This window comes from Arvicanthis niloticus, chromosome 25 (genome assembly GCF_011762505.2).
Source record: "Arvicanthis niloticus isolate mArvNil1 chromosome 25, mArvNil1.pat.X, whole genome shotgun sequence".
Classification (NCBI taxonomy): domain Eukaryota; kingdom Metazoa; phylum Chordata; class Mammalia; order Rodentia; family Muridae; genus Arvicanthis; species Arvicanthis niloticus.
Genome location: NC_133433.1, coordinates 518,564 through 662,742, shown reverse-complemented (window position 1 = coordinate 662,742; position 144,179 = coordinate 518,564). Strand labels below are relative to the sequence as shown.

The 144,179-nt window shown below is 39.6% G+C and overlaps 3 pseudogenes; all 3 read right to left on the bottom strand.

The window, feature by feature from the left end:
* Positions 1-17,075: 17,075 nt before the first annotated feature.
* On the bottom strand, positions 17,076-17,380 carry LOC143438367 (U6 snRNA-associated Sm-like protein LSm3 pseudogene; annotated as a pseudogene).
* A 15,973-nt stretch (positions 17,381-33,353) lies between these two features.
* On the bottom strand, positions 33,354-89,334 carry LOC143438322 (protein SET-like; annotated as a pseudogene).
* A 7,530-nt stretch (positions 89,335-96,864) lies between these two features.
* LOC143438366 (ubiquitin-ribosomal protein eS31 fusion protein pseudogene) lies at positions 96,865-97,551 on the bottom strand (annotated as a pseudogene).
* Positions 97,552-144,179: the final 46,628 nt, after the last annotated feature.

Here is a 144,179-nt window from a genome sequence, read left to right as displayed (position 1 = left end):
GCTGGGCAGTGGTGACACAAGCCTTTAATCTCAGCACTTGGGAGGCAGAGGCAGATGAAGTTCTGAGTTCAAGACCAGCCTGGTCTACAGAGTGAGTTCTAGGACAGCCAGGACTACAGAGATAAACCCTGTCTCAAAACAACAACAACAACAACAACAACAACAAAAAACCAAAAAACCACCCCTTCCCAAAAAAGAAGAAGAAGGTCTGAGGCTCAAGATAGAAGAGAGACCTTTGCAAATAAACTCCTTTAAACAACATTCCAGTTTTATAATGAGCAATAATTTTAAAAAGTAAGTATTTCTAATCCTAAAAGTTATAAAGATGTAAATTAAATGCTTTTACTGTTTTTCAGTGTTGGAAAAACTGAATACTGTTTTCTTAGCCAAACGCCCTACCACCGAGCTACATACTCAGATACACTTTTCTTTGTAAAAGAATGTTTATCAAATAAATAGACTTGAAGATGTTAAAGTATCAGTTTAATTCTATGAAATGAAACATATCAAGGAGGACGATCAATAAGGACCCTTAATGAGGATGTTCCCTCCAACACAGCTGCTGTCTGGTTGGTGTCTTAGAATTGGTACTGTCTTGATCCATTTCACTGCTATGACAAAACACAAGCAGTACAATACTTTGTGGTTTTTGTTTTTTTGAAAAAGGTCTATTCAGCTCATATACATAGAGATTCGAAACAGTGGTGCTGGCATCATCTCAGCTTCAGATATTAGAGAGAAGGGTCAAAGGTGAGACAAGAAACAAACGAGATTTGGAAAGGTGCCAGGCCTACATTTAACAATCTGGAACAATCAGGAACTAATCTCCTTTGTAATACCAGCATTAATCCCATCACAGGCTGAGACGCCATAGCCAGATTACTTTCTACTAGGTGACATCTCTTTAAGGTTCTACCACCCTGACATACTGTGGTATGTCAATAGGACCACACTTCTGGCATGCGAAACCCTATGGTACAAGCTCAAACAATATCCAGTTATGGTACTCAGTATGCTCCTGTTTGTTTCTGTGAGTATTAGCAATTCCTGTTGACTAACCTAAGATTCTGTCAAGCAGAGAAAATAGCTTAACTTCCTTCATATTCCTCAAAGCCCCTCACTCAGTAAAATTATGATGAATTGTTTTCTGTAACATACTAATCTTCCCCCTTTGCAAGAAAATCCTGAAACTTAATCAGATAAAATGTTTGTTTGCTGTTTGTTTTTAACTCCAAGGTAAGCCATGATTTCTGAGCTCTAAAAGCCTTGAGAAAGAGTATTGGAGGAACAAGAAGGAGAGCTCAGGACCAGAGATATCTTCTCCATTTTCACATCATTTCAGAGCTAAAGAAGTCTACATAAGAGAACTCCAGGACCAAATAGACTGTATCTATAGTTGGAGGAGACAAACAGACATTTTCTGCCAAAGCAACCATTCTAAGAATACCATGAGCTTATGTGGATTCATTAGAAAGTGTTCCACTCCACCACTCAAGCCACAGAAGACCCAAGGACAGGATACATGGTGCCAAGTATAAAGTAAGAACTAACAAATTTCTATGAAAGGTAAGTCAGTAACTGAACTGCAATTTTTCTTAATCAAATAGACACAATACATTCTAAAGTTACACCCTTTTGATCCAGACATGCTAAAGGAATAAAGATGTAAAATAAATCTTTGTTTTCTATTATTAACTATTATGTTTCTACAAAGGAGAAAACAGTAAAACACTGGAAGGTATAGTAATCTTAAATCTGAGCCAGGGTATTCTGCATGCTGTTGGCATTGCTTTTATTAAAACATGCTTAGTACAAAGGGCACAGTGTGTGCCCATAGCCAATGCTGAAGTCTCATGAAGCAACGTAAGTGAGCGCTACCAGAACACCTCCAATTTATTGAGTTTGATTCGGAGTTAATTTTGGTTATTGAAGGTTCAGAAAGCTTTTCTTATTGGCAAAATTTGCATAATCCCCACATGTGGCTACAGATCTCAGTATGAGGCTGCATCAAGATCATATCTAGATAAGGTCTGAAGTGGCTCCATCCAAGATGTGATTGGCAACAAGCCATCCTCTTTTGACAAGGTGTTTGCAAGGGACAGAGAGTCTCTTATTTTTCTTTTAAATAGGGTCTTAGTCAGTGTTCTATTACTGTAAAGAGACACCTTGACCACAGCAACTCTTATTTTTATGAAAGCATTTAATTGAGAAGTTTAGTTATTATCCTTAGAATAGGAAAGCATGATTATATTAGAATAGTCAGACATGATGCTGAAGAGCTAGCTGAGAGGTCTCCATCTGGATTTGCAGGCAGCAGGAGGAAGGAGCAAAGAAAGGAGCAAAAGCCTTTCTTGGGCTTTTGAAACCTCAAAACCTACCCCCATATGTGAAGTATTAAACTTCCTTCAATAGTTCATACCTACCCCCAAGAAAGTGTCACACCTGCTAATACTTCAAAAGTAGTGCCTAATGAGTTTCTGATGACTAAGCATTCTAATATATGAGCCTATGGAAACCATTTTTTCTTTAAACCACCACAGACAGAGTCTCACTGTGTAGCTCAGGCTAGACCTAAACTCTTAATTCTCTTGCCTTAGCCTCACAACTGTTGGGATTGTAGGAACATTCTTCCACATCTGGTTCTAATAAAAGACTCATGTGACAAGCTTTGCCTACTTTAAGTGGGAAAATATTTATTCTTGGATTTTTTTTTCTACCCAAGGCACACTTAAAAGCAATATCTAGTCAGGTGTGGTGACCCATGCTTTTAATCCCAGCATTCAGGAGTCAGAAGCAAAATGATTGCTGCTTTGTGTTTGAGGCCACCCTGATCTTCAGAGTCCCAGATCAGTCATATCTATATAGTGAGACCCTGACAAAAAGGAACGGCAATATTGGGGGAGGGGAGGATGGAGAGGTGGCTAAGAACACTGGCTGCTCTTGCAGAGGACCCAGGTTTGGTTCCCAACACCCACATGGCAACTCACAACCATCTGCAATTCCAGTGCCTAGGGATTCAACACCCTCTTCCAGCCTCCCTGGGCACTACACACATGCAGTGGATATACACATGCAGGCAAACACTCATGCACAAAAAATAAATAAAATGTAAGTCTTAAAAACAAAGCAAAACAATATCTTCCCTCTATTTTATTTCGGTGTTACATGGCCCATGCCTGCAACATCATGTGGCTGCAAACCAATTGAAAAGTTTGTAAGTCTTTTGTGAAATAGATCCCACAAAATGTCTAGGCTAGGAAATCCATGTGACCTAGATTACAGCCTACAAAGTCCCCCAAAGAATATTGACTGACTAAGGGTTTTTTTTTGAGGGGGGGCACCCAAGGATTCTAACAAAGGCTTGTCATTCATTAATACACGTATCTTTCAAGATGTTCACCCTTCAAATTCAGACTCTGGCTCTGTGTAATATAAAAGCCTACATTTGTGTTCTTCAGTAATTAAAAAAAGAAAGAAAATCAAACAGGGCTCTGGTTCCAGGAATTGACATACTGCAGCCATATCCTGCACATTACAGAGTAGACAGATGGAGAACATGCTACAAGGGCAAAAGATAAGGAAGGACTCATTCCATTGCAATGCATATGAGGGACAGAATGAATCTCCCATTTATGAAAAGAGGAACATACAGAAGGGCAGGCTAACTTCATGCACTAGCTCATGCAAGGCCCTGAGACAGAATAGGACAGGACAAAGACCTTTTCTACATCAGGACCCTTGCCTGCAAAGACATTTAGTGCCACGATCTCAAGGCAAGTCCTCTCTTAGTAAGTTTCTTGCTTTTTCCTTTCCAAAAAGACAAAAATGAAAGTTCTTAGCAATAAGCCTGCCAGTAAGTCTGGCATATGTGTAATTGAACGGAGGAATATATTTTGAAGCAGCAAAGAACCAGTCCAATCTATAATTGGCCGAAGAGATAAACATAAAGGCTAGAAAATTCAGCTATCTGTTTTAGTAAATGAGCTATGAAAAGGGTTGGGATCATATTTCAGAGGTGCCAGACACCAGTAGGCTCTCGATAAATGCTTGTTGAATAAATGGCCCTACACTGGGCAGATACTTGGCCGTGAAAACCTGTGCCAAGAATATTGTTAAAAATTCATTGGTTCTGTCACCCTAATTCAGTGACTCATCCTCTGTCCTTCCCACCCACATAAAGAGACTAGAAATTTCCCAAGGCTAAGCTATAAAACGTGTATTTTGCAATTTTTAACGTTTAAAGGGCATTCCAAGCCAGGTTTCATGAATACCAAGTCAGTCCCTGGGCTCAGACTCCAGCGCTGCCTTGCTCACTCAGTCACCTGAAGGGAGCAAGAAGGACATCATCCTAGGTATCTATACTTTCAATAAATGACAATATTAAAGTGCACAACATGATAAAAAATCATTTATGCTGTGTATTTTAAAGTCCTATATACATAAATTAATTTATCACCGCATGGCAAAAAATCTGACTGTTCTTTAATTTATACAAATACATGCAATTAAAATACAATTACAATGCAATTAAAATGACACTATAATAAAAATGCAGGATGAAGATTTATAAATTTATAAATGAATCTCTTTGATTTGCTTTTGGTTCCATTGTGTCATTTCTGATGTATTCATTGAAAAAAATTATTTTAGGGTCATAAGGGCCATGCCATAAATCCACACACCTTAGCAAATGAGGCATCATTTAGACTCAGAGGGTATGTCTCATTCTCAATGTAGAATCAGAACTGGCCAAAGAGCTCTAGACAAAGAAATTACCCAACGAAGATGGGGATCAAGGGCCTTCTGTACAAAGAAGTGAAGAACGCTTTAAAAATTCTGCTTTTTCCAGTATTTCTTCAGGATATATTTATATGCTTCTCTTCCTGGAGCCATGGTGCTTATTTAAATTATCTCTCTGAAGAACATTCTGTTAATAGAGACTGATTAGGGACATTGATCATCTTCAATAACTTAAAAACAAGAAGAAAAGAAAAAAGCACAGAGGTGACATCTTTGTTGAAAGGCTCTCCTAAAAAAGAGCAAAGCATCTTTTACAGGGAAGAAGGTGGCACAATGCAAGGAGCAGCCAGCCAGCAGCATTCGGGAGATTCCAGTCTAATGAACTAGATTGGGTTCATTACGTCTCATACTGCAAACAATGACTGAGCACATCTAGGCTTAGTATATAAGTTAGTATGTGGTGTTAGTCCTCTGGGAAACCATAGCTAAAGAGAGACAACAGGTGTGTAAAAGGCTATTCAATGGAATAAGTATCACAGGCTCACACAAGTTTCAAAAAGTGATTAGTGATGAAGACTCTTCAGGAGGGAGAAAATGTGGACCTGTCTCCATTGGCAAGTGACTCTCACTTCCTAGGGGCCTTCACTGATGCCTCAGTGACTGCACACAAATTAATTTTGTAGCTAAAGCTCAGAGTTGCTCAGCATCCTTACCTAGAAGCATGACTTATGCAAAGACTTGTCAGGCCTTTCAAATATCAGATGTGTTGCACATGTATAAAGTAAAAGCTATGTCTAGAGCTGGCTTTTTGTAAGCTGAGCTCCTGGCAGGGAGGCTAAGGCAGGAGAATTATGAGTTTGAGGCCACCCTACCCTGAGGTATAGAGTGAGACTGATTCAAAAGAGAAATATAGCCCTTCCTCCCCTTGCTTGGTCCTTTTGGCTGGGGCAGACACCTAGCTGGCTGGCTCCTGTGAAGACACCATATCCTGAGCTATCCTAGAGGAACCACTGCACTCAGAGCAGCAGGATTTCAAGATCCCAGAGGTCTCCTGAGTCCCAGGAGTTCTTCCACCCCAGAGCTCAGGATCACAGGATCACAAAGACATCTGGACCCTGAGAAGTTCTGACACAACAAAATAACTGGAAAGATGGGCTCCAGTCAGAGACAGTGAGTGCAGGTAGCACTAGAGTTAACCAGATGGTGAAAGGCAAGCACAAGAACATAAGTAGCAGAAACCAAAGTTACTTGGCATCTATAGAACCCAGTTCTCTCACCATAGCAAGCCCTGGACACCCCATCACACCGGAAAAGCAGGATTCAGAATTGAAACCACTTCTCATAATGATGATAGAGGACTTTAAGAAGGACATAAATAACTCCCTTAAAGAAATACAGGAGAACACAGGTAAACAGGTAGAAGCCCTTAAAGAGGAAAGACAAAAATCCCTTAAAGAATTGCAAGAAAACATAACCAAACAAGTGAAGGAATTAAACAAAACCATCCAGGATCTAAAAAATGGAAGTAAAATCAATAAAGAAAACTCAAAGGGAGACTACCCTGGAGATAAAAAAAAAAAAAAAAAAAAAAAAAAAACCTAGGAAAGAGATCAGGAGTCACAGATGCAAGCATCACCCACAGAATACAAGAGATAGAAGAGAGAATCTCAGGTGCAGAAGATACCATGGAAAACATTGACACAACTGTCAAAAAATATGCAAAAAGCTCCTAACCCAAAACACCCAGGAAATCCAGGACACAATGAGAAGACCAAACCTAAGGATAATAGGTATAGATGGGAGTGAAGATTCCCAACTTAAAGGGCCAGTAAATATCTTCAACAAAATTATAAAGGAAAACTTCCCTAACCTAAAGAAAGAGATGCCCATGAACATACAAGAAGCCTACAGAACTCCAAATAGACTAGACCAGAAAAGAAATTCCTCCTGTCACATAATAATCAAAATATCAAATGCACAAAACAAAGAAAAGATACTAAAAGCAGTAAGGAAAAAAAGGTCAAGTAACATATAAAGGCAGACCTATCAGAATTATACCAGACTTCTCACCAGAGACTATAAAAGCCAGAAGATCCTGGACAGATATCATACAGACCCTAAGAAAACACAAATGCCAGCCCAGACTACTATACCCAGCAAAACTCTCAATCAATATTGATGGAGAAACCAAGATATTCCACAAAAAAATCCAAATTTACACAATATCTTACCACAAATCCAGCACTTTAAATGATAATTGATGAAAAACTCCAACACAAGGAGGGAAACTACAACCTAGAAAAAACAAGGAAGTACTCATCCAACAACCCCCAAAAAGATAGCTACACAAACATAATTCCAACTCTAATAACAAAAATAACAGGAAGCAACGATCATTTTTCCTTAATATCTCTTAACATCAATGGACTCAGTTCCCCAATAAAAAGATGTAGACTATCAAACTGTATACATAAACAGGGCCCAGAATTTTGCAGTATACAGGAAACACACCTCAGTGACAAAGACAGACACTGCCTCAGAGTAAAAGGATGGAAAACAATTTTCCAAGCAAATGGTCCCAAGAAACAAGCTGGAGTAGCGATTCTAATATCAAGTAAAATTGATTTTCAACCAAAAGTAATCAAAAAAGATAAGCAAGGACACTTCATACTTATCAAAGGAAAAATCTACCAAGATGAACTCTCAATTCTGAACATCTATGCTCCAAATGCAATGGCACCCACATAAATAAAAGAAACTTTACTAAAGCTCAAAGCACACATTGCACCTCACACAATAATAGTGGGGGATTTCAACACCCCACTATCAGCAATGGACAGATCATGGAAACAGAAACTAAACAGAGACACAATGAAATTAACAGAAGTTATGAACCAACTGGATTTAACAGATATCTATAGAACATTTCATCCTAAAACAAAAAAATATAACTTTTTCTCAGCACCTCATGGTACCTTCTCCAAATAGACCATACAATTTGTCACAAAACAGGCCTCAACAGATACAAAAAGATTGAAATAATTCCTTGCATCCTATCAGATCACCACAGACTAAGGCTGATCTTCAATAACAAAAACAACGGAAAGCCCACATACACATGGAAACTGAACAACGCTCTACTCAATGATGACTTGGTCAAGGAAGAAATAAAGAAAGAAATTAAAAACTTTTTAGAATGTAATGAAAATGAGGACACATCATACCAAAACTTGTGGGACTCCATGAAAGCAGTGCTAAGAAGAAAACTCACAGCTCTAAGTGTCTACAAAAAGAAACTGGAGAAAGCATGCACTAGCAACTTGACAGCACAGCTGAAAGCTCTGGAACAAAAAGAAGCAAATCTACCCAAGAGGAGTAGACGGCAAGAAATAATCAAACTCAGGGCTGAAATCAACCAAGTAGAAACAAAACAAACTATACAAAGAATCAAGAAAACCAGGAGCTGGTTCTTTGAGAAAATCAACAAGATAGATAAACCCTTAGCCAGACTAACCAGAGGGCACAGAGACAGTATAAAAATTAATAAAATCAGAACTGAAAAGGGAGACATAACAACAAAAACTGAGGAAATTTTAAAAATCATCAGATCCTACTACAAAGGCCTATACTCAACAAACCTGGAAAATCTAGATGAAATGGACAATTTCCTAGACAGATACCAGGTACCAAAGTTAAATGAGGAACAGATAAAACATCTAAACAGTCCCATAACCCCTAAAGAAATAGCAGCAGTCATTAAAATTCTCCCCACCAAAAAAAGCCCAGGACCAGATTGTTTTAGTGCAGAATCATATCAGACCTTCAAGTAAGACCTAATACCAATTCTCTTCAAACTATTCCACAAACTAGAAACAGAAGGAACACTACCCAATTCATTCTATGAAGTCACAATAACGCTCATACCTAAACCTCACAAAGACCCAACAAAGAAAAAGAACTTCAGACCAATCTCCCTTGTGAATATCAATGCAAAATATTCAATATAATTCTCACAAACCAAATCCCAAAACACATCAAAGCAATCATCCATCATGATCAAGTAGGCTTTATCCCAGAACTGCAGGGATAATTCAATATTCGGAAATCCATCAATGTAATCTAGTATATATACAAACTCAAAGGAAAAAAAACCCACATGATCATCTCACTAGATGCTGAGAATGCATTTGACAAAATTCAACATACCTTCGTGGTAAAAGTCTTGGAAAGATCAGGAATTGAAGGCCCATACCTAAACATAGTAAAAGCAATACAGAGCAAACCAGTACCCAGAACCAAACTATATGAAGAGAAACTTGAAGCAATTCCACTAAGATCAGGGACTAGACAAGGCTGCCCACTTTCTCCCTACCTATTCAACATAGTACTGGAAGTCCTAGCTAAGCAATTAGACAACAAAAAGAAGTCAAAGGTATACAAACAGGAAAGGAAGAAGTCAAAATATCACTATTTGCAGATGATATGATAGTATACATAAGTGACCCCAAAACTTCCACCAGAGAATTTGCCTAAACCTGATAAAAAGAAATGCAAACTTCAGTAAAGTGGCTGGTTATAAAATCAACTCAAATAAATTAGTAACCTTCCTCTACTTGAAAGATAAACAGGCTGAGAAAGAAATTACGGAAATGACACCCTTCACAATAGTCACAGATAATTCAAAATACCTTGGTGTGAATCTAACCAAGCAGGTAAAAGATCTATATGACAAGAACTTCAAGTCTCTGAAGAAAGAAATCAAAGAAGATCTCAGAAGATGGAAAGATCTCCCATGCTCCTGGATTGGCAGGATTAATATAGTAAAAATGGCCATATTGCCAAAAAGCAATCTATAGATTCAATGCAATCACATTTAAAATCCCAACTCCATTCTTCACAGAGTTAGAAAGAGAAATTCTCAAATTCATTTGAAATAACAAAAATCCCAGGATAGCAAAAACTATTCTCAACAATAAAAGAACTGGAGGAATCACCATCCCTGACCTCAAGCTGTACTACAGAGCAATAGTGATTGAAACTGCATAGTATTGGTAAAGAGACAGGCAGGAAGATCAATGGAATAGAATTGAAGACCCAGAAATGAACCCACACATCTATGGTCACTTGATCTTTGACAAAAAGGCTAAAACTGTCCAGTGGAAAAAGGACAGCATTTTCAACAAATGGTGGTAGTTCAACTGGAGAAGAACATGTAGAAGGATGCAAATCGACCCATTCTTATCCCCTTGTACAAAGTTCAAGTCCAAGTGAATAAAGGATCTTCACATAGAACCAGATACACTGAAACTAATAGAAGAGAAGGTGGGGGAAAACCTCGAATACTTGGGCACAGGAGAAAAGTTCCTGAACAGAACACCAATGGCTTATGCTCTAAGATCAAGAATTGACAAATGAAACCTCATAAAATTGCAAAGGCCTGTAAAGCAAAGGACACTGTCAGTAGGACAAAACGGCAACCAACAGATTGGGAAAAGAGCTTTACCAATCCCACATCCGATAGAGGGCTAGTATCTAATATATACAAAGAACTCAAGAAATTAGACTCCAAACAACCAAATAACCCTATTAAAAAATGGGGCACAGAGCTAAACAAAGAATTCTCAACAGAGAAATATCTAATGGCAGAGAAGCACCTAAAGAAATGTTCAGCATCCTTAGTCATCAGGGAAATGTAAATCAAAACAACCCTAAGATTCCACCTCACACCAGTCAGAATTGCTGAGATCAAGAACTCAGGTGATAGTAGATGCTGGCAAGGATGTGGAGAAAAAAGGAACACTCCTCCATTGTTGGTGGGATTACAAGATGATGCAACCACTCTGGAAATCAGTCTGGCAGTTACTCAGAAAATTGAACATAGCATTACCTGAGGACCCAGCTATACCACTCCTGGGCATATACCCAGAAGATGCTCCAACATATAACAAGTACATATGCTCCACTGTGTTCATAGCAGCCTTATTTATAATATCCAGAAGCTGGAAAGAACCCAGATATCCTTCAACAGAGGAATGGATACAAAAAATGTGGTACATTTACACAATGGAGTATTACTCAGCTAACAGTGAATTCGAGAAATTCCTAGGTAAATGGATTAAACTAGAAAATATTATCCTGAGTGAAACCCAATCACAAAAGAACACACATGGTATTCACTCACTAATAATTGGATATTAGCCCAGAAGCTTGAAATACCCAAGATTCAACTCACAGACCACATGAAGCACATGAAGAAGGAAGACCAAGTGTGGGTGCTTCAGTCCTTCTTAGAAGGAGTAACAAAATACTCAAGGGAGCAAATATGGAGACAGTGTGGGACAGAAACTGAAGGAGGGGCCATCTGGAGACTGTTCCACCTGGGTATTCATCCCATGTGTAGTCACCAAAGGTAGACGCTGATGTGGATGTCAGAAAGTGCATGCTGACAGGAGCCTATATAGCTGCCTCCTTAGAGATCTGCCAGAGTCTGACAAATACAGAGGCAGATGCTCACAGCTAACCATTGAACTGATCATGGAGTCCCCAATAAAGGAGTGACAGAGAAGACTGAAGGAGCTGAAAGTGGTTTTGGCCAAATGAGGAAAGCAACAATACCAACCAACCAGAGCTCCCCAGGAGCCACCAGCCTCGGAGCATGAAGTCTGGACGCCCAGTGGGGGCACATCCTCATAGAAGCAGGAGGAAGGAGGATGGGATAGGGAGTTCCTGGGTGATGGTGGGGAATGGGGTAAGGGGATAACATCTGAAATGTAAATAAAATATCCAATAAAAAATTAAAAACAAAGAGAAATAAAAACAGATCTATTGATAGTGATCACAACTAAGAAGCCAACACAGCCTCTACATAAACAGGAGGAACAAGTCTTGTTTTCTTTGGGCTTATCCAAAGCATTGGTTATTTTTCCAGGAATGAAGCTAACTTGGAAAACATTTTTACCAAAAAAAAAAAAAAAGAAAATCCTTACATTTTATAGACTCTGGGCAGGAAAGTTTCTGCTGTTGTTGCTGCTGCTGCTTCTCTTCTTCCTTTTCCTCCTCCTCCTCTGCTTCTGCTTCTGCTCCTCCTCCTCCTCCTCCTCCCCTTCCCCTTCCCCCTCCCCTCCCCCTCCCCTCCCCCTCCCCTCCCCCTCCCCTCCCCCTCCCCCTCCCCTTCTTCTTTTCTTCCTCTTCCTCCTCCTCCTTTTCCTCCTCTTCCTTCTCCACCTCTTCCTCCTCCTTCTTCTCCTTTTTCTTCTTCTACGACTACTACTACTACTACCTTACATTTTCCTTTTCTTTTCATTGAAAATAAGTTTCTTATACAATATATTTTGATTATAGTTTCCCCTTCCCTAACTCCCCCTGATCCTCCCCACCTATCCAACACCACATTTTTCTTTCTCTCTCACTTTGGAAAACAAACAGGCAAATTAGAACAAAACAAAACCTAGATTTAAAAAAAGAAAAAACACAATAAACACACATTCACACACAAAGCAAACCCCACAAAAACATAAAATTGGAAGCTATAATATACAAGCAAAAGATCAGTAAGTTAAAAAAAAAAAACAAAAAACAAAAAACAAAAAAAAAAAACAAAAAAAAAAAGAAAAACCTATGAAATTACCAAGCTCATTTATTCCTGGGTATGAGGCTCACCCTCAAATGTGGTTTATATACCCAGTGAGACTCCATTGGAGAGAACTAACTTTTCCTTTGCAAGCAGATGTCAGCTGGAGATGGCTTCTAGGTTAGAGAAGGGAGCTTCTGTCAACTTCCCCATCTCAGTGCTGGGACCCTGTCTGGGCTGGGATCTAGTCTGGCTTGAGCCTGGTCAAGCCCTGAGCATGCTGGCACAGTCTGTGAGTTCCTATGTGTGAGAGTCTTACTATGTCTGGAAGACACTATTTCCTTGCTTCTATCCAACCCTTCTGCATGGGTTCCTGAGTCTTGGGGGATGGGGAGTTGATGAAAGCATCCCATTTAGTACTGAATGTTCCAAAGTCTCACACCCTCCGCACATTGCCTAGTCATGGCTCTCTCTGTGGTAGCTCCCATCTACTGCAAAAGGAATCTTCTCTGATGATGGTTGACTGAAACACTGATCTGTGGGTATAGCAAAATGTCATTAGGAGTCAGTTTGCTGCTATATTTCTTTAACAGAACAATAATATTTGGTTTTCCCCTAGGCCCTTGGGCCATCTGGTTCTACCTTCTTGACCACCAAAGCAGTGTCAAGCACTGGTTCCATCTCGCGGAGTGTGCCTTAAATCCAAATAGAGAGTAGCTGGTTACTCCTACAGCTTTGTGCTACTAGTGACCCAGCATATCATGAAGGCAGGTAACTGTTGTAGGCCTCAGAGTTGTAACTGGGTTGATGTTTGCCTTTCCCTTCTGAAAGAATGCAGGGTACCTTCCAGTACCACAAACCCAAGTCAGTGAAGGCTCTAGTTAGAAACCAGCTCAACTTCTCCTGTTCAATGAGATTTCTAATTGTTGTTTTCACAATAGAGCCTGGCCATAGCTTGTGGGGAGTAATCACTAGCTTTACCAATAGCCCGAGGTGTTTGAAGGTTTCCAGGAGGCTCCTTTAGACACCAGCATCATTAGAGTAACTCACTCCTAGCACTGGAAATTTACTTAGTAGGGAAAGATGTCTAGTTAGGGCATTGTTCCTCCCATTATTTGGTGACTCTGTTTAGATGTGTGTGTGTGTGTGTGTGTGTGTGTGTGTGTGTTTATAGAACCAGAAGTTCTCACAACACATAGTGGCCAAAATATACAGAACTAAATACACATAACCAAGACAGATTAGTAATAAAAGCTTCAAAGGAATAGATATATGAGAGAGAGAGAGAGAGAGAGAGAGAGAGAGAGAGAGAGAGAGAGAGAGAGATACAGGTCCAGTATTAATGTGTTAACAGTACTACAGTTCTACAGTAGTATGCTTGTATGACCCCTCAAATGGTTCCTAGTGTTAACTGTCCCTCTCATATTCCCTCTTTTATCTTCCTCTTGCCTCCCCCTCCTCATTTAATCCTCCCACTCCAGTCTTTTTCTGCTTTCCATAGCTATATATTTGATTTCCCCTTCATTGGAATATCCTTCCCGCCCTGCTATTGCCTTATGGTATGTCTATCCTCTGTAGTTTGATTGTAGTGTGCCTGATAAAGGCTTAAAAGCTAACATTCACATATAATACACACAATGTTTGTTTTTTGAGGGGGTGGGGTCTGGATTATATCACTGTGGTACTTTGAATAAGAATGGCCTCCATGGGCTCATATATTGGAATGCTTAGTCTCCAGAGCCCGGAGCTCTTTGAAAAAATTAGAAGGTATGGCCTTGGATAATGTACCATTGGGGTGGGCTTTGAAGTTTCATAAACCATCACAAGCCTCATCTCTCCTTCTTTCCCTGCTGCCTGCTGGTAAGGATATAGAATTCTTAGCTACTTCTCCAGTGTTGTGATCTGCCTGTGTGCTGCCATCTTCTCCACCATGATCATAATGGACTACGCCTCAGAGTTGCCTTGGTCATAGTATTTCTTCACAGCAGTAGAACAGTGACAAAGGTAATCACTAAATACAATTTCTTTCCATCCCCATCTATTTAACTTTAAGTTTCATAATTTCATTTTTAACAGCTGAGTAATACTACATTATGTAAATGTAATACCTTCTTGTTATCCACTTACCTAGTGATGGGCATCTAGGATGTTTCAAATTTCCAGCTATTATGAGTAGAACAAAAATGAGAGTAAACAAATAATAAAAATAAATAAATAAATGATAGAATAAGTGCCCCTGTAGTGCAATATAGAGTCTTTGGGTATATATCTAAGAGTGGTATAGCTGGATCTTTAAATAGATCTATTCCCAGATTCCTGGAGAACTACTATACTGATCTCCATGGTGACTGTACAAGTTTGCATGCCCACCAGCAATGAATAAAATTTCTCCTTTCTCCACATCCTCACCATCATGAGCTGTCATTTGTTTTATTGATTCTAAATATTCTGACTAGCTTAAGATGGAATATCAAAGGAGTTTTTCCTTGCATTTTCCTGATGACTACAGATGTTGAATATTTCTTTAAGTGATTCTCAGACATCTGTTTATTTTGATAACTCTGTTTAGTTCTGTACCCCATTTCTAATTGTGTTATTTAATGAGGTGTCATTGAGGCACAAGAAATATACAGGACAGCAAACAAACAGGACCAGAAAAGAAGTTCCACACAATACATACTAATCAAAACTATGAATGTACAAACCAAAGAAAGATTATTAAAAGCTGCAAGGGGAAAAGACCAATAACACATACAGCAGGTCCATTATAATAACACCTGACTTCTCAATGGAGATTCTAACGCTACAAGATCCTGGACAGATGTTTTACAAACTATAAAAGACTAGAGATACCAGCCAAGACTACTATGCCCAGCAAAACTATAGTTATAATATAAAGAGAAAGAAAGCTAATAATAACACTAAATTTAGCACTATTTATCTACAAACACAGCTCTACAGAGGCACAAGAAGGAAAACTTCAGTCTGAAGAGATTAACCACATCCAAGAAAACACAAGGAATCCCAGACCAGTAAATCAAAAAATAGGACGAATCTACACTATAACAACAAAATAATAGGAATCAATAATCACTGTTCATTGATAACAATCAATATTAATGGTCCTAATTCCCCAATAAAAAGACACAGACTAATAGATTGAATTAGAAAATAAATCCATCTTTCTGCTGTATTAAAGAAACACACATTACCGTTAAGGGTACACATTACTTCAGGTTAAAAGAAGAGAAGAAATATTCCAAGCCAGTGGAACATAGAAGCACACAGGTATAGCCATTTTCAGATATGCTAAAACGCACTTCAAACCAAGCCAGTTCTGAAGAGATAGGGAAGAACACGACATACTCAGCAAAGGAAAATCCGCCAAGGGGATGCTGCAATTATAAACATTTATGTGTCAAACAGAGGATATCCATGTTTATTTAAGAAAACAATTCTTTGGTGTATGTTCCCTTGCATAAATACAAGAACATATCTACAAAATTTAATTTTCAATTTCAGTGTCCTGACATGGTAGTGAGACCAGAAGCCAACTTCTAATTCACAATAAGGCCCATACCTAATTTAAAAGAATTTAAAATATTAATTTAAATTATTTATATTTTAATTTTTACATTAAAATAATTATAAATATTTTCCAATTATTTACAATTTTCCTATTGGCAATGATTACACTCCATATATACCTGACTCTAATTAGGAATACTAATCATCTAATTTGTCAAACAGTACATCTGTGTTAGTTTTTCCATTACTAGAGCTTTATGATCAACCTTAATTATAGCTAAAAGCACTTTCCCTCATTATTATTCTTCAAAATTGGCCTAAGTGGCTTGCCCCTTTACCCTTGGGAGTTTCTGATTCAGATTGTCACATTCTCTGGAAAATCAAGATCATAGTTTTGCTTCGGTGTGTTGAATATAGACGTTAAGTGGGTGAGAATTTATAACACCGAAGTGTATTTAATCTGGAAATACAATACAGTCTTTCATTTATTTGATTTCTCCTTCAACTTTAATAAGTTATTTTCACCTAGGTATGGTAGTGTGCAGCTTTGATTCCAGTACTTGGGAGGCAGAGAAGGGAAAGGCAGGCAGATCTCTGTAAGTTCAAGACCAGCCTAATGTACATAATTAGTTCCAGGCTGGCAAGGGCTACACAGTGAGATCCTGTCTCAAAACAAAACAAAAACCAAATAAATGAAAAAGAACAAAAATCAATTACTTTCTTTACAAAAATTTCACACAACTTTCGCTGGATTTATGGTTTCAAATTGAATTTCTCACTCTTGGTTACTGGGAAAGAAACAATTTTAATGTTATGATATTAGTGAATCAAGCAGCATAACTTAATTGATAAGTTCTGGCTTGTCAAATCTTATAAATTGTAATATATAATTTGCAAACAATGACATACACCAATCAATCATTTTCTTTTTTTTTTTTTTAAGGAAACATCAAATTTAATTTGAAGACAAACAACCTAAAAGTAACTGCAAGAACAAAGGGCAAACCAACTCCTGAAACGAGCAAGGCGGTCATACTGACTGGAGGACTGGAGAACGGACAGGTCATTTAGCTGGAGAGCTTCTGAGTTAGTAGCAAATGAACTTCTTTGAAGGTAGAGGAATCCTCGTGTCATTTCTGACTGTAAGAGTATCAGTGTGAGCGTCTCTCTCTGGAATTGTCCTGTACATCTCAAGAGGCAAAGTCTCCACTTTCCTACACAGGACCCATCTTCTGTCTCAGCCAACTCTCAACGGAGGGGCGACTAGAACAATACCATTTTCGCGGACAAAGAGCATGGAGATATTTCATTTTCTAGATTAATATATCTCTTCATGTGTTTCTTCATCAATCTCTATCGTCGTCACAGTTTCTATGTCTCCCAGGATCATACTTAAATGTTGATCGTAAGCATGTAATCTGCCTCAAAGCTGTCGGTCATTTCTCATTTTTACATAATTCACTCATCCAAGCTGAGCCTGGTAAGATCCAGGGATTCCTCTACGGTATTGGTGGTCTGTTGCTGATCTACGTCATCCGCCATGTTTTTCCAATCATTTTCTTTTATTGTTGTGCTTAGACCTCCAGCACAGTGCTAACTATTAACAAGAGTAGATGTCTTTGTCTTGTTCTTACCCATAATCCTTCTCTTTTAGGTATGATGTTTATTTCACATTTCTATTGTTTACTCTGCATGTGTTGAAGAAATATTTAACATTCATCTCTATTTGAAAATCTCCACATATCCTATTCACATACTTGTTCCAATTTTGCTACCCACACTATATTAGCCTTAGAAATGCTCTAAAGCTCCCACTTTACATGTTGGATACCTCCAAATTCTTAACTGACCTGGTTTCATGAAAAATGTTTTTTTTTTAACCATGATACAATAATGATTTTAGTTCTTAACTTTTGTTTATGTTGTACATCCTAGAATACATTTCTTATCTTTTAATTTTAGCTGCATCTTATCAATTGTAGGTGACTCTATTTTAGTTATTTCATAACTACATATTTTTAAAAAATTCTCATCCAATATTGCAACTAACTGGGATTATCTGTGCCTGTTATAATACAATATGTTTTTATATTGCCAACCCATAACTTTGGAATTTCTGTTAAACAGTTTTTAGTAAAGTTCCTTTTTTATTCTTTTCTACTCAATTGTATTTCATTCTTCAAATTGTTTTAAGCTGTGGTTATTTTTAACAATTGAATTTAACGTTTAAAATATATTAAACTTAGTTTTATGTATGTTTGACTTAACAAATTACAAAATTCAATATTTCTTGACTCTTTCCACAATTGCAAATATTTTAAGTCATATTTTCCTTCACTCTTACATGGCATTTTTGCCCATTATTTAAACTCCACCTTAATTTTTAAGCCATGCCCTCAATTTATCTTTATTAGTCCTATTGTTTTATGTAGTTTATGTCTATTAATATTTTACAAAATACTTGGGTCACCATTACCTCTCGTTCAGGTTTTATCTTCTTGATGAGACACACACTGTAAGTTCTTGTGGGAAGCTCTGTGAATGGAAGACTCCATCTTGAGCTTTTTCATTTAAGTGTATGAGCACTTCGCCTGCATGTATGTCTATACACCTCTTCCCACAGAGAACAGAATAAGGCATCGGATCCCCTGGAATTGGTGTTACAGACAATTGTGAACTGCCATATGCGTACTGGGACTAAGACCCGGGTCCTCTTAATGAGCGTTCAGTGCTCTTAACCACTGATCCATCCCTCAGCCCTCTATCTTAATTTTGTACTGTCTCTATCGTGCCCTCGTTCTTGAGTGATGGTTAAGCCTAGTGATTCTGTTACATACATTTTCTTTCAGCACTTTATGTTATCAGACTTGCTTCTGGTTCCAGCTGTTCACATTGAACACTCAGCTCTTTATTTAGTGGTTTCTTCATTTGTTTTTTGTTTGGTTTTTTTTTTTCTTGGAAAATCTTATTTTCTCTGTTTTTAAGGTTTTGTTATAATATGTCTGCTTGCAGTTATTTGTGCTCTATTTATTCTATCTTTTAGGAATGTGCCTTCAAATCAAGCCCTTGCAATGATATAAAAAATTCTCATTAGCTCTAAGTATTGCTTCATTACTTTCTCTTTTCCCAGAACTCTTGTTGGATTTGTGTTGGATTTTTTTTCTCCTAGCCTCTTATTTCTAAAGTTCTCTCTGATATTTTCTATTTGAAATTTCTTATCTCTGTCATATAGCTAACTCTATGTGATGAGTATTGAGCTTCTCGGGCAGTGTCCTTTGTCAATTGTATTTGGTGTTTCATTTAGTGCTGCCAAAAATCTTAGGGTCATCGAGGTACAAGTCATGATATAATCTATATAAATACAAATCTGTATGTATACTAAACTCCATGAGTTCTGAGAAGGCAATTCTCCTTCAACCACTAGCCTATGTTTTATAATGTATTAGCCAACACAGCTATACCAGCAACCAACTCAAACTAAATTGCAGTAAGTATTCTTCTAAGTCATACAGGGGACCTCCCACTCTAGAACCATAGTAGAAATTTCAAAGACTATATTTGATTCATTTATATGTAGGAAAATTTTGCCTTATACATGTATGTATGTATGTATGTATGTATGTGTACCACATATATATCTTGTGCCCACAGAAGCTAGAAGAAGGCACTCGGTTCTGGAAGCAGAACTCATGGAACTGGAGCTATAGATGGTTCTGAGTTGCCAAGTAGGTAATGGGAACTGAGTCCATGTCCTGCACAAGAGCAATAAGTTCTCTTAACACCTAGACATCTCTCCAGCCTCAGAATGTTCACTTTTAAAGGATTTATTTTGTTGCTCATTAACATATGTGCACGTATATTTACCTATGCAGGAGACTGAGGCGGAAGCTGAGTCACCTGCAGCTGGAGGTACAGGCAGTTATGAGCATCTATGTGGGTGACTGGAACTTAGCCCAGGTCCTCTAAAGCATCACTAAATGCTCTTAGCGACTGAGCCATCTTCCCAGCTCTCAGTTTTCGTTTTTAAATGTTCTTATTTTGTCATTACATTTGAGACTTTCACTTTCAGGGGTTTAATCTGTTTATCGTACCAAGTGACTCTCATGAAATATTATTTCCTCTTCTGCTTTGCAGTCTGGTATTGTGGAGTTATCTTCAGAAAGATTTGGTCTATGGAAATATTCTGCTACAGACGTAAAGGCATACTCTTCCAGAGTAGTTTTAAGATTGTTTCAGTTTAATACATAAAGGATATCATCAGGATATCATCCCAGGAATGTTTATTGATTGTGTTGGCTAAAGGCAGCCAAATCCATGTAGATATTATAAAATCAAACTTTGGGTTTCAGGTTCTTTCAGATTTTTCTTTTCTTTTTTCTTCATGGGCAGAAAATCTTCCTTATCACTGCCATCTGTTGGTGTATAGAATATCTTTAAATTTGTTTTTTATCAAATGTATAAGCTTTTAAAACCCAAGCTTTATAGGAGAGTTTTCTTTCAAACTCTCTGCCAATGGGAGACCAGCCTGCATGTCCTCTTCTTCATAAGCATTAGAGCCTCATGCCCCAACCTCCAGGGAAGGCTGAACAGAAGCTAAGCTTCGCAGTTCTTTGATTTAAAGTTTCTTGTTTTTACCTCTGGGACCTAAATGGTTCCATTTCTATAAATATAGCTAAGCACTTCTGAGACATTTTGTTGCATGCTGTCTAGCATACTGAGAAAGTTTCAGAAGAATTTTCAGATTGTTTTCTTTGCCAGGATTGCTGATACCAGAACTTCTCAATTTTATTGTTTACATACAATTCTCTTTAAAACTAAAAATATAACTTTAGACTACTACACAATTATAGTAAGTTTAATTGAAGTAAGCAGACTGACACACACACACACACAAGTGACTCTTGTAGAAACACAACTCCATCGGTAGCAGCAGGTGCTGTGTCACACTAACGAGTAACTACTAGCCAAGTGTGTTTTGCAGACTATACATATCAGATCTCACAGAAATAATAGAGAACATTGTAAATCCAACAAGGAGGTTAAACATAAGTCAATAAAAGTATCTATAGTAGTTTGTAGAGACTAGAGTACAAAATATTGAGAAATGAATCTGGAGAAACGTCTTAAGCTCATGCTCTAAAAGTACATAAGTCACTCTGAGAAATTTGTTCTCAATCTCCAGAAATTGATGGGAATGAGTATATCAAAGCAGGAAGGTTAGTGAAGACGCATGTGCAGTTCCATGTGTGGTTTTTGGGAATGCAGACATTCATGGTACTACTGTGGCATCTCTGAAGGCTCCAGACTCAAACTGGAAGTTTCTGCAGAAGGATGAGTGCCCTAATATTTATGGCTGTAAGACCTTACACTGCCTCAAGGATGTGGAAGATATTCTTGAGAAGGATATTTATCCCATTCTTTTGGTTGTGACTCTTCCGTGAACATCTCTGACTCGGCCATTGTAATGTTGGGTAAGGGAAAATCTTCCTGCAAATTTGCTTATTTTCTATGTGTGTGCTATACTTCTGGCAGTAAGGCCTCCTAGTTTTGCCATTCATGCTTTCTTTAGGGTCCTTTTTAATCCTTTGTTATGGTTTAAGTGTGGAGTATCCCCGTACCAGGTCATGTGTTCAGACACATGGTCCTCATCTGGTGCTGCTGCTTTGGTGAAGTAATAGAATCTTTAAGAGGTAATGTCTGTTGAACGCTCTGCCAAGATGTGAACAAGCAACTTCACACTCCTGCTGCCACAGTCTCAAATCACTCCTGATGCTGTGCCTTCTCCTCCTTGTGGGAGACTTTACCCTAAGTCTGTGAGCCAAAAAATTCTTTCCTTAATTTACTTTTTATGAATTATTTGATCGTAGCAATGAGAAAAATGTTTAACACACCCTTGGAGTTATTCTGTTCATAGTTAATAATTTGTTTTATGTATGCGTGTGTGAGCAGCTGTGGGGGGTGCACATGTGGAGAATAAAGGATCACCTTAGGGGTCATTCCACCTTGACCTATAAAGACAGGGTCCTTCATTGGGAACTGCAACTACTTGTTAATTGAGCTAGGCTGGCTAGTCAAGAAGTCCCAAAGATCTGTTTGTCTCTTCCTCTTCAGCTCTTGGATTATAAGCATAAAGCACCATATCAATCCCTTTTTACATAAATTCTTATAATCAAAGTCAGGTTTTTATGCTTTCAAGATAAGCACTTTGGTTACTAAATTACCTCCATATTATCGAATAGCTAATAACTCTTTATGGTAAGCATTCTCTATCTATTAACTGTGCTAATTTCTAGTTTCTTCACTAACTCAGTCTCTGACTCACAAGGTGAGACTTAAGAATAACTACCCCAGACCACAAAATTATTCCAGAGTTCCCAGTTGCATAAATGACTCTGATTCTATATAAATATGTGTCCTGGGAATGCTACACTAACGTGACTGTTCTCTTAGAGACATTCTGACATGCAGTTACAGATTGTGTGTTTTCATGGCTATAGACATAACCGCTCAGCATGTGCTGACATTTCCCTGATCATAAAACCTACAAAACACTGATTTAACTGGATAAAGAGCAAAATCACTTTAATTCAAAGCAAGATTAATCTCCTGTGGAATTAAAAGATGATATTCAGAATTACAGGTCATAGTTGTTTGAAATCGGTTATAATTATTCTCTTATGGAAATCTGTTTTAGTTATGGAGTGAATATAGAGGTCAGGAAGAGGAAAACATGGAAGCTTTGTCAAAGGAATATATTTTTTGAAATAGGCACAAGATTTCACATAATATATATTATGCCCATATTATACTGAGATAAACATTGCTCACAAAAATTCATTCTCTGTTTGTTCACTGAATTAAAAGAACAACATTACTCAAAGTGACATACCAGTCGTTCACTCAATCCACTTTATCTAAAGGATTGGTCTGCCGAGAAGAAAGGCCAGAAAGGGCAGCAGTGGCTTGACGCTGGTGCTCATTGTTTTCAGAATGACACCTTTTCCTTTAGAATTGGCTGTCATTTTATGGACCAATGTCTTCACACAGACTGCTGTGTATTCTTTATCCCTAAACTAGAGTCAGCATGGTCCAGCATGGTGGCACACACCTGTGATTACAGCACTCTGGAGGCAGAGGCAGGTGGATCTCTGTGAGTTTGAAGCCAGTGTGGTCTACAAAGTAAGTCCAGAACAGCCAGGACTATTACACAAACAAACCCTGTCTCGAAAAGCAAACACATGAAACAAAACAACAAAACAAAAACACAGTCAACATTTAAAACTACTCTTGATATAGAGTCTAGAACTAATTGATGTATTTTAAAGAACATTCCTATCAACACTCATCAACTACAAAAATAACGAAGGTATTCCCATCTTTAAGATATTTTTTGACAATACTGACATTTATGTGAATTTTTTTTTTAGGCTTGACATTATTCTGTGTGAGAAAAATGACTAAAAAAATGAGGCCAAGCCTGAGACAGAACCACAGCTAATTACTCAGAAGACTGGGCACTCCTGCACGTCTGTGTCAGGCCAAAACGCTGGCTTCTTCCAGTCTTCTTGGCACGTAAATGTGGGCTGAAATCTAAAATTATTCTGGAGTCTAGCTTTTAAATCTTAGTTGCTTCGGTGCTTTGACATGTCTGTGATGTTTCATTGTGTATCTTACCCATTGGTTTTTCCCAGGGCACATACACATTTTGTTTGTCTGTCTCCAGAATTTCTGACATCTTTCTCCTACAGTATAAACCTTCTTTTGAACTAACCACACTCAGAAAAGAAAAAAAAAACACACATGTATGCCTTCCTTCAGATATGAATCTCAGACTATATACATACATTCATACATACATACATGTGTGCATATATATGCAAACAGCTGTAAATGTGGCTACAATGTAGCATTTAGAAAGAAGACCAAGAGAGGGTAGTAGTGGGTCACGGGGAAGGATGGGATGCATTCAAACAGGATTCATGAGTCATGAAAAAGGGAGATAAAGCTAACTTTGTTTTTCTAGTTTCGACTCCGCCATAGGTATTTTTTTTGTGTGATGGATAAATGGATAAAAATGAAATAGGTAGTGCAGTGGCTAGTTCTATGTCAACTTCACACAAGCTAGACAGGAGGAAACTCCAATTGAAAAAGTGTCTCCATAAGATCAGGTTGTAGGCAAGCCTATAGGCCATTTTCTTAATTAGTTATTGATATGAGAGGGCCCAGATCACTGTGTATGTGGTGCCCAGACCTTTATGCATGAGATTACCTCTGGATTGGTGGTCCTAAGTTCTATAATAAAGTAGGTAGAGTAAGCCATGAGGAACAAGCCAGTAAGCCACACCTTTCTATGGCCTTTGCATCAGCTCCTGCCTTGAGTTCCTGCCTGGTTTGAATTCCTGTCTTGGTTTCCCCCAATGAACAGACTCAGGTGATATAAGCCAAAAAGTCTGAGATTCATATCTGAAGGAAGGCAAAAACTTCCCTTCTCAAATTTATTTTGGTTATGGTGTTTCATCACAGTAATAGTAACCCTGACTAAGATAGGTAGTAAAAGTGTAAAACCATAGGTGAAGCTTCATTATTTCAAAATTTCTGCCCTGTATATGAGTTCACTGAAATGTATAGAATTTGTGACTGGGCAATTATTTAAGTGGCTTCTTTTTTTTGTATGTTTGTTTGTTTGGTTTTTTTTTTTTTTTTTTTGAGACAGGGTTTTTCTGTGTAACCCTGGCTTTCCTGGAACTCACTCTGTAGACCAGGCTGTCCTTGAACTCAGAAATCTGCCCACCTCTGCCTCAAAAGTGCTAGGATTAAAGGAGTGTGCCACCAGTTAAGTGGCTTCTTTAGAGTAGCTGTGTGGTGGTTTTGTTTGTGTGTTAAATTTTGGTTGAATTTTATAATTTTATAAATGTATATTTAAATGAGGAATTACAGTTATATATGTATCTTATGCCTCCGTAAGATCAGGTTGTATTTATATATACAGGTATAAATATATGACTCATATCCTAAGTTCTAGTTGTTTCCTTGTGAAGAATGTTACAGGAATTTTTGGCCAGATCTTATCTGAAAGACAAAAATATGGGATAATATGTTTCAATAGGTTTAAAAAAATCTAGTAATGAAACAACTTAATGATCTTTGTTGGTCATTCCTGCCTGTCAGAATGTTCTAATGAATCTAATTTTTCTTGGATCCTCTGAACCTGTGAACATCAAATAATAACACATACTAATCCCCTGAGACCTTAAAAGACAAATTTTGATTCAGTAGAATATCCAAAAATTCTTTATTTTTAACATAGTCCTGTGTGAACATTATCTACAAAACCTTGGGAAAACATATAAGCAAAAATGATAGCCAATGTCCAGGTCATTTGCATAAGGTTTAGGTAGCTTGAAAATTACTTGGTCCATTGTAGAAAGGCATTCTTCTGTTAAAGGACAGAATTAAGGGACTGTCATCCTGGGCTAAAAAAAAACCTTGCCAATATTATTAGGTAAGATTGGTCTACTAAAGCTACCATAACATCATAACATGCCAGACAGCCTAGAAGAGATTTCCTGACTCATGTCACTGGATACTATAAGTACAGAATCAGGGTATTGGTGGGATGGATTTACTCTGAAGCTGGAAAGGAGACTATCCCAGGCTCTCTCCCGGAGTATTGAAAATTCTTGGCACTCATTGCCTTATGCTACCTGTCCCTTACCTTTGCCTACATCTTCACGAAGAATTCTTTAGGTGGTATATAGACACAAATCTCCTATTTATAAAGGTCTTATTCATATCAGATTAAAGACACCCAGGTCTAATGTGACTTTATCTTAGCTTGATTAATAAGAATTATAATGACCCTGTTTACAAATAAGCTCCCAGTTTGATGAACTGGAAGTTAGGACTTGAGCACATGCTGTTGGTTTGGTTTGGTTTTTGGTTTGGTTTGGTTTGGTTTGGTTTGGTTTTAACATCTGAAGCTTTAAAGGAGCAAAATTTAACAGATACTGGGTTGGTAGGATGATGTCAGTTCCTAGAAGTTGTTCTCCAGACCTCTGGGGACTACTTACGAGATACTCACCAAAAAAAAAAAAAAAAAAAAAGGACTTTGGATAAAAAGAACTTGGAGATGTCTAGAAATCAATTGTTTAATTACTGTGACACTGGTAAAAAGCTTTTGAAACATAGATAGTAAAAAGGACAAGCCATAGGAAGAGAAGACAAAGGGTCTTCCAAACCAGATTCACAGATAGCATTTCTGCAAAGTCATGAAAATTAACAGGAAGCTCTTGGAGACAAAACTGTCACCAGAATGAGATGGCCTAGGAGAGAAAAAATATGTTAACAAAGTCCTAAGGTATCTGGAAGGATTGGTGGATCAATGGGATTCAAGCGCTGTCTTTGTAAACAAATTCACTTAATGCATTAAAAAAAAACAGAATAAGAAAGAGACACTTGAGAAAGTAGCCTCTCCACCTTAATTTAGGGAAAAGGGGAATAAAACCTCAAAAGAAGTGTATATGCCCTTATTTAGAAGAGTACCAAAGCAAGAGACAAAGCTAAGGAAGGGCCTGGTCTGACACTATCTGAAAATCTCAAGCAAACAATTTCATCTCTCAGAGCTGCACTTCTCTTACTTAAAATATCCTTTGCAGGGTAACAATGGATTAAAAGATAGTGGTTGGGAAAGCACCAATCAGCTCTAAGAGAAGGCTCTATGAATTCCTGAGAACAATGATCAAATCTTCTCTTTTTAAATCTGTAGAATCTAGCACAGAGGAAATATTCTGCAATTAAGTATTGGCCCTTCAAGTGTATTCAAAAAGCATCCTGAAAACTGACATCTCTGTGCCCATCAAGGTCTACCTAGCTCAGATTCACTATAGAATATCAGGAGACAACCTTGAACTCCTGAGTTTTGTTAATTACACGTGTGTGCCCCTGCTTTGTGCAATATTAAAGATTGAATCAAAAGATTCGAGAATTCTTTCCAACTGAGCTACATCCCAGAATGCTGACTTTCTGAGGCCTTGAGAACAAGACTTCCAGGAAGGGAGATGGCTCTGTGGATAGAATGTTTGCTGCTAAGGCACAAGAACCTCAGATAAGATCCCCAATTTCCCTCTAAACATATATGTATGGTGGTTTGCACCAGAAACCTAGTGCTGGGGCTGGAGACCACCAGATGCTGAAGCTTGCCTGGCAGCAATTCTTTATGAACCTGTGGGCTCTAGTTCAGTGGGAGGTCTCGTCCCAACAATTAAGGTAAAGATGTGCACACACACACACACACACACACACACACACACACCTATACACACATGCACAAACAAGCAAAACAAGACTTCCATTTATCCTAACTTGTAACAACCTGACAACCCCAGAATCATAAATTCTAAACGCAGAATCCGAACCAATCAAAAGCAACCATCCTCATGGGAATGCTGCTTGTATTCTACACAGCTGAGAAGACCACACACACACACCCTGGAGAAATTCACCAGAGTTCTCTGACATCAGCACCTCAGGATCTGGGAAAGTCTCTTTTAGTACTGACTACACATCTGCTGCACTCCTCAGGAATGAGCAAATTAACTCAGGAAACAAATCCAAATCAGCCATCAAGAACCTTCAGCAAATGATCATTCTGCAGTCTGTGGCCATATGGGAGAACTCTGTATCTGTCATTAAGGCTGAGTGTTATGACTGCACTGCCTCTGGCCTGAGGCTTCTTTTTCCACCTGGTGACTTACTCTTTTTCTTAGTACCAACTGTATTATCCCTTGTAGACTGATCAATATGTCAACATAAAAACTTTTTAATACCCAGCCAATGGTTAGGGGCCAATTTTAGTACAAACAGAAGAAACTGCCCTAGTTAAAAGATATATGTGTAGTAAATTTCACAGGGGCACTCCAAACAAGAGAAGCTGTCGTTTAAAGAACAGATGATGTTCAACACAAAGAATCTGTGGCATCATGTCTTTAAGGAAATTTAACAACAGCACATTTTCCCAACAAGTCACATTTAGGAAGAAGATCATTAGAGCCTGAAGGGATGTACTTTACAGCATTTAAACAAACCTGAGTTATTAGACCCTAAACAGCATAAGTGATCATCATTTTTTATTCACTCAAAAGAGTTTGCAATTATTCCTGCTGGGAGATTTATCTATCTGCATCTTCAGTCAGTTTTAGAATTTTATGCCTTTAATCTTGACATAATATCATGATTAACTGACTAGTTCAAGGGTTCAAACGTCAATAAGCTCAGAATTTGTTATTATTTATTATTTAACTGGTCCGGGTGAACTGCCAGGCATTCGGAGACTAAAGAAATCCAGTCCATCCTCACAGCATCTTAAAGAACTGATTGTGTAGGGAAAACAAAAGCACCCATGATTTTAATGCCACTAGAGTGCTAAGAGCACAGAAACAATCACCAATGCACCTGGGCTTGTAGTACCCATTGTTTAAACAAGTTGCAGAGGTGCAAATTGTTTCTTATTGATCAGATTTTGGTGTCTGTGTTTTTATGTGAATCCATGTTACACGTGTATTTTCATCTAAAACAAAAGCTCCAGCCTTGGTTATCCCTCATGTTGTAAAATTACTCTGCTTGGACATTGCTCAGGAAATACACAGGCTCACAGAGAAATGGAAGATAAAACTGATCTCAGTTCAAAAGATTAAGAAATATACAAGTTGGGGGCATTGGCTATGTCCTGGAAACCCATGTGTTTTACTTTAATGAGATCTAAGTCCTTTTGTCTAAACAAACAAAACACTTCTTCACCAAATGGATTTAACAACAGTGGAGAATGGTTACTATTCCCAAGAGAACGTACTTTCATGATGTCCAGCCTCTGGACAAGGTGAATACTAGCAAATTTACCAAACTTGGGGGCTTGGGGTGAATACATGAGTTACCAAATATATGGTATAATTCTCCAATCATGAATCTAAATATAAATTATAGGGGAAGTGTGTACCTTGAGTAGAGTGACTTGCTTTGTGAGTCATGTCCTGGTGCCATTCATTGGCAACACAATGGCAGCATGATTATATGTCAGCTATTTCCCAGTTTGCAAGGGACTAAATAAAGATAGGGACAGCTCAGTAGGTTTCTCCCAAGGCCATTAAAATAAAGTCAGCATTAGCACCAAGATACAAAAATCCTCATTCAGGAAACTGCCTCTTTCTAGACCACATTTCTAACTGTAAACTGTCAAATTATACCAAAATGCTGTTATACAAATACACTACTCTCACTGGAAGCTCCAGGAGAGATATTTGCATAATCCAAAAATGGAATCCAATAAAAGCAAAAAGATGTACGGATACTCCAAGGCTAAGATTGATAGTATGTAGTAAACTCACCAGCGGAGGAAAGTCTGAAACTGTCTGGCCTGCTGCTGTTTCTATGGAACCTGATGAGCTTCTGCAGGGCCATGTGTCCATGACAAGCAAGGCAGCGATGGTTGCAAAGATGTTCTTCTCCTTCTCATTGGCATGGTTAAGACATATGTCAGTGAGAAAGAATGAAGTCACCCCCTAAGCAGTGATACAAATGGCCTGAAATCCATTTTAAATCATGCACTCTACACCTGTCAAGAAGCAATGGTGTTTAAACTTTTGAAGACAGACATGTTAAAGATAACCTAACTTTGTGTCATATGGTGTTTTTATGTGTTACTACACATTCCCCATCTCTGAAGTAAATTACAGCTCTTTGAATAGTCTGAAAGATTACATAGTTTGATTTGGAGAAGAGGTCTGATTTCCTTATACATGTTAGACTTGGGAGTATTTCAGCACTTGCAATAGCAATATTTGGATGTCAGTAAAATCTAGATTTCAGCACCAAGGGATGATTTGGTACATGAAACATCTGGTGTGTTTGTGAGAGAGGCTCAAATATAAATCATCAGTATCCTCAGACTCTCTGGTTAAATCTGGTTTCTGGTTTACATACCTGCCTTTTTTGATGGCTAAAGAAAAACATATTTTAAGGGTTTCTTTGAGTAAATATAATTTTATCAAAAAAGAAGATTAATTTGTTTGTCATTTTGAAAACATGAGTCGCCAAATCCAGCTCCAGTGATTCTCAAACTCAACCCAGGAGTACAGAGTTTTGGCAAGTGACTTACTCAAGCCAAGTAAAACCAAAACCCCTGAAGTGTGGCATGCTGGGAAATCCCAAGAAGTATGTAAAATTAAGACTCAGTTGTCTTAGATTAGGGAGCAGAACAGATCTATTTATCTTCTCTTGTACACAGTTGACTTCCAGAAAAGAAAACAGTGCTACATGTGTGGTTTCAAGACTTCTGTTGTGACAACCCTAAAACCTTAGTGATGACAGCATCCCTAGAATGCCTTGAAGATATCACATTAAAGGTGATTATCTTGCTGTGAGATATATTGTAATTGGTTTCCTAAAAACCTCCTTTGGCTTTATAAAAGCTCATAACACAGAAGTATTCTGCAACCAGCAGATGAGTAAAGAAGGAAAGAAAGGCTTGAAGCTTTATCCTCATATAAAATGTTCCAAATGGGTAAAGCTTCTGAGTTGAAAACATACCTCTAAAATAATAAGCTTAAGATTAGATTCTGCAACGAGAGAACAAAAAAAAAAATGATATCCAGCAAAATCCAGGAAAACATTCAATGTTTCTGAAACAGAACCATACAGGGGAAGAAATTAACTATACCAGACATGTCACAACTGAGAACCATAGGCCATCTTTGCTGATGTTCATGTCCCCAGTTGAATACGAAATCTCTGCTATCTTGAGTTAGCCCTTATGAGCACTGATAATACAGGTAAGAATTCTGGGACCAAAACAGTCCTAAAAAGAAAGCTTGGGAAAGCAGTTATAACTTATGGGTGCGATTGCTTATATGCAGATATTGCTATCTACAGAGCAAGGGCAGTTTCAAGACTTGTATAATTAGAAGGCTCCAGCGAACTCTTACCAATCACATATCAGTACCCTGCTTTTCATTTTCAGGGTTTTCTCTTCAATAACATGCTACAGAATGGCTTAGCAGTTGAGCATATGTAAGCCTCATCCAGAGGATTCAAGTCCAGTTGTTAGCACCTGACATCCACTTCAGGCAGCTCACAACACCTATACATCCAGCTCCAGGGCAAGTCAATGTCTCTGGTCTCTAGGGGAACCTGCCCAGACATGCACATACCCACATGTGGATGCATGTTATTAAAAGTTAAAACGTTCTTTTTAGAAAAAAGAAAAAATACATTTAGTATAGGTGTCCTTCCTGTCTGTGCCTCAGTGTTCTCCTAACAGACCATGTGCTCAGCAACACTACTTTGCACTTCTGGTCTCTCATGCATGGTTTTTATTCAGTTGAAAAAGTTTTCCACTAGTTCTCATTTCTTCATGTGGTTGGTTGGTTGGTTGGTTGGTTGGTTGGTTGGTTTATTATGGTTCTGTTTTTCTCATAAGTTGTACTGGATTTTGTCAAATGATTTTCTGGGATAAATTGATGTGTTCATGTAATTACTCTTCTTTAACTTGTTTTGTATAGTTTATTATTTGGGTTTTTCAAGCAGCCCTCTTTTGTTTTTAAGAAAACATAAATAATGGAACAAATTTCTATTCAATTAGTCAAATAAGTAATAAGAGCCAACTTAATATTTTCTGATGCAAGACAAGATTGAAAACATTTCCTAATATTGTTAGTTTATTGAGGACATAAAAACATTTGAGTAACAAAGACAGAAAAGAATATTGCTAGATCTCATTATAAAGAATATTTCAGAGGTTGATGAGATTGCTCAGTGGGTAAGAATGCTGGGCTTCAAGCCTGATGACCTAAGTTTGATACTCAAAATCCACATGGGAAACCCTCAGATCTACACATACACACACACACACACACACACACACACACTAAGTAAATATATACTTTTACATATTTTAAAGAATATTTCAATTCTTTCCTAAAATATTAAAGTCCCAGGATTTCTTTGTATGACTATCTTTTCATGTAAAATTACCAATTGTCCTGTGCTAGAATATCAAAAGTCTAAAATTGTATTTTTATTTTATAAATGCAAAAAAGGCAGGACACTCTTTTCTGCAGGAAATGACCCATGTTGACAGAGTTATATCACTAATAACTGAGCACCATTACCACCAAGCTTTTAAAATCTTACTGTATTTATCAACTGGAAAGCAGAAACAAGATTATATATAAGTATTGTTCCACAAAATAGATGAAGTAGAGCCCCAATCTGACCTTGTCCAGAGGAATCAACTGTCTTTCACTGAGCTAATTCATAATGAAATATCAATAGGAGAGTTCAAGGGAGTTAATACTCCAGGCAAAATTTACATTTTTTTCAGTGAATACTCTGCAGTGGGAGTTGATTTCCAAGGCAGATTTCCAGACACTGGGCAGACAACGTGTAGCTCAGATAGACAGGGCTGGTAGCATTTGGGGACCCTCCTCAAATATACCACTCATTGTCTATTTCAATGAGATGTGAGGTTTTTCAAATGACTGACTGTGTAATTGTTGTTGTTGTTTGTCCTGGGGCTCAGTCGCATTTGGTAGGAGAGATGGGGCATGACAAGCTAATCTTTCTAGAGTGTAAACTGAATCTCTCAATGACTCCATCTACAGATGAGCAAAGCAAGGCACGGACAGATGGGCAATGATTATCGCAGCTCCCTGCATCTGTCGGAAACGTTATTGTCTTACAAGGCACTTCCTCACACTCTGCATGTTGCCCTCACAGTGTTCTGTCCTGAAGGCTCAGCTCTGCAACGCCACGGATTCTAGCATGGTGGAACTCATGCCTCAAAATTATGACTGTGTTTAGCATTTCGTTTTTACTTCTCTCTACTGTCTTCCTGGATTTATATAAGTAATATAGCCTAACAGACAATGTAGGAGGCTGTGGATTTATATGTTAGAACACAAATTTGCAATTAAATAGAAATGTTAAGAGTTGCTTCAGACTAAGGGCAAAGAACACTACAGACGGCCTTCTCTTTGCTGTGGCAGGGGTGAAAGCAAAGGCCAAGGGCTGTGCAGACAGAAAAGGAATATGGATCCAAACATGTGGAAAGTTGTTGCCACCAGCCTCACCTTATGCCAAACACTCAGCACAAGAAAGCTGGGCTGGGAGAGAGGGTAACTCTTTTTCCATTTGTAAAAGAGGCTTTCGTCCATTTCTTGGTTTTGTTCATCATGCGTTTTAATTTTTAGCCCGTTTTTGTTTTCTGCACAGCATTCTCACGTGTCCACTCTCCCTTCAGGCATACGATCAAGAGACTGACAAGCAAGCAGATGTTTTGTGGTTTCCAGGTTCTTAATGTGTGCTTTTGTTTTTTATTTTACAAGTGAGAAGCTGAAACCAAGAATATCTGAGTGCTTTGCTCGAGACCCAAGGCTAGTTTGGATGTAAACAGAAAGTTGAACATTTTAACAGAACCAGGCCAGTGAGAACTTTGGAGCACAGCAGGCCTATACCCTAAACCTCGTCAAGTGACAGTTGAAGGAATGGCTCTTAGATCACGAGAACAAATGACCAGTTGAAAGAAATACCGGCAGAGGAGCGATGGGTATGGTTCTGACTCAGCCAGGATGAGGGAGTAGCCAAGCTGCTGAAAGACTAATAACGAAAAGAAATAAGGCTTCTTAGAACACATATCCCCCATAAATCCATATCACGGGGCACAAGTTGTCAGAGGAGCAGGAGGGCAAGTCTTGACAGACCCAGACCCAGCCTGATTAGACTCCACAGCGACTTTTCCACCACACAAGTCAGCCTGTCCCTAAAACCACTCCCACACTTCACACAGTGGCCAGAGAACCCTTTAGTCTCAGTGTCATTACACTTGAAGTTGAGACAGGACAAGAAGTAGAAATAAGGAGATTAAATGAGAATTCACAGCATAAAGAGTCAGACTCTCATTTCTTTTCCTAAGTCTGGTTTAAAAGAACAACAACAACAACAAAAACAACAACAACAACAACAAAAAACAAAAAAACAAAACAAAAAAAACCAGACAAATGCAACTGAGCAACCAAACTACAATCCCAGAATCCCAGTCCTCAGGCAGGAAATGCAGGGCTCATTCTCTACAGTCAAAATAAAAACAAACACCAACAGACTTGTGAGCGCTCATACACACACATACACATTCACACATTCATACACCCCAAAACATATACACACACTTACATACATACACACTCACATACACACATACACACACTCACATACGCACTCATATACATATACCCCAAAACATACACACACACCCCAACACACACACATATACACACATGTGCACACACATACACACACACCCAAAACACACACATATACACACACACAAACACTCACACTCACACACATATACATACACACATACACACAATATACACACACATATACACAATACACACACATACACACACTTGTGCACACATGCCACTAGCATTAACAGAAGCAAATAAAATAGAAATGCCTTCAGTACTGGCAAGTGGAGCAGTGGGCACAACCCTACCCTTCCCCCACCACACATAGAGATTTCAATCTCCTTTTGATGTCTCCTTGTGAATCTAAGCAGACAGCCGAGGGTGACAGACACTTGAGGGATGCTTCCAATATGAGAGCCATGAAAGCAGACACAGACACAGAAACCGATTCATAACTCAGAGATCTAAGCAAAATTCTCTGATTTTTTTTCTGCTGCTGCTGCTGCTGCAGTAATGTACGCATTGGGAAATAAAGAGAAGACACCAGAAGAGCCAAATATATGAAGAGATGGACAAGACACACAGCAAGACAGGAAAGCCAGAGGATCCAGGCCCTGGGTATGACTAACAGGAGCTCTGCAAAGCGAAAGCAGGGAGCCAATTATAAAAGATCTAATTTTCTCATAACAAAATTCCCTAGAACTGAGCCAAGATAGCTCAGTGGGTAGAAAGAGCTTGCCACACAAGCTTGTTAACTGGAGTGCAGTGTCTGAAACACACGGTAGAGAGAACTGAGTTACCAGTCTGATCTCCACACGCAATAGTTCACATGTGCGCGCGCACACACACACACACCAAACTAAAAACTTTAAAATTCTTTTATTCTCTGAAACTAAAGAGTGTATGTCTCTAGACTGATGTGGTCAATCACAATGATTGACAAAAGGCCAGTAGTACCTAAGTCCTGAGCCTCAGCTTATGTTACCTCAGAGTATGGGCAGGTTCTGAAGTCTGCTGTCTCTAACCTGCCCTGAACTCTTATCGGTTCCTAAAGTGAGTCAAAGAAACTAAAGTCCTTCTTCCTGAGGCTGGTCAGAGAAGCTGTTCTCTGCCTCCCTCAAAATAAACTATAAAGCCCAGAAATCTCACTCTCATCATTATCTCTTGGTTTTTGAAAACTATCATTCAGAAAGGGTCCAAATCCTTTCCCAGAGGAAAGGAAGCTACACAGACACCAAGATACACCTAGACTGACAGGCCTTGCTGGGTACTTCCCCCATCGACTCTGTTCTATCCAGTTGCATTTCTATCTAGCTGGCCATTCTTCACCAAGCCTAATCTACTGTGCTTTGCTCTTGTTAACTTGTCTTTAAATGGGAGTGATAGCCATAGTCTCTACAAGGACCAAGGTAAAGTTTCATACCTTACAACCTTCACAGTGCTTCCTGAGAGTGTGAGAAATGAGGAGAACCAAAAATTATGCTTCTAAAAGAAGAAAAAAATAGATCAAAGATGTGTCAATCAGAATGACATTATTATTCTCCTTGGCATGTCTATGCAGTAGAAGAAAATGCAACCGTTCTTACAGAACTGTGAGCGAAAATATGTTCCAAGTGAAATCCTGTACTCAAACTATCAAGGAAATGTAAATGTAAAAGAGAGACCTTTTCAAATATCTGAATCTTAAAAATTGCATTATCTTCCCACCACTTAATAGGAGCCTGCTAGAAAGCTCCAACAATAAAAACCAACAAACGTGATAATGAGATCAGTACCAAACTATGAGTGGCTCTCCAAGCAAAGTGGTCCATCCAGACTCTAGTGGAAAAACAGGATAGAGTTTCACAATGGGAAAAATGAAGACAGGTTTGATTTGTTTGTGAATGTGGAAAGTTCTGGAACATATGGGTGACAGAGACCTTGAAGCATTAGAAGAAAAACATGACACATACAAAAGTAGCAAATATCAACTCCACAATGGTTGTACAACATGAGACATATTGTAGTGTACAACTATGTACTAAACACTATCTCCACAGTCACACTACCATAGCATTAGTAACTGGGGTGAAAAAAATGAATATTACTATTTAGATATTGTGATTATGAAGTAGGTGTGTTAATGAAATAATAAGCCCTTTGTTTACTGTGATAGAAGTTAACAGATGATGTCTATTCCAAGAAATCAAGCCTGTGTGGTAGATACATTAATTAGAATTCTGACTATAAATGCCAGAAGCAGAAGCTCGATTCAACAACAGGAATCTCATAAGCTAGATAAGCATAGTTTTCCTGTTAAGCTTTCATGTACATATGACATCTTTGTTTGAATGTTAATTTTTAAATGATTTTCAAAAGTGAAAATATTACTTTGACTGTAGGTCATAGAGAATCCAAGCTGAAGTACCCTCCCTAGCTTTCATAATGCTGAAGGGTACTATGCAGGTTACTGGGGAGGAAAAGTCACCAATAGTCGCACCCTGAGTGCTAAGATAGCAACCTGCAAAGCAAGGTTTAACCATCAGTGCAATAGTGGCATGGTAGTGACAGAGGTAACCAACTGCTATCTGATTGAACTCTACAGGAGGAGTTGGTGCCTAATAATATAAACCTGGTTAAAAGCTCATGACCAGGGAGGTAACAGGCACTGGAGGGGATGGACTCATAAGTGATTAAAATGAGTGACTTTTGAATGTTCAGTTCTAAATGGGACATCTATGTCATCGCCAGGGGTTCAAAGAACATTGCAGAAACACTGTAAGCATCAGAGGATGAGAAAGAATGCTGAAAAATGTCTTCTAGATTTGACATAATGTTTTACCCATAAAATCACAGTAGTGGTTGCTACCTACCTACACAAGACTGGGCCCATCAACATTAAATCATGGATGGTACAGGAGCTCACAGGCCCTCACCTGCACGAGCAGCTGCTATAGGTTATTGGGAAAGTCATATTTGTAGTAGTGTACTTTGCAGAGCAAAGGAAACCCTGAGTGATGGGTTCCTGAGTTGATTGTGCTGTTCACATGGGCTCAACCACATCAATAAGCCATGCCTCAGCCCCATGAGAATGGAAAAGCCTCCTTCAGATGAGGTTCAATGATGGCAAAACCTTCCTCTCTGATCCAATTGAAAATGCTGACAGTGCAGACAGAAATGTCCACTGTAGCTTTCTCCCCACGTAACAATGACTCCTTGTTTATCTGCATGTAATAGTCCTGTCTCACTGTTCAACTGTAACTAATCAACAACCTGAGCTTCTAGATGCTGAAGCTTTTCTACCAGACAGCATAGTCTATCCAATCCCAGCCTTTCCGTATCTGTGTGCCTGTCTTTTCTTGATTCCATCACCACCATAGTTAGGTAAAGTCCTGAAGCCATGCAGAACACAATGGGGTGAACACTGATATGTTACCTTTGTGCAAGCAAATAAGACCTGCCATACCCACGCACATAGTGCCTATGCACATACAATGTAATCATTAGCCACTAGTTAATGATTATAGAGAGGACATAGCTGTGTGTGTGTGTGTGTATAAGTGTATGTGTGCAAGTGTATGTATGTAAACAGAATAAATATATTAAAAATATGCTGGTGTTCTCTTCCTCCTCTTCAAAAAGATGAATTACCCAGCTCACCAGCAAACTGGGTGCATGAGGATCTTAGAGTCCCCTGAGCAAGCACCAAGCCAAATGGAAGCCAAACTCATTCAACTTGATTCATTGACAGAACCTTGGACCTACAACGCTGCAACATACAAGCTGTCTCAGAACACCCCTCCTGTGTCTGGTGCCACGAGGAGCCTCTGGAACTCTGTATGTCCCTGGCTGCAACCCACACACTCAGAAGAACCACTTGTTCCAAAGTCTAATGCTGGATCCTTTTAAGGATGGTCCCCTGTTGTTTTTCTTTTGGTTGGTCTTTTTCCTTTGCCTAGACATTACAAAATGGCAAGGACCAAAACTTCAACATTTGTCTATTCCATGCCCCCCCCAAACACCAACACTGGCCCAAGTACCCAGTTAGCCTTCAGTAAATATGATTTCACCAGCTATTCCAACCCAGATGGTTAATTATATAAAGAAGCAGAAATGGACGTGTTAGAGGGGAAAATAAAGCAAAGAAAAATCTCCAGGTCTTCCCAAGTGCTTCTGGTATTCTTTCCTTCTCAACCCCTTCACTACCCCCATGCTTACTAAAAATACAGAAATCTGATTTCTCTTCGAAATCAAACTTTAGAAAAACATATTTTTCAAGAGCATTTTTTCCTTCCAACAAAGCTTGGCTGCCTGTGTAGGCTGTAAATTTACAGCTGACAGTTCTCTGCCAGAAGTTCTTTTGGGTGTTTACAGCTGTGAAATTTAATCTTTAGGTTACCATGCATTTCCCTCATGTTTGAGCTCCCAGTCCAGAGGATGGTGCTCCTAACAACATAACTCAGAACAGTAATGAAATAACAAGAATATTTATTTACATTTACAGACCACCTTTCACCTAAGGGCCCCTTAGTAATTTCAAACACAGCAGAGATGCTTCCAAACTGGGTAGCTCTCCAATGTTGATTTAGAAGCTAAAAATGGATTCAGTCTGTTGTGTGTAATTCCTTGGAAAAAATCATATACTTCTTCATAAATGGAAATGGTGAATCCTAATGCTTCAAAAATCTTCCCTTGCCTCCTTAAGCCTTTATTCTCACTGGGAAATAAGGAGTGAGCATTTCCTAGGCCCCACCCTAAATATGATTATTTTTGTCCTTTGAATATTCTTTACAAGTTAATCATTCTACTTTACAGGGCTCACTGAAACATCTCTTAAACATAATGTGTTGGGAATTCTGTGTCATCCTGTGGTTTTAGATAAGGAGAAGCCTGGGTCCCCAACCCCTTTTGTTTTTAATCACTTGTCCTTTTATTTTTTTCCCTTAATAACTGTTAGACTGTGCACATTTAAATATAAAACAATGCTTATATGTATTCTCTTTGTTTGCTATTCTTTCTCAGAGTAAAATGTCTTTGTCAGAGGGTACATGTATCCATGAGAAATTGATTTGCTTCTGAATTGCACCCATGAGTTAAAATATCTCCAAGATATGTTAGGAATCCCATGTCTATATTTGGTCAGGGTACAAATGCCCAGATCCTGGTTTTCATTTTGCCACTCTTATCACCAAACCCAAGAAAACAGAGTCGTCAGGACGCAGAGCACACCCCTTTTCTGCCCAGCATGGCAGGAAGAAGAAAGTTTCCTGAGATTTTACATAATTTCAGCCCTATTTCTGGTCAACGTGACAATTCTTTTAGAAAGCCTGACTTTCAGTCATTTGTTAAATTTAAATTAGAATCTGCTATGTGTCAGATATTGTGCTGGGAGCTGAAGACTTATGAATATAAATTGTGTTGCTCTGCCCAGGGAATTTGTACTCCAGGAAGGTTGGCAATCGGAAGAACAGACCAGGAGTCCTGTGCAGCAAAACTGTTTGTAGCACATGACCCTGTACAAAGCAGAGATGGCTCTACAGGAGCCTGCCAGGGGTCCTCTTCCTTACTGCAGACAACCACAGGCATGACTGAGGGCAGGTAGCTCTGGACCCATTTGTCCTTCTCTTGAATGTGAGTCTGCCAGCTTGCTGCCCCGCTGCTGTCATAGAAGCTTCTAGATGTCACAGGTGCCTCCTGTGGGGCACTCTGGCTTCCTGGGAGCCATCTTTCCTTTTGTTCCTGCCTCTGTACTCTGAAGCCCACAGGCCTGCTTATTTTCTCATCTTACTTTAGTGCTAGTTAGAATATATATGTATATTCATCTCTTGGTTCAAGCCTTGATAGTAGTGGCCTTGATACTCCAAGTCCTCAGAAAGGTGTGTACCAGGATCCCAAACCAGAAATAACCAGTAAGGCCACATGACTCACTCCCCTTCCCCACTGAAAAACCATGGTTAAGCCCTTATGAGAATTGGAGAAATGATACTATAAAAAAAAAAAAAAAATACAGCATGGACTATCCTTCTTGCCATCCCAATTCTTTCCAGACCAGAGAGACCCTGAGCTAAAAGTGATAAGGCAAGAGACATGTGAAATGGCTTCATGTTTCCTTGTGGTCTTTAAGAGTTGACAAGACAAAAAAAAAAAAAAAAAAAAAAAAAAAAAAAAAAAACCAAGGGGAAGAGGAGCTGGGTGGAACTTGTACTAGGTAGACAAAGACGCAGGCACCATCTTTTGGCAAGGCTGGGAAGGAAAACAGCTGGAGGGTCCAGCCTCTGCATACACACACACACACACACACACACACAAACATGCATCACCAAGGGCTGGATCATGCCCTCAGGTCCTTTCACTGCCCACAGGAAGTAAATTCTAACAGATGAAATTACATTACTCTCAGACTATAAAAAGAGAACCCTGACTATGAAATTAGGCTAATTTATACAAAATAAGACCCTGTGATTTCTCACCACCTGGGTGGTGTACACTGACTCTGTCTAGCCCCACAGTCTCCCTGGGTACTCTTGCCTATGCCCAAGTCTCTATACACAACTAGATCTCAGGTTTTGTTCAGTTTCTCTATAATTCAGACTGATATTTCAAGCTACTTTCTTTATATCTACCTTCAAACTTAGCATGTTCTAAAATGACTCCTCCCTCCATGCTGCTCTGCCACGCCAGTTCTACCCCTCATTCACTTCTTCCATCAATGCATCAGAGTACACCTGAACTAGAAACCTCTAGAGAAGCAGACTAGAGATAAGAACAGAAAAACACTTTAAATGGAGCAATGCCATCATAAGCAGGGGGTGAAGATGGCCCGATCTGCACCTAATCGAAGACATGCTTTTCCATCTTGACCAACCAGGCCTCAGGAGTCTGAACCAAGGTATCTTCTCAACAACCTCAAATGTAACAGCCTACTGTCTCTCCTCTATCATCTGTCTGCTGGTTAATGTGACTGTCCCCTCACCAGCATTTGTGGTATCACAGTCTTCTTTTCCCTGTCGAGGACTGAAATATGACCTCTGACTTCTTCACCGGAAAGCAGCAACCACACCCTTACAGCACACATACATAAGTCTTATAACCTTACTATGAGTCAAGAATGACTATTGCTAAGTAACAGATCAGGAGTTAGGAAGCCCTTGACTGAATTCTGACTGAGGTAGCTGAGCATAAATAATCAAGAACGAATTAAGATAAGGGTAGAAAAAGCCTCATGGTTTCCTTCTAGAATTTTCTTATGGTACCAAGAAAGCTGTCACTTATGATCAAGAACAAGGCGCCTCAGTGAGTAAACTGCATGAGAACATAATTGGGGTGCTCAATACCTACATAAAGATCTGGGGCTGTTTTGGCACATACCTATAATCCCCACACTGAGGAGAGAATCGGGAGAATCTTGGGGCTTGCTGAACAGCTTGTTTAGCCAATCAGTGAGCTCCACGCCACTGAGAAGCTTGTCTAGCCAATCAGTGAGCTCCACGCCACTGAAAAGCTTGTCTAGCCAATCAGTGAGCTCCACGCCACTGAAAAGCTTGTCTAGCCAATCAATGAGCTCCACACCACTGAGAAGCTTGTCTAGCCAATCAGTGAGCTCCACACCACTGAGAAGCTTGTCTAGCCAATCAGTGAGCTCCACACCACTGAGAAGCTCGTCTAGCCAATCAATCAGTGAGATCCATACCAGGGAGAGATCCAATCTCAAAAAGTAAAGAGATTGAAAGAGGAGGAAAATGATACTTGATATCAACCTCTAGGCTCCACACATGTATACACACACATACACACACATACACACACATGCACTCACACACACACATGCACTCATGCACATGCATGAGCAAGAGAGAGAGAGAGAGACAAAGACAGAGACAGAGACAGAGATAGAAAGAGAGAGAGATTAGTAAATGACAATGAAGCTCCAGGCTTTGCAAGACTGCACTGAACAGTCTTCCTCAGGTTCTCAGCTCTCTCCACCTCTAATATTGACATTCTTGGGATTTTTGTGAGTACAAAAAAAGAAGAAGGAGAAGGAAGAGGAGGAGGAGGAGGAGGAGGAGGAGGAGGAGGAGGAGGAGGAGGAGGAGGAGGAGGAGAGGAAGAGGAAGAAGAAGATAGGGAAGCTTCCTATAAAACTGCCGAGTGCTGTATAAAATGTAAATATTTGCTGTTTTTCTTCCAAATAAATATTCATTCCCTGCTATAATTCACAGTTCCTTAGACAGCAGCTCACAGAAGGTCATTCTTGCACAGAAGTGAATGCCACATACCCACAGCAATTCTAACATTTTTAATAAGATGAGGCTGGGAACTGAGAACATGGGGACCCATGTGAATTCAGAGGCACTGGACCACAGTTCTCATCAGCAGAGCAGTAGTAGTATTTCTTGGCTGAAATTTTAATATTCTATCTTTTTAATATTGCATAATTCCCCTTGGAAAAGGCACTCCAAAAAAATGAAAATGAAAAAAATTCCAGACATTTAATAAACATTTTAAACTAGGAACTAGAAACTTCTTGCCCATTAAGTCATTATAGGTTAATGTGAATAAAATGTTTTATGGGACCTGGTATATCTCCTGTAAGCCCTCATTAAATATACTACTGCTGTTATGACCCTTCAGAATAGAAAAAAAAAAAAAAAAAAAAAAAGATGGAAATCCACCATTATCCCCAGAAGCTGCTCTGATTCCCTTGGTTGCCTTGTCCTGGCACTTACAGGAAGCTATTGGAGTTGGTTTTCCAAAGCTTACCAGTGTTCACAAAGGGACTGGCTGGTCTGCTTCTTATATGCCATAAGAAAGAAAGTCTTATTTCCATATTCCTCAACTTTGCTATATGGAACATTAGCTGTGTACAAAGATACAAGTATTCTTTGTATTCTGAAAAAAAAATAGAAGCCCAGGAATATCCATGACAGGCAGTTCTACCATGAGAAAATAGGCTCTAGGAAACAGTTAAAAGCAAAAGTTAGCAGCTTTCTTACTTGCAGAGTATTTAGAGCCTTTAATAATGTAAAATGCTTTGTAATTCTCTAAGAGGGTGTCAGCACATAATTTGTTTTGTGCAGAACACAGTACAAACACGCTCGTGTTCTGCAGAAATGCAGTTCAGAAGAAGCTGTTTTATTTAATGTAGCCAAGTAACCAATGACAACAGGTTCAGTAGTTTCCAGAAGAGCATATTTCTCATTGAAAGTTCCAAGCAAGGGAACCTCTTCCCAATAAACAATATCATTACAAGAAGCATGAAACAGAATCATCTGCAAATGATTATGATTTTACAGCAGTCTGGGAACCCATAATTCAATATTTGAAATCATGTTCTTCTTCTTGATAATGGGTATCAAAATTGTCAAAGGACACTGTCATGTTTTATATGCTTTGCAGCAAGATGACAAATTCTAGTAAAAGGCAAGTGTCTATATTGCCCATATTTCCCCTTCTAATTGTAAAAGAAATCATGAGAGGAGGATTATAAAATCATATTTACATAAAATATTAGAACAAGGGTGACCACAATGACCAAGAATTAGAGTCATCTGTGAAGAGAGTGCAGTGCGGCTGTGTCATCAAAGTGTAATGGATGCCGATGGGCCCCGGGTTGCATTCCCCTTGCTTGTCTAGTTCACCTCTCGATCAACTCTCAGGAGTTGTGGGCTACCAGCGGCTCTAGAGAAAGTCTACTATAAGAAAAGTCTCCTGAGAGGCTCTTCCAGAGCCTGACCAATACAGATGCAGATGCTTGCAGCCAAGCATCAGACTGAGCACAGGGTCCTCAATGAAGGAGTTAGGGCAAGGACTGTAGGAACTGAAGGGGTTTTCAACCCCATAGGAAGAACAACAATATCAACCAACCAGACCCTCCAGAGTTCCCAGGGACTAAACTACCAACCAAAGAGTACACATGGAGGGACCCATGGCTCCAGCTGCACGTGTAGCAGAGGGCTGCCTTATCTGGCATCTATGGGAGGGGAGGCCCTTGGTCCTGTGAAAACTCAGTGCCCCAGTGTAGGGGAATGCTAGGGCAGTGAGGCAGGAGTGGGTGGTTGGGTGAAGGAGCACCCTCATAGAAGCAGGGGGGGAAGGGGAGGGGGGGTGGGGGAGGGGGTGGGGGTTTGAGGAGGGTAAACAGGGAAAGGGGATAACATTTGAAATGTAAATAAATAAAACATCCAATAAACAAACAAACAAATGTCTCATGTGGCAGCAGGGTTACTTCATTAATAGGATGACACACATCCACACCAGTTAAGCTCAAAATCAGTGGCACACGGATGTGAGCTACAGAAGACTGATCTCTTTATTCAGGCTAAGACCAACTGTTCCATATAACACACGTCCCAGTGCTCCAGGTGGGATGGACCCCAAAGCTGGCCTTAACTGAGACACTTACATAGCTCCTTCCCTTCCCTTAACCCGACATCCTTACTGTCTTCCCCATGAGATGCTACCCAAAACTCAGGTTACACTCAAGCACTCACCAGAGGCTTTGTTTCTAGACAACTCAGCCTAAAGCGTATAGTTTAGAACTCTAGACTTCAAGGGACTCTTTTCTCTTATTTAAGACATTAGGTAATTCACAATGGCCAGACTCCTCCTGAATTCAGAAATTATGCAATGTGATAGAAACACACTGGTCCTCCTTGAGTATTTCACATGGGGTTCTAAAGCACACATGCCAGCTGCTGAAAGAAAATGTAAATTGTAAAAATGTAAACAAAAATGTAGATTTTTTTCAAAGCCAACCCCAAATCTAGCGAGTCATACTCTCTGAATGTAGAACCTATAAATTGTATTTTATGGTAGAATTCACAAGAGTTTCTGATACACACTAAAATTGAAGAATGACCATCAAGGGGGCACAAGCTAACTAGCCATTCCCTTTCCTGTAGTCATTTGGAAATAATCCTAATGCAAGCTCACTTTTTTTGTAACTTCTTCCTCTAAGGAAAAAAAATGATGCATGAACTTCTGATTAGAAATTTCCTATTTGATCTTAGGAAGGGGAATGAAAGATGACATCCTAATAGATTACTGTCTTAGTTAATGACAGATTATTTCAAAATGTAAATTTGTTTCATTTATTCAAACTTGAAAAATATGATTTTAGATGACACTCACTAAATAAGTAAGTTGGAGAAGTTATGTTTGATCATCTCAAATCAATCATTTCCAAGGATTTGGGACCTATGGGATAGGAGAAAAAAAATCTAAAAATGCATCCAAAGCAGCACACAAAAAAGATTTACAGTTGTCATAAACATCTAAATCACCACATTTAGTCATCTCCCAAAACTTTGACTGTTGTTTCAGAGTCATCCATCTAAAAATCTCAGATCTCTGAATACACAGTTGAAACCGCCACTAAACGCTGTGTTTCTTCCTACTGCTGACAAGCACGAGACAAGCACAGCTGAGTGGAAGTACCTCAACCAGCAGGACAATCAAAATTAACCACAGGTGTTAGTTGGTAGCTTTAGATCAAACAGAGATCCAAGGACAAACCCACTGTGGACAAGAGAGCCATGGTGAGGCAGGAGAGCCCGAGGGCGGGGACAGCTTCCAGGGACTGACATTTACTAAGCAGCAGATGGTTCATACCTAAACAGCTTGACAGGCCAAGTTTTCTCCTTACTGTTGTTTGTGTGGATTCTTTGTTTGTTTGTTATGTTGTTGTATTTGTCCTTCAAAATTTTTTTTTAAAATCTTGATTCAGAGATAGTTCCCACTTCCTCCCTAGCTGACTTTTTAATTTTTTTTTAAGTTTTAAAGAAATTTTAATTTTTTTATTCTTCTCACATACATTATACCACAACCACAGTTTCCTCTCCCTCCACTCCTCCTACACAGCCCTTGCCACCCTTCACCCCCTCAGAGCCACTTCTCATCCATCCATTTTCCTTCATAAAAAAAATAAATAAATAAAAAAAAAAAAAAAAAAAAAAAAAAAAGGCCTCCCAGGGATAGCAACTGAATGCAACATAACAAGCTACAGTAATACCAGGCACAAACCCTCATAGCAAGGCTGGATGAGGCAACTAAGGAGGAGGTCTAGAGAGCAGGCGAGAGAATCAGAGATAGCCCCAGCTCCCATGAGGAGTCCCACAAAAACACCAAGCTAAACAACCATAACATATATGCAGAGGACCTAGTGTAGACCCATGCAGGCTCCATGATTATCTCTTCAGTCTATGTGAGCCCCTGTGAGCCCCACTTAATTAATTCTGTGGACCATGTTCTCCTGGTGCCCTCATCCCTCCCCCTCTTCCTAGGGGTTTCCAGAACTCCATCTAATGCTTGGCTGAGGGTCTCTGCATCTGCAGTTACTGGATGAAGCCTCTTTGAAGATGAGTGGGATAGGCACCAGTCTATTGAATATAAAAGAATATCATTTGGAATCATTTTTGGCCAGTCATGTTTGGTTCTATCCAAAGCCCCTTAGCTATCCAGCCTTTAGTACATGGCCATATAGCCACTGCCAAAAAAAAAAAAAAAAAAAAAAAAAAGTTATACAATATATTCTGATCACATTTTCCCTCCCCCAACTCCTCCCAGATTGTCTCCATCTTCTCACCCCACCCAACTTCATGCCTGACCTTTCTTTCTCTCTTTAGAAAATAGGCAAAGAAACCAACATAACAAAAGGCTGTGTGCAGTTGACACTTCTTAATGAACATCTCAGCACAGGCTCCAAAATGAGTTGCCCACCCAGCAAGGCTCTCCCACACCAGAAGTTGTTCTTAATACATATTGTGACTTTCAGTTAACAGAAAAATCAAAGTGAAGAACCTTTGCCAATCCCAGGCACCCACAGAGCTGCCTGACAGTGGGAGACGGGCTGGTTCAATATTGTTTTTCTTCTGGAAGTTGAAAGCAAAGGACTACACACTCTAAAGACAGCACTGACTGAGAACTATGCCTGCAATTACAAATATGTACTGTTAAGAGATGACATGGCAAGCATAAAACATATCAAATAACACATTTGTTTCAAGGCAAGACAACTTCACAAATGGTCTTCAAAATATGTAACTTCTAAATTCATAGTGACTCCAATGTGTCATTTTAAAAAGAATTGGAAGTTCTCTGGACACTCTGCTATTAGACTATGTCCTCTGGGGTAAACATGACAAACAAAATAGTTTCCAGAAATAAGCTGCAGCTTTTACCGACCCTTCTACAAAGCTGATTTAATGTATTAGGACATAAAACTTTTAAAATATATTAACTTAGCAGACACTAGCTTCTACCAATCAAAAAGGCAAGAGTGTCAACATCGGTGTTCAGAGCCTAGACCAGAGCTTTCCTGCTTTGATTAAACAACCTACCTACTGCTTCTATCAATACATCTGAAAAGTTCCTTGATTTATGTCATTCTTTGATTGCTTTCTATTTTAAAAAATCCTCAAATTTACTGTGTTGGAACATGGAATTTGAGGTGGCCTAAATAGGCCATGGTCACACATATTTTAGCTCCAGAATTATATATATATATATATATATATATAATTATTTGAACCTAGTGCATCTCTGGATCCTGTCAAATTGCTTGACCATTTTTCATTAATAATATATATATATATATAGTTTATTAGGCATAGATATAGATATAACTTTTTCCATATAATCCACATAATATATTTTGATTATACTCTTTCCCCTCCCCAATTCCACACAGATTCTCCCCCACCATTCTACCTATCCAACTTTATATTCTTTCTCTCTCACCCACAAAACAGGAAAAAAACCAAATAAACAAAAAATCAAAACAAAAAGGAGGAGAAAGAAGAAGGAGGAGGAGGAGGAAGAGAGGAAGAGGAAGACGAGGAGGAGGATAAGAGGAAGAGAAAGAGGAAGAGGAGGAGGAGAGGAAGAGGAAGGAGGAGGAGGAGAAGAAGAGAAAATTAAGAAGACAAAAAATACCAAAGATGTGTGAGCATATGTGCGTGCCTGCGCGCGCGCGCGCGTGTTTGCGCGCGCGCGCGCGTGTTTGCGCGCGCGCACACACACACACACACACAAATTAAAATTTAAAAATACTCAGGGTTATAGCTTAGGGGTAAAGCATTATGTCTGTACTGGTGCTATAAAAATCACAGAACACAATGCAGTTACCTGGAGCCACACCCACAAATCCCATGCCTTGAACTTATATTTCATAATCAATTCCCGTTCAAATAGACATAATACAAAGGATCCTATCAGTTCACAGGTTGACTTCCTGGAAGTTTCAGGAAAAATGGAGGAAGATATGAGACTTTAGACTTATAAATACATTTCTTCAATGTGAGTTCCTAAGGAGACATAATGAAAAATGGTCAAGCAATTTGACAGGATCCAGAGATGCACTGGGTTCAAATAATCTTACATAGTTCTGTGAAGAACTAGCCTGGGAAAATCTATGCTGTTCTTATACACAAGATTCATCAGCATGCTATGTAAAGAAAAAATAATTAGACTCATTTCCTTAAGAGATTCAATTCTAATCTTCTAGTATTTAGGAGCAGTATAGCCTGCCAGGGTTGAACTGGCTCTCCCACCTAGCAGCTGTCCTGTGGGGTCTTAGGCAACTCATTTACCTTTGTAATTCCCTTGTTTCTTCAGCTGTACACAGTGATAATGAGACTCCCCCAAAGATCACATCAATCAACATTCAAATGTGCCTCTGTCTACATATGCAGTACAGGTACAGAGACTATTACTATCGAACAAAAAATAGCCTTGATATTCCTAGAGCTAGAAAATGAGACCTGGTGACTACTTCTTCCATTCATGGCTTAAATAAAGAAAAACAAAGCTAGTTATGGGACGTAAAGCCCCTAGCTCCCAAGATGCTTCCCAAAGGTGCTCAGTCACACCATAATTACCAAGCCCTGCTGCATGGCCAGAAAGGCTAGTCTCTCTGACAGGCTCTAAACTTTATTCACATTCTTGCAAAAGTGACTTATTCCGAGAAATTGGGGTCCCTTCTGGAGGTTCTTATTCTCATTGGTGCAAAACTTTAAAATGGACCAGCAGAAGCTCAAGACAGTTTTACTAGAACTCAAATGAAAAGCACCCCACCAGCCACCCCAAGGAGGAAGGAGATTGGAGATGGAAGAAAGCCCTGGTATTTGAATTACAAGCATGGAGTCCTACCACGTGACTGCACACTGTAACAGGGCAGGAAGAGGGGTACTTTAAAGAAAGAAATAAGGCACCCAAAAGTATCAGAGAAAAACAAATTCTGACCAACTTCAAAAGAAAGACATAGGGAAAGTAAGGCAGGTAGTCATGTTGAGCCTCTTGACTCACAGGACTATATGAAAGGGTGAGAATTCTGGGGAAAAAATAATATCTCATTAAAGGAAAAATTTATTACACCTGTGTCTTTGGGGTGGCTTACAGTAGGCCTGCCTTCCTAGGTGATCCCTTGGCTAATATGTAAGATCTCTTTTCAGGCTAGACCGGAAGAAGCTTGTCCTCAATAGACCTTTATTGCTCCTGTAACATCCCCCCTTCTTGAAGTGGCAGCCCAAAAGCCACTGAGGAGTCAGATCAGGCCTCAGAGCCTCCCAAACACCTGTCACATCCTTTGGTAAGGACAAAGTTGCCAAGATACTCAAGGACATTCTGGCTTTTTAGAGAAGAAACTGGTCATTTCGGGGAGTGGTGGTCTATCTAAAGTGCACAGCTAACTTCTACCTCCTCCTCTCATCAGACGCTGTCAGGATTCTGGAGGCATTAATTTGAGAACTGGAATACTGGGGTTCCTGGAAAAACAGGGCACTTAAAAGTAGAAAAAAAAAATATTATCTGAAGAGCCTGGTAAGAGGAAGAAACCACAAAGTTGAAAATCAACCTCATCCCTCACACCCCAATCAAATTACATGCAGAGAATTATTTCCCTAAGAAAGAATAGTTGAATGAATTAGCCAGGGTCCCTCAAGTTCCCTAATGTCATTTCCCTGCAGTTCTTTGCATATGTCAAGTGGAAGGATTTAGGCTTAGTTAGGAGAGGAGGGGCAGTGACTGTAGCTTAGGGGTGCTTTGCTTGTGTAAATACCAATTTAGTATTCAGCACCAAGACTAGCAAAGAGCATTATGAGAAAACATGCAGACACAACTCTAATTATAATATAGATGAAGACCTTGGAAATCCCCTCGTATATTTTTACATACGTTAAATGTGAACGTGGAATGATTTAAAAATGGGCATCCCACACCTGGATCTTGAAGACTGGCTCTGTGTCAAGTTGTCAGCGTGATTATTTAACTTGCTGATAGCTAGCTATTTAACTGGCTATAAATGTCAACGGCAAACTTATAAATTATCTCTATTGCAGAGCCATGGAACTTTAGAGAGTCTAGAGAGGCTGGGGAGAATGGGTAGCTACCTCAAGCAGGCAGACCAAAGTTTAGATCCTAGGCTCAAACAACCATTCCAGGAAGATCCCCACAATCATTTCCCCTGTGAATAGAGATTCTTCTGTCAAAATCTCCTCATTTGATATTAAATTGTCTCTATGTTTTAGAGAGACAGAAAATACATTGACATTTAATGGGGAAGAGCCAAGATTTTCAAATGTGTGATACTGAACCACACCCTTCCGTAAATGTCAAGTGGTAGATATTGAGTCTTCTAATTAAGAATCTCTCCAAGAGCTAGGAGAGGGGCTGCCATGTCCAGGGCCCTGATGACAGGGGATGAGGACAGGGTAAGGAGGCTAGGACCCGCTAAGATGATTAGGGGCCATGAGAAGCAAGCACTTCCAGAACAGCTGGAAGGCAATTACCAAGGCTGAAAATGATGAGAATTTGGAATATTGTTTACAAAAAATCAAAGAAGAAATACCCCTGGCACACGAGTCTTTTCAAATCAACATGTTTTGTTTCTCTTCTGAAACCACATCTCTCAGAACCTCAAGACCAGCATGCCAAACTCAATCCACAGACAACACTCACACAGCTGCACACAATGTGCAGACAAAGAAATTGGCTCCACTTCTTCCCCTATGAGGGAAAAAGCAAAAGAACTGAAATGCCTGCTAATAAGAAGTGAGTTAAAGTGTTATTTGTTCATCACAGCAAACTACTGGGTAGTGATGAGAGGGAGAATGTAGCTATGCTGACAAAACAAGCCCATGACCACACACTGTACCTTTCCACAGTGAAGAAATGGCTCCCCTTTCAGGCAGACTCAGGAGCCACCTGAGAACATGGCTTACCAAATTTCAGCTCTCATCCCCCTTGGCCAAGTGCCTTGCTCAAAGGCAAGATTATGACGGGAGAACAGGAGGTGGGTGTGCTTTGATACGATATGTGCTTTTCAAAGAGCATACACACAACTGCTGAATATATAATTTTGTGCATAAAGTATTTCAGGGAAAAAAAATGCCCAAGAAACTGTTAATAAAGTTGCCTCTCGAGAAAAGAGGCTGCAGCAAAGAAAAATGAGTTTTTACTGCATTCTTTTTTTATGTTTTTGCTTTCTAATTTATTTGTTCAGAAACTGGGTCTCACATAGCCCAAGGTGGCCTCAAATACTTTATGAAGTCCAAGGATGACAGTGAATTTCTGATCCTCTTGCCTCTACCACACCTGGGTCTTCAGCTTATATTTAATCATGTGCATATAACTCCCTTGATAGAAAATTGGAGACTGATTCTTTCCTTTTGTTCTCAGCATGCTTGGAGCCTCTTGAGACAAAGGCGGTGGCTCCTGCTACTAAGCAGCTGGTCTTCTGACTCCCCCACACCTCCAAGCAGCAGACATGGGGTGTCCTGGCCCTTTCCTGCCCTACACTTTAGCTGTGTAAAGTGCAGTTTTTTTTTTTTTTTAACTGGATCCTGCTTTGCTGTTATACTTTTCTCAGGAATAACGACAGACCTCCAAATTCTTTTCACTGGGTCCTCATTGTAAGCAGTACTCACTCTGATCCAAGCTAACCATGAGCCCTTTCTAACTTTTGCCAGCCATAGTGGGGAGATTACACACTGTATCACAGTGTACAGTAGTGGCTAATAATCCTTGCAATGGTCAGTTCTAGGTACAGTTTGCACTCTTTAGGATATTGTGTATCTGGGAACAAGAAAGATCAATAACAGCTATGATGCGAAAGCCCCAACTAAGAACTTCACTTCAGCTGCAACTGTACATTCTTTTCAGAACAGCACCGTGCCAGCTCTATATAAGCTCTAAACTCTAGCAGCAGTCTAGCACCAGGCCAGCTCTATAAGCACGCTAATCTCTATTTTCACATCTAAAATAAGTACTAATGATGATTATGATAATGGTGATGAGAATCGTGCTTCCCTTAGAGGGTTCCTGGGACAATTTAGTGATAACAAGTCCATGGCTTATTCTTTATCGACTTTGCCCAGTGTCTTCTTTACACACCAGTCCAGTAGAGATTTACACACTCTTCTAGTAGAGATTTGCTGTTGTAACTTCTGTTTTATGACCCTGAGCTATCTGGAAACATGAGACTGAATTAATTACAATAGTAAGTAAGAATTAGTCTATTATCTGAATAATTAATATATACTCACTACACATCAGCTCACCTAGAACATCACAATGGCTTCAATACCAGTTGCTGTAGTTGAGCCTCAAGCTAAAGTGCACTGAAATACTTTATGTCCCTTATGTCTGCTGAATATAAAGGGGGTTTTGTCTTGTTTCTTTTCTTGTTTGCTTTTGTGTGTGTTTTCTGTTGCTGCTGCTGTTTGGTTGGTTTCATAAGCAAGATCTTGGCTGGCCAGGAACTCAGAGATCTGCCTCCTTTGCCTCTCAAGTGCTGAGGTAAAAGGTGTGTTCTGCCAAGCTCAGCCCTGGATTGTGATTTTTTTTTTTTTTTTTGATTAGTTAGAATTAAAGTTTGGCAGTGTGTTAAAATTACATAAAAAGAAAACCAACATTTTCCACCCTACTTTAGGACCCCACAGATACCATTGTATCAGGCTTTCTTTTGGTCTTTTCCCAGACATGTTAAGTATTTGAATTCATATGAGATATGTGATTATCTGACCATTTCCCTCCTTGGCATTTAGCATAGGCACACTTCTAAAAACAGAAAACTCTCCACAGGTATCTCCATCTTGTTGGTTGTCAATACCCCATTATGTTCATCCACTTTTTAACAAGCATTTGTTGAGAGATGACTAGGTATTGCACATTATCTTTCATGTTGGGCTAGCCGAGCGAACAAAATAGACCAGTTTCTGTCCTCATGATGTTTTTATGCAGTGCTAAACATCTCAGGCTTGACTAGACTGAGGAAGAGAGTGTAGAAATAGAAAAGCAGAAACAGAGCCTATAAGCAATAATTTGAAGAAATTAGCTATACAGCATCAGGAGAGAGAGAACAGGTCAACATTGGACCCTACTTTATTCAAATGGTGTGCTGAGGTGACAATGCAAATATTCATTAAAATAAATTCTGGAACATTAGTTAACATTTTAGTAACTTTTAAAATCAAAGTTGCTCATGCAGTTCCTAAAATAGTTTTAAAGAATCTATTTTGATTTTCATATAGTCGCTACCATAACTTCATGGTCACTAAGAAGACACACCATGGCCATCAATACTAAGTCTTGATGCCAGATTCTCCTTGAATTACCCTGTTATTACTCAGTAAACATCCATGCTACTTTAGGGGAAATATGGTAAAGAATCTCTTCAACTTCTATATTGACTGGCTTGCTTGTAAGAGGTGAGTATTGGGCTGGAGACCTGGCTTAGCAGTTAAGAGCACAAACTGTCCTCTCAAGGTCCTGAGTTCAATTCTCACCAACCACATGGTGGCTCACAACCATCTGTAATGGGATCCAATGCCCTCTCCTGATGTGTCTTAAGAGAGCAACAGTACACTCATATACATAAAATAAATAAATCTTTTTAAAAGAGGCGAGTATGGTTATTACACATATTTGTATTAGAAGCATGGTATGATTCCTACACACACATTCTTCTTGGAGAATCAGTCTGACTATGGCCTTGCTATATTTGTAAAAGATGACTGTATATTCACCCATACCAACACATACTCATACACCCCTCATGAATGAAAAAAAAAAAGTAGAAACGTGATAAGACCCATTGTTTACCAATCTAACTGGCCGAGGGACCTGAGAAAATAAAGCCTAAACCTGAGACAGACTAAAGTCTCATGCAACAGTCAACATTATTCAGAGCATCAGACAATTTATACCCCGGGGGCTAAGAAGAGTCACATAAGTGAAGTTTTTGTGAATCCAAGCTGTGTACAATCATAAGGATAAGTTGTATGTGGCAAAAACATGTTTTTCCATAGATGTATATAAACAACAATAGCCAGTTGTAATGAACAGTCTGAAGTAAACTCACTCCTATCCACTACACTTGGAAGGAGCATGAAAACACATTCCAAGAACAATTTCACATTTTTGAGGAAACTGAGGTCACAACACTTGTTTTCTTGGAATTTTCTCACAAGTTCCCCACGCAGGACTCCATTCTGGAACCATGCTCCAACACACATCTTCCGAGCAAACCCCTCACTGAGACAATTAAAATATTTACTTAAATGGTGTTCTTTAACCCTCAAGTGCCTCAAAAAACAAGGATAAAATACATTTTTGTATGTCTCCAAAATGTGATCAGAGCAGGGACCCTATTTGAAAGCACACAACTAAGCAGGCTATCACCCTAAAGTTTCTGCCACTCCAGGAGGCTGGGAGCTCCTGTGTGGAGACCTCACAGAGCTACAGGGCCCACTTAAGATGAGAAATCCAGATAAGGACCCTGGTCACACAATGTTGAGACCCCAGAGTGTTCCATGTCTGGTGTACTGAGGAAAAGTGCATTGGCCCCAGTTCTGTAGAAGGTGGCAGCACGGAATCTTCTGTCAGTAGGTCCTGATAGAAACAATCCTCACAGGGCCTGCAGGCCAAATGCTTCTGGTGAAATCTGCAGGTTGCCCAGCACTGGATATGATATGGATGCTAAGGACCTGACCATGGTAGAAGATTTGGATAGCATACTTAGGCCTCTGAGTTTGATCCCCAACAATGTGATTCCTTGAGTGTCTGTGATCATTGTTCTGGCTGGAAAAAAAAAAAAGCCACATGCTCTTAAAAAAAGAGTCACCTGACTCTCCAGCCCCCATCCTTGGACAGCCATGAGATTTGTTTGTGTGCTTTTTAAATAACACCTTCCTTTACTTTATTTTATATTTAGAGGGTTTTCTCTCTTTTCTTTTCCTTCTTTAAAAACCTACCACTGCTTTATTCTGCCTATTGTTCTGAGTAGGCTTCTGAGCATCAGGCTGCAACCCCACCCCTCCACCATCACTAGTGCCAATGATCTATGTGTCTCTATCCACTTGAATGACAGAGAGGATGAACAAGAGAAGCTTAGTATGGCCAAGTGGGACTTGATTGCACAAGAAGCATATTAGAGAATAAACGTGGGGAGTCTGAATTATGCTTATCAAATCCAATTTGGATGACTTTAAATGCCTGGGAATTAGAGACAGTGAAACCAAAGGAGCAAAGGAATGGCCATCTAACTTCCCCAAAGGTTGAACACATACACACAAAAAAATAACCAGTCTTATCATTCTAGACACAGTGAGAAATAATTCATAGTTGAGAGTCTGGTCGATGCAGATAAATCTGTCACATAAAGGTGAAGGCAGCGATTGTTAGCCACTTTAAACAATGCTACATGGCACTGTCACAGAAGACAGAAGATGATGCTGTAAACCTGCTCTTCTCTTCCAAGAACGACGCCACTGTTTCCAATCCCCAGGCCTATGGAGGAGGATAAAAATGGCTTCAATTCTCCAGAGAGCTCCACTGCATGCTGGCCGACTGCCAGGTACTGCTAAGACTGTGTTTTCTTCATTGTCTCTCACAAGGTTTCTTATTATCCTGAAAAATAAGTAAACTGACTGGCTGTGGACAAGAGACCACAGTGGCTAGAGATCAGGTGACATGCAGGAGACTTTCCTCCAGTGGTCATCACAGGCCATCACAGACAGAGGAAAGGGTTCAGAAACTCAAGTCCATGAGTTCTTATCTGCTTTCTTTATTCTGTGAGAAGTGTTCTAAGATGGGCTGGACTTTTATCAGGAAACGTACCTTTGTTCTGCAATGAACAAACTGCCCCAACCGTTACTTTCTGCTGGAGGTTAAGATGAGAACACAGTGACATTTGACAACAGATTGCCATCAGGACTGTTCTGCATCTTCCTCTCCAAGTTGATAGAGGCATTTTCAACCTTAGACTAAGTCAAAACTGTAAGGAGCAGTAGTGTCAACTGTGAAAACAGTGGTTTTGAAGCACACCTGCTGCACGTGTGCAAAACCAACCTACGCACTGTCACGGAAGCGTGTGGTTAGAAGCACTGAGGTCAAAAGGAGTCGTTCAGTGTTTCAACTGATTCCTCAGTAAAAGCCTGCTTGTTTTCTCACTTCAACTTGCTCCCTTTAAAAGGTTTATTTTTTTAAAAAAATATTGCTTGGCATTAACCATAGAAACTTCTGATTCTGGCAGTTAGCCCATGAATTTATATCAGCAGGCACTTACTAAGCAGCTATATGTTAAAAGCATTATGCCTCACCACCTAGGCTAAAAGTCAAGCACCAGGTCAGGCCTAAAAGTTTTCAAATTTTACAGCTTTCACCACAGATCATATTTTCTTTTTTTTTTTTTTTTTTTGAATTCTGATTTATTTTAAGGGAAGTCTTCCTATTTAACCTTCATCAAAAATATACTTAGCATTCTGATTCATTACTAAGAATCTCTTCTTATCACAAAACAAAGTATAGTCCTTCTATTTATCAACATCACCCCGATCAAGATCCTTAGAAGACTATCCTTAGGAAATACAACAAAGCAAAGCTGTTGCTACAGGGTGTTAAAGCCTAGACACGAAGTCATAAGACACCAGAGGACAGGAGAGTCTGAATACAAGGAGCATATAGGAACCCTTTGTTCAACTATTAGTCCTTCTAGGAACTTATTCACACATGTGTAATAACTCATAAAACCAAACCAACAAATGTGAACTTCACTAATGATGCATTTTTAAGTACAGAAGAATGTACAAAAGAAGATTACTAACATAAAGTTAAGGGAGCTAAATAATCAGAGTACCCACAAGCACAGACTCTTGCAAGGCTTTCTATTTATAATTATTTTTCATGTACAGTTATATTCCTAACTTTTCAGACTCAAAGCAATCTGTTAACTATAATCCCCTGTAAAATAAAAAGGCAAAACATGTGCTCTCAACATTCAGCAGTGACACAGAATACACATTGTAATTCCAAAAGAGAGAAACCAATATAGAGTGGACATATTGGACCAAAGCAAAACCAAAACCCAACAGGACAAACTCCAAATCAAAGCTCTACAAAATTTGACTGTGCTTTGTCTATATGACTCTAAAGTCATTATTTTTTCATATGTCAATATAGGAAAAGTGAAATTGTAGTATGAGATAATAAATGTTAAATGACAGAAATAAAAATGGTAACTGGAAACAAGGGAGGCAGGCAGGATTTGGATTGGGTCTCTATAATTAAAAATTAAAAAGTCTGATTCCATCTTTGGTGCTGGAGTGCTGACACTTTTGTTCTATGTATTGGTTACTTTTCTAATGTTGTGATAAAACACCATGACTAAAGTAGCTTATAGAAGGAAGGGCTTGGGGAGCTTACAGTTCCAGAGAGATAGAAGTCCATCACAGTAGGAAATATGGCAGCAGCTACTAAGGCATTGTTACAGGTAATATTTAAAATGGCGGCACCAAATCTGGATTGTTGTTATGGGGCCTGCCATATTCCCGACTAGACAAGAACTGAGGCAAAGAGCAGCATGCTCTTGCCGCTGCTCAGCTCTGACAGGCCAGAAGCACCAGCCCTGGCACCCACAAGATGCCAGCATGGGAGATGGCTCTGCCAATCTACCACACTGTCTCCACAATACTTGGCTAAGGCTAGACCATCCCACCATCCACACAGTACCTGGTAGAAATGAGACTCTAATGGTTAAAGATTATCCAATGGCTTTATATATTTGATAATGCTCAATTAACAAAATGCCCACACAATTAGAGTTGTTTCTCAATATCTAACCTTAATATATAAATTATTACCCATGACCATCCTGGACCAGTGGTTCTCCATGGATCCTACATCTCTCTCCTCCTAGCTCCTCCTCTTCCTTCTCCTCTTCCTCTCCTGCCGACTCCTCACTCTGCCTACCGCTCATACAGCCCAATTGCTAAGCTTTATACAAATGTAGTGGGAAGATATCCCACTACAAGGCATGGTGATGGTGCCATAGCTGAAAGCTCATATTCCAATTCACAGAGAGGAAACATAGAACGTTCTAGAAATGGCACTAGTCTTTTGAAACTTCAAAGCCCACCCCAGGGACACACCTCCTTCAACAAGGGTACACCTCCTAATCTTTCCCAAACAGTTCTACTAACTAGGGACCAAGAATTCAAATGTATGAGCCTATGGCGACATTTCTTATTCACCGCTATACTCTAATCCCTGCCTTCCATAGAAACCTTATTAATATTACAACCCTTTAATACAGTTCTTTATGTTGTGGTGACACCCAGCCATAAAACTGATGTAAACAGAAAGTTCAAGAAACTAGTAGGTTCTCGGTCCATAAGACTTGACATCTCATCTGGTCTTTAGTAAGCTAGAATCTCAAAGAAATAGACTCTAATACTATGGAAGGAATAGATTTGCTAGCAAGAGGGTCCAGGGTCAGCGAGCAGAAAGGAGCAAGAAGGTAAAGAGCAAAGGCTTCCTTTTTCCATGTCCTTATATAAGATTTTAGCAGAAAGTATGGTCCAGGTTAAAGGTGGGATTTCCTGCCTCAAGATCAGATCAAAACTGTGTGTCTTACTACTTCAAAAGATCCAGACTAGAAGTTGGTCACCCACTTTGGACCAAGCAACAAAACAAAACAAAAACAAACAAAACAAAAAAAACCCTCTCACAGATGTGTCCTCTGTTTCTGGATTGTAGTCAACATTCCAGATATAGTCAAGAATAGTCATCAAACCCTGTAAGATCAAAAAGCAAACTGCATTCCTCCAACATAAAATGGCATAGAATATACATTACCATTGCAAAAGAGAGGGAATGGGACACAGCAAACACATACTAAATCAAAGCTAAGAATGAAAGTCAGCAAAGTAAACTTCAAATCCTGTAGTTTAATAGTTTAGATGGTTCTGCCCTTGCAGCTTTGCTGGATACAAGCGACCCCTCTCTTTCAGGCTGATTCCAATCCCTGTGTGGAGCTCCTCTTGGCAGATATGCCATGGCTCTGGCACCTCTAAAATGGGATCTCCAATGCAATCTAGGCTTCACTTTTAAAGGTCTACACAATAGCCTCTCAGGACTCCATACAGAAAGTCTCCTGCCAAATGCTTGGCCTCAGCGGCTCTCCTTAACCATGAAGAAAGAATTCATAGCCCTTCACTTGTCCTTCATGCCTCTAATGCCAGAGCCACGTGGACAACATGTCAAGTTCAGCTGCTTGCTTGGGTAGAGCCTGACCCTTGGAATCACAGTTGTAGCAGCTAACACTGTTGTGCTTTTGAGAAGGAGACAGTTCTTTAGGTCTTTTCTTTTTACAAGTTCATAGGCTTAGCTGGGTGGGACTTGCTCTTAGGGTCCACCTCCTTTTACTCCAAATCAGACCTCTCCTTGGTCTATTTAGCTCTTTCAGCAAAAGCCTTGGCTGCAACTTTAAATCTCCTGCTGCTGTTTTTCTCTCAACTGTAAAATTTTTTTAAATGCCACAGTTGTTCTTTTCATTGTAGATCTGAAAAAAAAAAGAGATCTCTAATAACCACACAACCAAGTCAATGTTAGACTGTCTTAAAATTTTCTCTGTCAAAAAAAAAAAATAATAATTCATTAACTTTTCAATTTGGCCTTTGGAAAATTCTTAGAACAAGAGCAGAAGACAGCCACATTCTGGGACAAATAATGGTTTCTAGACTCGTTGCTAATGTTGTTCCTCTATGAAATGTTATGAGTTAGTATTCCACAGTCTATGTTACTCTCAGAACTACTGTCTTCCAATATATTACTACTAGGACAGCCCATTAAGCTCTGTTCATAGCTCTCAACTCCTTTTTTAGTTCAAAATTCCAGAAACTTGCATATTCTTCTAAAATAACAACTCGGTCACATTCTCAGCAATGACCCACTTCATGGTACCAACTTCTGTATTAGTTGCTTTTTTATTACTATGAAGTCACCATGACCAAGGCAATTTATAAAAGGAAACATTTAACTGGATGTAAGGTTTTACAGGTTTAATGTCTGTGATGGCATGGCAGCAGGAACAGCTGAGAACTTACATCTTGGTCTACAAGCAGGAGGCAGAGAGAGTTCAATAGGAATGGTGTGAGTCTTTTGAAACCTCAAGCCCATCCCAGTGACACGCCTCCTCCAACAAAGCCACACCTCCTTATCCTTCCCAAAGAGTTCTACCAACTCGGGTCCAGTATTTAAACAATGAGACTATGGGGCCATTTCTCATTCAGACCATCACGTTTCCCATACCCTTTCTGACTACACCTAAGTCAGTAAAAAGCATGTGCTCTCTTCTTTGCTGCTGTGAATAAGTATCAAGTTATATGGATAAGTCTCATCCTGAAACCAACCACACTCCTGAATCATAATGAAAGCTAAGCTGCTTTCCCTGCTCTCTCAAGACATTTTGGAATAAGCTTTGGAGTTCAGCACAATCTCCACACAAAACATGAAACCTTCAGTCTTTACAATGAGTGCCTAGTATCATCTGTTCCCATAACCAAACCGACCTTGAATGGGTGGTAGGTCCATTTACTCTATTTTTGTAACCACATTAGACATTGGCATATTTAAACTCTAAAAGGGGAAAAAAGAAATTTCAGGAATGTAATTTTATGTAAAGTGCAAATTTGAGTTTGTAAAATACTATAATCAAGATGTCAAATCTGCATAGATGAGCCACGGAGTAGTTACAAGATTCAAGTGGCAGGTATGAATAGTCAAACATTAAAAAAAAATGAATTGAATCTTTCATACATTTTTTAAAGTTATTTTAATTGGGAAATAACAGAATTGATAAGAATTTTTAGATGGCTTATCTAATTATAAGATGTAGAGTAGACTGAAAAATACGGACCCTAACACAGATTACTAGAGAAAGGAATAATTATGCAATAAGTAATGTAGGACAATTATAATGAAAGAGGAGTAGAGTACCACTTTATGTAACATGCTAAAACTACATACTTAATATTTCACAAGCATTTTATATTTATATCAAGTACTGAAACTCCAGAGATAAATATAAACACTTACACTACAAAAATATCTCTCCTTGTTTAGAAAATAACTTTAGGGAAATACTAATAAAATATGATTAATGAAAATACTAAACTTTCATTTGGCAAGACAGTTCAGAAGGTAAAGTGATTGCCATCAAGCCTGAAGATCTGAAGTCAATCCCTGGAACCTACCCAGTAGAAGGAGAGAGCCAACTCTTACAGGCTGCCTTCTGAATTCACAAGTACACTGTGGCACACATATATCCCTACACAAAAATAAATGAGTAAATGTAAAAGAATATCATTTAAAATATTAAACTTCTATATATTCCACAGTATTATAAAATCATAATGGCAAACTGCAAACTTGCAAACCCTTTGAGATAATATGGGGAAAATATGCACAGCCAGTTTGTGAGCTGCCTTTGCTAGGTATGTCCCTTATTCTCTTTCCCATGTTTTCTCTGACTGCCACCATCTACACATCCACAGGCCTAGTTCCAGACCCAGGAAGCAAATCTGCTTTGTTCCCAAGCTGTCTTCCCAGTGTATATCAGGTCTTCCTTCTTCCACAGCTCCTTCTGCATGATGTTGTCTCCACACCCAGAGGCCTAGCTCCAGACCCTTGGATCTTGAACCTGTTTTGTTCAGAAATCACCATTGCCTAATAAATCACTCCTCTCCTCTCCCCATTTCCATCCACCCTCTGACATCTTGATACCTATAGACCTAGCTCCAGACTCTCAGTTCAGGAGAGATCTTTACCTGGTCCTATTAACAGCTTATGCACCAGCTTCAACAGACCTAGCTTATGTCACTCATTGCACTACTACAACTGAGACAGGTCAGATTCTCATATCAGAAACACATCCAAGGAAAATGTCTACATGCCAAGGTAAAATCTCAAAAACATAAAAACATGACTGTCCAAAACAGCATGTCTTCCATCAAACCCTTGAGTCCTATAGAATTCTCTAGATGAACCTGAAGGCATGAAATTTACAAGAACAAAAGTAAACTTTATCCAAAAAAAAGTCAAGAAAGTTTTAAAAGTCATAAACAACACTCCAATTAATTTAAAGAAGAATAAAAATTAAAAACCTGAATGATATAAGAGGAAGGATTAATGCATGGCTGAATGAAAGGATAAAGACTATTTAGGATTACAATCAGAATTTAGTAAAGAGAACTACTATATAGAACTCAAGCTGAAATGAAAATGGAATTGAAAAACTCAATAACCAACTAAAACTCTCAATAGAAAGCCTTACAAATAGAACAAATCAAGAATAAGATACACTATCAGGACCTGTAAATAAAATAAAGAAATTGAACAACAAACACAAGCAAAGAATATGATATTTTAGGCACAGAGAAGGAACATGCAGAAAATATGGAATACCTCCAAAAGATTAAATCTTCTAATAAGCATAGATAAAGGAGAAGAACCCCCAAGTCAATGGCAGAGCACAGTAGCATAGACCAGATCTAAGTAGAAAAATCCTCAAACTAAGAAAAGACATACTTATACAGAAACACACACACACACACACACACACACACACACACAAAACCACAATTAGGCAAGAAACAAACTTTCCATGGCATATCATAGCTAAAACTAAATATACAGAAATATATCTTCAAAAGCTAAAGCACAAGTCACACATAAAGAAAAAGCCATCATAAAAAACATCTGATTTCTTAGTGAAAATTTTGAAACCTAGAAGAGGTTGGAGCATCCTCTAAGTTCTAAAAGACCACAACTTTCAACCTAGACTATTGAGCCTAACAAAGCTGTAGTGGAAGGAGAAAGAAAATTTTTCTATAATACAAATAGCCTAAAAAAATTCATGTCAATTAAAACAACCTGAGCATAATATTGGAAGCAAACTGAAGAGGGGAAGAAGCACCGCCAATGGTCTACAAAAAGAAACAAATAAAGTTATAAGTTAATAATAATAATAACACAGCTAAGAATATAAATAGAAAAAAAGACTGCATTCAACACCAAACTCTCAATAACTTTATATACAAATGGCTTAACTTTCCTATCAAGACACATATCATAGTTAAATTGATTTTAAAACAAATCTATTTTTCTACTTTTTAAAAGAAACATATTAGCTTTAAAGATAGGCACCTCTCAAAGTGAAAGAATGACAAAAAGTACTCCAAACAAGTATCAGGAAAAAGAAGACATTGTCATTTTAAAATATGACAAGATAGATTTTTAAACTAAAACTAATGAGAAATGACAAGGAAAGACAACTCATTATAATCAAGGAATCAATTAATCAAAATACAATACTAAACATATATATATCAAACTCTGGTGTACTCAATTTCATTAAAAGTACACTACTGTATTTAAAGACCCAGATGAACACCATCTCAATGACAGTAAAATAATAGTAAGTGATTTAACACCCTATTTCCTCCAACAGATATGTCATCTGAACAAAAGCTACAGAGAAACTCAGAATTAAATGACATCTTACATAAAATGGAACTAAAAGATATCTATAGAGCAGTCACATAAACAACAATAAATATATATACATTCCATACAGTAACCTATGGCTTCTTTTCTAAAATAGGCCATATTCTATTTTAAACACAAAACAAACCTTAGAAAATTTGGAAAATCTTAAATAAGTCTATGAGATCATTATGCAATAAAACTTAAAACTGACAACAATTTCTTAGTAAGTTCATAAACTCAAGGCATCTAGGCAACTCATTACTTAATGATGAGTATGCTGAAGAAGAAATCAAGAAAGAAATAAAAACATTCCTGGAACTAAATAAAAATTAAAACCCAATACAACAAAACTTTTGAGATACATTAAAAAGCAGTTCTGGGGGGCTAGAGAGATAATTGAGGGGTTAAGAGGTCCCATGTTCAATTCCCAGTGCTTCAATGACAGCTCACTACTGTTTCCATTCCCAGGAACCCTATTCTGCTCCACAGGATGCTGCATGCATGTGGAACACATAAACTTGGAGAACCATATATATTCATAAAAATAAAAGATAGATACGTAATTAAAAACATAAAAACCTTTTTAAAAAAATAGATGGAAAACAAGCAGTTTAAAAGGGAAGTTTGTAGCCCTAAGTGACTACATTTTAAAAATCACAAAGAACACAAGTAAGTGACTGAATTTTGCAATGTAAAAATCACAAAAACAAAAATAAACCAAATCCAAACGCAGTAGGTCTTCATCAGTGTTCTGTTGCTGTGCAGAGACAACATGACCAAGGAAACTATTATAAAGAAAACACTTAACTGGGATCTCTCTTAGAGTTTCAGAGTTTTAGTTCATTATCACCAGGTCAGGGAGCATGACAGCATGCATGCAGGTGATAGAGCAGTATCTAAGCACTACATTCTGATCCACAGGCAGAAAGAGAGACTCTGGACTTTACATGGGCTTTTGAAATCCCAAAGCCCACCCCACCCCCACCCCCCCCACCCCCGTGACACACTTCCTCAAACAAGACCATAGCTCATAATCCTTCTAATCCTTTCTAACAGTGCCATTCTCTGGTGACTAAGCATACAAATATATGAGTCTATGAGGGCCATTGTTATTTAAGCCACCAAAATCAGAGCAAAATGAATGACATGGAAATAAAGAAATGATGTAAAGAAACAATAAATCTAAGAGCTGGTTCTGAAGAAGATAACAAACTCCACAGAACCTTAGCCTAACTCACCAAAAGAAATAAAAGCATGACCCAAATTAACAGAATCAAGAAAGAACAAGGAACTTACAACATACACAGAGAGAGAGAGAGAGAGAGAGAGACAGAGAGAGAGAGAGAGAGAGAGAGAGAGAGAGAGAGAGAGAGAGAGAGAGATACACACACACAAATATCATAATATTATAAAGGAATGCTTTAAAATCCTATATTCCATTAATTAAGAAAATCTAAGAGAAATGTATAAATTTCTTCATTTATCCAAATTACAAAGTTAAGTTCACAATATAAACAGACACATAAAAACTGAGGAGATTGAAACAGTAATAAAAACCCTTCCAAGTTTAAAAAGGAAGAAGAAAAGCCTAGGCTCAGATATAGTCACCCCAGAACTCTACCAGACTTTCAAAGATTTACAACAAATATCTTTTAAATTATTCAAAATGTAGAAACAAAAGAATCATTCTTAAGCTCTTTCTGTATTATTCTTTAAATAACAAACAAAAAACAAATAAAAACACAAAAAAGACAAGAAGATATAAAGGAATTGAAAGAGATAAAGATGGAAGAAGGGAAAGAACTACATCCTAATATCCATGGTGAACATAAATGCAAAAATCCTCAATAAAATAAATAGTAGCAAACCAAAAGCAGGCACATATAAAGAAGATTACTATCAATTTTAATTTGTCCTGAAAGTGCAGAGATTGTTCAATATACATAAATAAATATAACAAATTATATAAATGTACATAAAGACAAAAAAATCACATAATTATCTCAATAGATATAGGAAAACCCTTTGACAAAATCAAAAGTTATTTCACTATAAAAGTCCTGCAGAAAATAGGACTTGAGGGAAAATATCAGAGCATATCTATTGCTGTGATAAAACACCACAACAAAAAGCAATTTGGAGAGGACAGAGTTTATTCATCTCATAGCTTGTAGACCATCATCCCGAGAAGTCAGAAAAGGGCCCAAAAGAAACTTAGAAGCAGGAACTGATGCAGAGAATATGGAGAAGTGCTGCTTGCTGTCTGGCTCTTCATGGCTTGCTCAGCCTAGTTTCTTATAGCATCCAAGAATGCCAGCCCAGGTGGCATCACCATTAGTGAGCTAGGCCCTACCACATCAGTCATCAATCAAGAAAGTGCAACATGAGTCAATCTAGTAACTGCACTTTTTAGTTGAGGTTCCCTCTTTCCAAATTACTCTACCATGTACCAAATTGACATAAAACAAGCCATCACAATATCTCAAAATAATAAAGGCAATTTTGGTGGTTTGAATAAGAACAGCTCCCATAGGCTCATATATTTGAATGCTTAGTCACCAGGGAGTGGTACTATTTAACAGTATCAGTTTTAGAAGAATTGGGAGTTGTGGCCTTGTTGGAGGAAGTATGTTACTGGGTTTGATGTTTCAAAAGCCCATATTAAGCTAAGTGTCTTTTTCTCTCTGCTTGGAGATGAGGATGTAGCTCTCAGCTACCTCTCATCTCTTTCATGCCTTCCACCATACTCCCCACCATAATAATAATTGACTAGGACTCTGAATAAATCCTTTCTCTTATAAGAGTCATGGTGTCTCTTCAGAGCAGTAATATAGTGACAAAGACAAAGTTTTATAGGACAAACCAACAACCAACATAGATTAAATGAAGAAAAAAAACTGAAGCCATTCCACTAAAATCTATAAGAAACAGATATACAAATCAATAGAGTAAAACAGAGGCCTGGAACATGAGTACATGCAACTACAGCCATCTGATATTTTACAATATGCCAAACAGCATGCACTGGAGAAAAGACAGCATCTTCAACAAATGGTTTTGGAAAAATTGGATGTCTACACGTAGAAGAATAAAATTAGACCTGCGTCTAACACCCTGTATAAAAGTTAACTCCAAGTAGATCAAAGACCTTAATTTGAAACTTGAAATGCTAAAACCACTAGACTAAAACATAATATAGTACCCTATAAAATATAGGTGTGGGAAAGGAATTTCTGTATAGGACTCCATTTGCTTAGGAATTAAGACCAAAAACTGATCAGTGGAACTTCATAAAACTAAAAAGTTTCTGCACAAATAAGGAAACACTCAAGTGAGTGATGAGGAAACAGAGAGAGAATCTTTGTCAGGTGTCCATCTGGCAGAAGATTAATATCCAGAATATACAAAGGCCTAAAAACAAATGACCCAATTAAAATATGAGCTGTGGATCTTAACAGTGAATTCTTAATAGAAGACATAAAAGTGGCTAAGAAATACCTCAAAAATACCATCGTCCTTAACAACTGGAGACATGCAAATTAAAACAACTTTGAAATTTCATCTCACTCCAATCAGAACAGTGTGATCAACAAAACAACTGGCAACAGATGCTAGAGAGGGTGAGAGAGAATGAGAACCCCCATTCACTGTTGTTGGTAAGCAAACTGCCATAGCAACTTTGGAAATCAATAAGAAGAACCCTCAAAAAGCTTAATAAATCTACCTTAAAACCTAGATATACCACTCCTTGGCATATACCCAAAAACTTGACATTTTACCCCACAGATACTTGGTCATCCACTACAAAGTGGTCATCTGTCTTAGAGTTATGATTGTTGTAATGAAATACCATGACCAAAAGCGATTTGGGGAAGAAATGGTTTATTTGGCTTATATTTCCACATGCTATTCATCACTGAAGGAAGTCAAGACAGGAACTCAAGCAGGACAGGAACCTGGAAGCAGGAGATGATACGGAGGCCATGGAGGTGTGCTGCTTACTGGCTTGCTCCCCATGGATTGATTGCTCAATCTGCTTTCTTTTAGAACCCAGGACCACCAGTCCAGGGATGACCCCACCTATAATGAGCTGGGCCGTCCCTCATCATCAGCCTTGAAATCATATACACACAACAATAACAGACTCATTGGGTTGCGTTTATATATTTATACATGATAATAAAAAAGAAAAAGAGGCCAACAATTTGAGAGGGAGTGATGGGGAGGAGAAATGGAAGGAGTTAGAGGAAAGAAAGCCGAGAAGTGGTATACTTATATTTTAATTTAAAGTGCATTTTAAAATGTACATAACCATACTCTTGTAACAAAAAAAATATTAAAATCTTGATCAAAAATAAGCAAAGAATATAAGCAAACTACAAATAGAAAAATATGACTTTATATAATGAACAAGTGAGCATTGTCCACACTGCTACTAAATAAATTACTGCAAGCAAATTAAAGTCAAAGGCCCTTTGTATGCATGATCTTATATACATTATAATATAAGTTAATGAAATGAAAGATAAGAATTTTCATTGTGGAAAAGGCTGGAATGAAAGAAGTATTCTCTAGAAAAAATAAGCTTTTAGTTTATTTACTTGTTTGTTGTGTGTTTGTGCATGCCACAGTACATGTGTCCAGGGAACAACTTAGTGAAGTTAATTTTCTATTTACACCTTTAAATGCATTCTGAAGATTGAACACAGATTATCAGGCCTGTGCAGCAAGCATTTTTATCTTCTGATCCCATTTCCCCAGCCCTGTAAATAAACTTGCAAAACAAACAAACCTTTCATGCAAGTGTTTTAGTGACACATAGAAAAACCCCAAATTAAGGCCATTTAGTTTCCTAACTTATTATTTACATTTTGGAAATCATGTTGAAGAAACAACGAAAAAATCGAAGGATACAAATACATGAACCACTGAGTATTAAGTTCAAATAACTAATAAAATACGTGTGTATCCACATGCATGTGTGCGTGTATTTATATGCAAATGCATGTGGAAGCCAGAGCTCAGTATTGATGTCTTCCCTGTTCATGCTCAGCATGTTTTTAGAGACACGGTGTCCTAGTTAGGGTTACTATTGCTATGATGAAACACTATGGTCAAAGCAACTTGGAGAAGAAAGGGTTTATTTCTGCTTACACTTCAGGTAACACTCCATCACTGAGGGAAGCCAGGGCAGAAGCTCAAATAGGAGAGGAATCTAGAGGCAAGAAGTGAAGCAGAGGTCATGGAGGAGTGATGCTTACAGGCTTGCTCATCATGGCTTGCTCCAACCTACTTTCTTATACAATCTAGGACCAGCAGCTCAGGGGTGGCAGCACTCACAATGGGGTGGACCCTTCCTCATCAATCACTAATCAAGAAAATGCACTACAGCCAGATCGTATGGAGGCATCTTCTCAATTGAGGTTCTTTCCTTTCAGATAACTCTAGCTTGTGTTGAGTTGACATAAAACTAGCCAGCTTGCATGGTCTCTTGCTGAACTTGAGACTCAGCAGATGAGTGGCATTGGGTTGGTCAGCAAATCCCAAGGATGCTTCTGCCTCTGCTCTCCAAACACTGGTATTACAGGTATATAATTCTGCACCCAGCTTGTCCATGGGTGCTGGGAACCTGAACTAATGCTGTCATGCTTGCATAGCATTACTGATTGAGCCATCTACCCAATCCACAGTAAGCATTTTAAAGATCTGCATCCCTAGAATGTCCACTGTGATTCATCAGCATGGGAACTAACTAGACAAAACCAATGTTCCAAACAATGGAGAAATATTAAATCATGTTGAATCACTTCCAGGCTCAATAAGGATAGTAACCACCCCCCTTGCTTATACTAACCAAGAGAATAAAAATCTGAAACATGAGTCCTGCTTTTTAGAAAATTAGAAGATATTTGTGTTAATTCCATTATACTTTCTAACAGATTCCTATGAACTAGGGAACTTTCAACAGGACCATATTCTGTCACAATTCTGGAGCCCAACAGTCCAGAGTTAAGGTGTTAGCAGGCCTCTTGAAGATTCTAGGGGACAATCCATTCATTGCTTCTCCCAGCACCTTGTAGCTTCAGCAGTCTCTTGATTTGAGAGTACATCACTCTAATCTCTGCCTACATGACCCCTTACCGTCTCTTCTCTATCTCTCTTATATAAGGACATCTGTGCTGGCATTTAGAGTCACCCAAATAATCATTATAATCTAACTCAAAATCCTTAATTAATCATGCCTGCAAAAGACTTCTTTTCCCAAATATAGTACAGTCACATATTTCAGAAATACAACATGGATACCTTGGGAATGAGGTACACTTTTTTTTTTACTTACCTCAACAACTGTTATCATTCTCATTAAATGGAGATTGAAAACAGACAGGGGTAAGACAAACATCAGAAAAATCAAAACAGATTAGCAAACAAAAAAAAACGGTGTTGTGTATGGCAACAAATAACTGTAACAACAATATCAACTGATATCAATTAAGTACTGGTTTGTCCACAGAACTTTAAAAGAAGCTCAGAAAGTAAATATCCAAGATGCCTTGGGTATCAGGTTGTACTGAAGATGGGGATTCGTTGAAAAATATGTTTAAAGAACAGGTAAGGTATTCCTAAACCAAGTTCTCACTCCTACTCTGTATGATTAAATAGCTACCCCTCCCTCTCTCTGTAATATCTAGACATAAGAAAAAAGCAGAGAGGAAGAGAGTGGGGGGCATCTCCATGCTGACAACAGGAGGGCCAAGTAAAATCTACATCCTGGACACTGGAGTGTTTCCACTACCAACTCCAAAGCATGGTTTACCAGGGGAGGGGAGCATCCTTCTCTGAACACCATGTACGTAAGGAGCTCTAACAAGCTCTAGGCTCAACTGTTCATATCATCCAGCCCCACATATGTACACAAAGCTTACAATGAGTCTTTTAATTTCAGTTCTTAACTACAAATAGACAGACAAGTTTTGCCAGAAATTTAAGGAAAGCATCCAACATAAGTACCAAATAAACACCTAGGACATGTGTGAGGCACATAGGAAACTGGGACAACATCAAAAGTAGAAGAAAATGTTGCAGAAACTGAGAGAAACACAGTGGCGAATGGAAAACAAGTTACACAGACAAGAGGTCTAGCAACAGCAATAACAAAGTAAAGGAACTGATCTGAAGAAAGCATTCACCAATGTATAGCTTCAGATAAATGGGAGAGAAGTTAAAAGACTTTATTTTTATGAAAATATAGTGTTATTCAGTGATTCCTTCTAGATCCTCCTCCATGTCGCTCCCACAACACAGAAAAGCTGGACAAAAAAATTACAGAGTGCCATAGTTTTCTGTCTCAGTTAGGGATTTACTGCTGTGAAGAGACACCATGACCAAAGTAATGCTTATAAATGGCAACAGCTAATTGAGATTGGCTTACAGGTTCAGAGGTTCAGTCTATTATCATCAATGCAGGAAACACAGCAGCATTCAAGCAGGCATGGTGCTGGAGGAGGTGTGACTTCTTATCTTCATCCGAAAGAAGCTAGGAGCATACTGTTTCCAGGTGGCTAAGGGGAGGGTCTCAAAGCCCATCCCCACAATGACACACTTCCTCCAACAAGGCCACACTTACCCCCAAAAGGTCACACCTCCTAAAAGTGCCAGTCCTTGGGCCAAGTATATTCAAATCACCACACTCTCATTCCTGTGCTCCTTACTATCTCAGTCCCTACTATAACTTATTATTATCTTATATTAACGTGACATATTTGTTATAATCTATTGATGAATGAAAAATTTTGTCATCAATATTGGACACACTAAAAGATGTGCTCAACTATGGGTTTGGTCAAATCTATAATGGTATGTACATATCATTTGGCAAATTAGATATAGTTATATACATAGACATAGATGATATATATATAGAGAGAGATGTATATCATAATACTTTAGGGAATACTTTCACTGTCTGAATATCCTCCTTCACCATTTCTCCTCCACAAACTCCCCATAATCATCAAACATTTGACTGTCTGTACAATTTTACCTTTCCCAACATATAGTATAGTGAGAATAAGACAGTCTTTCCAAACTAATTTTATTCACTTGGAATATGCATGTTTTTTTCTCATTTTTCACCATTTTGCTTTGGGTGTTCCATGGACTATTTACCCACTCACCTATTAGAAAACAATTGTTTCCAATTTGGGGCAATTACTACTCAAGCTGCTGTAAATATTTATAGGAAGGTTTTGTATAACTTCAGTTTTGAACTCATTTTTTGGGTAAAGGCTAAGAAGCAGAATTGCTGGGTTATGCACTAAGACTATGTTTAATTTTATAAGAAACTAAACACTCATTCTCTAAAGTGACTGTGTTTGACATTCCACTAGCAATGATAAACATTCATATTGCTCCATTTCCTTGCTGGAATTTGGTAGTATCTGTGATTTGGACTTTATAAGATATCACATGTGTGCAGTGATTTATTAGTCCTTGTGACATATCATGTCAGGTGTTATGTGCTTACCTGGAGTCTGTATGTCTTCTTTCATAAGCTGTCTTATGTTCTGACAGTTTGCCAGTTTTTATATTGAGTTATTTGCTCTCATGAAGTTCCTATTTTGTATAAAGTATTTTATCAGATACATACTTTGTAAATATTTCCTCTTAGATCATGACTTATTGTCTCATTATCTTAAAAATAAAAACCTTTCTTGTTGGGGAAGAGGGGCTGTGATGGGAGAAACTGAGAGGAGAGGAGGGAGGAAAAACTGTGGTTGGGATGTAAAATAAATAAAATTAAAATGTATATTAAATAAGTAAAACCCCTTTAAGATAGACACATGTAAAACATATGCATCTAAACAAGATCTCATGTCATGTTCAATACGCGCACCCATTGAATAACATTTAAACATATTTATCTTCTTAATTATTTATTATTTCTTTTGGTAAAAAAATTCTAAATCTGTCCTTCCAGCTCTTGAGATCCATATACGTAATTGCTGTCTGTAGTCAACGTACTTTTCACAGTAAAGACATTTGGCTTGGCAGCACATAGGAATCTGTCTCCCTTGCACCTTTTCTTAGAAAGTGACTAAAAGATACTACAAAAAAAAAAAAAAAAAAAAAAAAACAAGAAAGAGAACACAAAACCTAGGAAATAAGGCCCACTGTAAAAAATACACAAGATAAATTCCACCATGCTGGACAGTAAAGGAAAGTCAAGGGACAACTAGAATGAGCTAGCCTGGGAAAATGCCATGTTCTGTGAGTGAAGGGTAAAAACTAGGGCACAGAAAGGAAAAGAAGCTTTCCTTTTGTTATTATGTTAGCCTTTTTAATATTTTTATGTTTCATGAAAGAAATTCTATTTTATTATATAAAAGAAATATAAACAAATGATACAAATATTAGAGATACAATCATGTCTATGTTTGTAGGAATTTTTTTTTGTTTTTGGTTTTTCAAGACAGGGTTTCTTCTGTGTAGCTCTGGCTGTCCTGGAACTCACTCTGTAGACCAGGCTGGCCTCGAACTCAGAAATCTGCCTGCCTCTGCCTCTCAAGTGCTGGGATTAAAGGCATGCACCACCACTGCCCGGCTTGTAGGAAATTTTTTATGATTCCTTTCCAAAGGCATTCAAATTCCTTACATAAAATCCTGCTTTCTCTGGAATATATATATATATATATGGATGGCAGGATTTTTTCCTGTCCAATTACATTAAAATATTAGTGCAGCAGGAGGCCTGTGATTGGACAGGAAAAAGGGAGGTGGCGCTAAGAGCTGAAGAGAAAGGGAGTGACTCGAGAGAGAAGGAACCAAGATGGAGCAGGAGGAAGATGATCCAGATTCCACGTAGCTTTAAATTGTCATAGGTAGATATGATTTCATATAGAGATAGAATGATTGGGGTAACTTATCTGTTCTAAGTGGGCAGCTTGTACCATTATCAATTGGCCTTAAAATTATTGTGTGGTCATCTTGTGAATTGAGTATATATATATATATATATATATATATATATATATATATATATGAATGAATCTGACTGGTTAACTATAAGCTTCAAGAGTTTTGATTTTACCAGGTTACTGGGTATTGTGATATCAAACCATGAGGCAGGTGGTCAGGTGGTCTTTAAATGGGGCTCGCGTGGCAGTGATCGAACCAAGGGAAATTAGCGAGTCGATGGAGACGACTCAGGGGCCTGGGCCATAGAGTCTGCCAAGATGAGAACACTCCGCTAGAAGGTTAATGGAATGTGGGACCACCAACCACAGGGAGTTTAGGGTGGCGACTCCAGAGACAAGGGAACTGGAGCTGGGAATACTGTGACCGGCCGCTGTGAGGGCTAGCTAGGGACAAAGGCGGCAGAACCACTCTGGGGCAGAGTTAGCAGCAGTAGCATGGAAAGCCTGTCAATCAATTTTTTTTAATACTTCCAGCAACATATATTAAACTTGATTTAATATAAACACCATAAAATGATTGCTATGATATATTTTCTAGGGAATAATGACAAGGAAGGACTCTGGCCCCTATAGATACAATTTAATTTTTTTTTAACTTGGTTGTATCTGTAGATGCAGAGTCAATGGATATTGAAAGCTGGCTGCATTATAATGTGCCCAAAACAAAACTGACAATAAAAGTCTAGAGATGCTTGTTCTAGGAGCAGAATGGAGGTTAAAGGGTTCAGAAAGAATTCTACAGAATAAAATAGAAATGACAAATTATATGACCGATTTGACCATATGAAACTTACATAAAAAGCCATTTTATAAAGTTTTTCAAAAGAAGACTTATGTCAAAAAAAAAGTGAATCAAGTGAAAATAACCAACATTAATATCCAAAACCTAAAAAATACCCAGAAGACAGAAAAGTATAGCCACACGGTAATGCGGAGGTCAGAATTAAACAATAATGACAAAGAAATTAACAAACAGGTATCTAACTAAAAATTAAAATGTAATTATGGTACCAGCAAGATGGTTAAACCAGTGAAGGAAGAAATAATATGCTGTTAAATTCTGGCTCTCACTTTATCAGCCTGTACTTCCTACTGCACAGCATCCACCCCACTTAATACTTCTGAGCATACCCAAGATGTGTGTGGTTGCATGAAAATGGTCCCCATAAGGCTATCAGGAGTGGCACTATTAGGAGGTGTGACCTTCTTGGAGTATATGTGGCTTTGTTGGAGGAAGTGTGTCATTGAGGGTGAGGCTTTGAGGTCTCAGATACTCAAGCCAGGCCCACTGTCTCACTTTATCCCTGTTGTCTGCTGAATCACATGAATCAGCTACCTCTCCAGCACCGTCTGCCTGCATGCTGCCATGCATCCACCGTGATAACAACAGACTAAACCTCTGAACTGTAAGCCAGCCCCACTTAAATGTTTTCCTTTATAAGAGTTGCTGTAGTCATGGTATATAACCATATGTACTATCTATACCTGCCCCGGCTCTGAGTAAAGACACAGAGACTCCAGACTCCCTCTTATAACTTAGCCTGTTTATACTAATTTAAGTTCTGCCACATGGCTTGTTAGTTACCTCTCCTTCAGTTCCAGTCTGTTTCTTCCTCCGGATCTGGCTGTCTAGCAAATTCTCCCATACCTGACTCTTTCCCAACTTCCAATCTCTACTGAAAGTCCCACATAGCCTCTCCTCCTTTACTATGAACTACCAGATTTTTTAAAACCAATCAGTAGGTAGGAGAAGGAGTGTTTACAAAATATGATGAAGCCATATGAATAATAATACCAAAGTCCAGTCTGCATTCAACTCTCTGCTGGCACAGAAATCAGTATTTGAATAATACAAAGATAACCTTTACACTATGTCTTAGTGAGGGTTTTACTCCTTTGAACAGAGACCATGACCAAGGCAACTCTTATAAAGGACAACATTTAACTGGGCTGGCTTACAGGTTCAGAGGTTCAATTCATTATCATCAAGGTAGGAGTATGGCATTATCCAGAACTGAGAGTTCTACATCTTCATCTGAAAGCTGCTAGAAGACTGGCTTTGAAGTAGCTAGGACAAGGGTCTTAAAGCCTATGCCCACAGTGACATACCTACTCCAACAAGGCCACATCTACTCCAACAAGGCCATAGCTACTAATAGTGCCACTTCCTGGGGCAAGCATATGTAAACCATCACACACAGTACATTTTAAAAAAAAATCACCTCAACAATGGTGTCTCTTCATAGCAATAGAAACCCTAAAATAGAAGTTGGTAGCTGGGACTGAAGTATTGCTGTGATAAGCAAGACTATGTGCTTGGTTTGAGGAATGTGGTGTTGGGACTTTGGGTTAGAAAAGCAGTTGAATCCTTTAAATGGAGTTTAGTGGGTCATACTAGTAAGTGCATAGAAGACAAAGGTGATGGGAGTGATTTGAATTGTGGATGCCTCGCTCAAGAGGTTTTAGAAAAGAATATTAATATATATCCTAGAGATCATTCTTGTGGTATTTTGGTGAAGAGTATAGCTGCTTTCTGTCATCTAAAAAAAAAAATCTTTCTGAGGATAAAATGGAATATCAGCTTTAGCAGAGGACATTTCCAAACAACCTATTATAGACTGTGTTTTGTGGCCATTAGTTGCCAGTCTTATGCAGATCCATAATGAAAAGAAGCAAGCTGAGCAAAGGAAAATACAAAGTGAACTGTTGGAGGAGAAAAGGAGCACCAGGAAGTGTGACCATTAAAGAAAAGCCCAGTGCTAAGTGGAATAACAGAAGTGGTGACCTCAGAGCAAGACTCCATCCAGCTAGGCTTCCAAATTGTGAAAAGAAATTAAAAAAAAAAAAAAAAAAAAAAAAAAAAAAACGTTTAGGGCCAGATGTGGTGGTGGTTCATGCCTTTGATCCCAGCACTCAGGAGTCAGAGGCAGGTGAATCTCTGAGTTAGAGGCCAGCCTAGTCTACAGAGCAAGTCCCAGGACAGCTATGCTTAGGATATGAAGAAAACCATCAAAAACAGAAAGCTAACGAAAATGTATTTGAACAAGGGGATCATATTCCAGCCTCAGCAAGCAGCAGAACTTGGCAGCTTTGGCCACATGGTTCTGGCTTTAGAATCCAGGATACAAGAAAGGGGTTGTGGATTCTCCCTCCATGACTAAGGACAGCAGCTGAAGCCAGGCATAAGTCAGGGGTGTCCTTGCATGGAGGCCTATAGAGGTCATAGTGTGAAGTTGTAAAGATGAAGCCTGGATTGCCTTGGAGACCCTGAAATGTTGGAGATACCAGAGTGGTGGGATACCTGCCAAGGAAAGATGCTCATGGGGAGTAGAAACAGACCAAGAGAAAGAAGTGTGTTGCAGTCAACAAAACTGAGAGGCGTTAGAGATATGAAGAATGTTTTGACATCAGAAATGAAGATGTAGTTTGGAGTTTGCCAAGTTGGTTTTCAGTCTTGCTTTGGTCCAGTATTTTCTCACGATGCTCCCTTTCCATCCCTTTGTAACGGGAATGTACATACCCTGTGCCATTATATGTTGAAGGTATGTGATCTGCTTTTGCATTTTGACTTTACAGGGAATTACAGTTAAAAGATTACATGAGATTCAGAAGAGACTTTGAACTTTGGAGTTTTAAACAATGCTGCTACTGTGATTGACTATGGGCACTTTTGAAGTTGGACTAAATGCAGTTTCCATTATGATATGGCAACAAGCCTATGAGAGCCAGGTAGTGGGATACAGTGATTTGGATGAAAATGCCCCCCACTCCCAATTAACCCCATAGGGAGTGGCTTCTCTGGAATGTACCCAGGTACAATCATGTCTGACCTAAGTGAAACTGTTGTTTCTGTTAGGTAACACTTTCTCTCTGGCCCCTCCCAGATCCCAGCAGAAGCCTTAGACATGAGGATGGAAGTGCTGGCCTGTCGGCTCTGGTGCTGTCAGTCCTTCAAGCCTCTCTTTGCCATACCCCAATCCCAAGGTACAGAGGCTATGGAAGCAATTCTGCCATGGTTTTAGAGTCTTAGTGGTAGGAAGTAAACATAAGTCTCTCGGGTCTTCTTTACTAAAATTCTCTCTCCTCTTTCCCTGTTCCTCTGCAGGAAACTGGGCCAAAGAAAAACATACCATGTAAAAGCTATTTGCTATAACTCAAAGTTTGAGCCAGACTTGCTTGCCAGCCTGACTCCCTCAGGTTTAGTTCCAGGTTCTTCCTTGCAGACTCCTTGGTGAAGCAGAAACTTAAGAGTTCTTTGGAAAGTCAGTTGGATGGTGTTTTGCTGGAGCAAACACCTGAAGGAATGTTTAGCTGAAGCAGACACAGGTGAAAGGATGTTCTGTTAAAACAAGCACATGAAAGGACATATGATGAAGGATTCTTTGCTAACATGCATGTATTGCTCCACCTTACATTGTGTGGTTGAGCTGCATTTGTCAGGACTCTTAAAAAAAAAAAAAAAAAAACTTCTGGTGGGATGCTGCAGTTTCTTGCCACTTCCTCAGATGCCCGTTGATTGACAGAGTGATATCAGCTTAGACAGATGCTCATGCTGAGGACACATGACCTGTGGAGGACACATGATGTTTGGAGGGTATAAATGGGACTCAACGAACAGTGATGGGGGCTAAGCTAGGCTTGCTTATAGAGCTAGCTGTACAACACTTGTGGGTCTTGAGTCTTCACTGATCTTCACTGGTGTCTCTCTCAGTTCCTCCTGCTGACTTGTGCAGAGGCTGAAGGCTGACTGTCTGCTAGGTAGTGCCACCGCTGCTGATTCCCGTTTGCTATCCTGATTCTGCTGAACTGGAGTATCTGTGAAGTGTTTGCATGTGGATTGAGCTGCTGCTGATAACCTGTGAACTGAACTGCCGATTTCCAGACAACACAAATGGAAGTTGCTCCAAAGAACAATTTCTAAATAGATCCACTTCCCCCATATCCTTTCTTTTCCACTCCCTCTGGTGGGTAGTGGGATAAAAAAATAAAATTAAAGCCTTTAAGAATTATCATTAAAAATAAGGCTTGAAAAATTAAAAGTTACACCTTAAAAGTTAGACCTTTACTGGTCTAGCAGTAAAGAATTTAGCTGACCCCCACATACCTGTGGAAATTCATAGTCAAGTCTAACTTCCTGAAGGGAACACAGAAAGGTGATGTTTACCTGCATCTTATAACTCGGTAGTACTGAGAAATTGACTAAATTGCTCAGAGTTCCCTAACTAGACAAGTGGCACTTTGGCTCCAGGGTAGGTGTTGTCACCTAAGCCCTGGCTAAGTGTCCATTTCTCAGTGGAAGAATCCATCTCCCATGCAGGTATGACCCTCACCACAAAACCTCTAAGAATGCTACCAGTCATCCTTTTCCTGCTCCCAACAGCACTTTAGAGACTGGTGCATGGTGTGCTTCTCCTGTGGTGGATGAGTATTTCAGCTCTCCCTGTAAATGCAAGACCTCACCTACTAAGTGCTATAGTGTTCCTGGATCAACGTGTTTTTGAGAAGGCTGCGCAAATATCTGTAGTGGGAAGTACTGGTACTAGCATCCTGGGGCCTGCTAGGCATGCAGTCATGCTGATGGATGGTGATGTAAGAGACAAGGCCCACATGAAAGTTCTCCACAGGATGAAATGCAAGGCTAAACCTTGTAAATTGGGAGAATTTACTAAGATAAATGGTTCACACATTGACAGGTTCACCCATGTCTTACAACATACAGAGTCAGCCTAACCAGCACAGTCAATGGATCTTGAAAGTTTTGAAATCTCCTGTCATAGATACGTTTTGTGATGTTAAATGTAGACTAGTCACCCTCCAATGTCCAAAGCAGGGTGATAAAATAAAACCACAACAGTGATAAAAATCTGATTACAATAATTTTGTTCCACGTAGAATCCCTCCAGCCAACTGCTTATCAGCCACCAAAGAAGAAAGGGGTTGACTTGGTTGGTTATCTCTCAATTCAGGCAAAAGGCAGGGTGGGGCAGACTCTGGAGCCTGGTAATGAAGACCTCTCTGTGCTCTTTGTATCCGCTCTTCTGTTCCGAGGTATCTTTAGCAGTTTGCACAATAATAATGTTATGGATACCACACTCACCTATGGAAAAAACACCAACAAGGAAGGGTTAGTCCAACAATGCAAATGTTCTTACAGTAGCAGCTTTCTCTCTCCCAGCCAGAGCCTCTGGAACTGACAGCCACAGAGGTAGCAGACGGTGTAATCCATCCACACTTCATCTAGAAACAGCATCATTTCTTTGAGCTCTCTGGAGACTTAGACTAAAAAAAAGGCCCAAGATGCCTGTCAGAGCCAACAGTGCCTGTCATATTTTATACATGGGATGAAATATAAGACTCTGGGTTCCATTAGCAGCAGGCTTCATTTTCACCCCAGGAAGGTGGCTCTACATAACCACATCTTACTTGTTTTTTCTTATGTTTTTAACATAAATGGCCTTAAAATCACCCCTTCCATTGCCCACACCACAGCCCCAGGCACCTAGAAGCCGTATCATCAGATTTTCTAGTCAGATAATGCAGTATTGAGAAGGCTGCCTATCTATATGGTTGAGGGGTTTTAAAAGAGAAAAATAATAATAGTAAACCTGCAGCCTGATAAAAAGAAGAAGTTTGCTCTCTAGTGGCTGACTTACAAAAGACTCTGAAATCCACACAGTGAGCTACATGAGAAATAGAAGATTTAACAGTGTTATCTGGGTTACAAGATCTCAATAATTCTTCTGGTTCTGTTGACTTTTTAGATTTTTTTTTCCTACACGGAAACACTATATCATACAAAGTGTTTTGTGAATGTTTTCTCTTATTAAAATACTTCTTATCATTCATTAAGTTATTCCAGTTCTAAAGTTTAAGGGTAGTAATTAGGTTTCTGCTGTTTTATTAGTGTGTTGTACTTTTCAAAAGCTCTACGGACTGGTTTAATACCATATAATTAATGTTTATTATAGACACATTGCCCAATAATATAACATCATTAGCTCCTTTTAAACCATTTTTAGATCTTTTCAGAAAGACTATTTAGCATAATTAATATGCTGCTAATTAATATCATTTCATTACTCCTCTTTCTATAATAGCAGCTCAGCTTATAATATTTTATAATATGAATTACAAAATAAGGAAAAGACTGTTCTTTATGCCTCACTGAGAAACCACCCAGCTCCCTTGTGTTTTGCTTTTCTATTTATTCTCCCATGGTTCTGCCTCTTCCTGTCCAAATCCACACTACTTTCTCTGGCTCTCTTCAGTAGGGCCTACCAGAACATGCATAGGCAACTCAGCATCATCCCCGAGGCTCTACGCTTTGACACTTACTTATTAAAAGTAAGGGGGCTTGCACAGGAAGGTTTCACTTATACAGCAATAAATACCTTAAAGAACTATTAGATCCATAATTAATTGTCTTTTTTTTTTTTTTGACAGTGTTTCTCTACATAACCCTGGGTGTTCTGAAACTCTCTATATAGACTAGGCTGGCCTTAAACTCTCAGAGATTCATCATAAGTGGTAGGATTAGAGTTGTGTGCCAGCACACCTGGCTTAATTATTTGCTCTTATTTTACCTAGGCAAGGAGAACCAGGAATCATAAAAAAAAAAAAAAAAAAAAAAAAAAAAGTCTAAGCTCTTCAAGATGGCCAACCACAGAGAAAGCAAAGTACTAGAAAATGTAAAGATTGAATGTGGGGTATCACTGGGGTAAGGGCATTGGAAGAGGTTGTTAGCAAAGGGAATGACTTACATTTATGAAAATTAATCCTAGCTACTATGTATAGAGAAAATGCCACGACAAAGACATGAGACTGACAAAGAACACCTTTAGAAATGGTTTGCAGACCTGCAGCCTACAAAAGTCAGGGGTTTAGAACAAGGCAGCTGGGTTGCAGAAAGTGGACAGACTTCTCTGCCTTATGTTAACGCTGGAGTTAAATGATGCTGCAGCCAAGCTGGGAGCAGGCTTTAGCTGAGCAGCAGTGATGACCACTTAGTAGAATTAGATGCTGGGAGAAAAGCCTGTTGGGAAGATGAGAGCTGGGAGGAAAAGAGTTCTGATCCAATTGGTTGTGGTTCAATTTAGGAGTCCATTCCAAATGAAATGTCAAGTAATCTCTGTCGAGTGGGGATTTCTGCATGACTAGGTCTCTTTGTGTCAGAAATCTGGAGTTTAGAGGCAAGTGCAGATGTATGATTTATGTTCAGAAGAGCTCAGGGTATGAATGGTCAATCTAAGGAGAGAATTTGGGTGGAAAAACAAATAGTCCAAGAGCTGACTGATACTGGGCACATGCATGTTAAATAAAGAAGATATCGGTACCAGCCAGGGAAACTGAGCCAACTTGGTCAGGAGCAAAAAGAAAAGTAGAAGGCCATTGAAGGAACACGAAAGAAGGTCAAGTGAGAGGCATCAAATCTGACAAAACCCAGGTTACAGGTGACCTTGCAGAGCCCATTCAGTGCAATAATAGGGACAGAAGCCCCCTTTGTGTTTGTATTAGTTTAGAACAGTTTAGTTTAAATTTTCCTTCTTAGTGCAAACGTGAAAGACAGAAAAGAATAAGTAACTAAGAACCAGGCTTCTACAGATCAATTGTTTTACTTGCCAATTGTTTTAAGAGACTTTGACCTAAAACCATGTTCTTTGAACATATTTGTAGTCAGAATGTCCAGCAAAAGGGATTCTTGTATGTAATAAACTGAGCTATACTCTGGTTTACAAACAAGTCATCTTCACCATAGATTAGACAGATGGGGAAGTAACAGGAAGATGAGGTGGAGGGAAAAAATAACAAGAAAGGAATAGATTTGAGTGAAGGAATTTAGGAAAACATAGGGAAAGAAGAAGGAAAATGAGGAGAAAGGTGCCTGAAAGAAGAAGCATTTTTTAAGAATTAAAAAAAAGGGTCAAAAACTAAGAAAAGAGAATATTTAAAACTAGAAAAGAGGGGCTAGAGAAACAGATCAGTGGTTAAGAGCACTGGCTGCTCTTCCAGAAGCCCATTAAAACTATATATATGTGTGTGTGTGTATATATATATGTGTGTATACATATATGTGTGTATGTATGTATATATGCATATGTATGTATATATATGTGTGTGTGTATACATATATGTGTGTATGTATGTATATATGCATATGTATGTGCATATATATATATAACTGATACTGATATCTTCTTTATTTAACATGTATGTGCCCAGTATCAGTCAGCTCCTGGCCTATTCGTTTTTCCACCTGAATTCTCTCCTTGGATTGACCATTCATACCCTGAGCTCTTCTGAACATAAATCATACATCTGCACTTGCCTCTAAACTCCAAATTTCTGACACAAAGAGGCCTAGTCATGCAGAAATCCCCACTTGACAGAGATTACTTGACATTTCATTTGGAATGGACTCCTAAATTGAAGCACAAACCAACTGGAATAGATATAGATATAGATATAGATATAGATATAGATATAGATATAGATATAGATATAGATATAGATATAGATATAGATATATAAATAATATATATATTATATATAATGAGAGAGAGAGAGAGAGAGAGAGAGAGAGAGAGAGAGAGAGAGAGAGAAGAAGGGGGTAGAGAGGGAGGGAGAGAGAGGTGAATAAAGTAAATAAAATAAATATTTAATTTTTAAAAAATTTACGTAAGTAGTATTATTCCTAGTGGCATTTTCAGACACTTGTTATTTTACTAACTTTCTTTCTTCTTCTGTGTTTACCTGCCTCTCCCCTCCCTAAACAGTCCTACCTTTCCCATTTCCCTTATTAGACCCCTTGTGTCCTGTTATTCTTCCCCTCTACCCTGTTCCTATTGACTTCTGTATTTATCTTGCTCCCTCCCTGAGGAGAACTGCTTCTCCCAGTCTTCCTGATCAGATTATTTGGGCAATGCTATTCCTCCTATCTATCTACCCCCGTCCTGGCAGTAGAACTGTTTTTACTTTCCTTGTTTCTGTAGTTACTACACGCTGTATGTTCACATCTGAAGAGTTACATCTAGGAGACTCCAATAAGAGAGAACACATAGGTTACCTCAATCAACACAAATTTTCTACTTTCATCCACTTACCTGCAACACTCATAATTTCATTGTTTTCTTTTTACCACTGAATAGTATTTCATAGTATGTATGTGCCACATTTTCATAATCCATTTGCTTGTTGAAGGACATTTAGATGGATTCCATTTTCTAACTCTTGTGAATAAAGAACACCATGAACATAGCTTAGCAAGTATCTATGAAGTAGGATATCAAGTTTTCTGGGCATATGACAAGGAGGGGTATAGCTGGGCTGTATGGTAGATTCATTTTTAGTTTTTTGAGAATTCTTCACACTGATTTCCATAATGGTTATACCAGTTTACAAGTCCCCACCAATGATAAATAAGGGTTCTCCAGCATTTTTTTCTGTTATTCTATTGATCTTTGCCATTCTGACTGAGATATGAGGAAATCAGCAGGTTTTGATTTGCATTTCCCTAATTACTAAGGGAAAATAAACATTTTTGAGGTATTTCCTAGCCATTCTTTTAGAACTCTCAATTCAGGTCCTTTATATATTTTTGATATTAATCCTCTGTCAGATGCATAGTGGGGCAAAGATTCTCCCCTGCTCTGTGGGCTTCCTCTTCTCCTGATCGATTGTTTCTTTAGATATGCTGAAGCCTTTTAATTTCATCAAGTCCTACTTGTCAATTATTAGCCTTAAATCTCAGGCAAATGGAGTCCGATTCAGGAAGCCCTTTGCTTTATTGTGTAGGGCGCTGCTTATGTTTTTCTTCTAGACACTTCAATGTTTCAGGCCTCCCTTCTAGTTCTATGATTCACTTAAAGTTAGTTTTTTTTAAACAGGGTGACAGTTATGGGTTAATTTTATTCTTCTGCATGTGGGCATCCAGTTTTCCCAGTACCATATGTTGAAGATTTTCTTTCCTCCAGCTTACATCTGTGTCATCTTTGTTAAATATTAAGTGGCTGAAGTTACATGTACTCATGTTTGGGTCTGTAATTTTGTTCCATTTGTTGATCTACATGTTTGTTTTGGGGCTCACACTATACTGTTTTTATTAACATGGCTTTATTATGGATCTTAAAATCTAGAATTATAATTCTTCAGCATTGTTCTTTTTGCTCAGGATTGGGGTGGCTATCTAGAGTCTTTTGTGGTTCCATATAAATTTTAGAATCTTTTTTTTCATTTCTGCATAAAATGAAATGGAGATTTTTGATTAGGGTTACTTTGAATCTGTTACTAGATTTTGAGAAGACGGTCATTTTCACAATATTAATTCTACCAATCTATGCGCAGGAGATCTCTTCCTACTTTCTAGTGTCTCTCTCTATCTCTTTCTTTATAGGGTTTACCGTTTTCATTGTAAAGGTCCTTCACATCCTTAGGTTTATACCCATGTATTTTGTTTTCTTTGAGGCTATTGTGAATGTACATGTGTCCATGATCTCCTTTTCTCTGTGTGTTTCTTTTAATGTATAGGAAAGCTATTGATCTGTGCAAGTTGATTCTGAATCCTACCACACTGATGAATTTGTTTATCCTTTCTGGACTTTTTCTGGTAGAATTTTTGGGATTTCTAACGTATAGTATTGTCTTACGCCATATTCTATTGCTATGAAGAAACACTACATCCATAGCAACTTTTATTAAAGAATGCATTTAATTGGTTCTTGCTTACAGTTTCAGAGGTTTAATCCATTATCCTCATAGCAGTGAGCATGTGGCATGCAGTCAGACTGGTAGCTGTAGGTTCTACATCTGTGTCCAAAGGCAGCAGGAAGAGAGAGAGGCACTAGGCCTGGCGTAGGTTCTTGAAATCTCAAAGCCCACCCCTAGTGACACACTTCCTTCAACAAGACCTTACTTGCTCCAACTCCTGTGGAGGTCATTCTTATTCAAACCACCACAAGTATATCATCCTCAAATAGAGATATTCGGGCTTCTCCTTTCATGATTTGTATCCCTTTAATTTCCTTCTCTGCCTTGTTGCTCCAGCTAGTATTTCTAACACAGTGTTGAAAAGGAGTCAGGGCAGTGGGCATCCCTGTCTTGTTCCTGATTTCACTGGGATTGCTTCAAGCTTTTCTCCATTTAGGAAGATGTATAGCTTTCACATTGTAGATATATGTTATTTCTAGTGCTACATTCTCTGTAACTTTTATTATGAAAGCATGTTGGATTTTGTCAGTCTTTTCTGCATGCATTGAGATTATCGTGTGATTGTCTTTCAATCCACTTAAGTGGTTTATTAGATTTATTGACTTGCATGCGCTTAACCATCTCTACAGGGATATTCTCAGGGATGAAGCCATTTTGGTCACAATTTATAATCTTTTTTTATATATGTCTATATTCTGTTTGAAAGGTTTTTAACTAACTATTTTTTACTCTATGTTCATCAGAGATACCACCCAGTAGTTTTAGTCTGTTGTATTTTCACTTGGTTTGGGTATTACAGTATTACTGGCTTCACAGAAGGAATTTAGACGTGCTCCTGTGCCAATTGTGTGTGTGTGTGTGTGTGTGTGTGTGTGTGTGTGTGTGTGTGTGTGTGTAGAATAATGGTTCTCGACATTCCTAATGCTACAACCCTGTAATATAGTTCCTCATACCATGGTGACCCCCAACCATAAAAGTACTTCATTGCTACTGCACAATTATAATTTTGCTACCGTTATGAATCATAATATAAATGTCTGATATGCAGAACATCTGATATGTGACCCCATGAGGGTTGCCACCCACAGGTTGAGAACCACTAATATAGAGTTTAAGGAGGGTTGGCTGTAGATTGTCTTTGAAACTCTGGTAAAATTCTGTGAATCTGTCTGGCCCTGGACTTCTGTTTTAAGCTGTAAAGGTTTTTTATTACTATTACAATAACCTCCTGTATTATGGCTCTGTTTATGGTATTGTTCTCTTCTTTGTTAGTTTAGATAAATCAATAAATTCATCCTTTTCTTTAGGATTTTTCAACTTATCAGAATGCAGGTTTTTGCACCATTCCCTTATAATATTCTGATTTCTTTTTGATATCTGTTATGTTTCCCTGTTAATTTCTGGTTCTTTTAATTTGAGTCATCTCTTTCTTTCCTTTGGTTAGTTGGGCCAAGGATCTGTTAATTGTCCTTAACTTTTTTTTTCTTTGAATACACATCAATTTTCTTGTAACAAAGCAACTTATATACTTCATCATTTAAAATGAGTATCTTTTTCCTTCCAGTGAAAACCAAAAAGAAAAAATTAAAATAAAAAAATTAAAAATAAAGTTACAATGGAGAATGTCAATTCCAAATAAAACCCTTCAGCTTCTGTTGATTCTCCCATTGAGTGACAGGGCTTAAGTTATTGTTAGGAGAGAATTTTATTTTAAAAGTGCCACCTTAAACTGCAAGGATGTCTGCTAAGCATCACAATTAAACATGTTAAAGGAGAAGCCATGTTGTCAAAATGCCCACTTAACCCACCTCCCAGACACCTCAAACCCATCTTTTCTGAGCTTCTATACCTTCCTCCTTTTTCCTTTTCCTTTTTTATTAAACAGGGGAAAGTAGACAGACACATGTTGGGAAATGCTGACTGTATTCACCAAGAAACATAGTGTAATCTCTGAGCCCAATATACAGAGAAAGGAAAAAAGCTAGAATTCTATGCACTACTACCCAGGATTCTAGCACCCTCCAACCTCCAGCACAGCCAAGGTAGCTGGAGAGCTTTTCTTTTTTGCCCACAGAGCACGGTGGTAGTGTTGAATCCACAGTTTTAGGGAAAAGAAAGGATAAAAATGAATTTAGAACAGAAATGTGGAGATTCTTTTTCCATTGTATTTTCCTCAAAGTATCTTCCCCCAAATAAGTTGAGTATCATTGTGTTGAGAGACCTCAAAAACAGGGTGACTGAGCACAAGAGGGACAGAGAGGAAAATGACTGCAACTTGTTCCCAGGGACTGGAGAAAATTAAAAATAAAATAAATAAAAAGAAGGCTGGAATACATCAGTCTTCTGTGCTGGTCATTCTTGCCTTCATCCTCCTTTCCTTCCTTCCCTTCACCATCATCTTTATGTTCTTCACCTTCATTCTCATCCCCTCTTTCATCAATATCTCCTCCTCATCATCACCATCATCATCATCACCACCACCACCACCATCATCATCCTTCCCGTCCTCCTTCTTTCTCTCCCTCTTCATCAACTATATGGGGAACTAAATAGTACTTAAAGGGATTTGGCCAAATATATCTTTGGTGACCTCTCTTAACTTATCTGCACCTATATCAGAATGCTCAGTAAATCAGGCTGTTGCTGCCCGTACTGCCCGTTCCGGTCCGAGGGTCAGGGTCTAGCGAGAGAGAGAGAGAGTGGGGATAAAGGGGAAGAGACGCGAAGAATGGAGACAAGACAGAGATTCTGATCAAGTCTCGTTTATTGAAGGGAATTCTGAGCTATTTATAGGCTTTTGCCACGTGCCTTGTAGGCGCGTGGATACCACGTGCCTTGCAGGTGTTGATATGACGTAAGCCTTACAGGCGTCTATAGCGTGGACAGCACGTGCACTGCAATGCCTTGCAGGCTTGGATAGCACGTGCGCCTTATAAGCATGTATGGTGTAGATAGCACGTGGACAGCACGTGAACTGCATGTCTTGTAGGCGTGACTACCACGTGCACCTTGCAGCTGGGGCCAGTAAACAGCAACACAAAATATGTGGGATATCAGAGTGTGCTTCCGCTGTTGTAGGCTATTGAAAACCAAATCTTTCGTCAGGGTATATGGTTCCAGATGGCTGCAAAGTTGATCTAGCCGCTTTCTGCTAAAGTCGGCTCCCAACATCAGGCAAAGAAGCTCCCTGGCTCTTCCTGCTGCCTCGTCCTGCTGGCCTGGTATTCTGCATTCGACTTGAGCATTTTGTTAAATCCTTTCCAGATTTCCACTTGATCTTGGTGGACTTTGCAGATGGGTCACTACTCTCATTCAGATGAAATTCTTTGGAGAGAATTTTACTTTCAAAGTAAGGATTTTCACCAAATAAAAATCTATTCTGTTACCAGATTGAATGTCTTCAAATTCTGTCCTTTCAACTCTGGTAAAATAACACAGAGCTTCTTTGTCTTCCTTCCCAAGCAGTGCAGACACTTGTGAACAGCTGACAAATGTTGTTATCACAAAATTTGGAATTTTGGCAATCAATTCTGACCTCTTCTGAAAAAAATGGTTGGCAGAGTTTATTATATTTTTGTTCTACTTTCAAAAGGTCCTCACTGGCTTGTTCATTAAGTCTGTCTATTTCATTTTGTAATTCATCGATAAATTGTCTCTTGCTGTTCTTTTTCTCCCTTCGGCAGGTAGGGAGAAGCCTATTGTCCTCTAGCTTTGGGGCATAAGATGGTCTGGGCTTCTTGGGCTGACACAGGATTTCAGATTGCCAATTGGTGGCCATGGTACAAGGGAGGTGGTCAGGATAGGTAGGCCAGAGCCCCGATGTTCACAACAGGAAGAAACTCACAAGAACTCATCTTTTCAAAGAACCAACTCTTAGGTTTCTTGGAATTTTTTATTGTTTTGTTTCTATTTCATTGATTTCTGCTTTGATAGTTATTATTTCTTGCCTCATACACTGGGTTAGAATTTTATTTATTCTTGCTTTTTCAACCTTTTGAGTTTCATCATTAATTCACTTACTTGTGCTCTTTCTGATATTTAATGTAGGCACTTAGGGCCATAAACTATTCTCTTAGAACTGCTTTTAACATGCCCCAGAGGTTTTGTGTTGTTTTCATTTTTATTTATTTCCTGGAAATTTTTATTTATTTGGTTTCATCCCAGAAATGCAATTTTCTTTAAATGTGTGCTAGTTAGTTTTTGGCCAACTTGACACAAAGAAGATTCATCTGAAAAGAGGTAATTCCCCCATCAGATTAGACTCATCTGAGAAGAGGTAATGTCCCCTACCAGATTGGCCTTTATACAAACTTGTCAGGCATTTTCTTGGTTACTGATTAATGTGGAAAGGCCCAGTCCCTGTGAGGAGTGCCATCTCTGGGCAGGTGTATAACAAAGCAAATTGACCAAGCCTAAGAGAGCAAGCCTGTATGCACAATTCCCCCCTGGTCTCTAGCTTAGGTTCCTGACCTGCTTGAGTTGAGTTCCTGTCAGCTTCTCTCAACAGTGTAGTTGGTTGAGACAGGTAAGACAAATATATCCTCTCCTCCTCAAGTTACTTTTGGTCATGGTACTTTTATCACAAATAATAGAAGCCTGAGACAGTATGAAAATAAATAAACATAGTATACCATGTTAATAGACTTAAAGACAGGAATAATATGATATCTCATAATGTAGGATGTCAAACACTGCTGGGTGGGCCTTGTTTTTGCTTAAGTGTGATTTTACACCTTCGTCCTTCCCTTTTGAAATAAGAAATCATTTATCTTTATTCGAAAGGGGCCACAGTTAAAATACTTTGATTTTTTAAAAAAGATTCTAGAGTTTTAAATTGTTAATATTTTTTAAAGACCTTGGTGCTTTCCTGTATTTTACATTGGGATAGTAACAGAAGACCTTGGAGACAAGACAGGAAAGGTTATGGTTTAACAGTGATGTGTTTGTGTGTCAAGTTGACAAGTCGTAGACTTGTGATATCTAATCTTAGTTATCACCTTGACACACCCAGGGAAAGGTAACCTCAGTTAAGAGTTGCCTCCACCAGATCGGCCTATGAATACACATCTGTGATGCATTTTATTAATTGTCATTTGATGCAAAAGGGCCCAGACCATTGTTGGCAGTACAATTCCAGGCAGGTTGGTCCTGTGCTATGTAACTAATGTAGCTGAATGTAAGTCAAGGAGCAAGCCAGTAAACAGTGTTCTTCAGTGTTTTCTACTTCAAGATCCATCTTAGAACTCCCACGCTGGCCTCCCTCAAAAATGGACTGTAATCTATAAAATGCAATAAATCCTTTCCTTCCCAAGTTGGGTTTAGTCAGTATATTATCACAACAATAGAAAGTGAACTAGGGCAGTAATGGTATCTAGAAAGAAAAATAATTATAGAAGAAATTCCATTAAAATTACATAGTTATTGTATGTTTTTAAAATATAAGCAATGAGCCCAAGGAGAAAAATTAATTCATCACTTATTTCTATGTAGTTCAGATGAATATAATTATGAAAATTATTATACAATGGTGGCACACAACTTTAACCCCAGCACTGGGGAGGCAGAGGCAGACAGATCTCTGAGTTCATGATCATCCTGCTCTACAGAGCAAGATTTCCAGGACAACCAGGACTATACAGAGAACCTCTGGAGAGAGAGAGAGAGAGATGGGGTGGGGGGGGCAATGAGAATGAGAATGAGAATCTGTATTTTTTTACTGGGAAACAGAAGACCAGAAATACTGTTTTTCCCAGTCTACTATGATCCCATCCCTAAAGAAGCTGAATGAGAATCTTCATCCCCAGAATTTCTCATTCAAGCCTCAGCAATGCAAACCATAGGGGAGTGTTGCATTATTGCATTATTGGTTAAGAGTGTTTAATGCTCTTCCAGAGGACCCAAGTTTGGTTCCAAGCCCCTAGTTCAGGCAGCTCACAACCATTTATAACTCCAGCTCCAGAACACATCATAAAAATTTTAATCATTTTTAAAAATATATAGTAGAAGATTCTAGTGGTTACTCTATATTACAGATGCTTTGACTGCAAACAAAAAGGAGGCTGCCTCAGGGTTTAGCCATTAGTTATAAGATGACAACAGCATCCACCCCCAGTCTTTATGACTTTCAGTAAAATCTGATTTCCCTCAACACTTACAAATTGTATTCTTCATGGTTTTGAGTGTTTGCATTTTTTAATTAATTATTTTATTTATTTACATTCCAGGCATTGCCCCCCTTCTGGTCCCCCCTCCCACAATTATTCATCCCATTCCTTCTCTCCATTGCCTCTGAGAGAGAGTCCTTCCCTTCTCCCCATCTCCCAGCCCCTGGGTATCCCCCTTCCTTGGGGCCTCAAGTTTCTCTACAGAATTAGGTGCATCCTTTCCAACCAGACAAAGCAGTCCTCTGCTACATATTTGCAGGGTCCTCAGACCAGCCTGTGTATGTTCTTTGGTTGGTAGCTTAGAATCTGGGAGCTCCCAGGGGTCCATGGTTAGTTGATACTGTTGGTCTTCCTATGAAGTTGCCAACCCCTTTAGCTCCTTCAATCCTTCCCCTAACTCTTCCATAGGGGTCCCCAACCTCAGTCTAGTGGTTGGCTATAATCTGCATCTGTCTCAGTCAGCTGCTGGTAGAGCCTCTCAGAGAAGAGCCATGCTAGGCTTCTATCTGTAAGCACAACATAGTATCGGTACTAGTGTTAGGCTTTGGTGCCCACCCATGAGATGGATCCCAAGTTGGGATAGTCACTGGAGTGTTTGTATTTCAAAATGACATCAAGAAGAACCAGACACAATGATAAAAATGTCCAGGTATAGGGAGAGGAGCAACTTGCACAGATCACTTGATTTTCTGAATGTTCCAAGCCAGATAAATGTGTTCAATTACAGCACCTGAACAACAGCATAGACACCGTGTGTTATATGCAGGCATAGAATCCTAATTTACTCTCAAAATTATAATAGATTCTCAATGAGTACATGATTCTAAATTCTAAGGAAAAGAGAAGATTAAGAATAGGCTAGGGACTACACTTACGTGTAATGAATGGAGGGGAAACCCATGTCATTTGAGATAGTATTCACATCGCAACTGTTGCTAAGGAAACCACTTCCTATTCATGCACTGAACATAGTTCCATTTTTTATTGTTACAAAGTGCACAATGCAACAATTAAATCATGAGAATGAGAGCCTGGTAATATACTTGGAAGATAGTCAAAGCTCTAAAATAACCGGGAAGTCATTAATGGGGTTACCTTTAGGACTAGAGACCAAGGTGCACTTATCACAGAAAAATCCTACTTTCTCTCTTTAGTAGTCACCACACAGCCCAAGTTACAGAGTAAACGTCTTTCACAAACGCCATAGAATACCAAAGAGGTCTCTTTCTGTGTCTCTCCATCAAGCAGGGTGGTAGAAGTCATCCCTCATGGAATCATGCAAAATGGGAGCAGACAGAACCTTCCTGCAACCTAAGAATACCGTTAAGATCAGAAAACCTTGCCAAGGTAACATGTCTACTTCATGGCAAATCTGTCTGATACCCAACATGGAAAAGATAATTCAGGGAGGACTGCCTGGCAGCTATAATCCAAAGACTCAGAAATCAGAAGTGAAACAAGTTCTGTAGGTCTCTAAAGTTGAACTGCCCTATATCACAGAATTCTATAGAAAGTTTCTTTTTTATTCATACTATAGACCTGAGCAGTCTTGACTTATTGCTTAATCCACCAATAATATTTATGCAGCACTCACTATGTCCAAAGGGACACTGGAGACTTCACTGAAACAAACTTGATGGCAGTACTTGTTCTATTCTCCAGACACCCGAGGGCTGGTAGGACCATGTCCCCAAGGCTTTTCTTTTTCAAATTTATTTATTTATTTATTTATTTATTTATTTATTTACATCTCAAGTGCTGCCCTTTTCCCAGTTGCCCCCTCACTGAAACTCTACCCCCAGATGCACCTCATCTGGCAGACACTTGATGTATCAGGGTGGAGGAATACCCATGAAGGGCCCAAACCTTGTCTTAAGGTTCCAGAAACTAATGCCCTTTCTTTTCCCCTACTCTTTTCAGTTCCTTTTCTTGCTGTTTTTTTTTTTTTTTTTCTGAGTTATCATCCAAGACACAGCCCTGAGCAAAAGACAACATCCAAGAAACAACAAAAAGAAGGATATTGACTTGGGTGTGATAACACGACGGATGAGTTAATTATGACAAAAATGACTCTTGTGCCAATTTTGTTTTCTGATGTTGAAAGTCCAAGTTGTACCTAGTTATGGCTCATGAGTGTAAAGGTAGCACTTGAGAGACAGAGGTAAGAGGCTTGCTGAGAGTTCCAGGCCAGCCTCAGCTACAGAATAAGACACTATCTTTTCAAAAAGAGAGAAGAATTTAAATGAATTTTAAAACTTAAGCTGGATTGGAGTTACCTAATTTTTCCCCTGCTCCAACAAGAAATTCCTTGGGCTTCTTTACTCCTTGAAATGGTGGCATTTTCATAGATGCCTCTTAGCAAACTGATACTTATTCAACAGTCTGTTAAAAGTCCATCATTCTAGGGCAGCAGCCCTATTATGATACTGTCTAGAACCTGTGAGTCCTATCACTTTCCAAACTTCAGTCATCAACCACTGACCCATTAAACAACCCCCCCCCCCACACACACACACACATATACATACACACACGGGCACATACACACTACAAAATACCTCTGCCTCAACCTTCTGAATTTTTTTTTAATTCTAAGAATTATGTTCTGCAAGAAAAAATAATTATGCACTTGAAAGTAAATCTAATTGAGATTTTACTGGGTTGAGTTTATTTTTTCCCCTTTGTGTTTCCAAGCCTAGATAAGGATCAATATAATGAATTCCCTTTATCAGCATACTGGGCAATGTCTCAGTGTATGAGGACATCCTGGATGGTAAGGCGAAGTAAGAGTCAAGGGTATGTCCAGCTCCTTCATTTTCCTACCCCTGTGCCTTTCACATGGTAATATCCATAACCATGATACTATCAACTATTTGTTTCAAATAGATTTCTAATCATTTCTAGTCATATGCTCAAAAGCCTGATCCTAATATTTAGTAAGCATAGAGAAACCAGGTGTATAATCTTCAGATGTGATCAGATAACCAAACTTTCAACTTATAAAACCATTCAAGTATATCTAATAAAAATTATAAAACAAATTCTTCAACAGAAATTGTCCATAGGAAAGTATTTTACTATTTTTATCTGGGTAATGATGTGATTTATGTCCTCAAAGTTCACAGACTAAAACTCAATCAACAATTCAACAGTACTGGGAGGTGAGTAAGGCCCAGTGGAAGGTTTTTAGGTTTGAGGGCTTAATGGATTGATTTTGATTATATGAAAAGACTTAAGGAGTAGGGGAGAGAAGTTGGTTTGTAGAGATATTGATTGATATATACACATAAGGTCCTGAGTTCAGTTCCTTGGTGCCCATGTTAAAAAAAAAACAAAAAACAAAAAAAAAAAAAAAAAAAAACCAAGCATGATAGTGTGCACTTGTAATTCCAGAGCTAAGGAATTGAATGGATCACTGATGATAATTGGGCATTTAGCACAGTTGAATCTATAAGCTCTAAATTCAGTAAGAAACCATCTCTCAAAAACTAAGGCATAGAGAACTGAGAAAGACATCCAATGTTGACCTCTAGCCTTCACCTTCATGAACATATGTATATGTGCTCACATGCACACATGTACATGCATAGACACATGCACATGCCCTCATATGCATACACAAGCATACATTCAAACACACACACACAGACACATGCACACATTCACAGATAGACACACACATGCACTCACATGCACAATACACACATGTACAAACACATGTATGCATGCACACACACAAAGAACTTGAAGCCCACACACACTCTTTTGTTCTCTGCTATCTACCCCTTTCTGATGTATCAAGAAAGCCCTCGCCAAAGCCTACTCCTCCATCTTTGTGGTGATGCAATATTCTGAAAATACCCTTATACAAGAAACTGAAATTTTTGCTGGTCCTCACAGCCAGTGGTAATAATACACCTTGAAGTCACTTAGGCTAAGACTGCTGGCTTACTCTGTACTCAGACTGTTTGTTTAACCTGAGTTTAATGTAACAACCAAATTTACTCGCCTTGGATTTCCCATGCCATCAACTTTTAAACCTAAGCTAACAGATAGCTGTGATTTTAAGTTGTGTTCTCTTTCATGCCCCTGAGCGAGATAATGCATATAAATCATTTGCTGAAAGTAGCAAATACGGAAACTGAAAGCCACTTCCTAAAATCTACCGTAAAGGTGGAAACATGGACACTAGTAAACTATGATGTTTGTTATAGGGTTAGTTGAGATCAGTTGGAGTCAGTAACTTAATCCCTTACAAATCTCCATCATAGATTTCTGTAAATTATCCCATTCCTCCCCACACCACCCTGTGATTCTATCTATGCCATTCAGTAAATACAGAGAAAAGCCTTTTGTTAGAGATAGACACATACAGCTCATACAACAGGAAGACAAAGTAACTTGACCCACACAGACACCCATAGGGACAGACACAGACAAGCAGATTCATAAAGCAGCCTTTGGGGAGGCACATATCCAGGCGCATACCAGAGACAGAAAGGGGAAGACATGGAAAGCATAAAGTAGAGAATTCAATCTGGATTCCAAGGGGACATGTGCTCTTATTTCTTTCTTTTGTTTTTTTTTTTTTTAATATTCTTTTTTTTTATTAGATATTTTATTTACACTTCAGATGGCATCCCCTTTCCCCATTCCCCCACCCCCACCCCCTTAGGAAACCCCTATCCCATGCCCCCTTTTCCTTTTTGCATTTATACATTTTTTAAAAATAATGTTAATCATAGGCTTTATAAGTTTGGAATTGTTCAATCAAAGGTGTAACCCACTGACCAACCTAGATATAACAACTATCTTTGACTGGTGGAGATACTTGAACATCTGGCTCCCTGTCTCCCCCCTCTTTCTCTCTTTCATCACCTAGCTTCTCCTCTCTTTCTTCTTCTCCTCTTCTTACTCCTTTTCTTCCTCTCAGTACTCCTCCTACCTTAGCTCCTCCTACACATCACCCTTCCTGTTAAAATGAAACTTTTCTCTCAAAATACAATTAGAGCATAATTATGCCAATTTGTACCAGTGAGGTACAGGATAGTCCTAATACCCAGTCCATCCTTTTGTTGACTAACCAGCTCCTCTGTCATCTATTCTAACTAAAACATTTAGTTCTGAACCTGGTTTTAGGATGAATGTCAGCTGACGACCATCCACTCAAATCTTTTCTCTTAAGGTCAATAGCTATATGTTTTCAACCCCATCAGAAATCCAGAATGACTGAGTTAACTATAATTGTGGGAAGCACAAATCATAGTTTCTAAAACTTAGCCAATTTATAGAGACCTCTGAACACCTTATTGTTTGCTTGGTTGGTTTGTTTTTTTCAATTCTTTCTTTTGATGAACTCATACACAAGTACTTGTCTTCTGGTTTGCTGAAGCAGTAAGTCAGACAACAAATGCCTATGGCTACCCATGAAAACTCCAGCATCACATTCATCAGAAGGACTCTCTCGATGAAGTCAGCTGATTTTGCCATTTTTATCCACTTTATAGTATTTCAGCACAGCCAACTTGACCTTCTTTTATGATTATTCTTCTTGGGAGTGGTGTAAGACTTCTTCCTTTTTGTTTTTTTATCACTACCATGAAGTCTCAACACAAGATGAAGGATGGAATCCTTTTAAATGTTGTAATCAGACAAAGTACGGCCATCTTCCATCTGCTTACAGGCAAAGGTCTACCTCTGCTGATCAGGAGGAATTCCTTCCTTATCCTGGGTTATGGCCTTTATGTTTTCTATAGTGTCTGAGGGTTCAACCTCGAGTGTGATGGTCTTCCCCGTAAGGGTCTTCACAAAAATCAGCATCATGGTAGTGGCTCCACCTGCATTCAAAAAGAGATGGATAAGACCCAATGACACTGATGAGAGCAACTCATAAGGTCACTAGCCAGAGCCAGGCCACAGGGCACACACACCTCTTACTTCTTTCTTCATGTAACATTGATGCATTATTGGTCACTTGAAGTTAATCACGAATGTAAATAATACATACACATCTTGAGCTTGCGGCCTCCAGATTGGGAGAAATAAACTCCCTTCTTTAAAAAAAAATTTTATTGACTCTTTGTGAATTTCACATCATGCATCTCAATCCCACTTACCTCTCATCCTTCACCCTTGCAACCTCCACCACAAAAGAAAACAAAACAATAAAAATATAAAATAAAACAAAACAAAATCTTACAATCGAAGCTGCAGCATGTCACAGTGTGTCACACAGTATACCCTTTTGTGTGGTGCAGTGTCACAGGTGAGAAGGAGATATTCCTCTATCTCCATCCCGCCCTTCACTACCTGCAGCAGGCAAAAGAACTGATCCTGAGGGCCCACATACATACCTCCACCAGAGTCAGCTCTATTGTGCTGCCCAAGCAAGGTGCAGGGCCCACTCTCCCAGATGCTACAGTCAGAGAGAAGTAACCCTCCAGTCTTTATAAGTTATCGAGTCCTAGGATTTCTGTTGTAGCAACACAAAATGGCCAACACCAATACAAATTTGCATGTTTGAAAATATTTTCTCTAGAAGAAGGACTAGTCGGGAAGGGATCAACAAGAATGGTAATGGCAAAAAGGAGGTAGGAAGGATGAATACAATCAAAATACATTGTATAGCTAATATAAATACATTGGATAGCTAATATATGATAATAAAATGATGCAAAACATTTCCTTATGATATTAATAATTAATATTTATTAAGTTTCAAGTTCTTTGTCAAATAAGCTAATACATTTGATTATTTTGTCTACATTTCAATAGGGGAAAATAAATAAGCTGTTTTCTACTTAAATATTAATTTTTTGAAATTAGCTCATTTGACTTTTCATCATTTTGTAAGAAAAGATTATACTGGGTTAAAGTACTTGTTGTACAACCCTGGTAACCTTGTTCCATACCTGGAACCCACATAGAAATCTAGATACAGTAACATACACCAGTAATCCCAGTACTTCTATAGCAATATAGAAGACAGAAACAAGAAAATTGGTCAAAAACTCCTAGGTGGCATAGCAGGAAAAAGCAGAGAGACTCAGCCTCAAGTCAAGTGGAAGAAAATACCATTCCTTGCCTGAAAAACTCTCTTCTGACCTCTGTGTGTACTATAGCACGCACGCGTGCACGCGCGCGCGCACACACACGCACACACAGAGATGTGCACACTCATGTACACACACAGACACATACATGCACACACACAAACACACATGCACATGTGTGCACATACATACTTACAGTCTTCAAGTGATTAAGAAAAAAAGGAAAAGAAAGAAAAAAAAGAAAAAGAAAGAGAGACAGAGGGAGAGAGAAAGATACATGATAAACTAATTAATTAACTAATTAGCTTTTTAAGTATAAAAAATTTTAAAACCTATAGCTTCTCGACTCTTGCTATTATAATTCATTTGGAAGTAAAGAAACTTTACTGCTTTACTTTTCCTGGGGGGGGGGAGGTCATTATCTATCCCACTTTTTTATTTTAGTATAGAATATTTTTTAAATGACAGTTATCACATAAAACAAGAAAGTGTTAGTTAATATCTTCCATAAGAAAATAATAATTTGAGGCTGGGCATATAGCCAGTGGCAAAGCAGTTGCCTAACTAGGGTTCATGAGGTTCTGGGTGTAAGCCATGGTGTCAAACTCCCTCTTCTGGTCTCCATAGGCACTGCACACATGTGGCAGAAACACACATACATACACATATCTAAAAATTAAAAAATAAAAAAAATCAATCTTTCTATAGGTAAACATGAAAAGAGTACCTTGCAGCTTCTACTGTTTCTGACACTCCTGTTTGGGTTCATGCTAAGTAAGGGAAGTCAATAATTTGGTCAGGTTCACACAATTTAGCAAATGGGTATGTTCTGATAGTCTCAGGCCTGATCATAATCAAAATGGAGATCAAAAGAATCTGTGAGCATTGTGATAACTGCTTACCTGACCCAAGAATAGAGGGAGAGTGCATTGTCAAGAGAAGGGGGAACAAATGAGTCCTCAGACTGGGTGGCAATGAAGGGAACTCCTTCGAGGAGAATTTGAGATGCATTTGCCTAGGAGTATGTAAGACAACTGAACACAGCCCTGTGGCAAACACAGAGAGCTGTATGTGACTGTGGAAGGAAGGGGTGCGTGAAGTTCTGAGTGTTGTGTATTGTTTGACATGGGCACAGCCACGTCAAGAACCAACAATTCATGAGACTTTGGTGAAGTTGGTGGGACTTTGATGAAGACTATGTCCAGGGTGTGGTTTAGAGGGATAGCAATGCCTTCTTCTGGTCTGTGTTAGGATGTTTGCAGTGTGTGAAAGCATGAGTATTCATGAATTATTGACCAGTGTATGCAAAAACTGGCAACTGCAGCTTTCTCCCAGATGTTTACAGCCTGCAACTTCTCACCTACAGAGACCTCCTACAGAGACTAACAAACCCCTCCCTGTGTGCTGTACATAATAAATGCATTGAGATTCTGGGTTTTTGCATAGTTGGTGCTACTCCATCAGAGTGTGAGCAGTCCACCTGACAGCAGATTTTCTGTACATGTGACTGTGTGTCTGTTCTTTCTTCATTCCCCTGATGCTCTACTCGGGTCAATCCCCAAAGCCACGCTGGTCATAGCTAACCCCATACATAACTCTTCAGTATGACAGTATTTGCCATGTATTAGGTACATATTAGGTTTCATGCATTTTTACATACAAACATTCTCTCTCTCTCTCTCTCTCTCTCTCTCTCTCTCTCTCTCTCTCTCTCTCTCTCTCTCTCTTTTCCTGGAACTCACTCTGTAGACCAGGCTGAACTTGAACTCAGAAATCCGCCTGCCTCTGCCTCTCAAGTGCTGGGATTAAAGGTGTGTGCCACCACTGCTCGGCAGAAATCTATTTTCAATAAGAGAAAAAAAAAAGATAAAAAAAAAAAAAGCAATTTGCCCATAAGCAAATAAACTGAAGCGAAGCAAACAAACAAACAGAAGGAGCACTCTCAAACTCCCAAACTCTTTTATGAGGCCAGTATTGCTCTAATACCAAAACCAGGTAAAGAGACACAACATAAAACCTGAACTACAGGCCAATATCTCTGATGAGCATAGACTAAAAAGAGTTCAATAGAAGACTTGCAAACAGAACACAGGCATTTATCAAAAATATTACCCACATGACCACTCAGGCTTCATCCCTAAAATGCAGGGATGGTGAAAACTATGTGAGTCAGTAAATATGATAAACTACATTAATTACGTAAAGATTACTTGACCGTCTCAATGCATGAAGAAAATAACTTTGATAAAGTCAAATGTGCTTTTAAAATAAAAGCCACAGAGAACATAGAACTAGAACTAACATCCTCAACACAATAAAAGCTACACATGAGAAAGCCACAGGCAACATCATCCTAAATGGAGAAACGCTTGAAGCAATCCCAGTAAAGCCAGGAATAAGACAGGGGTGACACTGTCCTTGCTTCTTTTCAACATTGTTCCAGAAGCTGGAGCAATAAGGCAAGAGAAGAAATCATGGATGAGGAAGTCAAGCTATCCCTGTGATATGATACTATACACTAGAGATCCCAAAAAATTATACCAGAAAACTTCTAGAACAAATTCAGCAATGTGGCAGGAGGCAAAAAATCAACATGCCCAAATCAGTAATTTTACTATACATCCACAAGAAACATATAGAGATGAAAATCATGGACATACTCTCATTCACAGTAGCCTCAAAGAACATAAGACATCTTAGGAATAAACCTAACCAAGAAAGGGAAGTACCTCTACAATGAACTTTAAACCTCTAAAGAAAGAGATAAACTAGGAATTGGAAAGGTATCCAATGCTCATGGATTGATAGAATCAACATGTAAATGACCATTCTACCTAAATCTATTTATACATTCAGTGTAATTCTAATCAAAATCCCCATATCATTCTTCACAGAAATAGAAAAAAAACTATCTTAAAATTCATATGGAATCAGTAAGCAACTTAAGCAAAAGAACAATCCTGAAGAGATTATAATTCCAGATCATAAGATGTATTTGAGAGCTAGAGTTAAAAAAAATGGTGCTGGCACAAATTAGTCTACAGAGATGTAGACTAATGGAACAAAATCTAATCCCAAACATAAGTTTATATAACAGTAGCCACTTAATATTTGACAAGGATGCCAATAATGTAAGTTGGAGAAAAGAAAGCATCTTTAACATATGGTGTTGGAAAAATTGAATGTCCACATGCAGAAGAATGAAATTAGATTCATGTCTGTCACCTTGCACTAAACTAACTCCAAATATATTAAGGTTCTAAAAATGAAACAAGAAACACTGAAACTACAAAAAGAAAACATAGGCTGTACCCTACGTGATATAGGAGAGGAAAAGAATTCCTGAATTGGACTGCGCTTGCCCAAGAAATAAGACCAACCAACTAACAAGTGGGATGTCATGAAACTAAAAGGCTTCTGCACAACTAAAGAAAATTTAAGTGAAGAGAAAGTCACAGAAGAGAAAGCCACAGAGATGGAAGAGAATCTTTACCATCTTTACATCTAACAGAGGGTTAATATGCAAAATGTACAAAAACACAGAGTCAAAAAGAAAAATGACTCATTTGAACAATGGGCCTGAGAGCTGAACAGACGGGTCTCAAAAGAAGGAAAAATAGCTGAGAAATATCTCAAAAAATGTTCATTGTCCCTAGCAATTAGAGAAATGCAAATCATCTCACCCCTGTCAGAATAGCAAAAAGGAACAAACAACCAACATTAAATACTGAACAGGAGATGGGTTGGAACCCCTATTCTCTGTTGGTGGGATTGTAAACTAGTGTAAGCACTATAGAAATCAACATGGAGAATTCTCAAAAAGCTGAAAATAAATGTACCATATAGCCCAGATACACCACTCCTAGGCATATATCTAAAGGACTAACCTTGTGCTCTATAGGTACTTGCTCAGCCATGTTCATTGATGCTCTATTCATAAACACTAGAAAATGCAAACAACCTAAAACCCCTTCAACTGAATAGATAATGAAAATGAAAATATATACACTATGAAATGCTAGTCATATGTTAAAAAATGATAACATTAACTTTTCATGGTAAGTGGGTAGTACCAGAAAAAAAATTGGGTGAGATAACGCAGATCCAGAAAGACAAATGTTGCATGTTCTCTCTTATGAGAGGTTCCTAGCTCCAAATCTTCAAATGTGAGTTCACAGCCTGAAGTCACTGCAGAAACCATGGCCATGAAAAGGAACAATTGCTAGGGTAAGAGACTTGAGAAACAGTAGAGAAGGGAAGAGCAGGGTATAAGCAGTCTGATGGGAGAGATGGGAAAAGAGGGTGACTCTTTGGGACAAGGGTAAGAAGGTAAACACAGAAGCAGGAGGAAGGAGCAGAAAGTAACAGTAAGGATGTCTGAAAAAAAAAAAACATAAGAAATCATACTATTAGCTATGTCTTTAAAATATATATATATATATATATATATATATATATATATATATATATACTTTTGTGTATAAATACACATGTATTGTTAAGATTTTCTTATCCTTGTTGACAATGCTTCCCTCCAAAAGCCACAGACCATCTAACCAAAAGCCCAATATCAGTCATGCTAAGCCTTTTTTTGAGTTGTTAATGAGGATCATTAAAAGACACCCCAGACATACAATTAACAGCTATCATCCTTGGTTGCCCCAGATGTGGAAGGTAAGTCACTATTAGTGAAAATACTGTGCACTTTAGACAAAGGGCCAAGAGACCCCTGAGACGGAGCTGACTTGAATACCCTCGCCCTGAGTACTAGCTTTCATGGTACCAGAAGGCACCATGCAAACTTCCAAATGGGGGAGCAACCAACAGTCCTATCCAGCTATGATGCCTATGAAACTCATCAACTACCATCACTGCATAATAACCTTAAGGGTGCAGTAGTGGCACACATACCTTGGCAGTAACCAATAGTTCTTTAATTGAACTTAAAACCTACTCAACAGAAGGATACCATGTCTGATATTAGAAACTTAGCTAGTTACTCAGTGCTAGTAAAATCATGGTTATGGTCACTAAATTAACATAACCCTTAACAGCAATCTGAACATTTATCCTTAAACCCACAGATAAGTGTAGTCTTAACCATTCATCAAGGAAATTTCTCTTTGCAATAGATGGAGACCATTACAGAAAATCACCACCAATCAAAATGCAGAGGTGTAGAGCCTGATCCAAACAGATACATCTGCAAAACACTCCCATACCTCAAGGCCAGGAGACATTACAGAAGACGAGATGGAAATTCTAAGACCCAGAGGATCAGAGAATTTGCTCTGAAATTTTGTTCCAGTAATAGCAAAAGCTACACTCATAATTTCTCACTAACATGACTGCCCAAATGTCAGCTGAACAAGGATGACACCAATGGACGCCAAGCTGCTCAAGGAAAAACCCATGAGGCTTTGGGTTATTGAATGATATGTCATTTTACATGTATTGTTTAAAAGTATTTCTTTTATATTTTGAGATTATAGTACAATTACACAATTTCCTCCTTCCCTTTTTTTCAAACCCTCTCATATAGCCCTCCTTGCTCTCTTTCAAATTCAAGGTCTTTTTCACTAATTGGTGGTGATGGTGGTGTGTGTAAAACACATTAAAATATCCTGCTCATTCTTTATAATAATACTTGTATGTTTGTTTTCAGGGTATAATATTATTCATAGGTATGTTTTCAGGGCTGACCCCTTGATTTTAGATAATCAACAGGTATGCTCTGCCCTAGGGAAAACTATTTCTCCTGCTCTCAAATTTCCTTACTTTCCTCTTATTTTTGCCTATGGTTTTTGTGGTTTTGGTTTGGTTTTATTTGTTTGAGCAACAGAGTCACTCTGTAGCCACGGCCATCCTGGAATTCACTGGGTAAACCAGGTTGGCCTCATACTCACAAAGATCTGCCTGTTCCTGCTTCCCAAGTGCTAGAATTAAAGGTGTGCACTGCCATATCTGACTTTAGATGGTTCTCTTTAGACTTTTAGGAATACACCACAGAGTGTCTGTGGTGGATGGTGATGACTGACAGATGACACAGTTTATTGGTCCACTCAGGGTCTACAGTCATTTGAGGGTCTACTCCCTCAAAGAGGAGTAAAAACCTGCTTGTAATGGAGTCTCCTAGGAAAAGGCACAGTCTGAAAAACCACTGGTTGATAGAATATTTAGTAAATTAGAGTGGGGCATACATAACCTGATCTCAGTTTCTAGGGCACTTGGCCCGCCACCTAGCAAGGCTGCCCATGCTTACTCTTTGGTAGCTCAGTAGAGCTCCAAGAAGAAGAGCAGAATTAAGAAAAGGCTCCAAATTCAAATAATTCTCTTCTTGCATTCTGTTAGCCAAAGCAAATCACAAGTCCTACCAAATTCAGGTAGTAGGGAAACACACACCATCTCTTCATGGAAGGAGATGCAATGTTACATTGCAAAGGGTCATATATTTGGGGGTCTTTTTATTTAAAAAAGAAAGTTTGTTTAATACTTCCTGGCATTCCTGGGAAGGAGCCACAATATCTAGTTTTCTTTGTTTGTTAGTTTTGTTCCGTTTTGTTTTTCCTTGCTCCCCTCTCCCAACTACTCGAACAAATCTACATATTTTTTCCTGATTCTACCAATCTTCTGAGATGATCTGCTTACCTAGAGTTTGTTTTGCTGCATATTCTCTCTGTGTCTGTCTTTCTCTGTATCTCTCTCCTCTTATCATTGGTGTGATGTGTGTGTGTGTGTGTGTGTGTGTGTGTGTGTGTGTGTAGTATCTTGCTGAAACAAGACAAGTGACATTAGGGAAACAACAGACCTCCAACACCTCTAGCAAAAAGCTGTATTTTTCCCTAAATTAACAAAGTAGTGTTCAGAATCCAAACCCCAAACTACTCCAATATTCTTGGCACATTATTTGCTCTCAATATTTCCAAGCTTACTTTGAAATCCTTTGTAATCCTTCTGGAAGTCATTAAACAGTGAGTCGTGGCCGCTCTCCAATGGTATCCAATGATTTTACCATTCACACTAGAAAATTCTGCTTAGCAACTTCAGCCACTGCTGGGATTACTTCCTGGGAGGACACCAAGTCCTTCCTTCCTGGGTCTGCTTTGGGAGACTCCAGGTCATGGAGTTCCTGGCACTCAAAGTTCTCAGAAGCCAGTTGCTACAGTCTGACAACCAAGATGCTGCCTGATGGGGGTGGGGCTCTCACTGCTGTTGCTTCTGCCCCTGTTTATAACTTGGAATTTGTTTTTGTGTGTCCCTAGCCTCTCCTTTTGCAAATGTTCTGCCTGTGACGTTTCAAAAGAGATCATTGCCAGCCCAAGATGTAGCTTGTGCTGAGAAATAGAGCTGCTTAAAGCTAGGTCTGCATGTGTATCTGAGCAATAAACACTGAAAATACACAACACACACCTCCAACTTTCAAATAGAAATTATCTCTAGAAAAGATGATTCTGGTTTCTCACAAGTTCTGGATCTTTTCCTTTACCAACTATCGTCAGCTTCCTTCTGATCCCAGAAACCCACCTCACCATACACATCAGCCTTCTACCTGGCAAATCACACTATCCTTTCTCTTATAGGCAAGACTATTAGCCCCTAATTCCCAGCCCTCTGGCTTTGTCCCAGCCACATATTATTTAAAGTGGCCTGTCTAATTCACTCTTTCACCGTTCTCAACCCCCATGCTTGGCCCTAATTATACATCTTGTGTTGAAGCCCAGTCCTGTCAGCTGACCTGTGTGTGTAGTTTAAATGAAGTTATGGTACTTGGTGTGATAGCCATAGGCTATCTAACAAAGCCCTCAGGACCAGACATGAGAAACCACCTTTTGAGTTATTAGAAGAGTTCAAAAGACCCACCCCCCAAATAATATAGGCTAGTGTTGTTGATTGTGGTTGCCTTTTATAATTGGAAGACTAAGTTCCTGTTTCTGAAGACACCCATACGTTGGACCCAGGACTTAGAAGAACCAACCTGGATCTGAACAGGAAGCACCCTCACTGTGGACTATCTCTCAAAGTACTGGAAGATTTTATACAATGAATGACTCAACTTTGCCATGGTGCTTATGAATAAAAACACTGTCCAGCATTTGTGACCCTCTTCTGCCTGACCTAGCACTAGAACCCAAGGTTTGGAAGCCATCTTTCTCTGGTCCAATTAAACAGTTCATCCACCAGATTAACTTGACCTAGCCAATCCCCCTACTGGCCCAGTCTAAGGAAGGCCTGATTACCACATCAGACACACAGCCAGAGAAGTTCACATGCAAAAGTCAAATTGTAGAAACAAAAACAACACAAATGGCCCTAACGGCCTTTCTCTTTCCTGTCAAACCCATTAGTCCTGTAGAAGTGCTTCCTAAATGAACCCAAGGACCCAGAATTGAAAAGGACAATTACAAACTTTATGAAAGAACTCAAAATTTTAAGAAGACACGAACAGACCCTTCCCTGAACTACAAGAGAATAACAACACACCCTTGAGTGATGTCCAAGAAAACACAAATATACATCTGAAAGAAATAGCAAAGATAAATCAAGATTTGAAAAGTGAATTTAATGAAGTGATTAAAACATTGAAGAGAACACAGGGTGAAACGAAGATGAGATTGAAAAGCTTAATATCCCAACTAGAAATGTCAGTATACTTGAAGATCTAGACAAAATAAGCGAGGAAAACACAAAATTATAAAAAAGCAAAGAATGGAAACATACAGGAAATGTGCAGTTCTCCTATATTACCCAGGCCAACCTAAGCTCACCATCCTCCTTCCACAGTCCCGCAGGATATAGGCTGTGTCATATCCAGTGACCTGGAGACAGTCATAGACTGAGCTAATCCAAGTTGGTATAATACATTACAAACAAAAAAGGTAACAGGAAATGCCTTGATAATAAAACAAAGAACGACTAACAGTAAAATTTTCCCATCTGAGTATCACTGCTACAAACTTTTGTTTTAATTCTATGAGGTAAATCATACAGTCACCACTTTCCAGTTGATATCACCCAGACAAGGTGATAAAAGCTGCCTCTAGTGTAAACTGAGTGACAGAAAGGTGACCAAAACTCAACTCCCATTGACCTGTGTGGATCATCTCTCCAGTCACACACAATAAGACCACACCCTCCCCTCCTATGCCAAGGCTCAGTTAAGAGAATTTGACTCCTGGCTCCTGTTGGAGAAACAATGTCCTATAGAGGCCTATCAGGCAATGGCTTCCATGGCTGTCACAGGAAGCCATCAGAGGACCCAGAAGCCCTTCTAAGTCTTCCCCTACCCTGAGAGGCTCAAGTGGCCTCCAGTTTAATCAAGTTTTCTGAATCACAATTCAACAAAAAGAAATCCAGAGTAAGGGTTGGGTCAATAATACTCAGGTTCCAATTCTTTTCCAGCAGAGTTTTGTATACATTTATCTAACACCAAGACAGACAGAGATAACTTATAAATTTCTTTATAGGCTGAGCACCCAAATTCAAAAATCTCAAGTCTAAAGCACATCATGATAACAAGAGTTGACAATTCTACTTATAAGACTTTCATTTTATGTACACGATTGCTTAAAATACCTAGTAAGACTGCCTTCATACTATGCATATGAGTGTGATGATCTCACTCGCACAGTATGAGTTAATTAGCTTGACAGCTATAATCACACCATATGCCTTAAGAACTGCAATACTTGTAAATTACGTGTCAATGAATCTAGAAAAAATAAGTTGTGTATATTTTAAATAAAAATTGCTATATCAATCACTCTCCCAAAGCAGTAGTAATTATTCATTTGATTCTGATAAGCCGATGCCAAAATGGTGCTGAAGCTGACAAAGCCAGGTGGGTACTGAATGTTGGCTCATTGTTGAGCACCATGGTCTTGCCATATTGCAGGAGAGATGGTGACACTTGCTTCCTTGCCCTGGTCTGCTGCTTCCATAGCATACCCAGCTGACCACAACACATCATAGTTATGATCATGACAATGGTGAGACCACCAGCCATTGACTGCTCCAGAAACCAGTTTGCTGTGGGAGTTTCTCTGCTTATTTGCAGTGTCCAAGATCTGAGAACAAAAGAAACAGTTCAGGCTTCCTACAGAGGACAGAAGGCACAGAGAGTAGATATTCCACCCCTGACCACTTGCCTTCAGTAGAGGAAGAAATTGTTGATTGCAGGAAGAATAAGGCCTTTGCCTCTACTCACAGGTCTCTGCTTTGTGATTGGCAAGTCCCAAGAGTTGTTTGAATGTAATTGAATAATGTTGTATATTGTCATTTTCCTAGTCATCTATAGAAGAGCTAGGCTTTCTGAATCCAAAGGCAAATGAGCAAAGGGCCTCACTGAGTACCCAACCACACATCTGTATGCACTGGTTTCTGTTCTGCCAGGAAGGAGTCAGAGTCACTGGCAGGTGACTGTGCTGCAGCTGTGAAGACTTCAGTATACAATGTACAGATGAAACACTAAGTAAACCCAAGCCCAGAGGCATGCCTCAGCTGCCTCCCTTTCCTCTGCTAGAGTCACAGAAAAAGCATTTGCATCATGAGTCATGAACTGACTCCTGAGTACCAATTCTCCTCTCTGCGCGAGTTCTAATTAGTCAAGTTTTGAAGGATGTAGTCATTAGATCTGACTAATGAATCTTTTGAAATCGTGCACAGCAAGCCAGCAATGGCCCAGTGGCTAAGGTAGCCGCCTGCATAGGGCGAGTCTGTGCTCTCTCCTGGTTCGAATCCCGCTTTCCCCGTGTGACTCCGCCATTTTTTAATGGTAAAAAAAAAAAAAAAAAAAAAAAAAACAGTAAGTCGTGCAGACTTACTGTTGCCACGATCATCCCACACAGTTAAATCCCATGTTATTCAATCTCCAAAAAGAACTAGGGAACTCCAAATGGGTGGGACTCAGTTAGGAAGCAGTCATTTGAACATTTACCCTTTAATCCTAGTGTTTATATAGTCGGGAAAGTGAGAATCATTCTGGTTATTCACAGTGGCAAAGCAGCTTAGAAACCACAGGTGTAAACACAGAGTATGTGATTTTCACACCTTTAACTGAAATAATTTACATTTTTACAACTTGGCGGACCACTGTGTACAAATAAAACACCTCATCCAGTGTTTTCTCAGGTACCAAGAGTATGTAGGAAAAATTCTACCTTCATTTGAAACCATATCTCAAAGCACATGTTACATGATTTTTAACCCTTGTCTAGGTGACAACCATGGATGAGATACTCCAGAGAACACAAAGGCATGTCCATAGGTTTTCCCTCTAGAAGTCCACGTCTTGGTAGGAGATGGAAATGACATAAGACATCCGATTTAAAAACAAAAACACCACCACCAACAACAACACCAACAAAAAACCTAGTGATTTCTCTAAGATGTTGCCTCTCTAAGACTGTAACTCTGATGGACTTTAGGGTGTGACAACAAAGAAGTGAATCTGAGGGATAACGGGCATTCCATCTAGACAGAATAACAGCAAACTCAGAATGGAAGCACAAAACCTTTAGCAATACAGAAGCTAGGGCCTGGAGAGCTGGCTCAGAGGTTAAGAGTACTGGCTGCTCTTACAGAAGACCCAGGTTCAATTCCTAGCACTCACATGGTAGCTCATTATCCTTTGTAACTCAGTTCCAAGCAATCCAGTGCCATCTCTGGCTTCTTCTGACACCAGGCATGCATGTGGTATATGTATTTACATACAGGCAAACACTCAGATGCATAAACTATACATTTAGCTCCTGAGTCCCACATGCATTTCTTCCTACAGTGTCTTTAAAGCATAGAAGCCTTCAGAAGGAGTTCTAACACTGCTTCTCCTTTTGAGCATTTCAGTCTCTGTCAGAAGCCGAGGCGAGTATTGCTTTAGACTGCTGTGATTGGCTTCCATTGGCCTCCTGACTGACTTGTGGTTTCCAATCTATTCTGCACACTGAAATCTTATTAATTCTCTTATAAACTGCATTGGGGGCAGGAAATAACAAAAATTTATGGAGTAGAAGGTTTTAAAATGTTTTAATAAAACATGTTTCTTTAATATATTCCAAGGAGTAGCAGGCTGTAGAGCAACACTATGTGCAGCCTGGACAAGCGTTCAACACTGCTGCAGAACCAGGCTTCTTAAATTCTCCCCACATGGAACCCCTTTTTCCCCTGAGAAAACTTATGCAACTCTGGTGTCTTAGTGGGAGTTACTGTGGTGTGATGAAACTCTGTGGTTAAAAGCAAGCTTACACTTCCACATCACTGTTCAACATGGTAGGGTGGCAGGACAGGAACTTAAACAGGGTAGGGACCTGGAGGCAGGAGCTGCCTCCTAGAAGAGACCATGGAGGAATGCTGCTCACTAGCTTGCTCAGCCCTCTTTCTTATACAATCCAGGGCCACTTGGTCAAGGATGGCACTACTCACAATAGACTGGGCCTTCCCCATAAATCACTAATTGCCCTACAGACATTTTCCCAATTGAGGTTCCCTCTTCTCAGATGACTTCAGCTTGGGTCAAGTTGACATAAAACTAGTCATCATATCTGGATATATAAGAATACATAGTAAACATACAAATCAAACATTTACTGATAATAGATCACAAATATTTAATTATTGGGTATATATAGTCTTATCATTTCTTAAAGACTAAAGCAATTGCATACTATTAAGATAGTTATCTTTGCTGTTGATATATATATATATATAATAAAATTTGTGGCTGAGGATATGGTTCTGTGGGCTAAGTATTTGCCACACAAGTATGTAAAGCTGAATTTGAATCACCAAAATCTATGTATAGTCAGGCACGATAGAATATACATTTGTAATTCCAGTGTTTAAGCAAATGGGACATGGAAACAGGAGACTTCCTGGGACCTCATGGGCCAGGTAGCCTGGCATTCCCATCATGCAAAAATGAAATAATCCTGTCTCCAACAAAGTCAAAGATAAAAATGAACACTAGAAGTTGTCATCTGACCTCCATATGCATACTATGGCCCATACACATGCACACATACATACACACACACTCACACATACACACACACACACATATGCACACCTACATTCACACATGTGACAAGTGTACATACATGAGAATTAAATCTCATTTGCATATGCGATACATCAGGACCATCTTTAATGTTTCTCAGAGTTCATCAATGGTTTAATTTTATAATGTCAATGTTGGAAATCCTATCTCACACAATTGTATAATATAAAATGGAGACATACATTTAAAGCCATTTCAGGAATTGCTGGAAATTCTGTGTTAAGCCAAAATCAAAATTCACTTAATGACTATTGTGAAACTTAAAGCAGCAATTCAAACAGCAGTTTTTAAAAGTCAAACATTCAGCACAATGCAGTCCAAAGATTTACTATTTTGATACACACTAATGAGAAATGACAGCAGGAAAATATTGAAAGTCTTTGTTTCCCATAATTAGACCGTGTTTCTATAGGAGTAGAAAACTTTGTGCATACAGAGAAAACATTGCAGTTCACAAAAAAACTATCGTCTTGAACCTGAGCCAAGGCATTTCAGGCATCGTTTGTTAGCACTGTGTGGTGTACAAAGTACATATGTCTATGCCCAGAGCCAGGGCTGCAGTGAACTCACCAGCACAACAGGAGAGCACTGCCAGGAACACGTCAGAGTCATTACATGTTTAATTTTTAATTAACTTTTATTCTTTGCACATCCAGAGACCATTGATTATTGTTAAATTTTTCACAGCCCTCACATTTAGTTATGGAATTACATATGGGACCGTGATCCAGTCTAAGAAGCTAAGTTCAAGCATGATGGTCCCTACCACTCGAGAGGCGGAGTCCGCCAGAGCTCTGTGAGATCAAAGCCAGCCTGTCTACACAATGAGTTTCAGGCCAGCTAGGGCTACCTAGTGAGACCCAAAAAACCAAAAAGCAAAACCAAAAAGCCTGTAAGTTGCCCGTGTTCCGCTCCCTGGTTAAACTCACTGCTTCACACATGTGCTAGAAGGGAGCAGAGGCACACAGAGGATAAGAAGGGCTATGGTGGGGAGATTCACATTACAACAAACCATAAAGAAACTCAGGAATGGAAACAGACAAATCTATTCTGTACAGTAACTTTAATTTTAATTAATTTAAAAAGATTATGTAATGGGGAATTGAGTCCATGGATGTTAAGAGACATTAAGGAAAAGTGATTGTTGCTTCCTGTTATTTCTGTTATTAGAGGTGGAATTATGTTTGTGCGGCTATCTTCTTTGGGGTTTGTTAAAAAAAAATATTACTTTCTTGCTTTTTCTAGGATGTAGTTTCTCTCCTTGTGTTAGAGTTTTCCATCTATTATTCTTTGTAGGGGTGGATTTGTGGGAAGATATTGTGTAAATTTCATTTTGTCATAGAATATCTTGGATTCTCCATCTATGTTGAGAGTTTTGCTGGGTATAGTAGCCTGGGCTGGCATTTGTGTTCTCTTAGGGTCTATATGGCATCTGCCCAGGATCTTCTGGCTTTTATAGTCTCTGGTGAGAAGTCTGGTGTAATTCTGATAGGTCTGCCTTTACATGTTACTTGACCTTTTTCCCTTACTGCTTTTAATATTCTTTCTTTGTTGTGTGCACATGTTCCACTATGTTCATAGCAGCCTTATATAGCCAGAAGCTTGAAAGAACCCAGATGTTCTTCAGCAGAGGAATGGATACAGAAAATGTGGTACATTTACACAATGGAGTACTACTCAGCTATTAAAAACAATGACTTTATGAAATTCTTAGGCAAATGGATGGAACTAGAAAGTATCATCCTGAGTGAGGTAATCCAGTCACAAGTGGATACTAGCCCAAAAGCTCAGTATAGCCAAAATACAATTCACAGACCACATGAACCTCAAGAAGAAGGAAGACCAAAGTATAGATGCTTCAGTCTTTCTGAGAAGGAGGAACAAAATACACATGGGAGAAAATATGGAGACAAAGTGTAGAGCAGAGATTGAAGAAAAGGCTATCCAGAGACTGCCCCACCTGGGGATCCATCCCACATACAGTGAAAATCCCAGACACTATTGGTGATGCCAAGAAGTGTTTGCTGACAGGAGCCTGATATAACTGTTTCCTGAGAGGCTCTGCCAGAGCCTGACAAATACAGAGACGGATGCTCACAGTCAACCACTGGACTGACCATGGGATCCCCAGTGAAGGAGTTAGAGAAAAGACTAGAGGAGCTGAAGGGGTTTGCAACCCCATAGGAATAACAACAATATCAATCATCCAGATCCCCCAAAGCAACCAGGGACTAAATCACCAACCAAAGAGTACACATGGAGCGACCCATGGCTCCAGCTGCATATGTAGCAGAGGATGGCCTCGCCGGGCATCAATGGGAGAAGAAGCCCTTGGTCCTGTGAAGGCAAGATGCCCCAGTGTAGGGGAATGCTAGGGTGGGTAGGTGGGAGTGGGTGGGAGTGGCTGAGGTGGGCACCCTCATAGAAGCAGGGAGGAGGGGATGGGATAGGAAATTTCCGGAAGGATACTGGGAAAGGGGATAACATTTGAAAGGTAAATAAATAAATTATCCAATAAAAAAGAGTATTTAAGTGAAATAAATAAATAAAATGTATCTCAAAAACAAAATGATAAACTGGGGTGGCAGAATCAAAAACTGAAGGGAAAAGGAGGAGAAACAGGATTCAAGGGAGCCCCAGAATTCCTAAGACACTTTATCAGGACCCGGTCCTTCTGTGATCTAGTCTTAATTGCTTCATTTGGGTATTAGTTCTATTTTCATAAGTTTTGACTACTTTTATTGTGAGGTATGATGACATCTTATCACTAGGAAATAGAAAGGAAATAGAAAAGGATTATAAAATGTCTCGGCCTGTACTGCCCGGCTTTGTGGGCCAAAATGTTGCGGCCTGCTCCGCTCCACGCTTGGCAGCCACTGTGTCCCAGCCCAAGCTGCCGCTCCGGTCTGAGGGTCAGGGTCTAGCGAGAGAGAGTGGGGATAAAGGGGAAGAGACGCGAAGAATGGAGACAAGACAGAAAGTCTGATCAAGTCTCAAGTCAAGTCTTTTTTCTCATGTCTCAAGTCTCTCTTATTGAAGGGAATTCTGAGGTATTTATACGCTTTTGCCACGTGCCTTGTAGGCTCGTGGATATCACGTGCCTTGCAGGTGTTGATATGACGTAAGCCTTACAGGCGTCTATAGCATGGATAGCACATGCACCGTGCGCCTTGCAGGCGTGGCTACCACGTGCGCCTTGCAGCTGGGGGCAGTAAACAGCAAAACAAGCTATGTGGAATAAACAATATACTTATCAGAGTGTGCTTCAGCTGTTATAGGCTATTGAAAACCAAGTCTTTTGTCAGGGTATATGGTTCCAGATGGCTGCAAAGTTGATCTAGCCGCTTTCTACTAAAGTCGGCTCCCAACAATAAAATAGAAGTCCAAGACAAGGATCAAATGACAGTTTCTAGTAACACAACTTGTAGATGCAAAATGAGCCTCTAATTTAAAAAAAAAAAGAAAAAAAGACATTTGTCTCTCTGTGAAGACTGCATATTGAGGTTAAAACTCAAAATTAAAATCTTAACAAGATTGGACTCTATAAGCATGTAATTACTGTCACTATTTAAAGTAATCATTGTTTGCTTAGAAAATGTGTACTAAGTGTTCTTGATGTTCCGGGTTCGGTCCTTAGGGAAAACATGGTAAACATGACGGAGTTTATAGAACACAGAATAATGATGCTAAAATGGTTAGCTGAAATAACTGTAATCACATGCCCATGCTCCAGTCGGAGTATACTCTAGGTAACTAGGTAAGGAATAAAAGACAGAGTCTCCTGGGTTCCATTGGCAGATCAATCACATGGAGGTTTCACTTGCTCTTCTGAAGCCAGTGATTTTAGTAAACACCGCTGAATCCTAAGAAGGATGATGTTTCATTGCTGTTCCTGTCTCTTCTAGGATAAACTATCTTCAACTCGTTCTAAGATATTTTCAGTTATACCTTTAAACAAGAACACCTAGCTGTAACAAGAATGGCAGCTGAGAACCTTGGGGAGGAGCTGATCTCGGAATCAACTTGGGCAGCTAAATGGAAGGGTAAAATTCATGATAATAAAGTTACAAGGGCAACTCTCAAAACCCAGGCATGTAGAGGCAGCCACGCTTCAGAAGACTCTAGAACTAAGGCCAGAAAAGACGGTGGGAACCCAGACAGTGTTCTATAGCTTGTCTTTGGCAACTTTGTGGGGTTTTATTTCTTCTATTCTTCCCCATCCCTTTACTTCCACTCATTAAACCCACTAACACTAGATAAGAGAGAGAGAGAAAGGATAGAGAGGAAAGGAAAGAGGTCCCTGAATAAAGTCAGGGATCAGAAACGTTATCATTAGACTACATCCTGCTGATTTGGGGCTTCAAGTTCCTTGGGGCAAGTTTGATATTCACCATCAAGACATCTAATTTCTTCTTGTCGTTGTTTCTTTTTTGCTCACTCCGACTTAACAAACCACAACCAACAACAGCAACTACAACAATCAACAACAACTATAACCCCGCCAACCAATAACCCACCATGCCTCTCAGGCCCTCAGCATTTGTATATCCTCTGAAAAGCCCCAGAATTCCAATGTCACACAATTGCAGAAACTATCTGCAGCTGACAAAATCATCCTCCTGCTAAATCGTGAGGCAAACCATAGTCAGCTGCTATGGGCAGTCCAAAGCAGCCCACAGCACTACACCTGAGATGGAAACAAAAGCATATTCCTATTTATGTGTTTTTAAATGAACCAAACTTCTCACTGCTGTGCCCCTTTTCCACCTCAGCCTCTTTCTCTGCCTTCTTCAAATCACATTCTCTGTATGGTTTCCAATTACCGAAAGAGATACTGTATTGCTAGACCCCAGCACCAAAACTTGACTTGCCTCATCTTAGATTTACCCTGCTTCAGCTGACAGCAACAGAGAGCTGCTGGCCATCACACAAGCATGGATTATTCCTGCAAGCCGGAGAGATCATTCAAAATGTAGGCTGTTTAGTTTTTGTCAGCTTGACATATAAGGGAAGTAAGAGCATAAATTGAGAAACACCACCCGCCTCTGCCACCAGATAGACTCATAGACAAATCTATGGGGTATTCTCTTGATCAATGGTTGATGCTGAAGGGCACAACTCGTTGTAGGCCATGCCACTCCTGGGCAGGTAGTTCTGAGTTGTATAAGAAATCAGGCTGAGAAAGCAATGGAGAGCGAGCCAGTGAGAAGTGCTCCTTAATGGCTCTCCTCCAGGTCTTACCTCCTGGCTCCTATCTTCAATTCCTTCCCTCACTGATGATACCTTAGTAACTGTTGCTATGAAGAGACACCATGACCAAGGCAGCTCGCATAAAAGAAAGTATTTAACTGGGGGCTTCCATAAAATTTCAGAGTTTTGGTTCATCATCAACATGGCAACAAGCAGCCTTGATGCTGGAGAAGTAGCTGATAGCTACATCCTGATCCACAGATGGTGGCAGGGATGGAATTCATGGGGGAGAGCTGGTCCTTGTGTGAACTTTTGAAATCACAAAGCCCACCCCTAGTGACATACTTTCTCCAACAAGGCCACACCCCCTAATCCTTCTCAAATAGTGCCCATCTCCGATGATTAAGCTTGCAAATATATGAGACTATGGGGCCATTAGTATTCAAAACACCACAGATTGTAACCTGGGAGTTGTTTTTTCATACTGAAAATTTACTAATGACTTGGTTGCTAAAATTTCTGCTCAGAAGGACTTAGGCAACATCTACCTCCTCTTAAGGTCTTACTAAAAAGCCAAGGCATGATTTCCAGAATTCTTTATAAAGCATAAATCATTGGTTACCTGGGGTCTAGGCACTCTTCCCCCAACTAGCTGTACCTGGAAAGCCTCATCCATCAGGGATGAGGGCTTCCTCATAGCTGTATAGATAGAGTCCCTGTTTTGGTGTTACCTGGCCTATATGTATACTCTAGTTGTTCTCCAGGCTATGTGAAAACTTGCCAGTTGGTAAGTTGGAGCAGTTGGATACTGAAGGGAGAGGCGTGTCAACAAGCCCAGATGTTGAGACCCACACTCTGCCTCAACGCTTTGGTGCTAAGTGCTCTGGTCAAGAGAGAGAGTGGGGATGGAGGGGCAAGCGACTCGAAGAATGGAGACAAGACAGGATGTGTGGTCAGGTCTTAATTCTCGTCCTGTCTCTTTTATTGAAAGGAAATCTGGGGTATTTATCAACACAAGCAGGAGAACACAGGTGAAAACACTTTACCACGTGCACCATACAGCTGAGGTCACTAAACAGCAAAAGAAGCTATGTGGGATAAACAATATATTTATCAGAGTGTGATTCAGCTGTTAGGCTTTTGAAAACCAAGTCTTTCATCAGGGTATATGGTTCCAGATGGCTGCAACATTGATCTAGCCGCTTTCTACTAAAGTCGGCTCCCAACACCCAGATGCAATGATCTTTTGTGAGAACTCTCACTCACAACAGACCCCTCCCTATAAGCTTTTGTTTATGTGAGGTGCATCTACTGATATTTACCACAGCACATATTAAAACTGAGAAATGGTCACAATATTTACTACTTTGTCATAAAATAAATACAAAAACATGAGTTTGCATGTTTAAGTGTAAATAATATTTTTAAACATTACATTTTCTAAACAAGGAATTATTTAATGAAAGAAGTGACACTTTTGTACTTTTGCAAATCTATTTTACTGTCTAGGTTTATAGAGGACAGGTATATTACCATATTTCAGCTTCTAATCTAATGTGATATCACATACTGTTTTAGTTTTATCATAAGCACATAGGCCCCTCAACACTGTGAAGAAATATTGGAAATCACCTGCTACCTGTATGCAGGTTTTTCAGAAGTCTTGTCTTTCTAATTCCATAAAGATTGACTCAAACAGTTTGCTTGGATGTATTAATAACACTTTCATAAGACTTCTATTAGTTTGACTAATGGATGAATTCATTGAACTTAATAATTTTGACTGATCCATACCATGAACCATAGAAACAGGCTTACTGAGCATTGTAGATGTACAATTAAAACTCTTCTGAAAAACAGCTGTATGGGGTGATTTGAATATGGTGGAAATATCCTTGGGAAGTGGCACTATTAGGAAGTGTGCCTTATTGGAAAAGGTATGGCCTTGTTAGAGGAAGTGTGTTATAATGGAGGCAGGGCGTTGAGGTCTCACATATACCTACAATCTGTCCAGTGTGTAAAAGTCTCCTTCACAGCAATACTAATCTAGCTAAGGTGTTGTGTGACTCCATGAAAATGCTTTATGCTCATTTTTAAACACCCACAGTGTTTTAGTTAGGGTTTCCATGGCTGTGAAGAGGCTGTGGCAACTCTTATAAAGGCTAATGTTTGATTAGCCCATTATCATCATGGTGGGAAGCTTGTAGACAGGCAGACACGGTGCTAAATGAGTTCTACATTTTGATCAGAAGGAAGCCAAAAGGAGACTGTCTTTTGCAGGCATCTAGGAGGAGACTGAAATTCCAAACTGGACAGAGCTTGAGCACAGGAGACCTCAAAGCCAACCCCTACAGTAACACACTTCTTCCAACAAGGCCACACCTCTTTTATGGGGGGGTGGGGAATATTAATTTCCTTTATTCTTATTTTTCCTGCCACTTATAAACAGAAGTTCAACAAATCATTTTCTTTGTCCAGTTTAGACACAGCCTGTCACTCTTCACCCTCACTCTTATTCAGGTTCCCACTGTATGTCCTTGTATTGCTAGGGGCATCGACTGGTCACCTGACATAAAGTGTGCTTCAGATGTCACTTCTTTCCCACAACACAAGCTTCTTTCTGTATTCTGAATATCTTTACTGGGGAAAATTAGTTTATGAAGACCTGCATTCTCATCAGCCGAAACCTGAAAGCTTCTCATATTCAGTCAGCATAATAGTTTGACATTTTGATGATCTAGTCACATGATGCATTAAAAACCTCCTAACTACACATAATATTTTAAATCTAATGGTTATTTACATTCTAGAGTTTGCTTGGTTGTGTTTTCTAACTTTACTGTCCTCAGGCTAAACTATCAGCTCTTAGGGAAGTAGTTTGATTTATTTCCTTCTGTGAATAATTAATGAGGTCATACACAAATAGATTTCATTGTAGCACTATAAATAGGCAAGACCGTGAAAACCTACATATTGGATATTTAAATTAGGTTAATAACAACAATATTGTGCTATGTTATTTTACACATCTCAAGGCATTTATTCCCTTAAAGATGCTCCAGAGGATGAAAGCAGTCACTGTGTTTCCTCATAGATTAGAAAAGAGGCACAGAAACGTCACAAACATCTCTAAATTTAAAACACAGCTAAAATTTGATACAGACATTTTGTCTGGAATATCTGTAGGATCTAGGAATCTAGAATCATTGGTTTGGGGGAGGGAAGGTCACACCGCTTAATAGTGCCACTCCCTGTAGGTCAAGCACTCAAACACATGAATCTATGGTGGTCAAACCTATTGAAACCACCACATATAGGAATGATGCTTGTAGGAAATAGAATAACTGAGATAGTACATTAAAATGCTTAATATAATGCCTCACACACAGTTGGTGTGCAGGAACCTGTGGAAGCATCCAGGCTCTTGTACTCCACAAGAAAGCCTTAGAACAGGAACATGTGGATAATAATATAAATGGAGACTAGTAAGACATGGATATACACGAAAAAGGAAGGAGACATGGACCTGTGTGCTCACTCAAGCCCAGGCCCACAGTGTCTAGCCAAACATGAATCGAGGTTTCAGAACTAATTGTACAGAGCTGGAAAAGAATTCAGTAAGCTGGCAGCTTTTGATCAGCTAATTTGAAGAATATCCTGTTGGGTTTTTTTTTTTTTTTTTTTTAATTCCAAAACCTGTTTCTATGAGAAAATGTTTACATTCTAGTCCTACAATCTTCAGCACGATTGGAATCTCATATCAATGAAGCATCAGCCTGTAATTATATAAACCAGAACAACAGTCTGAGTCCTTTAGCCAGCAGCCTACCCAAAGACACCCTGATAAACCAATTAACATTTTCATGTTGAGTTCTAATAATAAAATGTTTATTTATTAAAAAGCTAAAAGAATGTTTTTGTAGTTTAGAATTTACAACTTCCTGCAGCTGCTGGGTCAGGGGTTTCAGCAGAATATAGTGGAATTGGAGATAGTATCTTTCTTGCTTGTGCAAATATTTGCCCTCTTATGAAAAATATTTGTGGTCTTTGGCCATCCGAGATGTACTTCAAGGAAACACACTGGTTCTTGTTTTATTTTTAAAAAACAGCAACAACAACAGACATTGGACTGAGTAAACAACAGGAATGTGAATCCTCAAAACCGTGACTGAGCAGGAACGGCAGTTCTAATCTTGTCGTAGGCCAAAAGTCAGAAGTGCCATCGGTCCCGTCCTGGCTGGAGGCAGAAGATCTCATTCTGACTGAAACTCTGCTCTCTTCTGGTTAACAGCTCTAGACTGGACCCAAAGAGTCACATTGTTGAAGTGTCCTATATATTAAATGATTTTACTGTATCAAGTCTTGAGGTGGGATGTTACTGGGATTAGCGGGCTTGCAGATGACTAATGCTCCTTCCCTCGTGAGCCACTCTGGATTCTACCTCATGTTTCCCACATAACCTCAGAAAGCAAAGCATCACAACTGCCTCTCCTTAGAACTTTAACTGCCACACGTAAAGGTGGAGTTGTCAGGGTTCTGTCTCCAGGTGGAGACATGGCATTCTGATGTGCTGCAAAGATTAGAACGTCACATAAGTTTTGACTCCTCCACATTTGGTTCTGTCAACCAACTCTCTAGGAGGTCATCTCCCAGGAAGTCTGATTCACCTCCAGCCGTGTTAAGGAGATAGGAGGAATTATTATTCCCTTAAAGAGATAATTTACTTTCCCTTCCAGAATCACCCGGAGTTCAGTGTGGTCACTTTTGGAGCCTTCTAAGCTTGCCCACTTTTTTGAGTTGTTCAGAAAAACATAACTTTTTTTTCTCTATGTCTGTTCCAAAGCCTGGACCTTCTCATTCTTTGTCTTAAGCTACCCATGGGGCTGCTTAAAAATGGCATGGCTTTCCCTCTTCCTTTTATCTATTTCTTTTCCAGTGGCAGTAAAGATTTTTCAGCTTGCCTGCCCTAAAATTCTACTAAAATTGCCCTTGAGATTCCTATGGAGTCCATTTAAAAAATATTTTATTAATGAGAATAGGAACCCAAGAAATGGAATCCCAGATTTCTTGGTAACACATGACATACAGTGTGGAAGTTCCCCCTAATTTTCATTAATAATAATAATAATATTTAGTTATTTTTTGCCAACTAAATATCTAAAAAGATTTTGGAATTAGTATTCAAGATTCTATACAATGAAATATAACTAAATAAATCTCATATTAGTTGAGAATATATGGGAAGGGAAGATATCAGGAAATATAAACCCTAAGAGCCAGTGTCTTGAATAGGCACAGATCCTCCTCACTGGGATAACTTGGACTCTGCCCATTTTATGTCTTTCAAAATATGGGAAACATTGGAAAGGCTTCTCACTCAGAATACAATGCTAAGAAATCATAGGAATTCAGCATCTTCTTCTCCCTCTACCCAATAATATTCTCACCTTACAGATCCAAAGAACCTCAGTCCAAGTCAGTCAAAGGTGTGACTTTTGCACCATTTTCAGAGTTGCAAGCTTTACCAGGGAATGTGATAGAGAAAAGACTATGAGGTTTTTAATTATATTTATTTCTCATCTGTACAAAGACAATGAGACTCTCCCAAGATTGTGCCATAAAATGAGGAAAATTCTCCATTTCCCAATCCACTCTACTTCTCTACCAGTTTGCTACAGACTTTAGAAACATTTCTCAGTACCTACACAGTAAATATGTTGCTGTAAAGAAGGATATGGAGAAAGGTGTTTAAAAGTCAAAATAATAATAATTGTTATAATGATGCAGTTTCCATTTTCTGTGGAAAAAAAAGAAAATAACTAGAAACTGTCTTGAAATTTTTCATTGATTTTTAAGTATACTTATGAAAAATGTTCAAATTTATAAAAGGTATTATTCTCAGATATTTGTAACTCTTACCAATCAAAATTCCTAAATTTCTGTTTTTATTAGTAGAATTACTTTTTTGAAGCCTAGAAGTGCTTCTCATGTTGTTATAGGTTAAGGAATGGGGCTGTTTTGGGTTTTTTTTGGGGGGGGGCTGGTTTTGTTTTTCTTTGTTTTGTTTGTTTGTTTGTTTTCGCCAAACAAACGCTCTACTATATTTAACCCAAAGGTATAGCCCAGGCTGCCCTTGAACTTGTGATTCTTCTTCCTCAGTTTATTTAACTCTTTGGCACTTTCTTACCTGCATGGGGTACATCAGAATCCTCAAAATAAAAGGCCTCATACAGGTCAAGCTGGTCTAGAGCTTACTATACAGCCAAACATGTCCTTAAATGCCTGACTTGCCTACCTCTACCCTCCCTTGTGCTGGTACTACAGGTATGTACCATCATATCTGGCCTGGAAGTTCTGATATTGAATTAAATATTTACTATTAGTTGGTCTGTCAGTAGTAAGAGAACAGAGACACAGATTCACATGCTCACCCTCAACATCTTTTGTGAGTAGATTCCTAAATCTTGTAGGGACTTGAATGCAGGCCTAGCCTGGGTCTGTGATTTCAAAACAGGAAAGAGTTCCAAGCCTGTTTGAAGAAGAGTTGGACATTTTGTTAGAGTAATTTAATATGGATTTAAAGCATGAGGATTGGGGGAAAGCAAGCAAGCCCAAAAGGAAGACAAAAAGACAGAGAGAAAGAAAGGGAGGGAGGGAGGGAGAGAGAGAGAGAGAGAGAGAGAGAGAGAGAGAGAGAGAGAGGCAGGAAGGAAGGAAGGAAGGAAGGAAGGAAGGAAGGAAGGAAGGAAGACATACAAGTATGGGTGTGTGCTCCTCAAAGGAGAGTCCCAGGAAGCAAGACATACCAAATAAGGTGTGTTCTCCCCACTGGTTATCTTAGCCATAAATACCTTTTTCATGGCTCTCAAGTTCATTCAAAAGGTTGCTAAGAAACCTTTCCCCATTTTCTCTCTGCTGTGATAAGTGAGACTACGGGGAGGCTCTGAAGGGAACTCTTGGGGCTATAAGTTGATAAGATAAAACTAGAAGTTGCTAGCCTTGCAGGAGGGATGTAGTGTGTATCACCTCTCTACAAAGGGTTTCTGCTGAGATGCCTAGAAAATTTTAGATGTGTGGTTGAAAAAACAGAAAGGCCCCAAGGAATTGTTAATAGTGCTAAGAATTCTTGTTTCTCTGTTGTCAAAAGCCTTTAATCAACTCCTAGGTGAAGGCTCTTTTCTTTACTCAGGTCCCTCAGGATTGCTGTTTTTCTACCTCAAATTCATCATATTATATTAAAAACTAAAATTTTTTTTAAAAAATAAGTATATACAATTTTTAGACAAAATTAAATGGCAAGTTTCCATTTCCAGTTATGTCAGACTAATTGCCATAACTAATGACTCCAGTATGAACTCTAACCACAAAAATATAAAATAAAATAATGAAGCCAAATTTGAAGGTAATGAAAAGTACATAAAAGGTGAAAATACTCATTTTGTTTGTCTTTGTTTTATGTAAACAACATCTGGCTATATAGTCCTGGCTGGCCTGAAATTTGCTATATAGAACAAGTTGACTTCAAACTTATGTCCATCCTCCTGCCTCTGCCTCCAGAATACTGGAATAACAGGCACATACTACCATTCCTGGATAGTTTTTAGAGGAATGATATGGCATGGGATAATTGTTCTTTTTGTTTTTTGAGGCAGGGTCTCACTATGTAGCCATAGCTGGCCTGGAACTCACAGAGATCTGCCTGCCTCTGCCTCAAGAGTGCTAGAATTAAAAGTGGGTGCCACCACACTCAGAAACTCCTTTTTATAAGAATACTAGAATTGAAATCAAAATAGTTCCAGCAAGATAGCTCAGCAAGTAAAGGTACTTGTTATGCAAACCTGACAACCTGAGTTTGTGTAAGGGCCAAAGATAGCTTGCAGTGATAATTAAACCCAATTATGTTATGGGAATGTGTTTTTGTTTTAATCCCAGGTGTGGGATGTGGGGCTGCTTCAGTTTGTCCACAGCCGTTAACTATGATTGTCTTATACTCTAAGAGGGGCATGATTTTTTCCAGCTGTGGACAGTTTAATTCTGTGGACTCTGGAGAGGGTATGAATGCCAGAGGTCCGAGAAAGCCAGACAGAGGCTCTCCAAAGGAGGCTGCTGCTTCTGGTTGCTGTTGCTGCAGTTTGACAAGAAGTTGGAGATATCCTGACAGCCAAGATTGGCCTGGCCCCAAGAAACACGATGTCCCTAATTAGCAGGAAGTAGTCTAAAAAACGACTATGCCTCCTTTCCCTCTAACTTCCTTTCTTTCCTACCTAGTTTTAAACAGTTGGGAGCAATTAGGGTGGAACAAGAGTTGGAAGGGAGATAGAGCATTAAGAACCCAATAAAACAGTAAAAAAAAAAAAAAAAACAAAAAACAAAAACAAACAAACAAACAAACAAAACAAAACAAAAAAGCACCAACAGTAACCTGTAAGCCCCACTTGCCCAAGGACAGATAACTTCCTGGAGTGCTGGGGGCTGCGATTCTTATGAGATAAGAAGCCAGAGCTGGGATCCCTGAACAAGTTTGTTTGACCCAACAGTACAGGATGCACTTGATTAGATGTAGCAGGGAGGTACGCATGCCGGAAGCACATCAGGATAATTGCTTGCTCCTGATTGAACATGATGGGAAATAAGGTGGCCTTATGTTTTTGCCTTTTTAAGCCTCTGAAAAAGATGATTTGTTACCATTTTCTGGGAATCCTGGAATGGTCCTGGCCAGAGTCCATCATCCTGGCTGGTATTTAATTCAAGCTTGCTTCAGATTGGCTCAAAAATTGTGGCACTCTTTTTTCTCTTGCCATCCTCAGATTTAACATTTGATCCACACAAGACCCAGAAGAAGGAAATAGCTGACTCCTGAAAGTTGTCCTCTGGCCTCCGTATGTATGCTGTGGTGTGTGCGTGCCCACACTCACACACACATTAGACATATAAATGACTTTTTTAAAATCTAAGATAAACTATCACAAGCTGAAGAGATGGTTCAGTGGTTAAGATCACTGGCTGCTTCTTAAGGAGACCCTGTGCTGTTCCTATGACACTGATGCCATAAAGAATCTGAAAGTGAGAGCACAGAGAGCCAGTGCAGGCAAAAGCTAACAGCCTTTCTTATGTGTAATTCAACTGAGGAAAGCACACAAATAGAAGTGCCTAATTTGATGAACTTACTCATATAAATGCCACCAAAATGAAGACTGGGGGTGTCCTGATGCCTCTAACCATTTCCTCTCTCTTTGAGGACATTCTCCTCATCTGTTACTGTAGAAGAGCTTATCTGTGCTTCACTGTGTCCCTACACTTCCCTCTCCCTACCTCTCAGTCTTTTTTTTTTCTGATCCTGTTTATTGAGGACTGAATTGGCCCCTCTGTCAAGGGCTCATTGGCAAAGTGCATGGACTCAGGGCAAGGAAAACAAACAAATTGATTTATAAAACAGAGGCATAGGACTTAGGACAAAGGCCTTGGCTACCAACTGTAGAGAGAATCTCTTGTGCACTGTTTAAAGGCATCACCTGTCCCTCCCCCCACCCCCCCCAAAAAAAGGCTATGGCCAATGAGCTGGGTTGAGGCAGGAAACAGAAGGTAAGAGAAGGGGGGGGAGAATTCTGGGAAAAAAGTCAGATGCAGGAGATTCACTCTGAATTCTGAAGAAAAGACAGTCACATAAATCTAAAAAAAAGAGGTAACTAGCCAGAGGAAGAATGTAGACTAGAATAAACTGGATTATTGAGATATGAGCCAGTTAAGAAAGAGAGCCAAACTTATAGCCTGAGTCTTTATTCATGAAACATTAAGTCTCAGAGTCATTATTTCTAGGGGAAAAGTGGCTGGGTTAAAAAGCCCATAGTTAGAACCAATTAGTTCTTTGTTTATTTCACGACAGGGTCTCACCTTGTCCTGGCTGTTATGGAACACGCTGTATAGACCAGGCTGGCCTCAAACTCACATAAATCCATCTGCCTCTGCCTTCTGAGTGCTGGTCTTAAAGGTGTGTGCCATTATGCCCAGCATCTACTGACTAGTTTTTAATGGAACGAAACAACCACCCTTTCCCACTAAAACTCCAGTTTGTCTAACGAGCATACCAGCAGCCCCAGAGTCGGCCTGGATAACTCTAAGAGGACTCTGATTTCTGACTTTCTCTGGCTTTACAGACTCCTAAATGGGCTTCAAAGTTCTTTGTGGAGGGCAGGGGTGGCATTTCCCAACAGCAGCACTAAAAGCCGGCTGCAGCCAATGGCCCTGGCCCTGGCCCTGCCAACTGCAGAACTTGTTAATGATGGTCTGGTCGCATCGGCCTTGAGCACAGCATCACTGATTAGGAGGCTGTGGGTGAGGAAACGCAGCAAGCTCTGAAGATAAGTTAATTAATTACTGTGGTTATGGTAACATCAAAAGCCAGCAGCACGAAGGGCTCTTTGATCTCCAGTTCAACACCCTTTCAAGTTTCTCCCTTTGGCCTGCCCAGAAAGTTCTTGCTTCTTTGCTGTCTTGAGTTTTAGAGAGAATCCTGATAAGCAGGGCCTCCAAAGGCACCCACCCATTGAGCAATGAATGCAGGGCGGCTGAGGTGTCATCCTAAAGTACATAATCAGCTCCCTCGTGCTCAGCATCTCCTACAGCCTCACTCCTAGCTATGCTAACTGGAATCATGGCTTCTCCTTTATGACGAGGTCAGATACCAAGTGACCTGAACAAGTGGCATCCTTAACCAGAGACGAGAGAGAGAGAGAGAGAGAGAAAGGGTGGGAGGGAGGGAGAGAGAGAGAGAGGGAGAGAGAGAGAGTTCAAATGTACTGTGACCACAGAATGAACACATTGCTAGGCACTCTAATCATGGAACCTGTACAATAAATCCAAAAAAAAAAAAAAAAAAAAAAAAAAAAAGCCAGAGATAGAAACAATCATATTAAATTAAAAAAGAAGGCAAGCTATTACCAGAATAAGACATGGAAGAGGTTGTTCTGCGATTAAGACATGTCACATCACTTAAGGGGGTGATGGCTACTAGGGTGTTCCCTTTATACATTGACTCTGAGCTCCTCGATAGATCACTAGATCATATTTCACAACTTTAAGAGGGGAGAGAGAGAGCTTTGAAGAAAAGACCAAAGGTTCTAACACTAAATAGGGGAAGCCTAGGGTTCCAAAAAAGAATAAAGAAAAAGCAAGAGTCTGTTCAGTTGCTGAGCCTAAAAAAAGCTTCAAATCCAGCCTAAGCCAGCAAGCTGTCAGAGTGAGCACAACCAAAAACCTAGGCAGTAGATTCATGCCTCGCAGAAAAGGAATCAGTTCTCTGGCTTCACCTACTCAGCTCTCTGGGTGTCCTGAGTGTGTTCTCAGCAGGAAACTTGAAAGCAAATGTGGCTAAAACCCTGTCAGAAGCTACAGTCGCACTGCCAGAGATGAATCGATCGATACAGGACCTGTGCTTCTAACCTGGGGTGGGCTGAACCACCGAGGCACTTCATTCTCTGTGTGTGGCAGCAGGGGATGCTTTCCAATTATTCTGTGGCTCAGGCTGTGGTTTGTACTTTCACAACCTCCAACTGAGCTCTGTGGTACTGCAGACCAAACAAATTCAATTAACACTGCTTGCCCCAAAAGCCCGGGTTCCTGGATCCCGAGCAGCAGAGATGGGGAGCCAAATGTGTTCTCCCAGGACAGGGGTGTGCTGGGTAATTTTGCTAGACTGCCCTCTGCTGTACAGAATCAACCAAGTTTTTTGTGTGCCATATTCTTTCAATGACCTAATTAGAGATCCCGAAATGTCCTAACAGAATAAGAACATGCTTTAATCTGCAAAAAGGCACCATCATAAAGTATATAATCCTCACAAACGGCCCGTGAGGTAACTGCTGCTCTCGGCACTTTCTAGATAAAAGAAACTGAGGCAAAAATTTCAGATGTCTAAGGTCACATAGTCCATTACAGTTGGCGTTTAACTTCACTCTGGAACTGTCCCTCTGCAATGCCCTGTTCTTCTCTGCACTAAGTATGTGAGGTTGGTGAGACAGGAGAGGACCAGTACCCTGCCACAGGGTGGTAACTAAAATTTCTTTCCAGCAGCCCTGGACTGAGAGTCTTGTAAAATCCATTGATTGGCTCCTAATGTGTCTGAAATTCACACAACAACCACAGAAGACTGGCCTCGGCTGTTATGGTCTGTTTATGCAATACTTTCTCAGCCTGCACAATCACCAGACCTAAGGTGAATGTCACCGATTTTTGACCAGTACCTCACCTGTACTTAAGTGGACCCAGCCTATGAGAGTTAAGCAGACTCTGGGACTTCCTTGAGTCTGCTCCTTGGAATGTCTTTTCCATCATCTGTCTAGTAAATTCTGCATATTGTAAAGGAACCAGCTTGCTCTCTAGCTACCACGGCAGAGCCTCTCACTTTTCAGTTACTACGAACTGAGTAGGGAGGGACTAGGCTCTGTAGAATCTGAAACTATCCAAAGTCTACTTTGAGAAACAAGTCAAACAGGGAAGACAAGAAAATTGAGCATGAGCTACAACATAAAGAGGTTACGATGTCTCCTGGGTGGATGTACACAAGCAAGCCATGGTGTACATGAGATGGTCAGAAGACAACAACTCTGAAGGGTAGAAGTCCATCCTCTCCTTAGGTCCCAGAGATTAAACTCAGGTCATCAGGCTTAGCCGAAAGCACCTTTACCCATTAAGCCATCTTGCTGGCCCTCAATCAAATATTCTTGACAGACAAAAAAAGATCCTAATTAATCAAGCCTTTAAACCTGTCAGTCTATAAGCATCTGGGGGATACAAAAACATGTCACAAAGACTACAGAAGTAGAATCGATGAGAAGCTGACTCCTGAAAATGAATAACTAAGCTGACCTTAAAAGAAAAGCACAGATTGAATGGCGTCCAAGGGGAAATTGTTAAAAGATTTTTAAGGAGCAACTTTGGGGACAGTTGGACAAAATGCATGTGACCCAGATGCCCCATGATGTTAGTTGCTCACTTTGTTTATTATGACCATAACTTTGCCCTTATGCTTTTCAAAAAGCTTTTACCAGTTAGATGTAGATTACAAACTATGAATGATACTCCATCTAGAACTTACCTTAAATTTCTCCTCCAGGAAAAATAGTTAGAGAGGTAGATAGTCCAGAATGGCAAAGTGGGGAGGGGGCTGCATTATACTTCACTGTATGTATATTTGAAATTTTCTATAGAAAATAGATTGCATGGTACGTATGCTAATGGGTGAATGCAGAAGGGATCGAGAGAGCAAAGAGGTTCCTCCCTAGCCTGAGATGTCATGGGCATCTAAACAAACAGGCATCAGGCATGAGACCTTCTAATACCACACTGAGCTGTTATCAGCTTACATGGAAGGCAGCTAATTTACCTTTCAGCAAAGTGTGACAGAGAAAGAGCTAATGACTGGATCACTCTACCACCCATTGAAGGGTTAATGACATAAAAGCCTCAGGTGGGCTGAGAAGCTCTGGACAAGACAGTTGACTTCACTGAGGATAGCTGTGGGCTGTTAAGTTCCCAGCCCTTTTGAGAGAGGATCGACGTACCTCTTGGAGTGGAAGCTTCCTCTTTGAGACTGCAGGGGAACTGAACTGCAAACAGACTCTTCAGTCCCAACCCTTTCCACTCTGTAAATCCCCAAGCTCACCGCACCATATCTGGAGAGGAACTGTGGTCCTTCTGCTCTGTCTAAAGGAACAACTCTGCCTCCAGAGGTGCCTTTCTTTTATTTTCACACCATCTCCATCAGCTCCAATCTAGCACCCATTAAAGTAGTAATAGCAGCTAATGCTGAGTGCCACAGTGGACATGGAAGAGACACAGAGAATATAATATACCCCCTACTCTCAGGGGAAGACAAGTCATTGACACGGTGAAATCAGGGCTTTTAAAAATGAAATAACACGCTGCTAAATGACTGGAGCCATGTGCTGAGCCCTGCATCTTTAGAGGGACGTCTGAGAATAATGGCTTATGAGAGAAGGAGGCAAGCTGGAAACACGCATGTATGCAAGGAGAAGCAAGGGCTTTAGCAAGTGAGGGTAGCTGAGGAGATATAAAGGAAAGGGTGTGAGGGTGCAGGGACTCATCACAGCAGAAGAAAATGTGTTGGCAGAAACAATGGGGTTCATCCCTGGCCATCAAATCTCACCTGAATTCTGCTGCCATACTGGTGTGATAAAAGGAAGGCTGGGAGAACATGTTTATAGGCAAAGGAACCCTGCACAGACAATAGATTTTTACAAATACAGATGCAAAGGGACTAGAGAGGGGGCTCAAATACATCACTTTGACAGAATTGAAAAAATCCCACCCCCTCTAACAACATGGCAAGAGACCCAGATAGAAGAATTTTATCAAAATATGCTTTAGATTTTTTTTTGTCTTTGTGATTAAAATAAGACTGAGAAGGAGCCACTAGCTTGTCCTTGTTCTTGATGGCTGAGAGAAGCCACTCTGGGCTCTGTCACAGATTCCATGGAATCAGCATCCCATGCCACACTCCTCCCCCAGAAATGAACGGGGAAACCTCAAGAAAGGCTCTCACTAAGCCAGTAAGATGTAGGCCCAAAGACAAAGCATCATTGGCCTACAGAAGATGTTAAAGGCTAGTTCTTGGCTCAGGCAAAGGGCATGAGTTTCTGAAATGACTGTTGAGTCTATTAAAGAGCAAACTCTTCATTCTGCACTGTCTCCTTCTCACTGCTGCGTTCGACTAGTATAAAACCAATTGCAAACAATTTGAAGTTTTCTCCTCTGCCCCTGGACCCCTTTGCAAAGAGTTTAGGAGCATTGCATGGGTACCTTGAAGAAAGCTTTAGTAGAAAGCAAGTTTACACAGAAATCTCAGAAGTTTCAACTTCTTACTGTTATAGTGAGATATACACCTTGTATTTCAAACATATCTTTCAACTACGTAATTGTCCTTCATGTTGGTCATGCATTGTATTTTCTTGTATAGTAGACTCTGTAAATCACACTTGTTAATATGAGCACTGATCCCATCAATCAGAAAAGGCTCTATGTGTTTGCAGAGCTGTCAAGTTCACAGTTGCAAATACAAGTTTTTTTCAGGGCAAGGTATATAGCTCAGTGGTAAGAAAGCTTGCATAGCATGCCTGAAGGTAGTATCTGCAAAGACTGACTGCTTAGAACTAGAATACGGTAGAGAGGCTGAAATCCTGTAGATCTAGAGTCTAATTACCCTGTCTTAGGCTAGTTCTTGCCCTCCAGAATAGCCATTCCTGGCCCACTTCTGTGTCAGAACTAATATCCTGTGACTAATATATAAAAACCTTTAGCATCTGTTATCATACCACTAGCTTCCACTAACCCAAAAACTAAAATTGTCATCAGATAGCATCTTAGGCCTATAGAAAAGCTTCTTCCATCTTGATATAACCAACCACTTTCTGATGTACCCACCATCATCATATTTTAAACTTGCCTTGATATGTGGCTTTCTTTATTCTGCACCTCTATAAAACTGCTTCCCTATTGGAACATGGAAATTGGGTTAACCTAAGTCTATGCTCCTGGGTTGTGGTCACTCAAAATGGCAACAAAGTAAACTATCTCTTATTTTCTTTCAGATGAGAGCTGTGGGTTTTTTTTTGTTTTGTTTTGTTTTTTGTTTTTTGTTTTTTGTTTTTGTTTTTGTTTTTGTTTTGTGTGTGTGTGTGTGTGTGTGTGTGTGTGTGTGCCAACAGATCCCACCTTTAAGAAGAGTTATAAAATTAACTGCTTTTCCTGTGCTCTCTAGCTCTCTGGCTATACAGTCATGGACTCCCTCCCATCTTTCAGGTCTACCACACATATGCACCATGTTCTCCATGGTGTCTCTCTCTCCCACTCTCTTTCATTTTAAGCTCTTAGCATTTTATGATGTCTATAATTCTCTCTCACCTCACATTCTCATCATGCTGTCTCTGGTGGTGATACCGTCGCTTCTTCCACCACAACACCTATAAGAACCGTGGTTCCTGTGACTTTGAGGTGCCACTGAACAGTGATGACAACTTTATCCTGAATATCCCATGCAAGCCTGGACAACATAGTAAGACCATAAGGAGGAAGGAAGGAAGGGACGGAGGGAGGGAGGGAGGGAGGGAGGGAGGGAGGGAGGGAGGGAGGGAGGAAAAAATTTATTAATTCACTAAACTGAATTCCTCTGTTCACACTAGAAATTAAAGTACAGACTTTGTTAAATTATAAATATCTTTTTTATGTAGCAACCAGCTAGAGGACCTCTAACTGTAATAGCCATGGCATGAATGGAGAGAAGCTTAAAAGACACTATGTCCCTCCCTTTGACCATCAGACTACCACTATCAACCTATTAAAACAATGATCTCTAAGAAACTGAAATTCCCCCCAGATATCTTATTCTGGGAGAAGGAAAACAACTGAAGCCTGGTGCCAGCCAGAAGAAAAACTTATCTCCCAGGAAGATACTTCACACAGTTCTAAAAACATATCAGATCATCTTATAGCCCAGACAACAGTGATAGGTACCCTACATTGGCCAGGAGTACTTAGTAATGTATACTTTTTGCCTTTTATTTTAACCTAACTCTCATGTCAGCAGCCAAAGGGTAGACTTGGGCTGTACTGTGGTATTGCTACCCCTCCTTGTTCTTCTTTCCAATGTAGCTAGCAACACTGAATACACAGTATCTGTGTTTGACCATCAGCTTGTCTGTTTAATTGGCCTAGTGAGGATAAATGGCTGAGCCTCACTTGTAGGACAACAGAACCCAGGCTCTGACCCTAAGACCTCTAACAGTACATGATTTAAAAAAAAAAAAAAAATGAGATCTTCATAGAGAAGCTTCCCTTTGATCTGTCAACACAATCCAGTTTCCTTAACCCCTTCACCCAGTATCCGTTTTTAAGATATTACACGTAGACTGAGCCAGAAGGAAATGAAGATTACCGAGGAAAAGGAATCCAACAGCGAGCCTTTAAAATCCACAAAGCAAAGCCTGGTTCTCTGCAATATCTAGCCACAGTTTCACAACAGAACCAGTGAGGTGCAGAGGAGAGCTGGCCCAAGGGCTGGGGTCCAGCGCAGGCTCGTGAGCAGCTGCCGAGAGATGCATGAACTCTCCCAGCTCACTTTTGTCATACTCGGAAAATACACTACAGGTTTTCAATGCAAAACCAAACAAAGACGTTACCTCGTCAATAGTTTCTTCAATGTTGATTTCCGGCTGAAATGATAAAATGTCACTTAGTTTTAGATAAGACTCATGTAACCCAGGCTGGCCTCAGCTCTATCCTCCTGCCTCAGCCTCATAAGCGTGACTGTCTAGCAGTCTAGACATCCCCAGTAGGAAGGCAAATACAGAGACCACAAATAGATAATAAGGATGGAGACTTCCTGATTTCTTCCTCATTCTCCTGACAGAAGACAAAGGCCTAAGCCTGGCAGGCTTTTTCTTTTGCCAGTAGGGTCCTCCTGCCTGTGGACATACTTACTCTGGAGTTGTGGGCTTACCAGCCAGGGCCCTCCAGCCTGTAGATGTGTTTGCCCCAAAGTTGTGGGCCTGTCTGCTTCTCTGTCTTTATTTAAAGTGACCAACCCCAAATTAGGAAGATACCTCACAGGCCCTTAAAGCCCACAGACTTCAGGGAGAGCCTGGACTTCAGGATTTTGAGTGTCCCCTCTGCTCTGTATTCATTCTGTGTGTTTCCTCACCCCTAATCAAAGCCTTTCTTCACTGGTTACTCCTGTCTCCTGGAGCTGAGACTCTCCCCACAGCTGCCAGTCACTCTCAATATTTTCTTGTCTTTTAACTCTTTAGCTGACAAAAAATACAAACCCAATCAAGACCCCTAGTTAAAAATACAAGTGCTTGGTGCTGGAGAGATGGCTCAGTGGTTAAGAGCACTGACTGTTCTTCCAGAGGTCCTGAGTTCAATTCCCAGCCACCACATGGTGGCTCACAACCATCTGTAATGAGATCCAATGCCCTCTCTGGTGTGATATATATATATATGCTTATATTTACAGGTATGTGCCACAATATCCAGCCCTGAAATAATAATCTAGATATGCTGTGCTATATAGAAGTATCTAAGTCAAGTTTATGCATTTCTGTTTTACACTTGTAATGTGGCAGCTAGGTCATTTGGATCAAATATGTAGCTGACTGTATATTTCCATTGACAGCACTTGCCAATATGTCAACCCAAATAGCACTACTAATAACCATGCCAACAATCAAGCCGAGATTCCTCATTAAAAAAAAAAAAAAATTATTGGTTCTTTGGAAATTTCACATCATGCACCCCAGTCCCACTCATCTCCCTGTCCCTCCATATCCACTCTTTGCCTTTGCAATCTCCCCCCAAAAGAAAACAAAATTAAAAATAGAAACAACAAAAAAGAGAAAAAATATAACATTAAAAAAATCTTGCTGGGTAGTCTGCAATGTGCCATGGTGTGTCCCCTTTTCCTAAACAGCTTTATTTGCAAATGTTCACTGCAATGAGTCACTGATGCAGTTCCAGGCCTCTGGCTTCTGCTACACTATCAGTACTGGATCTGCTCCCAGGCTCCTCTCAGATATCCTGCTGTTGCCCTGTATCATGGAGATCCTACAGCTTTGGTCCTACAGGACCAGCTGCTTTACGAACTCCAGTAGTTTACAGATGGGGGTAGATGTTAGGGTGGACCCGTTCAAGGTCCTGGATCTGAGCTTAGTGGTGGCTGTATTATTCAGCCCACCCGCTCTCCTTTGCCTGGGCCACCAGTTCTCCCACTTTGCCCAAGGGAGGACCAGGGCCAGCTCTCTGGCTTGTGGTAGCCAGCAAGAGCCCATACCCTCCAGCCAGCTACACCACCAGGGCCAGCTCTACTGTCCTGCCCAGGCGAGCAGATTCCTCATTTTTATTCTGCACTGTATCAGTATCTCTTTAATTCTTTAGTTCCTTCTGTGTCTTGATACTAAAAAAACAAATGTGAAGAACAACTCACTCAGATTGTGCCAGCAGGAAATAAGAGAAGACAGAAATTCACAATCTCCTGATTTATTTAGGGTGTACACCAAACCAAAACAAAACACAAAACCTACTCCTCTATTTTTCTATCTTGATAGCAGGAGAGATGGACTTACATATGAAACTGATACCCTTCTAGAGATGAAAGAATAATGTACTAGTGACAGATTAATTGCTATTTGGAATTCACTAAAAATTAGTCTGTTGGGTTTGAGCTCTCCCATCACAAAACACTGGAATAAACCGCCAATAAAATCATTCAATTCTTGAAAATAAATCTAAATCGATACAGAGAGTTGGATTGCCATGTGGGGGCTTGTGGGAGGGCAGGCAGCCGGCAGTAGTGGGGTGTCACTTACAAGAAGCAACAGAGCAGCTAAATGTTCAGTTACATCCACGTGTCTCAGAACAGCTGGAGGACCGTGGGGGAGGCTAGAGGACTTACATATCTTTGCCTCTTTAAATAAACCTTTACTTCAATAGGACCCAGACTGAAAACTAGAGCAGATGCTAACAAAGGATCAGGCTAGTAGTTTGGTGGCACTGGCTAAGATGCAGAGCAAGACGGTAGGAAAGTCCAGGTTTAGGTGGGTGAGACTCATTTGCCCAAGGTTCTCTCCAAGACCAGGATATTGTGTTTCCTAGTTCCCCAATGTCTCTCAGATGACCTCACCACAGTTCTTCGCTTTCTAGTAGGCCTGTCTATGCACGGGTCAGAAGCTTGCTAAACAAAACCTACAGAAGCCTGCAGGCGGCCCATCAAACTCAGCAGTTGAGTGTCACTTCCGCCTGTCCACCCCCCCTTCCTATTGATTCCTGCTTACTGGCTCACCTACTGAAATGCTTACTTATTGAACAGAGCAGCACGTAGGCAAAGAAACAAAAATCCAGGCAAGTACAAATCTATAAACCAGTGCTCTCCACCATGCTTCTACCTGAACAGTGTTCACTCAGGCTCTATGCTGTACCAAACGGGATTCTCTCCTCCGTCTACCTCCCTATTCCACCTCAACACTGTACTGGAAGGGAAACGGGATTCTCTCCTCCGTCTACCTCCCTATTCCACTCCAACACTGTACTGGAAGGGAAACGGGATTCTCTCCTCCTTCTACCTCCCTATTCCACCTCAACACTGTACTGGATTCTTTGCTTTTCTTCTCTCTGGTCTGCTGGGTTCACATAAACCTTATGAATTGCTGTCCGGTTTTCAAGTTGCCTGTCTTAAGCAGCCTCTCAGGTGCCAAATGTTATAATCCCAATGCTATCATCTTTCTCTTCCTGAGCCTGTGTCACCATTCCAGTTGCCTGGGAAGGACCCTACTTTACAAGTCACCACACGTGAATGAGCTAAGTTTTTCCTAGGATGTTTTGAGATGATGAAAGCGATCCCTCCCCTACAGGGGCTGACTCAGCAAAGATCACACAAATGCCCTATATTTTAGTCATGGGAAAGGGATAAGAGGTGAGATTAGTTTGAAGATCCCACTTTTCAATATTATGCAACTGGTTCATAAGTATTTTTTGAAGTACTAAGAAAAATAAAAATACTCTTTAGTTGAAATAGGTGGCACAGGAGGACTAAGATCCATGCAGACACAAAACAGCATTGTTGATACAAAAACACAACTCCCACCTCAAGGGGGAAAAGATTAAACCAAAGGGGATCTATCTGATTAACCGAAGCTCCGTGTTTCAATCAGGCAGCAGTCTCATGGTGTTTTTATAAAAATAGAACAAAGGAGCTCATGAATCAAGACGCTTTTTCAATTACATCAATGGCGATATCGGGCAAGTGGCTTATAGCAAAGCAAAAACTCCTGTGATGTAAGCCTCAAATGCTATCTGATGACTCCTTTAGCTTTTGAGTTGGTGGAAGCTGGTGGTCAGCTAAGTTAATATATTTCAAGAGGTTTGATCTTATAGTCACAAGGATGTTACCACGCACAGAGATGGGAAGGGGATATCTATTAGAGGGATACGAATAGGCCAAGATAAATTATAATTAGGTTCTGGATCTGCAACATTCCAACCTCTCAAAAATCACTGAAGCTCAAATCAGTCCTGGTATATGGGTCAGTGAAAGAGGTACCTTCTTTCTGGAAACCTTTAAAGTATGTTGTTTTTTAAATGCACATAAAATTTAATCCATGTCCATATAAGGAATTAGCAATTCTTCCTATTTTCAAATAGAGTAATTTTTGTTAAAGTATGATTATTTTTTTAATTACCCAAAGGCACATAGAACCAATAGGAATGAATTAGTGTTGCTTGTTGAAGCTGAAAGCTGACCATGGATTGTGGAAGAAATATAGGGAGAGGCAAGGAGACATAAAGTGTGTGTGCTGGGGTGGGGCGCATCACTCTGAAACCTAAGATCTTCTCTGGACATGAATATAAATCTACATATAGATCTTCTCATTAAATAATCACTCTTTCTGTTTTGCTTTTTGTTTGCTTTTTTTGAAACAGTGTTTCTCTGTGTAGCCCTGGGTGCCCAGAAATTTGCTTTGTAGACCAGGTTGGCCTCAATCACCTGTCTCTGCCTCCTGAGTACTGAGATTAAAGGCTTGCACCACATCTTACTTACTTAAGAGAAATACTTACTCTTGGAATAACTGCAGATAAAATAAACAAATGAATTACAGCCAGGTGAAGTGGAGCATGCCTATAATCCTGGAACTTGGGATACTGAAGCAAGAGGATTGCTTGCTCTCTCTCTCTCTTTCTCCGCTTCCCCCTCCCTCTCTCCCTCCCCTTCCCACTCCCCCTCCCTCTCTCCCTTCCCATCCACCTCCTCTCCCCTTCCCCCTCCCCCTCCCCCTCTCTCTCACCATGCCTTTGCTTCAATTCATGGATTCTAACCCCCCTGAAACTGTAAGCCCCAAACTAAATGCTTCCTTTTATAAGCTGCCATGATGTTTTATGACAGCAATAGAAAAGTAACTAAGACAGAAGCTGGCACCAGAAGCAGGCTACTGTGACAGGCCTGACCATGCTGTTGTTTGGAGGGAGGTAAAAGATTGATTTTTTTTTACCAGGAAGGCAGTTGAGCACTGTATGCAGGGATTAATGGACCATTCAAGTATAAGACTGGATGATCATAGTGCTGAGGATGATGTGGCCCAGCTCAAGAGGTTTCAGAGGGAACAACGTTAGCAACTGAGCTAGAGACCATCCTTGTGATGTTTTGGCAAAGAATGTGACTGCTTTCTGCCCTTGTCCTAAGAATCTGGCTGAGGCTAAACTGAAATGTGTTGGAATGACTTCCTTGATGGAGGAGATTTCAAGACAGATTTCAACAGCAGGGTCAATATTGTGTGGTTGTGTGGTTATTAGTCATCACTCGTATACATGTCTATAATAAAAAGAGCCAACGGGACAAGAAAAATACAAAAGAAAAAGAATACAAAAGAAGAAGAGCACCAGAAAATTTAATATTAAAATGAATGCTTATGCTGAAAGAGATAAAATTAAAGGCCTGATCTAAAATAAAATAAAGAGGGGGAGTCCGAGGAGTAAAACCCCACCCAGCAGAGCATCCAACTTGTAAAATGGACAGACCTGAAGAATTTTCTGCATCTAAAAAGCACCAACTAAGGAAAGCTTCTGCAAATATGGTTCAAGGGGATAGGGTTTCATCTCAAGTAGACAGCCGTACTGGACAGTGTCACCCACATGTGTCTGGCTTTAGGTCATGAAGGAAGGATGCATGAGTAAAGGGGTTGGGAAATCTTCCTCCATGGGTAAGGTGATCCACTAAGACCAGGTGTGTGGTGGGGCAGTCCCTGCATGCAGACTCTGAGAAGCCACTGAAACGTTGAAGGTGAAACCTGAATTGTGTTGAAGAGCACAGATGGTGAAGATGGCAGAGCCCTGAGATATCTGCCAAGAAAACTGATTATAGGGAGTGGAACCAGCCAAGAGAGAAGTGTGCTGCAGTCAGCCAAGCTGGAAGGGAAGAGACACGGGCCCTCTAACATCAGATATGGAGCTGCAGGACTTGGGATTTGCCTCTCCTGCATTTTGGTCTTGTACCATTCATTCCTTTGGGGATGGTGATGTACATTCTATGTCTTGTGGGTTAAAACTATGTAATTTGCTTTTTTATTTTGCCAGGAATTACAATTAACAGATTGCCTTGAGTCTTGGAAGAGATTTTGGACATTTAAGCTGTGTTGAGACAGACTGTGAAAGACTATGGAGACTTTCGAAGTTGGGCTTAATACATTTCTGTATTATGATATGGCCAGGAGTCTATGTGGGGGGTGGGGGGAGTAGAATGTGGTGATTTGAATGAGAATGATTACCATAGGCTCATATATTTCAATATTTGGTCCCCAGCTGTTGGGACTGTTTAAGGATTAGCCTTGTTAGAGGAAGTGTGTCATAGGGAACAGCTTTTGAGCTCTCAAAAAACACACAGTTCTCAGTCTGTGTCTATCTACCTCTATCTCTTCTTCCCTCCCTCCAACTTGAGGATCAAGATATAAGCTCTCGGGCAGTGGTGGCGCACACCTTTAGTCCCAGCACTTGGGAGGCAGAGGCGGATTTCTGAGTTCGAGGCCAGCCTGGTCTACAGAGTGAGTTCCAGGACAGCCAAGGCTACACAGAGAAACCATGCCTCGAAAAACAAAACCAAAAAAAAAAAAAAAAAAAAAAAAAGATATAAACTCTCAGCTGTTTCTGCCACCATGCCTTTGTTCCACCACCATGGACTCTAACCCTCTGAAACTATCAGCCCCAAATAAAACTTTTATAAGTTGTCTTGGTCATGCTGTTCCATCAAAATTAAAAAAAAAAAAAAAAAAAGTTACTAAGACAACTGGTGTGCTCTTTCCTGGGGAAAGCTATTTCTCCCACTCTCAGCATTCTGTAGTTGCCTGGAGTTCTTTGTGTAGGGTTGAGGCTCATGAGCTTTCTCAGTTAGGGTTACTATTGCTGTGATGAGACACCATGACCAAGGCAACTCTTATAAAGGAAAACATCAAATTGGGTCTTCCTTACAGTTCAGAGGGAGTACTAGTTCATTGTCATCATGGCTAGAAAAATGACCTCATGCAGGTGATGATGAGAGCAGCTGAGAGTTCTAAATCTAGATTCACAGGCAGTGGGGGGAGAGGGGGAGCGGGGGAGAGAGAGAGAGAGAGAGAGAGAGAGAGAGAGAGAGAGAGAGAGAGAATGGTGTTGGGTTCCTGAGCTTCTGAAACTTTAAAGCTCATGCCCTGGGACACACTTCCTCCATCAAGGCCACACCTCCTAATAATGCCAATTCCTATGGGTCTATGGGGCCCTTTTCATTCAAACTCCCACATAAGCTTTCCCCCCTCCACACCATCATGTCTGTTGGTGTCTACCCTGTTCAGGTCTTGTTTAGACACAGACTGGTGATTTTAGAAGATGGTAGTATTGCCTGTGTGTGGTCCCATGTTCCCCCTTGCCACTGGGTTGTAAGAATGCCGCTTGAGGAGACTAAATGGGAGACATGAGACTGCATCTACCCTATGCCATCATCGGGTGCTGGGCTTGTGGGAAGTGTCAATGTGCCACTCAGGGGGGTGGGAGAATGCAGGCCTAGTAAGAAATGACATTGGCTGAGGCCAAAGCTGGGGTTCCCTGACTCCAGGGTGTCTAGTTGCTGCTGGAAACTAAGTAAAGTTGGGTATGGATGGGCTCCACAGGCCTGTGAACAGGAGCCCAGAGCCAGGGCTTCCCAAAGTCCTGAACATCCAGATGTGGCTGGAAGTCACAGAGGGTTGGGAACCTGGGGACAGCGGCTCTGTAGACAAAAGCTTTCTCCATGCTCCCCATGGCAGTTCTTGATGACAGAGACAGTCCTTGGTTCCAAACTGTTTATTGACTGTTCATCATGGAAAATGGACAGATACCACTTCCTCATGGTGGACCAGAGATTAAATATCTTTTGCAGTAAGGAATGTTCAGGAAGGAAAGCTTATTGGCTAAACCCTCAGAGCCTCTAGATACCTCATTAGCACAGAGAACTCTGTTCTGGGCTATGTGACCATTGGTCACATCCCTTTGTGGGTAGTGTGATCATGTGTTCTGGGCCAGGAATCTTGGTAGGGAACAGGGAGATACCTACTGTCTTCAGATGGGTTGGCTAGGTGCCAGGGTCTCTGAACTCACTCAGCCATACCAAGTTTCCTGATACAGTCCACTGCCCCATACCTGTGAATATCCTATATCCTATCACATTATCTTTTGTTGGGCTTGCTTTTTTCTTAAAACCCTGTCCCCTCCCTTCCTTGCAGCTCTTTACTGGAGTGTTTGGCAGCTGCTAAGATCAGTATGAAACCATAATAAAATGAGTTTACAACCTGATTTCAGGGTTCACTTGACATTTCAACTGTAAGAAAATTTAGAAACTTCTAGAAATGTTTTTAAATAGAGTCAATAATATAATGTACATATAAAGTTTTTAACATAGTTTCTTAAAATTTTTATTTTATGTGTATAGGTGCTTTAACTACATATACGTATGCAGCATGCTTAAACCTAGGACTTGTGGAGGCCAGACGAGGATGTCAGACTCAGATCCCTTGAAACTAGAGCTACAGTTATAAGCTGCCATGTAGGAACTAAGTTCTCTGGAAGAGCAAACATTTCTCCAGCCCTTTAACATGGGTTTTTGTTTGTTTTATTGTTTTTGTTTTTCAAGACAAGGCTTCTCTGTAACCCTTGGCTGTCCTGGCACTCTGTACTCTGTGGATCAGGCTGGCCTCAAACTCAGAGATCCTCCTGTCTCTACTTCCCAGGTGCTGGATTTAAAAGTATGCACCACCACCCAGCTGACATAGCTCTTAATATGAATGTTCTTTAGGTTAGCAATTCCTGTAATTTTATTTTGAAGCACCAAATTCCAATGCTATCATCTGACTGTGTGCTGCTAAATTCCTTCCCTTATGGGAACATAAACAATTTTTATTCCTCCTACTATGTTATCAATGAAAAATCCAAGGTGTAATTCCACCAAAGTTCATTCTTAGAATCAGTGAGTTTATTAGGCTGCCTTGCAGGGTAACAGGCAGGAGCATGGGTAGTTTTAAAGCAGATGCCCTGGAAGGTCTATGCCCAGCATGGATGACAACAACTCCACCATGACTGTGTAGATGGAGGCCCCTCGCCTAATCTTTCCCCACCTATATCTTCTAGCCATTCCTGGAGATCCCAAGAATACAAGTAATTAGGGAGAACTGTTAGGAGGAATGATTGGCTACTTCACTGAGGGTACCACAACCCCCTCAACCCCTCTTTCAAAGAAGAAAGTCAACAGTCAACAAGCCCAGCTGTTATAATCTATGGCAAGTAGGCCCAACCAAACTCCTGATGATGGCAGTAATTGGCTCAGAGGACAGCAGTGTGATTTAATAGCAACCTCACCCACAAAAAAAAAAAAAAAAAGTGTTAGAACTTTATATGCTGATATTGAATAGTAATTAAACCTTTAAGAACCGAGGCTTGTAGTTAAATTATTGAAAGAACTGATTTTAGAAAGACTTAATGCAGTTCTCATGGGAACGGGCTAAATGAAAGAGCAAGCCTGAACCCTAGATGGTCCCCACCCCACATTCAGTCCCTAGAAGTGGTTGCTATGAGTTGTCCAGTGACCTCCACACATGCAATGCAGCATGTGTAAACCTTTATATAAAGAGAATGATTTCTATCTAAAAGAACTAAAATTAAAAATGCTTAATGGTTTAAGGGGCAAATTTATTTTCAGTGGAAACTTAATCTGGACTATATTATATGCAATTTATCAAATGAATTTGCAATTGATTTTTTTCATAATTTTTATTCAGTTTGCATCCAGTCACAACTCACCCTCTCCTTTCCTCCCAGTTCTGCCCTTACAAATCCCTCCCCCATTAGTCCCTCCTCTTCTCCTCAGAGAAGGAGAAGCCCCTCTTGGGTACCACCCCAGCCTGGGACATCTAGTCCCAGTAGAACTAATCTCTCCCTCTGAAGCTCAACCAGGCAATCCAGCTAGAGGAATGGCAGGCAACAGAGTCAGAGACAACCCACCCCCACTCCAGTTGTTAGGAGACCCACAAAAAGACCAAGTTGCATATCTGCTATAAATGTTGGGGGGGGGGTGGTAGGTTCAGCCCTTGCATGTTCTTTGGTTGCTAGT